At 44.2% G+C, this 144,179-nt stretch overlaps 1 long non-coding RNA gene and 1 other non-coding gene across 3 annotated transcripts; one reads left to right on the forward strand and one right to left on the reverse strand.

The window, feature by feature from the left end:
- Positions 1-9,546: 9,546 nt before the first annotated feature.
- On the reverse strand, positions 9,547-109,660 carry LOC115094462. Of its 2 annotated transcripts, none has more exons than XR_003857557.1 (5): positions 109,486-109,660; positions 104,233-104,288; positions 62,745-62,779; positions 61,816-61,927; positions 9,547-9,869 (listed from the first exon to the last, which is right to left on the reverse strand). It is a non-coding gene; the product is annotated as an uncharacterized LOC115094462 (long non-coding RNA). The 2 variants fall into 2 exon arrangements; XR_003857556.1 differs by lacking the exon at positions 9,547-9,869 and adding an exon at positions 59,331-59,963.
- TRNAI-UAU lies at positions 74,698-74,770 on the forward strand. The gene has a single exon. It is a non-coding gene; the product is annotated as a tRNA-Ile (tRNA).
- Positions 109,661-144,179: the final 34,519 nt, after the last annotated feature.

Below are 144,179 nucleotides of genomic sequence, written 5' to 3' on the forward strand. Positions count from 1 at the left end.
TGTAGACTGGGGACACACATACACACACAATATGCTCTCTCTCTCTCTCTCTCTCACACACACACACACACACATACACACACACACATGCTTGTTGAGCGACAGAGGGGAAGTGTGGTTGTGTGAGTGTGTGTGTGTGAAAAAGAGAGAAAGAGGAAGCATGTGTGTGTGTGTGAGAGACACACATTTCCTCTGAGTCTCTCTCACAACACAGACATGCTTCCTCTCTCTCTCTCTCTCACACACATACACATGCACACACACACACAGACAAAAACTGAACTGGAAACCACAACAAGACAGATTCAATGCAGTGCAATAATGAAAAAGCAAAACATCACTATTCCTCAAAACAATACAATCAAGAAATATAAATTAATCAGAATAGAAAAACCATGCAAAAAAATTATACATATCAAAACAGCTGATGAAATAAAATATTTCAAAGTAAGGCATCACATCTAATAATTAAAACTAACAAGGATAAAAAAAATCTCTCGCTTGACATACCTGGGAACCTTAGATTTCTAGTCATCCTGAGATTGTCCTGGATTTGAATTGATTGCACAAACTTTAATCCCTTTCACATGCACCCTGTCATACACAGGCACCCTCTCACACACATACAGGCACCATCTCATACACACACACACGCACATAGGCACCCTCTCACACACACACAGGCACCCAAAATACACACATGCACACACACACACACACACACACACTCACAGAGGCACCCTCTCATACACATATACACACACATCCCACCAGATACACACACCCACCCACATACAGGCAGCCTCACATACACCAGCTGTATTGACAACTGGGAAAATTATTGACCAATATGTAACCTGCCCTTTCTATCCAAAATTCTTGAAAAAGCCATATTATCACAATTAGAAGACTACCTAGACAACCACCACATTTTACAACCAAACCAATTTGGATTCAGAAAAAAATCACTCTACCGAGGCACTACTCATATCCCTAATGGACCCTATATTATGGGGTTTTAACAATGACAAATCTTACATCCTGGTGCTAATTGACCTCTCGGCTGCCTTCAACATAGTCGACTATACCTTTCTATGTCATCAGCTGAGAAATATTGGAATTGATGGCGATGTAACCCCAATCTTTAAAAAAGGCTCCATGGGAGATTCGGGTAACTATAGACCAATGAGCCTGACTTCAGTACCGGGAAAAATAGTGGAAACTATTCTCAAGATCAAAATCGTAGAACATATAGAAAGACATGGTTTAATGGAGCACAGTCAACATGGATTTATCCAAGGGAAGTCTTGCCTAACAAATCTGCTTCATTTTTTTGAAGGGGTTAATAAACATTGGATAAAGGTGAACTGGTAGACATAGTGTATTTTGATTTTCAGAAGGTGTTTGACAAAGTCCCTCATGAGAGGCTTCTAAGAAAACTAAAAAGTCATGGGATAGGAGGCGATGTCCTTTATGGATTACAAACTGGTTAAAAGACAGGAAACAGAGAGTAGGATTAAATGGTCAATTTTCTCAGTGGAGAAGGGTAAACAGTGGAGTGCCTCAGGGATCTGTACTTGGACCGGTGCTTTTCAATATATATATATATATATAAATGATCTGGAAAGGAATACAATGAGTGAGGTTATCAAATTTGCGGATGATACAAAATTATTCAGAGTAGTTAAACACAAGTGGATTATGATACATTACAGGAGGACCTTGCAAGACTGGAAGATTGGGCATCCAAATGACAGATGAAATTTAATGTAGACAAGTGCAAGGTGTTGTATATAGGGAAAAATAACCCTTGCTTAGTTACACGATGTTAGGTTCCATATTAGGAGCTACCACCCAGGAACAAGATCTAGGCATCATAGTGGATAATACTTTAAAATCATCGGCTCAGTGTGCTGCAGCAGTCAAAAAGCAAACAGAATGTTAGGAATTATTAGGAAGGGAATGGTTAATAAAACGGAAAATGTCATACTGCCTCTATATCACTCCATGTTGAGACCGCACCTGGAATACTGTGTACAATTCTGGTCGCCGCATCTCAAAAAAGATATAGTTGTGATGGAGAAGGTACAGAGAAGGGCAACCAAAATGATAAAGGGGATGGAACAGCTCCCCTATGAGGAAAGGCTGAAGAGGTTAGGGCTGTTCAGCTTGGAGAAAAGGCAGCTGAGGGGGGATATGATAGAGGTCTTTAAGATCATGAGAGGTCTTGAACGAGTAGATGTGAATCGGTTATTTACACTTTCAGATAATAGAAGGACTAGGGGGCATTCCATGAAGTTAGCAAGTAGCACATTTAAGACTAATCAGAGAAAATTCTTTTTAACTCAATGCACAATAAAGCTCTGGAATTTGTTGCTAGAGGATGTGGTTAGTGCAGTTAGTGTAGCTGGGTTCAAAAAAGGTTTGGGCAAGTTCTTGGAGGAGAATTCCATTAACGGCTATTAATTGAATTTACTTAGGGAATAGCAACTGCTATTAATTGCATCAGTAGCATGGGATCTTCTTAGTGTTTGGGTAATTGCCAGGTTCTTGTGGCCTGGTTTGGCCTCTGTTGGAAACAGGATGCTGGGCTTGATAGACCCTTGGTCTGACCCAGCATGGCAATTTCTTATGTTCTTATGTTCTTAAGTGGTTCATCTCCTTTTTATCAAAAAGGACATTCCAAATCAAACTGGCATCCATACTTCTGACACCTATACAATCAACACTGGTGTCCCCCAGGGTTCAGCACTATCTGCAAGTCTATTCAACATCTACATGCTTCCACTATGTAAATTACTATCTGATCTAGAAATCACCTTCTACCTATATGCCGATGACATTCAGTTCAACATACTATGTACCATTTCCATTGAAAATACAGTACGGACACTGGCATCACACGTGAAGGCTATCCAACATGGACTATCCAATCTTAGATTATCTCTAAACACTAAAAAAAATGAAATCATTTTGTTAAGAAGAAATCCTCCAATAACACCCCCACAGACACTTGACCTGGGTATCTTCAATATCACACGCTTAGACCAAGTACGGGTCTTAGGAGTACAGATTGACGAAAACCTAACTGTGGAAAAACACGTAAACAAATTAATCAAATCAGGCTATGCTAAACTGTGATTATTACAAAGACTGAAACCTATGCTGACCCATGCAGACTTCCGTACAGTACAAACCTTTATTTTTTGAAAGTTAGAATACTGCAACTCTATTATTCGGAGCACCTAAAAGTCTTATTAAAAAACTACAACTACTACAGAAAATGCTGCTGCGAGACTCCTAACAGGATCCAGGAAATTCGAACACATCTCACAATCACCGATAGCTCTGCACTGGATACCGATACAATCACAATTCCATTACAAAGTCTTAACATAAATATACTCCTCCTTCCATTCTAACACTGGCCTGGTAGGGGTGGTACTACAACCATATAAGCTGCAGAGATCACTAAGATCTCGTAATAAAGGATTACTAGCTATGCCGTCATTACAGAACACACACCTGACAAAAATAAGAGACTGTAGGTTCTCCATAGCTGCCCCTACACTTTGGAACTCTACCTGAGACTCTACATCTGAAAACTAAAACAAAGAAATTCAGAAGTGACCTCAAAACGTGGTTATTTCAAAATGCCTATAATCTAACGTAACCTTCTGAAATCATTACTTACTACTACATGGACAAACTCAATGTAAACCTATGTAAAGAGCTCATTGCCTCTTTCTTTCCAACACACCCCAAATAAATGTATCATAAACATCTTCTATAAACTCCCTTCTTTACATCCTTCCCCCTGCTACCCCATTCCTTCATATCTCTCCTTCACCTGGCCACCTCAGTCAATGTACGTGTCTTTTTCCTAAATTGTGTCTTTCGCCTAAATTGTATGAAATATGAACACATCAAGTGAATGTAATTGGTTCCTATAATATTTATGTCATGATGTAAACCATTGTGATCTTCACTTGGAACGATGGTTGATAAAATGGCTAAATAAACAAATACACAGACACTCACAGGCACCCTCTCACACACATACATACACACACACACACACACACACACACACACACACACACACACACACACACACACACCCTCATTCACAGGCACTCACTCTCACAGGACCAATCTCTCACTCTGTCACACACATTTTGGACCTCTTCTTCTGACACCGGCTCCGGGGAAAGGCCGGAGGCACTGCAGGGCCTCACTTTTATTTGCTGGGAGTAGGAAAGCCACAAGCATGTCACTTCTCCATGCTGCTGCGGGACCGTGGTAATGGCACGCCACCCCCTGTTATCACCCGGGGAGAACCGCCCCCCTCGCTCCCCCCCCTTAGTACGCCACTGATTAGGTTTGAAAGTTATATGCGTAATGTTACTTGGATAACTTTTAGGTGAGTACATTCAGCAGAAGACTTGTCCCGCTGAGTATCTGTGACAAGTTATCTGGCTAATTTTAGCTGAATAATTTGTCCATTTGCCTCTTTTTTTATGAATATTGACCTCTGAAGATTCTCTAATGTCCCGCGGGAGGGATGAAAGACTGGTATAGTTTAATCTAACAAGTATCTTATTGAATCTGGAAACCACTAGCTCTATACAAAATGTCCAGAATTGTACCCACTGACTGTTTTCTTATGAGATATGCAGCCTGTATGTAAACTTCCCATGCAAATGAATTCAGCACACCTGGGAAACACACCAGAAGCATGGTCTGAAGTCATTTCCTAGCCTGACTCAGGACTTACATTCTGTTACTGAGATGACTGGTGGTCATCCTTCATGGTCCAGAGTCCCACTGGACCGTCACCCAGTAAAGAACCTCAAGACTGATCAGGACAGTTCCCCTGATAATCGGATTACACCAATAAACCATAAAAACTCTCAAATAAGTACAGGCCAGCAATCATTCTTTTGGCGTGCTAGGGGATCAGGCCTTTTCACCATTTAAGATTTGTTTTACAAGTTCCAAACTGTCTCTTCTAATTCTCCCAGCTTGCAGAAAGCCTTCGGCTAAGAACATCCTCTTTGATCTATTTCTGCTGTTATATTAACCAGCATAATTTTTTTCACAGTGCTTTTAGTTCTTTGATTTGAAGCCAGAAATGATTTCTTTTCTCCACATTTTTCAAAGACTGTAATCAGACGTTCTTAGATAAACATTTAAGAAGCCTTGATCCTTTTAAATTTACTCAATTAACGTCGCCCCTTCCTCATTTATTCCCACCTATAATTCAGACAGTTTAATTTTTCCCATTCATAGTTCCCTATTAACTCAAGGTCTTTTATTTGCTTTTTTTTTTTTTTTTGTGTCTGTATCTTTTCCGTCTGTTATAACTAGATTTTAAGCTCCAAGGCACAGAGACTGCCTCTTATGTGTCTCTGTACAGTGCTGTGCACATCTGGTATGTGCTATACGAATAATTAATAATAATAGTAATAATTATTATTATTATTATATGACGGAATGATATATCAAGCCCATATCTTTGAGACTGAAAAACACAGAGATATAAGGAAGAGAGATGGAAGCACTGCAGAAGGGTCACATCAGATCCTTTACAGGGATTATCAAAATCCATATATATTCTTCTCCAATCAAAAACCTGTTTACTGCATTCGCCGAAAAAAAAATTAAAAATACTTTCTTTCCTGCTTTTTTCAGATGTAGGGGGATTTCCATTGGTAAATGGGTGGTTACTCACAGGAAAAGCAAAAACACTGAAGTTTTATTTGAGTAAACTTTACTGTTACACCACCCAGAGTGGGAAAAGTGATTTGTCAGAATCCAATGGGCCGATGCAATACAGAGCGCTCAGCCGAGCGCACTGGTTAACCCATAGTTGCACACATGATTTGGATGAGCGACCACAACCCCTAATGCAATAAGGGAATTAGTGCATCCAAAACGTGCGTCCAACCCCCGCGAAGCTTAATAGCGCTCATCACAAGTAAATTCATGTTGATGAGGCTATTAGCTATTACCTCCCAATGCAAAAAAAAAAAGAAAAAAACTGCATATTTTTACCCTCAGAGATTAACGCCTGCCCCAGAGCAGGCGTTAAGATCTGAGGAGCCCCTAAGTTGGCAGAAAAGGAGCAAATACTTCTTTTCTGTAGTTCCTCCGACTTAATATCGTAGCGATATTAAGTCGGAGGAACTGGAAAAAGGAGTTAGATTAAAAAAAAAATTTTTTTTAAACACGCCTGCAGTCAGGTTCAGAAAAGGGATGTTCTGTTAAGGAGCGTCTATTTTCCTAACCTGTGGCTGTACCCAGGTTAGGAAAATGGATGCTAGGAAAACGGATGCTCAGTTTTACGAAGTCGCTGACAGCTAGCTCTCCTGGGTGCCCACTGCCGAGGAGGCGCTAGGGGTGCACAATTTCTCCTAGCGCCTTCTTTTTCCTGCGGCAGCCCATTTGCATATTGCATCGGGTGGCCCGGAGAGGTCAATTGGCACACGTTAAGGGAGAGGGCGCTCAAGCATGAGTTTCTGTTTTCCGCGCGCCAATGTTGCATCGGCCTGCAAGTGTGTAAACGCCAAAGGACTGGAAGTGAATCTTCCCCCTGCTTGGGAAAGCCTTCCTTTACAGGGAGGACAGTCTGATGCATTGGATCCTATTCACGATTGTCTAGTACTGTATATACATTAGATTTCTTTCTTTCTTTTTGCTTGTATTTTCTGTGTGGTGGGTTTATTTTGTAGGTGGCTTGTCTGTAGCTTGGAATAAATTTGATGCCTGGAGAAGCTCTCTAACCACACTTGAAGGGGAACTTCATGGTCAAACTTTAACCCAGCTTGACAGTAAGCTAATTGCACAATAGGCATTGGTCAAGTAGGGCCTTCCACTGCTTCTGAGAGCACCCACTTTTTGCCAGCAGCAAAGATATGTTGCTAGGAAGCTCCTCTTATTGCTGGCAATAGGGGGCACTGTATCACCAACTACTCAGTTGCTGCTGGTTCAAAATGGATGCAATCTGCATATGTAGAACATACCTTTTACAGTCTATATGGCTCTAAAATATATTGTTCATTTGGGGGAAATGTTTGACTTATCTTCATAGTAAAGATGCATTGAATTCTGACCATGGAGATCCACTTTAAACCATTCATGACATTCAAAAAGAACAAAAGAAGTGAAAGGAAATGGTGGCAATTATTTTGTAGCAACCCATGAACTCTGATTTAGATTTTTAAGTAAATTACGGTATGTGGAGACCTCCTTGGGATCTCCACTAGATGGCCTTGTATAGGAGAGGAGCATACCAATGTGTGGCATTTTAAGTTGGCAGTCAAAGGAGGAGTAGTGAGGGGTTTTGGTTTTTTTTTTTTTAATCTTCCTGGGATGAGGCCCAGCCACACAACCTGGGATGAGGCACATCCCAGGTTGTGTGGCTGGGCCTCACAACCTGGTGTACCCAGAATAGGAAGAAAGCAGATCATTCAGTCCACAACCTGGCTGGTTAGGTTGCTTCTGGTCCTTTTTGTAGTTTAAGGAGCTCTGGACTTTCCTTTTAGGTGGTTTTCTGGGTCTTCTAGTCCTTGCTGAGGGAATCCTTGCTGCTGGGATGAGCTGCTGGTTCCCCCTCTCACACCCTGTGGATGTACAGCAGGGAGTCTGGTTTGAAGAATTGAGCATTCTTTTGAAGATGTTTCATATTTTTGTATAGGGAGAAAGTTTGCTGCCACCCTTCTTGTCCAAGAGTGGGGAAAGAGGATTGTTCCCCCCCCCCCCCTCCATGCTGCATTAGACCTTTTATCCTGAATGACATACCGACCATCTGGAGAGGAGAAGTGTGAGTATCAAGGTTTCATACGTCTGGAGACCCCCACCAAAGGTTTATCCTGAGAAAAGAGAAGAGGATTGGGGGTGCTGAAGTACATCTAGACCAGGTATTGTTTGGACCCCTGGTCCATTCCAGGATGCTTCTGATCCCATACACGGGAGGGTAAAACCATTTTAGGACCCCAACACTGAGGAATACTTTCACAGATATAAAGAGATTTGGAGATTAAGCTTGTGGACATGGATGTAACCAGAAACAAATGCGTATGGGTCCAATTAATTACCTTGAAAATCTGTTGCTGTAAAGTTGAATTGGAACACCCATTCAGAGTGTTCAGACTGATAATTTTTGGCACATACATACTAAGAATAGTTAACACCCACAGAAAGTTTTACCCCCCTTTATCTTGGGCCCTGGAGGCACATCGGAGAATCCACACCTCTAATGAACTATGCAAGGACTTGGCCTAGGAACTGAGTGTGACCCCTGCCTTTATGGTTAAAGGCCAGAAGAGGGTCTACAATTATATTAGATGATTGCTATACCTGTAGTATTCTGGAACCTCAGGATCAGCTGGCACTAAGAGAGATCATGTTGAGGAGGCCCTTGAATTTTTTACTTATGCATCCTACAACTAGGGACTTTTCCCCAACCTTCATCTGCTCCTTTAGTTTTAAGACAGAATAGAGACCCACCAGTCACTACCTACAGAATCAGAATAGCCTAACACAGATTCTGATGTGTTTTGCAGATTTCACACTGTTGCTGTCACTGTAATATCTTAATTCAGCTGATACAAGCATGTAATAAATCTGACCACATAAGGTGACCACATTGCTCTATGAACACAATATTTTCATTCTGTCCTGGTTTTATAATTACCATTCTAAAACCTTTTAAGGTTTGAAATCCTATGCTCAAAGGAAATGACTATAAATCTCTCATTTCCTATACTATGGGAAATACAATGGGGCCAGACCATCAATTGTTTACACTGGCATTCTGTCTAAGGTCAGCAGTTCTTCCCTGTGGTAAGAGACAAGGTGAGCCAGCCAGTGCTGATTTTGCCTTCTTATATGTATGGACAATGTATTTGTTATATTTTTGTAAGGATGTGAATCCTGGGCCGAGATGAGAGCTGTCTCCACTCACAGGGAGGAGCCCTGTGGGCCTCACCGGCAGTAGGCGCAGTCTCAGCAGCGTAGGACACAGCTGTATGATAGAGACTTTATTATGAAGGAAAGAAAGCAGAGCCCGCGGAGCGGGAGATGCAAATAAGTACAGTTCTGAGTAGTGGGGTAACCCCAGGGTGATACCACTGATGTGAAGATCCAGTAGTGGCCCGCAGAGCGGGGTACGCCAGGAAGTCCCTTCAGACAAGTAGAGATTACCTCAGAAGTGCAGATCTGGTAGTGGCCCACAGAGCGGGGTACGCCAAGGATGTCTGTACTGAAGATGATGATGATGATGAGATAGTCTGAGGTGCAGGAACCCGGAAGTGGATCTTGTAGCTGGTGCTGCAATACCCTGCAGCATAGGGTATACTGAAACACTTCTGCTGAAGAGGAAACAGTAGTGGCCCGAGGCATGGGGTACACCGCAGAGAAGCTTCAGTAAAGCTAGTATCGTTGAAGTCTGTAGTAAAGCACTCATAAGTGGTAGTTCCAGGAGAGTGTCCCGGGAAGCGGGTCAGGTGGTAGTCCAAGGCAGGAAGGCCCTCCGAGGAGCAGATAGCCAGGAACGCGGAAGGGACCCCAAGGAGCAGGTACCCAGAGCGTCCACATGCCAAGAGAGGAATCTGGAACAGGAACTCCAAGAATTGAGAGGATTTAGCAACGAGGGAACTCCTTGCTAACTCGTTGAAGCAACGAGCCGGTCAGCTTAAGTACAGCAGTGATGTCATCCTGAGGGGACGCCCCCGAGGTTCCCGCCATGATGTGTAGTAAGGAGGCCCTTGCATGCGCCTTAGGAGATTCCGGAGACAAGATGGCGGTCGGCAGCACCCACGCCATCCCGGGGACGCTGGGGAGGTCGGCGGAAGCATCCATTCTTCCTAGGATTGACAGAGAAAGGAAAAAGGAGGTGAGTATGAGTGGTCACAGTCATGTGCAACCGATGGACATAACAGTATTCCTGCTTTTCTTGCTTTCTGTGATGCATTGGGAATAGTTCACCCTGTCAGTTATCCCATGGACCTATTTGGTCAGCTTTAATTCTGACTTTCCCACAACTTCCCACTAGAACTGCCAAGTAACTTCAAATCATTAGGGACACCTTTAGTCAACTCTTGATCTGGGTTATCAAGGGAATTCGTTTTGTCTTGCCCGAGTTCCGGTTTTCCACTCTTCACATTCTTGAATTAGAAGACTTTCCATTTTTACAGAAATTGAACCATTATGTCCAGAGATGCAGTAGGGTAAAACCAAGGTTAGGTCAGCCTGCCCAGACAAAATGGGGCCTGGTGGATCCCCTACCTTGGGCAGCTAAACACAAATCAAACCTTGCAATGTATACCAGAAGTAAGGCAACTATCTAATTTTAAGGAATAAGGAATAGGTAACTCAGTTCTGATTTCTGAGCTCCTTTTACCAAGTATTTTCTATTGAAAAACTCAAAGAATAAGTTGAAAAACCATCACTGAATCACCTTGTGACCCAGAGATAGGTGGCCACTGCTCATCCTAATTAGGGACTGTTTTTCTTAGTGACTTAGCCTTATTTTAAAAAAGGAAATCATTATATTAGGAATACAGCTTCCAAAATGAAAAATACCAAAAGATATTTAAACATTGTAAGGGTCACAAGTCCTAGTAGAGAATGCTTTGAAATTTGACAGGATTCAACTGATTGAACTAATTCTTCAACATATAACTTATCAGCTTGACAGAACACAATAAGAGAATTCTATCAGGTTAAGAGTAAAACATAATTTTTAAAATAACTGCTTTTGATCTGGTTAAAAACAAGTGACTTTTAGTTTTACTGGTAGCATACAGTAACTATCAATTGCATATCTCTGAGTCCCAACTCATCTGCACAACATGGGCCGCACACACATATTAGTGATAATGTCGGACTCACCTGTTGGGTTACCTGGTAACATATAGTAAATGACAGCAGATAAAGTCCAAAATGGTCCATCTAGTTTGCTGCATGCAGGCTACCACCAGTTGCTCTGTTAAGGGTAGTAGCAGCTGCAGCTTCGTTCAGGCTACCCGCAAGCAGAAGCATAATCTTTACGTGTAATCGTAAAGTAACCCATTTATTCATTTTCACTCTCTAGCAAGCAGAGATCCCCCATGTTTGCCCCACACCCTCTTGAATTTACCACCTCTTCTGGGAGGGCATTCCCTGCATCTGTCATCCTTTCCATGAAGAAAATATTTCCTGACCTTGTTTTTTGAGCCTTCTCCCTTGGAGCTTCGTATCATGACCCCTAGTTTTGCAGTTGCCAGTTGGCTCCATGTTTCTCAATGGGCTATTCCAGTCCTGGTATTGCTCCACTGAATGCAAGGACTTCTGGTCCTGCTTTTCTGAAAGTCAGTCCCACAAACCCATGGATTAGCCTGTTGCTTAAAATCAAGGAGCTAAAATGACACTTTTCTCCTGCCTTAGTCGGGCACCGCCTTAGCAGGATACAGTTGTATAGGAAAAAAAAAAGAATCAATTTTCTAACCCTGTGGAAGACACGACAGCAGCAGACTGGGAAATCTATTCCCAAATTTCGTGGAGGAGGAGGTAGCAGAACAGGGCCAGGAGAATTTTTCTTCCCACTTGCAAAGAGAAAAAAAAAATGATGCAAAGGGGAAAGGAAGAAAGAGGATGCTTCTGTAACAGAAGGAGGGAAAAAAGAAGAGCCGGGAGAGGGAGATGGGAGGGACAATAAAAGAAAGGATTGTAAAGACAGTGGGAAAGGAATAGTAGATGGACAGTGGAAAAAAGTAAGGGAAAGTGACAAGGGTTCTGAAAGAAAGGTGAAGACTACCAGAAAGAAAAGCATACATCAACGGTTTAAAAACTGTTGTGATGGGGCGTCCAAGCTGTCACTAATACTACCCTTGTAATTTGAATATTCAGTAGCTATAGGAGGGGGGCTGTGTATTTTTGGATTCCTCCCTACCTTTTGGGGGGTCTGGCATCTGGGGTTTATATTGCCCAGGAGCTTGCCCAGAACTTCAGAAGGAAGGAGGAATTTCAGAGGGTTAGGTGGGGCTGAAGCAGCCAAGAGGGAAGGAGGCAGCGGACGATCCCTACAGGATTTCAGAGCAAAGGACTTAGTATTTTGATATTCCCCCCAGGATTAGAAATACTTTTGGGGAGAAGCTTTGGATCCTCCCAGGACCTATAGGAAGGAGAGAAAAGTTTTGGGACTTCTACAGGGTCTCAGAAGGAAGAGTGCCAAGTTCTCTATGGATGGGCCTTTGCTCATCAATTTTGCTTTTCGATATTGGAAGAGGTTGATTAAAGGATTTTTTGGACTTTGGCTTGACCAGTTTGAATGGAAGGGCATATCCCCGATATCCCTGAGGATTTGGGACAAGAGAGGATTTTTAAGGAAGAGTCTGATTGCTGAGTGATCGGAAGAAGCAAGGATAAGAAGATTTTGATACTTTTGACCCATTGAGATAGTGACACCATTTTTCAACTTTGAAGAAAGGTAAGAACTTGGACCAATTGAAGTTGAATGTTTTTGTTTTCTTCTGTTTGCTGATTGACTTCATGCTGGAACCCCATCCAGTTTTCCCACCTTGCAAGGTGAGCAGTTTTTTCTCCATGGATAATGGTGCAAAAGAAGTGAGAAGGGAGGTAATACTTAACAATCATCTTCATTGCTATTATATGTTTGATGCTATTCTGTATTTTTAGCATTGTGGCTTGGATTATTTTATTTAAGTTGCAATGAAGACTACTTTATCTGAACACCATTCTTGGACCCCAAAGAGTGTTGTTCCTGATTTTTCTAATCCTGTTGCTATTATTGCCTTCATTGATCTTTCTCTGAACTGTTACCTGTTGAAGGTCTTCTACTTCTAGTGTGAGCTTTGAGAGTAAAGAGTGGATAGACACTCCAGAGAGCCCTGGAAGATTATTCTTCCTCCCATCCGGACTGACTCTGGATCCGTACCACCCAAAAGTGAAGGATAAAGCACCAGACTTAGGGTCTGGTTACACTGTGTTTTACTTTTATTTTCTAATCTGGAATACTGATTCATAGCCCAATTAGTTATTTTGAATATGTAAATACTTGATGGGGAGTAGTGCATACTGAAATGTGAAGGACCTGGTTACATTTCCAGGCCAGGTCTCCATTTCCCAGGCTGACCAGTAGTGGGGATACCTTAGTGGCGGAGCCTACAAGCCTTGGGAGGAAGGGAACCCCAACCCTTGATCAGTGGTGATACCCTTCAGTGAGATATGGGGGACCATGCAGTTCCATATGGAGGGGGGATGGGGGAGCCGTAAGGCACCCCTTACGGCATGGCTCTTGGGCGCCATGCCATAAGGGGTGCCTGAGGACAGGGGATCCCATTCCACCCAGCGAAAACAAAGCCCCACAGCCACTGGGGGATCCCATCTGGCCCAGCAGCAGAGGTGGTAGAGACCAGTAGCCAGGCCTGGTGCTACCAGGTGTGCACATCCGGTGGGGAAGATGACAGCCAAGAAGAAGAGGAGGCCGTGAAGCCACCGGTGGACCCCATCCCACTGGCAGCCAAAATGAAAGGAGACCTGCAAGACTACCAGTGGACCCTATCCCACCGGCGGCTGAGAAGAGGAGGCAGCCAGCAAGGCCGCTGGTGGAACCCATCCCACTAGTGGTGGAAGAAGAGGAGGCCCACGAACAGGGTGCCCGTTCTCATGCTCCTTCATTGAGCCTGCGTTCAGTAGCCAAACCACATGCAACTAGGACTACTCTGTACTGCTCTCATGATGTATGAGATTAGTACAGAGGAAATACTAGCCCCGCCAGATTTGACTAGTGCAGAGACCAGCACACAAGAAAGAGCAGCAGAATGGGCTCCCAATCTGCTCCCAATAGTGTGTGTGTGTGTGTGTGTGCGTGCGTGCATGTGTGTGTGTGAATGAATGAATGAGAGAGTGACTGAATGTGTATTTGTAAATAGGAAAGTGTGGGTGGGTGTGTGAAAGAATGGGAACCTGACTGGGTTATGTGTGTGTGAATGTGAGCCTGCCTCTGTGTGCTTGAAGAAAGTTTGTGCTGCCCCACTAATCCATGACATGCTCAGGGAGACTGGAAATGAAGTTTTCAGGTATGGAGTGGTGAATTCTCTGTCCGTATTGTTTTAATTATTGGGTGTATCTGTCTGCCATTTTGAAATATTTTATTGCTATTTGGAAAATATTTTAAATTTTGAATGAGCTCTTAATTATTGGATGTTATTCTATTCCTTAGCTCATTGGAAATATTCTTTTTATTAGTATGATTTTACTAATGGGTTTGTTTTATATTCGTTTATTTTATTGTTTGATGATTTATGAGGACTGGTGGTGATTCTGTTTTTTCATTGCTGTGTTACATACAGAGTCTGACTTGTTGCAGTTTCCAGTTTAGTTTCTGTCTCTGTGTTTCTATTTTTACTTTATGGTCTCTTTATGCTGTATTTGGTGAGGGTAAGGTGGGGTATTCTGCTAGCTTGCAGTTTCTATGCAAGGATTTATGGCAGCCTGGTTTGTTCTGTTTTTCCCACAGGATATGAATTGTAGGGATGTGAATCGTTTTTTGACGATTTAAAATATCGTCCAATATATTTTAAATTGTCAAAAATCGCTAGAGGCGATATATAATAGGAATTCCCCCGATTTATCGTCAAAAATCGTAAATCGGGGGAAGGGGGAGGGGAAGGGGGAGGGCGGGAAAACCGGCACACTAAAACAACCCTAAAACCCACCCGACCCTTTAAAATAAATCCCCCACCCTCCAGAACCCCCCCAAAATGTCTTAAATTACCTGGGGTCCAGTGGGGGGGGGGGGGGGGGGTAATCCCGGTGTGATGTTCCACTCTCGGGCCACGGGTGCATTTATTTATTTATTTATTTATTATTTTTATATACCGACATTCATCTCAATTGAGATATCACACCGGTTTACATTCAGGTACTGTAGGTATTTCTCTATCCCCAGAGGGCTTACAATCTAAGTTTTTGTACCTGAGGCAATGTAGGGTAAAGTGACTTGCCCAAGGTCACAAGGAGCGGCATTTGATAGAAATGGCGCCGGCGCTATTTTGGTTCCTGTCCCCCGACGTCGCGAGCATAGGAGATCGCTCCCGGACCCCCGCTGGACCCCCAGGGACTTTTGGCCAGCTTGGGGGGGCCTCCTGACCCCCACAAGACTTGCCAAAAGTCCAGCGGGGGTCCGGGAATGACCTCCTGCACTCGAATCGTGTTGCCGTACTACAAAATGGCCATACGGGCGGCGCCATTTTGCAACGAGGGCCCGCGACAGAGTGTGAGACTGACAGTTTCTACTGTGCTTTGGTTGCTGGGAAAAACAGCATTGTGTTTAAAAAAAAAAAAAAGGAATGAGGAGGGGGGAGCACAGTAATTGTTCACACAGGGCAGCAAAAATGCTAGCACCGGCCCTGCCCGCAGCCACCGGGATATCTCACCCCACCCAGAGGCAGAGGTGGGGGAGGGTGAGTGATTGAGAGGGAAGGGAGGAGTGGAAGGGAGGAGGTGAGTGATTGAGAGAGAAGGGAGGAGTGACTGAGGGAAGGGAAGGGAAGGTGAGCGGGAGCAAGGGGGTGAGTGAATGAGAGGGAAGGGAAGAGGGGTGAGTGAGTGAAGGGGAACCGGGAGTGAGGAAGTGGAAGGGGGAGTAATAAGAGAATGTATGTGTGTGTGTGTCAGAAAAAGGAGGATGTTTGTGGATTTCCTCCTCTCTCCACTAATCCACGACAATCTCAGGGTGACTAAAAATAAAAAATTCCCAGATATGGAGATGGGGACATTTTTTTTATCTTTATTAGTTTTATTGTATTGAAATATATTGATTTTTTTTGGAAATGTTTAAAAAATATTTTATTCTTATTTATTAGATGCTCTGTCATCTGTTCTGAAATACTGTTTATTAATATGGTTTACTATTATGATTGAGTTACATTTCTTGATTTTGTTTGATGAGGAATGAAGATGTTTCTGGTTTTTGCATTATTGCACTGTGTATGGGTTTGGCTAGGAGGTCTGGGAGGGGAGAGAGGGCTGGGGAGCAAGCCTGCTGGGGACTGGGAGGGGAGAGGGAGCAAGGTTGCTGGGCAGGGCCGGGCAGGGTCTAGGGTGGTGTCGGTGGGCCGGGCACTGCCAGTGTATGCGAGGGCACCATTTTTAAAATGTGAAAGAAGGGGTGAGTGCAGGCACTCGCTGGCGACGTGGGAGGGGGGGAGAGAGAGAGAAAACACTGCAAAATGCCCGAGGTGCACATTCATCTCAGGGGGGGGGGGGGGGGGAAGGGTAGTGTTGCATTAGTTTGCCTAGGGTGCTACAGACCCTTGCACCAACACCGGACCTGGGGCTGGGACAATAGGTCCTGCTATTGCTTCTGTTTCTCTGAGATATGTGCTTTTTGGGAATTTCAGTGTTTCTGAATACTATTTTTTTTTTTTTTTTTTTTAACAATACAGGAAAAACTTGGAGATTGTGGAAGAGTTTAGAAAGTTACATTGCAGTCCTTGGCTCTTGGACTCACTCTTTATCTGTTTCTGTTTGCAGAGAAGGGGCAGAGGAAACTCGGCAGCGGCCACCTGTCTTCAGGCAGGGGAAGCTTTAGCTTTATAGGCAGCTCACAATAGTTTGTCAGTTCATTTCTTTTGCTGGGGTTTGTATTAGTGCGACTTCATGACCACGGAAACTTTCACAAGGAAGATGAGGGAGGGGGGCGCATGGGAGGTAACACAAATGCATTTGCCCCCTGAGACTCCAGCTGAGGATTGCCTTTGCAATGGGCTGGGCCAGGTAAGTGGGAAAGGATGTGATATGATAGAGGGGAAAAAAAGGCCCTTGGCAGTTTTAAATGAAAGCTCATGGCTCTGTAATGCAACGGATGCTGGTTCCAATTCAGCTGAGAGCCCAAAGGATGGGAAACTGCTGGGCCGAAAAAAAGATCAAATATTGCAAGAGGTTTGTGTGATACTTAGACTATTAAAAAAAAAAAAAAAAAAAAAAAGTGCTTCCAGAGCACGAGAAACTACATCGTTTATAAAACATTTCAAGGAAGTGTTCCCTATGCTCCTAACAATTCTGTTACTTTTTTTTTTTATAATTTTTTATTTATTCATTTTAATACATAAACAAAAAAAAAATTTGCTTATAAAGAAATATTGCGATTCCAATAACAAACAGAAAAACAAAATTATTTTGTCACCTTCATAAACTCAAAAACAGAGGCAATCACCACCAAGGAATAGCTTATATAAATACTTCCTAAACACCGGTGACCAAAATAATTATAATTTCTAACATTATTTAATATATTGAATCTCGCACCCAGCAGAATATTAATGTGGATCCGGAAATCTTTAAAGGAACACTTTTAGAACAATAAATCAATATTTTAACAGGCTGCTCGTAACAACACATCCATTTTCTTTCAATTTAGGTTAAGATGTTAACTTTCCTGGCCTCAATAAACTCCTTTAGTTGCTCAGGAATAAAAAATACATAACGTTCATTATCTTTCATGAGAAAACATTTGCAAGGAAATTGTATTTTAACAGTATAGCCCAGCCCTATGGCCTCTTGTCTGAGGGTTATAAACCCCCGACGCCTGGCCTGTGTGGCCGGAGCTAAATCAGGAAAAACTTTTACTACAGCCTCATGAAAGTTATGTGGATATTTCTGAAAATATGCTCTCATCACTAGACGTATATCTTTAACAGTAATAAATGACACCAACAATGTTCCCCTATTTATAACTTGTAATGTGGAATCTTCAAGGAACCCAGTCAGGTCCCCTGCAAAGGGAACATTTGCAGGATCTCCTCTACGCGTCGATGCAGGTAGAAAAAAACAGGAATTTATAGAAGGTAGATTTTCTTCTGTTATCTCCAAGTTCATTTGTATGAATCTTTTCAAAGTTGTGTAAGGGATTTCTCCCACAACTTTGGGAAAGTTGGTAAATCGTAGATTCAAATGTCTAGATTTATTTTCTATAAATTCTACGCGTCTGGATATAGCTTGAGAGTCTTTAATTGCTGCAATTTTATACTGTTGGAGCTGTTTATTTTCTTCTTCCATTTTAGTTATTTTCCCTTTCATATCGTCTAGTTGTGTTTGCACTACATCAACTTTATGAACGCTCTGCAAATTAGAAATCTCCATTTTTCCATTCATGGAGTTTATAGCCGAGGCCATGCCCACCATAAACTCCCAGAGGGATTCTAGAGTCACCTGCGCAGGCCTCTCAGGAATGGCAATTAGATCTTTCTTTGTGCTATTTTCTGCGGACATACCTTCACCCAGACTTATGCTGGTTACGGTTAGCCCCTCAGGTCTTAGCATCTCCACCGGACTCGATGTTAAGGGTCTGGCTGTTGCCCCATCTGGAATCAGTGAGGTGAACCCTGGAGTTTGGCCGGCTTGAATCGCTGCCGTGCCTCCACTCCACATCTCCTCTGCTGCGCTCTGCGTAGGTGGTTCTCTCTGCTCCGGGCTTAGAGACACCTCCCCCGTCGGCAAGGTCAGCCGTTCCACGCTTCCCTGCTCATCGGTTTCCTCGGTTCTCTGTTGAGGTGTTGGACTCACGAAACGGGTAATCTCTGTCTGAATACTCGGGGAAGGGTTGGTTACGGTCGGGTAAGTCCGAACTCTTCCCTTCCTCTTAGCAGGCATTTTTTCTCCGATAAACAAAAGACGAAGGCAGAGCGTTCCCGTTTAGGTCTCAATACGAGTGGCCATCTTGGATCGTCTCACAATTCTGTTACTTTTTAACTTTACATTTATTACTGCGGCTGTTGAGGGGCTGTGAATTATGCAGCTGTTGAAGGGGGCATTTGAGGGAGAAATAAAACATGTCCACTTAGCTGGAGAGCAGAAAGAGCATTTATTGGTTCCAGGAATGATGATTCTCTTGCTTAGAATGAGCAAACAATTCTAGTTTTTACAACGCACACTACAGAGAGACGTGTAACATTATAATTATCGCTTTATCTGGCAAGCTAATTCATTTGGTCATTGAATACGTACATTTGTACTCAGCATAAAATCTCGTTACAAAGTCTTTAAGAGTTTAGCATTTTTCTTGCTATGTTCAGTGGCGATCAATTAATGGGTTTTTAATCCCATTTATAGTTTTTGAATTACCTCTAGGACCAGATTTCCATTTTAGAAATAAATGAAGCAATTTTTTTTTTTAAAGCATAGGCTGAGTTAAAGAAGCCCAATTTGTATGTATCCTTTTGAAAAGTCATTTCATCTGCTGGCAGTTTTCACCCTACTGTTTCCTGTTACCTTCAAATAAATGCATCATTGTTCAAAAGAAACACAGGTCCCTCTTATGAGCTTTTGTTTCAGTTCAATAGTAGATAGACCCACAGAGTTAATACAAGCAAGAGAATAGTTTAGCTTCTGGGACCATGCACCAAAAATGTCCTTAGGAAGGTACATCCCAAATTCAGTCATTTCATATCAAAAGCTGTTAAGTTAAAATGCTTCTGCAAAAGGTGTATATTATTAATATTACTAAAATATACCTCCGACAAGGTTTAGAAAGCCTTACAACTGAATGAACACATTTTTCATTAAGTAATTATTTTCTTTGTCTGAAGGTACACAGTACTGTACAGTAGGGATGTGAATCGTGTGATCGATCGTCTTAATGATCGATTTTGGCTGGGGGGGGAGAGATATCTGATCGTCATGGATTTTTTTGGTAAAAAATCGTAAAAGATCGTAAATCGGGGGAGGGGGGAGGGCGGGAAAAACGGCACACCAAAACAACCCTAAAACCCACCCCAACCCTTTAAAACAAATCCCCCACCGTCCCGAACCCCCCCAAAATGTTTTAAATTACCTGGGGTCCAGTGGGGGGGTCCCGGCGCGATCTCCTGCTCTCGGGCCACGGCTGCGTTAATAGAAATGGCGCCGGTGGCCCTTTGCCCTTACCATATGACAGGGCAAAGGTAGCACCGGCGCCATTTTGGTTCCTGTCACCCGACGTCACGAGTGCAGGAGATCGCTCCCGGACCCCCGCTGGACCCCCAGGGACTTTTGGCCAGCTTAGGGGGGCCTCCTGACCCCCACAAGACTTACCAAAAGTCCAGCGGGAGTCCGGGAGCGACCTCCTGCACGCGGGCCGTATTGCCAATATTCAAAATGGCGCCGGCGCTACCTTTGCCCTCACTATGTCATACGACCCGTATGACATAGTGAGGAATTGCTATTGTATCGCGGCTCTAACGATTTTTGACGATTTAAAATATATCTGACGATTGTTTTAAATCATCAAAAAATGATTCACATCCCTACTGTACACAAAAAGGGCGACGTTTTTAAAAGCCCTACGCGCGGCAGATCCAGGAGATACGCGCGGGACTGGGACACGCTCACACCACGCAAGTTTTAAGAGACCCGTAGCCACCTGCGTCTCTCCCGGTACGTGGATAAAAAAGGTTTGGCGAAAAAAGGGTGGGATGGGGCGAGGTCTGGGACTGCACCCATGGACTGCACCCATGGACTGCACCCATGAAGTCAGTTATGCGCACTGGTGCGCAGTGCACTATCATCCCACAACCGCGTAATTTGCTTCTGCTACGGACAGCGTGTAAGTACGGTAGTTAAATTAAAAAAAAAGGGGGGGTAGTTAGTGGGGGGGGAAGGGTTAAGGCTCGAGGCCAGTAGGGTAAAAGGGAGGCAAGTTAGGTAGGGGGTTTAGGACCACCGCTCCTTTACTGGGGCAAACTGGGAGGGAACTGGGAAATAGGCTTATTGCGTCGCTGCATGTACCTATTGAAATCCCACCCCCCACCTCTTACACGCTTGAGATGGATTCACACGCACACATCAATGTAAAATCATGCATGCACATGCGAGCGTCAGTATAAAATTGTAAGTGCGTGAGCATGCGGTTAGCTGATTTTATAACATGCGCTTGTGTTATAAAATCAGCACGCACATGTGCGCCCACACGCAACTCTTAAAATCTACCTTTAAGGCTCTACGCCTGACTGATGTTGACTAGGTTGAAGTGAATTTATGTCTACATTAGGGATGTGAATCAGAACCGGAATCGGTTCTGATTCACATCCCTAATGTGAATCAGAATTTATGTCTACATTAGGGTTCCGATTCACATCGTGCCATTGGCCAGCCCCTGTCACATGGTAGGAGCACTGGATTGCCTGCGCCATTTTTAAAGATGGCGCCGGCCATCCATTACTCCTACCATGTGACAGGGGCCGGCCAATGGCACGGATACCCTGTCAAATGGTAAGAGCAAAGGGCCATCGGCACCATTTTTATTAGTGGCAGCCAATGGCCCGAGAGCGGGAAGACCCCCACTGGACCACCAGGTAATTTTAAAACATTTTGGGGGGGGGGGAACCTAGGGGAGCAGTTTTAAAGGGTCAGGGTGGGTTTAGGGCTTGTTTATGTGTGCCGTTTTTCCCGCCCTCCCCCAAAAAGATAAGAGAACCCCACGAACAATTTTGTGGGGTTTTCCTATCAGTTGCGGGGAGCCCCTGATTTCTGACGACTTTGAAAATATCGTAAGATATTTTCAATCGTCAGAAATATGATTCACATCCCTAGTCTACATACCTCAGAAAATCCAAAGGAAAAAACAAACTTGGCAGATACTGAGAGGTAGTCCTAGCAAGGTGCACACTTGCAGTAAAAAGGAGATGAATATGAGCAACCAGACTGAACTGGGGTTCTCCTACTAGCTCTGCTAGTGGAGCTTCTCCTATAGCTCAGTGGTAGAGCCCCTGGTATGAAGCAGAATTTTACTTCTTTATCCCTTTAACCCAAAGCATTCGTGACACAGACCTTGGATTATGAGACCATTTGGCAGGGTTTGTTTTTTTAAATCTCCATTTGCTTAGCAATAGATATTGGATACCACAAATACTAAAGGATCGTATTGATGATGTGGTAGGTATAGTGCATGCCAACATCCTGGAACAGAGAAAACGTTTGATGAACTTAGTTCAGATACAGTGTCTGCCATTCTCATGCTAGATGAGCTGTTCTCATTACCCCATCAGATGCCTTCCCCCTGGTTGCCACTCACTTTTCTGCTATGTTTTCACCATTGTTTGTATTTATGCTGACCAGCAGGAGAAAAGAAGGCGCTGTAGGCACTACCACCATTGCCACTGGAAGCTCCTTGCTGTCCTCCGAGGCTCGTTCCAGGGTCACCTGCCACGCTCACCTACTCCATGCGTAAGCAAACGAGAAACATAATCCATGGAATGGGAGCTGTGAAAAGTTTGTGGAGCCTAGGAAATGGAGTTTAAAGGAAGCAAGCTCAGATTCATGCCATGGTCATGTCTCTATCTTTGTACTGAAAAGACCCTATCTGCAGCAGTGACTTGGGTTATCTGCTGAATTAGCACAACATGCTACACAGTGCCAGGAACAGAGTCTAAAGTAAAATCATATTCTCATTAGGGCTAGTTCAGAGTAGACTGCCTTCACAGCTGATACCGGATTCTGCTGTTTCCAGTAGATAATGTATAATATTGTTTTGTTTTTGCGTTTTTACTTTTTATTTGTCATAAGTTTAAGCACATGCAGTACTTGTCACAGAAAAGCAAAGATTTCAGCAGCAAAATATAAGCTCAAATTTATAGAGGTAATAGTCTTTAGCTATAAACTTCCAAATAATCACAGGAAATATAGGGGAGAGAAATGGCAAAGAAAGCCTTCTATACACATCAGCATCCATGCCGATACTTAGAAGTTGACTAATCATGACCAGCATGAGAATCTAAACATCAATTGTGAAGGCTCAAAATATATATACAGTATTTCACATTAGATTGTGCGCCAAGAGCACAGTTACTTCCTGGCACATTCCAAGAAATAGTGTTTCGGCTGCTAACACAGGCATAATGCACAGAAAAAAGGTGTAGTTAAATCCCATGATAGCGTGCATTACTTTATCGCATGCCACGTTAACCAACCTTTATTTTCATTTACTCCACCCAAACTCCTCCCACTCAAATGCTAATTGTAAATTTGCATACGCATTTTGCGATGCGGTATTTATTGTGTGCATAATGGCATTATCGCTGGCGTTAGGGCAGTAATGCACATGATAATGCCCTAACACAGTTTGATAAATGACCCTCTCAGCCAGATAAGTTTATTAGGCTAACATTGCTATCCAGACCGTGACTGAATATGGACCTTGAAATTACTAAAAACAGTGTATATTACCAACTCTATTAAAAAAAAAGTTACCCAAAAGCCACACTGAAGCATTAAATAATCACACATGGTTCCCGAGACTCCACATGCACCATCACTTTAGCCACACTTATTTATACCTGTGAGATGAGGAGCTCCTGGGGGATGGGACTGAGGAGAGAGGCTCGCAAGCACATGCAGTACTTTTACATTTTCAAAAGTGTGCGCCTAACTTTACCTGGATAAACTGTCCGCACAAAAGGAAGTGCAAAGTAGCGCAGGAGCTTTTTTTTCTTCAAAAATGTTCAAAAGGGAAATGTCTTTTTCCCTTTGAAAATAGGTGCAAAGTCTGTGGGTAAAAAGGACCGTTGAATTTGCACACCTGCAGGCAGAGTAAAAGCTGCTCTCTTCATGTGCAAAGAGGGAGCATTTGCACGCCGGGATAAAACGGCAATCGTGCAGGCTCTCCGACTCACTGCTGGAGCCAGGAACCCCCCCTCCCCTTTGGAAGTGTCTCAGACTGGCTGATCTGAGTCGCTTCTGAAATCCCATGTGACCAGAGCCTATGGTGAATTTGGGGTGCGGTTGAATTGGTAAAACTGGCGGCCCTAAATGAATATTATTATCCTGTCCTGGGCATTTCCAAAAGCCTCTTCTCTCTTCCTTTTTGAGGAACTCCTGCAGTACAAGATGTCACAACTGAGGGCCCAACTTCTCCTTTTCCTGAATAGTGCTTGCCTCACATTTAGTAGCTCTTTCCTCGCATTTCTGGGGTTTCTGATAACTGCTTTCTGTCTGACTGATAGCAGATGTCGTGCATGTGCTAAGTATCAAACAGAAATTTCTGATGGCCCTACCCCTTACGTAAGCAGCCTCAAGGAAAATGCATATCTTCATGGAAATATTTTACTGGAGAGAATACATTCACGTTTCCGAACACCACAAGTAGCAGCAGCTCAGGCACTCACTTTACAGGTAGAAAATCCTTCTTAACTGAAAGCCGCCATGCACTCTACCTACCAGCATTTCAGTTCCTGCAACATTTTATCAGTTAGAGCGGTTTTTTTTTTTGTTAATCTACTTGCCTTAACTGAACCCTGCCATGACAATGCAATTAAACACATTTTAACCTTTCTGCCAGGAATAAGTTATTCAAAAAGTCAGCATCTCACCCGAACAATCATTTGTAAGTTTTATGACAAAAAACTTTGAAGTGATGTCATCTATCTTGCAAAGAGCTATTTATGATTAATGCGACTTATTTTACAAACATTGGGCCTGATTTTAAAAAGCATTTACATGAGTAAAACTGGGTTTACTGGAGTAGATGGCTTTTGAAAATTGCTACAATAGTATGCCACATTTATGCATGTTACTCTTTTGAAAATTAACTCAGCAGCTTTTATTTCATTCAGATTTTAAACCAGAAGCTCACTCCATCATATAGGTGAATATTTGCTTTTAAATCTGAATGAAATAAAAGCTGTGTTTGTTAGTAGAATAAAAATTGTATTTATAATAGAAAGTTCTGTTTGAGATAGAGCATATCATATCAAAGTTTTTTGTCTTGATTTGTGATAGTGCTTTCTAGTCACTAGTTTCTTTTCTATATATAGTTTTTATGTTTAAATCTTTTTATAATCATTGCAAAAGCTAAACAAAGAAACAGCTCAGTGTGCTGTGGCGACCAAAAAAGCAAGCAGAATGTTAGGAATTATTAGGAAGGGAATGGAAAATTAAAACGGAGGATGTCATAATGCCTCTGTATTCCTCCATGGTGAGACCGCACCTTGAATACTGTGTACAATTCTGGTCACCACATCTCAAAAAAGATATAGTTGCACTGGAGAAAGCGCAGAGAAGGGCAACCAAAATGATAAAGGGGATGGAATAGCTCCCCCTATGAGGAAAGGCTGAAGAGGTTAGGGCTGTTCAGCTTGGAGAAGAGACGACTGAGGGGGGATATGATAGAGGTCTACAAAATCATGAAAGGACTTGAACAAGTTAATGTAAATCGGTTATTAGATAATAGAAAGACCAGGGGCCACCCCATGAAGTTGACAAGTAGCTCATTTAAAACAAATCAGAGAAAATTCTTTTTCACTCAGCGCATAGTTAAGCTCTGCAATTCATTGCCAGAAGATGTGGTTACAGAAGTTAGTGTAACTGGGTTTAAAAAAAGATTTGGATAAGTTCCTAGAGGAAAAAAACCCATAAATTGCTATTGTGGTAATTAATAAGCAATAGTAGCTTGTGATTTATCTAATGCTTGGGTACTTGCCAGGTACCTGTGACTTGGATTGGTCACTGTTGGAAACAGGATGCTGGGCTTGATGGACCCTTGGTCTGACCCAGTATGGCATATTTTATGTTCAGTTAGGAACAAATAGTACATATTTGTCTCCGATATATACCACATGTCAATATAACTATTATATTGGTATAACATACATTTCAACCCATTCCCTCTTCCCTCCCATCCTCCCCCAGCCTGTTGGGAAGCCATATTTTAAGAAAAACAGCAGACAAAGAGGACTTCCATATCCCCCAGGTAGGTAGAAAATGATCCAGTGAGAATTAGCAGAATTGTAATACCAGATTCGCTCCAAAGAGTGAATTAAGGGAGGGCCGTCAGAGCAATCAGGCAACACATCTTCTCCCACTCACAGCATCATGTGGCTCTCTATATATAGGTTTTAAAATTTAACACAACCATGCAGCTACCTCTGGGATGAGTGGCCTCGCAAGTCAATCCTTTTTGTTTTACAGGGGCAAAGGGACAGCCAGTCATGCTGTATGTACATATTCCTCCTGATTCTTGATGTCTACTAACATTTAGCACTACCATTCTGCACTATGAGAAACAAGAACTATATGCATGGGAGGTGAGGTAAGAATAAACCCAGTAACCTCCTTACACATTGTAACTTCCACTTCCCTGTGCACTGCAGCACTACAGCAGCAGACTCCTGGCCAAGGGATGCATGTTGTAGCTTCTTTCAGATCAGCAGTGGGTACTCCTTTGGATCTGCTGCTATATGGTTCAGTGGTAGAATATTACAAGTTTCCTATCTAGGATTGTGTGAACATTTCCTCCACAGAGGTTCGGCTGAGTGACTTGTCCAAGGATCAGGAGCTGGTCTAGATATCATGCTTGAGTCACCTACATGGAAAAGTACAAACAAATAAGGGGTGAACGGAGATAACATCAACAAATAGTCCAGAAGAAAGGAGTGTATCTCATAAATAAAAATAATTCAGGCAAGACATTTCAAAAAGATTTTATCCAAATAGTTTTTTTTATTTTTTAAAATTGCTGCTGTCCACGCGGAACTGTGTTTCGCTACAGTGCTGCGTCGGGGAGGACTTACAGTACGTCCTGATCAGTATATTAACTTTTACATGAGAGGTGACCTTGCTCTTCTCATGTAAGAGAGTTGTTATGCTGATCAGGACGTACTGTAAGTCCTCCCCGACGCAGCACTGTAGCGAAACACGGTTCCATGTCAGGGGATCGTATACTATCTCATCCTGTGGACAGCAGCGATCTAAATAATAAAAAAACTATTTGGATAAAAATCCTTTTGAAATGTCTTGCCTGGATACTTTTTATTGATATGAGATGCACTTCTTTCTTCTGTACAAAGCGCACAACCTTGCCAGGGCATGGGACGGGCCTGGGGGTGGGAGAAGGACTGGGGATTGTGCTGGAGGACACAAATAACTGGGGGAAGGTGGGTGGGTGTGTGGGGGGAAATTCTCCCTCCCCACTGCCGCTGGGCCTGCCTCTGCCGCCTTATTCCTTCTCGGTAGTGAATGAGCGAGCCGAGCGGCTGCTCCGGCGCTGTTGGGTTCGATAGCTTGCGCCGTTCCTTCTCCGCCAGAACGGCACCTTCCACCATAGCGACAGGGAGAGAAGCTCCGCGAGGCAGAGACACTACTAATACCTTCTGCCGCGGCAGTGTTCTCGTCAGGAGCCTTCTGCCCCCCTCCAAGAAAAGGCAGAGTCTGTAGCCAGTTCTCTCCTCCTGGGAATGAGAAATTACCGAATTGTCACTTTTTTCCATGTCGGGCTGGTTTAGCCCGGCGTGTCGTAGAATGCTGCGCAGCACTTCATGTTACTTATCCCATATTAATGTACACTTGCCTCCACTCTTAAAAACAAAAAAAAAAAAAATCCAAACACATTTTGACTGCAGTACTGACCCTAATAGTAATGGACTGGCAATGCAGTGGTTGTAGGGACAGTGCTGTGAAGGCTGGCACTTCAGACTGACCTCCCCAGCTTTGCCAATTACTTAAGCTAAAACTCTTTGACAGCAATGTTTATTTATTTATCATAATATATTGCTTTGGATAAATACTAGTAAACTGGATGGTTTTCTTCTTGGTAGAGATGAAGCTTCTGATGGCCCCCAAAATACGTCACACTCTGCCTTGTGGGTGGGCCCTCCCCACCCCCTGTGTTTTTATAAATTGCTCGCAATGCTGTAATTACGTTTCACTCACAGCGCACTCATTGAATGGAAAAAAAAAAAAAAAGTACATCCGCAAAGGAACAATTTCTAAAATGAGTGAATACCTCAAAGGAGGGCCAGGATAAACTGAGCATCCTGGGACAGGCTCGGTGCTTTTGATGGGGTTTCAGACCGATTACACGTTAATGGACTTCCTGCAGTGCTTTCATTATTGGTTGGGGGGCTTTTAGGGCTTTCATCAGTCTGTGGTCTTTAATTCCTTTTGAAAGTCACTTGTTTCGGCTTCCCTGTTAATGCTAGCTCCATGTGATTTCGTTTCCTATTCAGATTTATTTACTGTTTTTTGTTTGGTGGGGTGGTTCTCGTTCATCACCACCTCCTGGGAAGAGGGAAGCACACGCAGGTTATTGCTTCAGGGTCTGGACCTTCAATCTGAGCTCTGGGAAAGGGAGAGGTTGGGGGGGGGGGGGGGTGCTCTAGACCCAGCTCTGCTACTCACTCGCTCTCTCTGTAACTTTGTGCAACAGTTGGCCCAGATGCTGTCCGCTTTTCAGTCTGGTATTTGGAGTCTGGCAGGTTATCTCGGTCACCCCATGCAGTTGGTTTCACTGATTCCATTTGGAGGCGCCGTGGCTGGGTTGTCTAGCAGGGCTGGTGCAAGAGAATTTGGCACCCTAGGTGAACCTTTAGTCATGCACCACCTCCCCCAACTTACCTATTGCTGGCAGCTCCCGCACAGTGCTCCCTCCTACTCCTGATCAATCAAGACTGCTAAGGGAACGTATGATTTTTCCCAAGAGGCTCAAAGAGGCAAAGAATTGCTAGTGAAGCAATTCCTTCTTCCCTCCCCCATCATTTCCTACTTCATTATAAAACAAGCCAAGTGAAGGATGTGTGTGACAACTGCAAATCTGCAATGGTCATGGTTATTGCAAATGTATCTAGGGAAGTTACCTAAAGAATTACAAATGTACAAACTGGCATTGTCATTTTCAGTGTTATACTGAGTGACTTAATACATTGCATTGGTGAAATAATGCACATCACACAGTGGGAATAGTTGTCCTTGGCAGTGAAGAATTGTGAAATGATGGGTGTTACCCTAGCAACAGATATCACATGGAATGAGGACATGGTTGCTTCTTCACTTGTAAACAGTAGAGATGGGAATTTGAGAGAAACGAAATAAGAAATGAGACAAAATTTCCTATTTTGTTTCATTTCGTTCGCATAGCAAAACAATTGACAATGTGATGAAATTTAGTTGGTTTTCATGTTTCGTTTTGAAAAGCAAAACGAAAAAAAAAGTGATCCGTTGGGCCTAAGTCCAGGCCTGAGGCTAGGGCCTCGCCTAGGGAGTAGGCCAAAGCCCAAACCAGGGCCCTCGGCCTAGGCCTGAGTGCAATGCCAGGGTCTCGGCTGAGGCTCAGGCCAGAAGCCAGGGACTCGACAGAGACCCCAAATAATTGTCCCTACTTACCTGCTCCGAAGGGGATCCAACATTGCTTTGCCAGGTCCAGATACCTGGGACCAATCTGGAGACCAGGTAGATACCTGGGCTTCAGCCCAGACCTAGACCTGATGCTGGGGTCTGACAAGGCTGCCATACATCAAAATGGTACCCTCCACTGGGGAGCATACGCTGTATTTAACTCCAGCACTTCTCAAGCAGATGGCATTATTTCAACAGTGAAGAAAGAAGAAAGAATACATCAGAAGATCTCTGAGACCTGGGCCAAGGCCCAAGCAGAGACCCCAGTATCAGGAACCTGGTCTGTGGATTGGGACCCAGCGTTGCGCTGGGGCCCAGGCTTTGGCCTAGGCTGAGGCACATGTGTCTGCTTTCTAGTCGGGCATCAGCATCAGAACCCAGTTTCCAGACCAGGCCCTGACTTAGGCCCAGGTGTCGGGTCCAGGACTCCTAGCTTGGTCCTTATGTAGGGCGACCTACTGCAGCCTAGGCCTACACAAGGCCAAGGGGTTGGGACCTGGCTTCAAGGCCTGTCCCGATGCCTAGACCCAGGCCAAAGCCTCAGCCTTGGCCTCGCATAGGGGAGGATCCTAGACCCATCATTTTTCTGGGTGGGAATGATGGGTTGGGTCCTGGGTCACAGGAAGCTCCATTTCTTTTTTTTTTTTTTTCATGTTTATTTCATTTTTTTAAACTAAAAAAAAAACATTACATGAAACTAAATTCATGGGAAAAACCACCCCCAATAACGAAACAAAAAAACTAAACACATTTTTTACTACTTCCCACGCATAGTAAACAGTAAAGCTACATTTGTAAATCCTCATTAAAAGAAGGATTTTATCCAACTTGTCACAGAAGATGTAAGATTAATGTCTCTAGACTACATAAATGGGATACAGCAATCTGAGTCATGAAACTATTCACAAATGGATTTTCCTATGCTGGATCCCAATGTTGCATTAATTGCAAATTCTGATTTGATTGTCAAGCTGTTCTAATGCCTCTGTTCATTGAAATTTATTGTAATTCACCTTGAGCCCAACTTTGGGAAAAGGCAGAATATCAAAATGTTTATAAATAAATATGCTATCATGAAACTGGCTCTGTACAAGCCCACTGTACCTGTATACCTGCCCTTCCCCTGCCCCCCCTTGCCCCCTCGATTACCTCCTCCGATCCTTCACCCTCTGGAATTTATGCTAGAAACTACTTAGGACAAATTTGTTTATCAATTGTTCGCTGCCTATTTTGTTACATTACTCTCCAATTGTACTCGTTTGAACTTCTTCTTCTCTTCTAACGCCCATGTTTATGCTCCCTGTTTTTTGTAACTTTGCCTTCTATATCGATGTTAATTGGTTTCCCCCCTAGTTCTATTGTAAACCGGTACGATAAGACTTGGTCTTGAGCATCGGTATATTAAAAGAATTTAAATAAATAAAATAAATATCTGTCCTCCCAACTAACTTTTGAACCAGTCATTCAAATTTCATTCTGATTTCTGCTACCAATAGTGGCGTACACTGTGGCCTTCAACTCCTACCTTTCATGTGTCCTCAACACCCATAAAACTCCTAATGTCTTTTTTCTTTTTACTTCCTATAAGGAAACAGGCCAGTTTAGTTCAATTTAATTGAAATCTCAGGGGATTCAGAACACATCATGATCTCAAGCATTTTTAAAGCTGCTTGCCATTGGTTAATGCCTGTGGTCACCAGCTGACTTCATTAGTTCCCTAGTTTCCATTAGGAGAAAACAGTGGCGCAGGCAGGACTGATTTTTTGGGTGGGTCCAAGGTTAATAAGGGTGGGCTATACAGGTCTAAACCCTACTAGTTGTACTCCAGTGGGTTCCTAAGTAATCTACAATATGCAACATGAATGAAACCTTTTTAGAATACAGTATTTTAACTTATTTCAAGCACTTACCAACATTAAAAATTCCTTATTAATCTTTATTTTTTTATTTTATATTGATTGCAGTTTATAAATACACAAGAATATCATGTGAAAAGCAAAGAACTCAAACATCAGATCCAATCAATCATATCATAAAACAAATATCAATGTGGTCTTTCACAAATCCTCTTTCCAGAAAGGCTGAGAGCACCATAACTACAATAAAACAGCAATAATCATAAAAGCGAGTGCAGAGTAAAATTACAACAGTTCACATTACAACCCAACTTGAAAAAAAAAAGAACACTATAGGGATGTGAATCATTTTTTGACAATTTAAAATATCGTCCGATATATTTTAAATCGTCAAAAATCGTTAGAGGCGATATATAATAGGAATTCCCCCGATTTATCGTCAAAAATCGTAAATCGGGGGAAGGGGGAGTGGAAGGGGGAGGGCGGGAAAACCGGCACAATAAAACAACCCTAAAACCCTCTTGAACCCCCCCAAAATGTCTTAAATTACCTGGGGTCCAGTGGGGGGGTCCCGGTGTGATGCTCCACTCTCGGGCCACGGGTGCATTGATAGAAATGGCGCCGGCACTACCTTTGCCCTGTCATATGACATATGCCCTTTGCCCTGTCATATGACATATGAAAGGTAGCAACGAGTATTGCAAAATGGCGCCGGCCATATTGCCGTACTGCAAAATGGCTCCGGCCGTATGGCCGGCACCATTTTGCATTACGGCAACACGATTTGAGTGCAGGAGGTCGTTCCCGGATCCCCGCTGGACTTTTGGCAAGTCTTGTGGGGGTCAGGAGGCCCCCCCAAGCTGGCCAAAAGTCCCTGGGGGTCCAGCGGGGGTCCGGGAGCGATCTCCTACGCTCGAGACGTCGGGGGACAGGAACCAAAATGGCGCCGGCGCCATTTCTATCAACACACCAGTGGCCCGAGAGTGGAAGATCACACCGGGATCCCCCCACTGGACCCCAGGTAATTTAAGACATTTTGGGGGGGTTCGGGAGGGTGGGGGATTTATTTTAAAGGGTCGGGGTGGGTTTTAGGGTTGTTTTAGTGTGCCCAAGAGTGGAAGATCACACCGGGACCCTCCCACTGGACCCCAGGTAATTTAAGACATTTTCGGGGGGTTCGGGAGGGTGGGGGATTTATTTTAAAGGGTCGGGGTGGGTTTTAGGGTTGTTTTAGTGTGCCGGTTTTCCCGCCCTCCCCCGATTTACGATTTACACGATATTTAAAAAAACAAAACTGCGACGATCCGATTCCCTCCCCCCCCCCCACCAAAATCGATCGTTAAGACGATCGATCACACGATTCACATCTCTACACTATATACAAATTCTGAAGTCAGCTAAGCCAAAAAAAAAAGACTCCCTCCGCTGCGAAACATTTTGGGGTAGATTTTAAAAAAATACACGCGCACGTCCATGTGTGCACGCTACCTGGCGCACACACACGGTCATATGATTTTATAACATAAAATTCAAGGTCAGCGCATGCAAGGGGGGTATAATTTTGTAAATATGCGTGGTGACACATTGGGGCCTTTCCCAGTTCCTCAGTTCTCAACCCCCTACCCTAACCTCCCTTCCCCTTCCCCATCCTACCCTCCCCCATCCCTATCCTAGCCCCCTCCCATTTTTTTAACTAACCTTTTGCTCCTGCAAAAGAGCAGGAGCAAGTTGCCGGCACCCAATCCCCCGGCACAACGGCAAATGGCCATTGTACCGGGTGCCTCTAGCTCCAGCTCACCCCCAAAACATCCCCTGGCCTGCCACTTTCAGGAAGGCCCGCAGTTATGCGCGTACCGGCCTTTACACACTTGGCCGGGCCTCTTTGAAAATAGGCTTGGCGCACGCTAGGCTCGGCCACGCGTGTAAAGGCCAGATTTTATGCACATGGCCTTTTTAAAATCCACCCTTTTGTGAAATCCTGCAAAAAAAAAGAAAAAAAGCACCTAGAACCTTGCCATACACCATTGACTCTCTCAGGACTTCAATAACAGTAATCTTATGAAAAAGAAGAATGCAAATACTACACAAGGCCCTAGAACAGTAACACACCACCTACTGGGATAACAGAATAAGCCAGACTGCTACAAAATTCCTACAGAGAAACTACACACTAGCATTTCATTTCATTTTCATTTCATTTATTAAAACTTATTAATCGCCTAACACAAAAAGGTCTAGGCAATTTACAGCAAACATACACAATATCATAAAACAACAACATAACAAATATATGTCAGCAGCAATATTGCGCCTCAATCACACACAGGCTGAATACAGACTAATCCTTACCTAATATAGAAATAAGGGACTACAATTTAGAAACAGAAACATGTAAACATGTCCCTTTCCTAGCAAAACTTACAGAGAGAGTAGTGAACACACAACTCTCAGACTTCCTGGAGGAACATAAAATCCTATACCCTTCCCAGTACGGCTTCCGTAAATCATCCAACACAGAAACCCTCCTCATCTCCCTATCTGATCACATCCTTATGGGCCTAGACAAAGGGCTTTCTTACCTACTTATCCTCCTAGACATCTCTGCGGCTTTCGATACCGTGAACCACGCCATCCTTCTAAACCGCCTCTCAGACATCGGAATAACTGGACTTGCACTCAGATGGTTCAACTCTTTCCTCAACAACAGAAGTTTCAAGGTTAAAATCAATAATAAAGAATCCCCAAATGTCAAATCTATGCTAGGCGTCCCACAAGGATCTTCACTATCTCCTACCCTCTTCAATATCTACTTACTGCCCCTTTGTCAACTGCTCACTAGCCTTAATTTAATACACTACCTTTATGCAGATGACGTTCAGATATTGATCCTCATAAAAGAATCCCTCCCAAAAACGCTTACCTTCTTGGAAAATTGCCTCGTCCATTAACAACCTCCTCACTAGCCTGAACCTGGTTCTTAATGCAGCCAAAACAGAGATCCTACTGATAACCACCGACAACTCGATCAGTGCTAATCAACCACTCCCCAACAACCAGATCACTCAAGCAAGGGACTTAGGAGTAATCATAGATAATCATCTGAATTTAAAGAAATCAATCAGCAATATCACTAAAGACGGTTTCCACAAGCTTCAAGTACTAAAAAGACTCAAACCCTTGCTCCATTTCCAGGACTTCAGAACGGTCCTCCAGTCAACGCTTTTCTCTAAAACTGACTACTGTAACGCCTTACTTCTGGGGCTCCCCATCTCCACCACCAAACCTCTACAGATGCTCCAGAACGCAGCAGCCAGAATCTTAACCAACACCAACCGACGTGCACATATCACCCCCATACTCCGAAACCTTCACTGGCTGCCAATAAAATACAGAATCCTACACAAAACAATCACCATAATCCACAAAACCATCCACAATCAACTCCCACTAGACCTTCATATCCCTCTCAAACTCAACTCATCCGCAAGACCCATCAGAGAAGCATATAAAGGTACCCTAAAAGTCCCACCAACTAAATCCACCCGCCTAACTTCAACCAAAAAACGTGCATTCTCCACTGCAGGCCCCTTCATTTGGAACAATCTACCGATAGACCTTAGTCTGGAACCCTGCCTTCTTACCTTCCGAAGAAAACTTAAGACTTGGCTATTCCTACAAGCCTTCCCCTAAAATCTACAAGGTCAATCCGGACTCTGCCCTACTGACGAGATGCTCTCACCAGGCCCAGTATACTTCATATGTATTTAACTTATAGTTTTTCCGCTGTCTTTCTACTTCCTGGCTACTCTAGCCTCCCAAGTTCTATCGCCTTGTTATATGTAACTTTGCTTGCTTTGAACTACTTGTTATTTGATTACCTAATTATATAATTATTATTGGTTTTTCATTTACTTAGACCCCTAGTTCCATGTAAACCGGTTTGATATGAATCCTTTTCATGAGGATCGGTATAGAAAAATGTTAAATAAATAAATAAATAAATAAATAAATAAATAAACAAAACCAAAATAGAAAGCCTGAGAAACCAGACTCTGAACACTGGAAAGCTAAATAGCAAAATACAAAATTATAAGAAATGCATACACCAATTGCTATGGCATATTCCAATTGTTAAAATCTCAAATTTTTTGGTTTTTACCTTTGTTGTCTGATCTTTTTAGTTTTCTAATTAGTTAGTTGGTCCTGGTCTCTTATTTCCACTTTCCCCTTCTCAGACTTTTCCTAATTCTTTCTCCAGGGTCACTTTTCTCTTTCCGTTTCTTCTCTCTCCCCTATCTTCTTCAATTCCTCTCTCTCTCTCTCTCACACACACATACACACACAGGCTCCCATTCTACCACACACACAAGCTCTCACTCATGCACTCAGGGTCCCATTCTTTCACACACAAAACACCCACACCTGACTCAGGCTCCCATTTTCACATGCACACACCAGGCGTCTACACCAAGCCTCTTCTTCAGCCGCTGCAGGAATGGGCTCCTGTGGGCCTTCTTTACCACCATAGCAATGGGATACTGTGGCAGCCTTGTTTCTGCAGGGATGGATTTGTTTTTCACCGCAACAGGGATGGGCTCCCGTGGTGGTCTTGCTTTGGCCACCACGATGATGAAGACTGCGATGGCCAGGCCTTGTTTGGTGTTGGGTAGCCCTGATTGGGTGGGCCTGAGCCCAAAGTGGATGGGGCATGGCCCACCCATGGCTACGCCACTGGGGAAAAATGTCTAATGATGTATGTACTATACTGAAACTCAGATAATGAACACCACTGACATAACCATGCGCAAATTTCTGTAAAAAGTAGGAAATGAAGCTTCATGAAACATTTGCAAATTGATTTTTCACCCAAATTTTGAATTGTTTCAGATGCCTCTCCTTTATCACACTTCCAAAAAAAGCTGAATTTTCAAAATATTGCACATGTAAGAATCAGCACAGATGAGTGTAAATAGTACATATTCATGCACATGCTGTTTTAGAAACCTACAACATACATGTGTAAGTAAGGGTGGGTGAGTAAATCTACTTGTGGAGAGAAGGCAGTCCAGGGGTGGGCCAACATGTAGATTTGGCAACTTACTCGTGTGTATTTACACCGGCTCTTTATCAGGAGTAAGTGATCATAAGCCCTTAATACTCATTAGGTGGAGGGTAAGGGTGAAATGGGGGGAGTTGAGGCTCAGAGCCAGGAGGGTCTTGATGACCTACAGATTGGCAGGGTGAAGAGGCAGAGTAATCGGTAGCATTGGTGATTTCATTGCCATCTGCCTGTTTGAAAATCTCTTGACTTAACACACATAAAACCCAGCTTACAGGGGGTGGGGTTAAATGCAGGTAAATTACGCAGGTAAACTCTCCACGCATATATGTATAAAGTTAGAAGTTAAAATACTTGTATATAGTATATTTATCAGACAACCAAGCCTCTGAAACAATCCCCAACTTCTTAAACAAAAGTCACACAACAAAAGGATTAGAGGAATTGTGAATGTATAGGTTGGTCAAAATTTGTCTGGTGGAGGTAGGCACAAGACACCGCCACTGAACGTGTACTGCTCCGTTTTTAATAGTGCATTGCGGTTGTCTATTATTCAAGTCTCTAGGCATGCTGACTTATAAAAACCGTGTTACTTTCTCTCGCTCTCTCTTTTGTAGTAGGAGAAGGGGCTAGTAGTATTGTTTTTGCTTTTTTTATTTTTGACAGCTTAAAAATCATAGACACTGTAATTCATTTACTTGCCGTTGAAACCCCCACTCTCCACTTCCCTCGCCCATCACTGCCAGCGTTTCAACAGCGCTCTGTCTGCTTCGGGGGCTCGAGAGAGCTACACATACACTTAAAACTATACCTTGTAGATTCTCCAAAATTGTAAATATAAGGAAAATTAAACTGACCACTCATCAACTTACTTTTATGTATAACGACTCCGGGTGCAGGCTGCCATGTTGAAAGCATTTGCAGCGGATTACATCACCATTTAATATCTCAAGGGACCAATGAAAAAGACTCTGACGACATCCTCTGTCACCGGGAAGGGCTTTTAAAACACTTTTTAAGCGCCTGCCATTTCTTGAAGCCTTGCACGGACTGCCGAAGAAGGACCTTCTAATAAAAAGACACTGAAAACTAGAGATGTGAATCGTGTCCTCGATCGTCTTAATGATCGATTTCGGCTGGGAGGGGGAGGGAATCGTATTGTTGCCGTTTGGGTGTGTAAACTATCGTGAAAATCGTTAAAATCGTGAGCCGACACACTAAAACCCCATAAAACCCACCCCCGACCCTTTAAATTAAATCCCCCACCCTCCCGAACCCCCCCCCCAAATGCTTTAAATAACCTGGGGATCCAGCGGTGGTCCAGAACGGCGGCGGTCCGGAACGGCCCCCTCAATTGAATCCTGTTGTTTTCAGCCGGCGCCATTTTGTAAAATGGCCACCGCAAAATGGCGGCTGCCATAGACAAAAACGATTCGACGCAGGAGGTCGTTCCGGACCCCCGCTGGACTTTTGGCAAGTCTTGTGGGGGTCAGGAGGCCCCCCCAAGCTGGCCAAAAGTTCCTGGGAGTCCAGCAGGGTTCAGGAAGCGATTTCTTGCCGCGAATCGTTTTCCGTACGGAAAATGGCGCCGGCAGGAGATCGACTGCAGGAGGTCGTTCAGCGGGGGTTCCGGACCGCTTTTTGCACTTTTTTTCAGCACTTTTTTTCAGCACTTCAAAGTGGATTACATTCAGGTACTGTAGGTATTTCATAATAAAATGATTGGGATTCCCTTGTTCACTAAAGCGTTGTTTCATGTCTGCTGCTTGTATTTTGAATTCCTCTACCAACCTATACATTCACAATTCCCCTAATCCTTTTGTTGTGTGACTTTGTATTGTGCCACTTAGAATAAGTTCTTAAATTAACTGGTTAGTTAGCCAGATAAGTCCTAGTGGTGCTACTTATCTGGCTATTTGACTTAGCTGGATAAGTATGAAAACTACTGCTTATCTAGCTAAATAAGATAGATGGATAAGTCTGAAAATGGAGATGCCTGTCTGGATAAGTAGCACTACTTAAGACTTATCCAGTATCTTAGACTTTTAAGACTTATCCCGTTAAATAAGCAACAAAGCCTCTACTTAGCAGGATAAGTCAAAACTTATCCAAATAATTGCAACATGTAATCACATATTTTTTTACATACATGTACAGTTTGCAGGGTACATTTGCATGTATTTTATAACCCACGCATATTATATATGCACGGTTATAAAATGGAGTAGATTTCCGCGTGCCCATATGTTTTAAAGTTAGCCTAACTAGTTGTATCCATAAAAGCAATGCAAGGCAAGCATTATGTGATTTTTTTCTTTCTGTGGTTTAATGGGTGATGTTGAAATGCAGCCGACTGAGTAATACACAAGAGAGGTGAAGAAAGGATGTACCATTTCCAAGAAACCGTTTCATACTGCAACCAGACTCCTCTTGCTGTTTGGATCCAAGCAGGATGGAACTAGTTGCTGTAAATTGTTGTGGTTTTCAAGGGTCCAAGTTATGAAAATCTAAATGTTAAAGGTATAAAGAAAAGACATGCTTCAGTGGAACACTGGAAATTCTAGCCTATGAGGGACAAACAGAAAAAGGGATTGAATTAGAATTTTCTGTAACTTCTGATTCAAAGCAGAATTAAATTGAGGAATAGGAAGAAATTCCTACAGGTCAATTGAAGGAATGTCATATTTGTGAACTGTCCTAGCATCATATAACTAATTAGGGACATTTGTTTTCACTTTTTATTATATTTTGCCTGGGGAATTCAATGCTATAACAAAAAGTCAGTGGAAAAATGACTGATATAACACACAGAAGAAAAATGAGTAGAAAAATACATTTTTCAATGATTTCATTTTTAACATTGGTATTCCCAGTCAAAATAAAATAAAAACTGAAAAAGAAGGTCCCTTAACTTGGTGCATCTTATCTAAAACCCAATGGGTTGCAGGACCAGAGGCAGCATGGTTTTACTAGAGGGAGATTGTGTCAAACACCTATAATATCATGTCCAATCCTAGAGGCCTATCTATGGAAAGATAGAGACAGGCTTTTGGTGACCCATAGAAAGGCTACCAAAGCAGTGCAAGGCTTGCACCATTTTGGAAGCCTCAGATGAGATTCTAAGGACCTAAATATGTATTCACTAGAGGAAAGTGAAGAGAAGAGGGGTCATGATAGAAACTTTCAAATGCCTTAAAAGTGTAAATCAAACATAAGAAACAAACGTTTTTTTAGAGGAAAGCATGCTCTAGAACAAGAGGTCATGGTCAGGATTAACACTGGAAAATACTTCTTCATGGAAAAGGTAATGGTAATGGATGCATGAATGGTCTCCCAGTGAAGATAGTGTAAACAAATATGGAAGGGAGAGGCTGGGAATTGACTGAAGTTTGTGGCATTGCAACAGTAGTAAGCTGAATGGGTCTGATAGAATAAGACAGCTGTCAGGGACTATGACTGTGGTAGTAACAGGACTGTAAGGGTACACATTTGTACACAACCCTTCCTTCACTCCCTCAAGAACAAAAGCAAAGACGATAAGAACAAAAGAAAGGGCAGTCAAAGGAAGCCTATACTGCAGGCCGTAGGGCAGCCAGGTTTGTATCTGCAGGCCAGAACTACTCAGATACCTTTTGGGTTGGTACTTGCAAGTTGGAGAAGGCTGGTTACTATCTAGTAAGGCTAAGGGGACCTAGAAGGCCAGACATTCAGGCAACAGCCTCTCTCGTTTTGGTAGTTGTTTAGATTATTTCCAAGTTTGGATGTATAATGTGGGAAGGCTAGGTGTTAGATTAAGTATAGGATCCTGCATGCTCATTTATCCAGGAGGGCAGAGATCTAAGGAGGAAGAAAATAAACACTGATTGGATAAGGAGTGATAGTCTATGCTTATTTGATTAATAATAGTCTTGGTTTTACGGCTGCAGCTGGGATAGGTACTTGTAGTACCCAGAATCACTGGGCAGATTGGATAGGTCAATCAATTAATCTTTTTCTGCCATCACCTACTATGTTATTATGATATAAACTAAGGATGAGTGAATACATTTGCATAAAAAGAAAACCCAAGGCTTTTTACCTTAGTTGAAACGTTTTTAGAAAATAAATGTTAATGCTGAAATTTGTGATGAGTGGGTAGAAAGTTAAATTCATGGCAAGTCATTTGCTGAAGGCTGCAAGATATTTTTGAACTGTGTGGATGTAGGCCACGTGCAAACCATTTGTGGACTGCTGGAGGCTGTTTATGAATTTTCTGAGGTATACTGCAGGCAGTTTGTAAACTGCAGAATTCAAAGGTGAATTATTGCCATTTTCTGACACTGGTGTTCATTTTTTCTCTTTAGAGTATGACTCATTTCCAAATTTATGAATGTTGTGTATAACATTATCCCAATTGGCTCAATGCTCCTCCTCTGCTCTCCTCTCCCGCTATCCCTTTCCTGTTGCTATGCAAAATACAGCAATGCAACAGCCTGCCTATTAGGAAGGTGGGCTAACTGAAACCATAGGGGCGGATTTTAAAAGCCCTGCGCGTGTAAATCCTTCAGGATTTACGCGTGCAGGGCACTCGCGCGCCGGCGCACCTATTTTGCATAGGCTGCCAGCGCGCGTAAAGCCCCGGGACGCGCGTAAGTCCCGGGGCTTTCTAAAAGGGGCATGTCGGGGGCGTGGCCGGAGGACGTGGCGTTTTGGGGGCGTCGCGCGTGACGCGGTGTTTCAGGGGCAGCGACGCGGGCATGGTTTCGGCCCGGGGGTGTTCCGGGGGCGTGGCCGTGGCCTCCGGACCAGCCCCCGGGACCGGAACATGGAATGGGGCTGCCGGCCGGCAGGCGTAACTTTGCCGACAAAGGTAGGGGGGGGTTAGATAGGGCCGGGGGGGTGGGTTAGGTAGGGGAAGGGAGGGCGAAGGAAAGTTCCCTCCGAGGCCATTCCGAAATCGGAGTGGCCTTGGAGGGAACAGGCAGCGCGCGCTGGGCTCGGTGCGCGCAGGTTGCACAAATGTGCACCCCCTTGCGCGCGCCGACCCTGGATTTTATAAGATACGCGCAGTTACGCGCGTATCTTATAAAATCCAGCGTACTTTTGTTCGCGCCTGGTGCGCGAACAAAAGTACACGATTGCGCAATTTTTTAAAATCTACCCCAATGTCAATAAGTAAAATCAACAACAAAAAAGGCTTCCCACATGTCATTGACTTCCTAAAGGTACTGTGACTGCCCAATCAAAGCAGATGGAAACCACAATAAATCATCACACATAGCGTAACAACAAATAATGCTTGTTTACTAGATATTGTATTCTATCTGTTCAGTCTAGAGAAACTGCCACACTGACTCGTGGTTTATACTATTCCTTGCATGCTGAGTGAGGTTGAAACCTATCAAGTGGATTTTAAAAGCCCTTCGGGCTTGTCTCGGGCCAGCACGCCCATATTTTAAGAAGCACCTGTGTACGCGTGTATCTCCCGGTGTGTGCACAAATCCAAACGATAAAAAAAGGGGCGGGGTCTGGTCTGGGCAGGGCGTGTGGGGGATGGCCAAGCGACGTGTGCGTAAATACTTACGCGCGCAAGCACGCGCCGGGGGTCCCCACCGCATAACTTCACTTCTGCTACTGCCGGTGCGCAAGTCAAAACGTATGCACGGATGTTAGAAAATCGCCCCGTCGTCCATGTGTGCAAGCCGGCATTTGCGCACACATGTGCGAGTCTTAAAATGCATCTCTTTATCTATTGGGCAGCAACTGGGTACGGGTGGAGAGAACATCAAAATATAACTGCAACTGGCACTGCAAAATGGCAGAAGTAGCTGACGGAGGCAGTTACAAAGCTTCAGATATTGATGTGTATAACAGCTCTTCTCATAGCAAGAACTGTTTCCTTGCCATGCACATGAAAGCAAACATGACCCAATGCTGAGGTAGTGTGGCATTTCTACTCACAGCAATACATTATCATTTAATTCTTAGCATGAAGAGGCCACTTTTCTTAAAATCTGCTCAGTTGGCCAAAAACTTTTGAAAATCAGAGTCAAAAGAGTGTTCTGTTTGAGTGGATTGCTCCGTGCTCGCTGGTGCTCATGCACAGTACTGATACTCACTTCCCATGCTCTTTGACCACTGAACACAAACCTACATAACCAAAATAAAGCAAATACACGGAAGGCAGGCATCCAGAGAGAGCTCCTCTCCCTAATTCACCACTCTCCTTTGTTGTTTTCATTCCCTTTAGCTGCAGGGCCAGAAATGCAGTCATGCTAGCATCTCCCCATGAAGCTCTTACAGGAAACTTTCCTTCTGACCTTTTAAAAAATGCTACAAGTCTGCAGATCCCTCAGAACGGAAAAGAGAAGCGCGCTTTTGTTTTCCAGGGCGTTAACTTGGGAATGGAAGGTCTGTTTCACAACTCTTTCAATCTGCCTCATTATAATTCCCAGTCCCTCTGAGCTACTGTCACACTAGGCCTGGTTTACTAAGGCTTTTTTCATCTTCTCTGGCTATGCAAAAATGCTTTCTAAATCAGGCCCATAGTTGATGAGGTAAAAATAAAAAAAACAAGATAACCTCATTATTGCTTAATAGCTCACTTTGGCTTAGATTTATCATTTCACTATAATTATAGCAAAATGATTGCCCGGAAAAAAAAAAAAAAAGAGGTGCAGGAGGGCATTAATAAGCAGGCAGCCGCATCGCAGAGGTGTGGTTTGGCACTTACCTGTCATCTGGGCAGCTTTTAAGATCCACTCGGCAGGCATGAGCCCGACTTATTCGCCATTCTCCCGACTGATGCTCATGCCAGGCTTTTAAAATTCACCTTTACGTGAGTAGTCCAATGAAAAGTCAAAAAAATACAATATTCTGGTAGCCAAGTCTGCAGAAAGAAAAAAACATTCCTTCCCAAACCCAAATTTGATAATGGACTTAAAATTATTGGTTAAACACCTTTCCCTAGCTTGTAGCCATATTTTCATATCCATCAGTATCTTTTTCCTCTAAAAAGTATGCAAATATCTTTTGAATCGATTTAGTATTGTAGCTATAATCATTTTCACTGACAAAATATTACACAATTTCACTCCTCTGAGTAAAACATTCCTTGTCTGAAGAGATAGTAAAATGTATCACTTCTTAACCTTAGCTGGTACTTTACTTCTAGTCGCTGTGGGTGTGAGGACAAAGTCATATTTCCTGACATCCAGAAACTAATGGAAGAAATTCCAGCTGTGATTTTTAACAGTATGGACCAGGTGTTCTAAGCATTTTCACATAGACACAAAATGGAAAGAACCTTTTAGTACCTCTGGCCTTAGGTGCATGATATTGGTGGATCAGTATTTATCATCTTGGTTATAGAGTTTGCGATGGCTGACCATGGGAGAACTCTGAGAAACTATACTGAAAATAATGGTATTCCACAGCCAGTTACGACTAATCCAAGGACTCATGGACGCCAACCATTGTCCTTCTCTAGGACTATAAAATATAACTGCTAACACACTTGGAGGGAAACAGTCACTATACGACATTTAAAAGCGTATAACCTTAAGTGTGTACTTTGATATGAACTGCAGAGAGGCATTCTGGGGGGTGGAACTGGAACTTATGCGCATACCCTATGATTTTTAAAAAGTATGCAAATCTACGCACAGACTTCATGCCCTCCGCAGAGGAGGTTTAACTGTATGCGAGGTTGTTTGTAGATGTACTTGGCTAATTACTCCAGAATTTTCAAAGGGAATGTGCAAGTTTGCTTTGAAAATCTTCCATAAAGTCATGGATGTTGCTATGCAGGGAGTTAAAAATTCATGAGTGGCTAAATATATATATATTTTTTTGTAATTTACTTTTTATTAATTATATCAATATTTGACAGTAACAACATGCCAATGATAAGGATATTGATAACCACAAAAACAAGAAAGCCATAGTTCAAATACAAAGCAATATTCTCAATACCATATTATACTAATATAGCATTTTACAGCATTTTACTCATCCCCTGGCTTTAATTATGAAGTAAGGTATATTTTATATCTAATATCCTTTATACTCTGTAATCAGGGGAGCCAAGATTTTAAGGAGCTAAGTTTACAAGGCACACTAAAGAAGAAAAAGAAATGAGGAGAATATCCCAGTTTCTCTCTTATTTGCGATAACAACAGCTTAGTTTGTAGTATTCCCAATCAAACCCTTTGCTGCCAGAAAGGATTTCAAATCCGATGGCTTGTAATAAACATATTTAGCGTTATTAAACCTCATAACACATTTACAAGGAAATCTTACAGTAATTTGAGCACCAATTTGTCTAGCTTGTGGGCAAAGATCTAAAAACTCCTTCCTCCTTTGCAGTGTAGCTTTAACTGTCTAAAAAAATCCATAATTTTTGTCCACAATAAAGAGCCTGTGTATTACGCATAAACAATTTAAGCACTAGGTCTCTGTCTGAAGGAATAATAAACTTAACCAGTAAAGTTCCACGTCTAGATACGTGCTCTTCACTGGATGATTCCAACAAGGCAGATAGATTAGATATTAAAGGTTCTGGTACTATACTTTGTTCTTGTGGTACTACTTCTTCTTTATCAAAGGAAATGAAGTATATTTTTGCAAGAGGTGGCACAGCTTCAGGATTTATTTTTAAAACCTCCTGAAGATATTTTTTAAATTGCTCACGTGGAGTGATATACTGAATTTGAGGAAAATTTAGAACTCTTAAATTAAGAAACCTTATTTCATTTTTCAATTTTTTCTAATTTCCTTAACTGTGCCATTTCTCCTTGTGTAAGATCAGTTTGGACCTTCTGTACTTGCATCATTTTCTGCTCCATTTCATCCAATTTAACAGTATGTAAAGTTACTTGTTGCTCTGATATTTGTGAACGTCTATTAATATCAGCTACCACAGTGATCAAAGACGAAATCGACTGTTTCAAAATCATAGCTGTCCAAATAGAATCCAATGTAATAACTGAATTCTTTTGAATTTTTTTTGTAGGAATAGCACATACCAAGCTTGTAGCGCCAGGGGTCCCCACAATACTGTGCCCACTGGTGATTCCTCCAACTCCCCGAGGCGTCGACGCCTTTAGCTCTTGGCGTTCTTCCTCTCTCTCCAAAGTGAGTTGACTTACATTGTGGAGAATGTTGTTAATTTCCCCACTAACTTCGGGGTTCGCCAACTCAACCAATGGATTCAACTCCTCAATCTCTGGGGAAGTATGTCCTGCCTCAAGACCTTCCTCAGATCGTTTCACTCCAAAGGGTGCTTCACTAAAGGGAGGGGAGGGGGTTATCGGAGCTCCAGGACTCAAGGAGATGGATGAAGCAAGGGACGCCGCCATTATCTCCAAGGAAGGCGTCGCAGCGCATCCAACTGGAGCTCTTCTGGGGTCAGCAGGGAAGAAGCTCTCTATTCTTTGCTGAATTGGGGAAGAGATTGAGGAAACTTCCCTGAGTTTCCCTTTGCGCTTGGTATGCGGCATGTTTTCCCACAGCCGAGGTAATCAGGTATACAAGGTCCAGCAGCAAAGCAAAGAGCCTCCTCCGTTCCTCTCCTTCAATCCGCCATCTTGGGCCCCCTGGGGTGGCTAAATACTTTTATGATGCACACAATGGTGACTATTTCAGATTCTTTTGAATTAATCATATTAGGAAACCTATGAGAAACAGTGAATGACCTACAGAAATCACTGTCCATAGCTCCCAGTGGAAGCCAAAACAAAATGCATGTTGGAGCTTTGCTTTCTGTGGACTGTTTGGTGAGCTGTTTTAGTACAGATTGATCCAAGTTTTCTAGTATATAGTATATAGAAATATGCTGGGCAATTTAAAAATGATGCTGAAGATTCACATGCCTTATGTGGTTTCTCAGTAGCTGCAAGTATTGAATTTGACAAGTCTATAGGATGTAGCAAACCCGAGAGACCTGCAGGGTATGGTTACATTGGCAATATTAGATGTTTCCTGAATCTGCATACAAAGAACATTCTTGAAACCCCTTGCACTGTGACAGTCTCATTAATACATGTGTGGTACAATGCTCATTTAACATGTCCTATGGTATATTTTAAACTAATTTCAAATTAATATATATTTGGGATGTGCATTCATTTGAAATGATTTGTTGCATTTTAGCCAATGAGACCCATTTTTGTTTCACTCATAAACCATCCACCTTTCACAAAATTGTCAATTTTTTTTTCGTTTCGGGGCGCTCCTAAAACCTGATGAAATAGACAATGTCATTGCCATTGACTATTTCGTTGAAAATGAATGCGCATTTCTTATGTCCTTCCCATAGACTTCTGGAGTGTATTCACTTCCATTTTTAATGTTTCATTTATTTATTTGTGTTACAGACAACTCTTTGCTTTCCTTGACATCACGGTCAAGGGTAGGGTACTGTGACTGTTAACACTTCTCTCTCTCTCTCTCTCTCTCTCAGTTTCACTGGCTGCCATGTAAATAAAGCCATATTTCTTAACACTGATGACATTGTGTTGAAAGCATTGCAATGTCTATTATGCCTGCATGTAAACAGAGCATTGTTTCACTGAACAATTTGAGAAATGTTCTCTTTCCAGTCTTTGCCCTGCAGCCACTGTACTCAATCATACCATAGATTTATCAGACCGTCTTTGTGGGCCATTATGTTTTTGGAGAGATGAACAATGACAGAGGAAGTATAAGAGACTTAGCATTGGAGCCACAAAAGTTGCCAGCTTTTATTGGGAAGTCATTTGCATTTCAACATGTAACAATTCCTGATATGGTCTTCATTCAGATTGCACTGAATTGATTGCGTGCCCACTCTGTTAACGCGTGCTGATCCACCTCTCCGGGGTGCCCGATGCAAAATGCAAATGGGCTGCCACAGGAAAAAGAAGGTGCTAGGGAAAATTGTGCGCCTATAGCGCCTCCTTGGCATTGAGCACCCAGTCGAGGTGGCTGTCAGCAGGTTAGGAAAATGGATGCTCAATTTTACAAGCATCTGTTGTTTTCCTAACCTGACCGCTGGCGATTATATTTATATATATTGCCAGTTCTCCTTTTTTTGGTTCCTCTGACTTAATAACGCCATGATATTAAATTAGAGCAAGTACAGAAAAGCAGCATTTTCTGCTTTTCTGTTCACTTTTAGGGCTTCTCAAGAATTAACGCCTGCTCCAGGGCAGGCATTCATTTTTGAGAGTAAAAATGCGCGCATCAGGCGCACATTTTTCTTTTTTTGCATCAGGGTAATAGCTAATAGCCTCATGAACATGAATTTACATGTGATGAGCACTATTGGCTACATGCTGCTTTGTCAATAGTCTTATTGTATGAGGGGTTTTGGACATGCATCCAAATGCGTTTGAAGCCGTGCGCTCAGCCGAGGGCACTATATTACATCAGCCTGTCTGTGCAGGTGTCCTTAATACTTCTCTCTGGGAGCAGCTCACCTCAGTTTCCTGTCTGCGGGCAAAGGCCCAGCCAAGAAGGGAAACCTATTGAGGAGAGTCCCTTAAATCCTAAAAAAAAGGTCTCATAACTTGCAGTCCCACAGAGTCCCAGATGTTCTCAGCTTGTGTCCTGTATTCCCCAGTTGGGATCTGCAATTTGATCTTCTCTTCTGGACTCCTTCTGGTCCTTTTCTGGGTACCACCAGGGCTTTTACCACCCAACCAAACAGTGAGGAGGAGTTGTACAAAAATCTCCTCACTAAAATGCAACTCTCAAAAACCCAAAATGTCACCACTGCGACCTTGTTCCTCTCATTGGATGGAAAATAATAACCAGGTCCTTCAATTATGGGGGTTGCCCCACCAGCAGGAACAAGGTTACACCTGGGCACAACCAAAATCCTGAAAAACTTACTAGAGTCCTCTTCCCTATCAGGAAAAGAGAGCCCCTACCAGGCAAAGGGTACACTGGAACTGGACAGTCTCCCAACCAAAAACAGGGACTGAAGGAGCAAAAACCCTGCTCCTCTCTCAACAAAACCCAAACTAAACTAGCCACACGCAACAAGGCTCTGACTCCCCCCCCCCCTCCCCCCTTTTTTTGGACAAGGGCTGAACCATTGCAGGCATCCTCGAGGGGAGATGCTACTGGGAAATGATCTGTCCCCTTCTCTGTCACCCGCAGGGATCTATGGACAGATAGTAGGAGACCAAGAGTCCCCCAAAAGTAGGACCCAGTGATCCTAGGTGTTTTCCCAGACCCAGAATCAGGTCTCTAACCTGAAGTCTCCTGGTCAAATTTGGAGCGTTCTCTAGTACGATTCTGTGGATCAAAGTGGGATGGAAGAAAGCAAAGGAGAACAGATTTTACATCTCAAGTTTATTGTAAACCGGCGTGATGTGCTTGCACGAACACCGGTATATTAAAAGCTGTTAAATAAATAAATGACAGTGAGAATACTTTGGAAATGATTTAAAGTTTCCTTGAAATCAGATTTCTATATTTCCTTCCTTTTCCCCTCTTTATTATACAAAGGGCTCACTAGCAAGGGTGAAACTGTGAGAGACAGGTATTACTGTGCCTCGGAAGTTTGATTTCCATCCCGAGTAGAACAGTTTTCTTGAGAAGTGTAAAACCTCCAACCCATACTATGTCTGTACTCTTAAAGGTGAATTTTCAAAAGTTGTGCAAACAAAAAATAGCTCTTACGGAAGCTAATTATATGCTATTGTACACATGTATGTTGCGACTGTATGTTTGGGATACTCTTCTCATTTTAAACTTTTAACTACTTCTCCATAACCACATATCTGTCGGAGAAACGGGTTATGCTGTATGAATAGCAGAGCACGAGTCTTGGTGATTTCCAGCCTACAGTGACCAACAACTCCAGATCACAGATTACGGATGCATTAATCCTGGGTTTTCAACTCCCCTCATAGGAATCTGATAGTTTCTCCTTTGAGGAAGACATTAAGAAACAGGGTTGTCTCACTTGTTCCTTAGAAGCAGGGCACCAGTGATCACCTTATGGTGGCCTCACTTTGGTTAGCTCTTTTCCTAATATGACCAAATTAAACCCCAGTCTCAAATAAGGACACTTTATTGCATGCTGTTGCATCACTGTTTGAATGTGCCAGGCAAGCAAATGCAGATAAACAAAACCACGATGCCATCAGCTAATGTATGTGGCATCTTGTTAAAAGTCCTGCATCAGTTTAGTTTATCTGTCAGAAAATACTGGAGAGAAACTTGTCAGGCAGAGAATGGGTGTGAGGCACACATGACCTTAGAGAAGATGAAAGGACCAGCAGTAAAAAAAAAAAAGAAGCATGGTAATGCCATCTGACCTGGGAAGCCCCCACTAGAAATTATGATAATGAGCTAATCAAAGCACAGTTTAAGATGAATATGATGGTGTGACAAGGGATTCCCATAATTTTGTCTGAAAGCCAAGCTAATGTGTTGCAAACAACGATGAGTCAGAGAGCAGAGATGCAGTGTCTGAACAAAGGAAATATTCTCTTTCTAGTTTTCCAGCAACGCTCAAGTACTTTCCATGCAGAGTATTTGTCTAGATGTTCAAGCTGTGTTTATGTAGTATAGACAGCTGTCTCTTTATTCCTATGGGTATTAACATTAAGCCAATCATAAAGATTTACTATTGTCTAAATGAGAATTTAGGAATTCTTCATTGAAAAGGCAGTGAGGCTCTGGACTAGTCTATTTAGCTGAGGCATCATTTTTCTTCTGCTCAGATGTGAATAGATGACCCACTTAGGGATGCACAGGACAAGCAATAGAGAATCCATGGAGTAACGAGTACATTCTAGAAGAGAGCTGAACACAATGGCTATAGCTTTTGTTTGTTGTTGTTTTTTTTTTTTAAACTGATGCCTGTCTACCTGCTCACTTTCATCACTGGTCACAAGCCAACACAATGCACAGTCCCTTCCCTCAGCAGATCCGGTGCTCTGTCCTGCAGGGAGGACTACGTAGACATGCCAACCTTTGGAGAGCACGATACAAGCAATGATAAACAGGGAGCCTTTCTTTGCTTAGCTTCTGATAAAAGATTGAAGGGGATCTGAAAAATACTTTGGCCTCCACAAGACATTCTCTTGGATCCCTAGTTAAATCATTAACTGGAACACGTTTTTTTACCATTACTGGGCAACCTTTTTAAAAATAGGAGTTTGACAAATGTATTAAGCTCCTTCTCCTACTGTGCTCCTACAGGAGGCAGAATACAATTTTGCTCTGTGTAGGAGGCCCTGCTGCTGTGACATTCTGCAAGAAATCATGTCTTTGCATATAAGAGATGCACTTTGCATAGCTGGATTAGAAGGTCTGTGAATCACACTTGTAGCCAAACTACCCAGCATATGCTATATCTTCTTTAGGAGAAATCCACTGGAGCAGCATAGGGGGGATGTGTGTTACATTCATGTGTAGCCCCTGTCCCAACTTCTCCTTGGCAGCAGGGGCTCAGATGGGAGGCCATGGGCCATGGCTGCACCCGTGCTCCTGGGTTCTTCCTGCACAGGGAGGGGGGAAAAAGAGTCATTTTCCGGGCCCTTAGAAATCAATATTTAAAAGCCATTAAGTCGAAATGACTTACCTGGGTATGTTCAGCACTTATCCGGCTGAAATTCTAGCTAGGTAACTAGTCAGGGGGGTTCCGGGGGTGGGCAGCAACGGGGTTAGCCAGCTAAGTTAACCAGCTAGCTCTGCTCAGGCCATAAGGCTGTCCTAAAGTTAGCCGGTTACACATAACCTTAAGAGAGCTGGGTATATTATTCAGCCATATTTCTGTGCCACTGAATATACCCTGCTAGTTATGATTATCCGACTAACTAGCCAAGCCGCTCAGTGAAAGAGTATTTGCCACCTTGAGTTTTTTTTTCTTCCTGAAGTTCCTCTGCAAACAGGCAGGCGTAACTTGCGCGCGCCGGCCAAGTACCAAACAAAATGTATGTTTTAAAGTAAATAAAGAGGCAGCTGCTCTCCTATGGAGGAAATCATTTAACAGCTTTTGCATGGCCTGATATTTTAATTTTGCCTCCAAATACCAGGAGACGTCCCTCGCCACCCTAGCAGAAGCGAGCTGCCTCTCCAAGTCTAATATTTCTTTGCTAATCTTTTTCTTGGGATTACGCCACAAAACTGATAATTTCACCTCTCATGACTGCCTTCACTGTCTCCCAGTACAAAATGGGATTGGAAAGATGCTGGACATTAGATTCGGCGAAAAGCTGCCATTTCTTTTCTAAATGTGTTTTAAACTCAATACTTGTAGTTAACCAATGAGGCATCTTCCAAGAGAAAAACTCTTTGGGCAATCTATTTGGGAATAAAGAACAAAAGACCGGGCTGTGGTCGGAGATCACGAACGGACCAATAGATGCAGCCACCATCTTAGGGAAAAGTGACTCAGAGATCAGTATGTAATCAACTCTAGTCCTGAGTCATTCGCACTAGCATGATGAGTAAACTCTTTAGACCCCAGGCTAAGAGTCCTCCAAATATCAATAATGTGTAACGTATTACATAGAAAACCTACCCCCTTTGTATTATGGGTACAAGCGGTCACTGACTTCCCAGTTTTATCTAAAACAGGGTCAGCCACACAGTTTAGATCGCCTCCCAGGAGGAGAGGAGCATTACCCATTGCCAATATGTCTGACACTAGTTGAACAAAAAATAGATGATTATATTGACTTGGGGCATATACCAAGAACAGTATAACCAACCGATCAAACAGTTTACCTCTCACTAAAACATAACGACCCTCTGAATCAGAAAGACTGCATTCCATACAAAAGGAGATATTCTTATGCATAAGAATAGCCACACCAAAATGTTTGGTAGAGCTAGATGCAGAAAACTCTTGGGATATCCCCTATCTCCTTAATTTGGCATGCTCGGACTGCAACATGTGCGTTTCCTGTAAAAAAAAAATAAAAAATTAAATTACCTTTCATTCTATTTAATTGGTAATAACATTTTTTCTTTTTTGATTAGTGATCCCAAACCTGCAACCACTTTAAGTGACCTCCATCACAGTTAAAGTATAGCAGTATGTGAAACAGAACACAAAAATGGAGCAAGAAACGGCTGCATTGTCCCAAACTGAGCTGCAGCCTCCTCACATATAATAAAGCAGACATCCAATGCATCCCACATCTTACCCTCTCAAAAAAAAAAAAGATACAGCAATCGCTTTCAGATCCCCAATCTACCCCAATAAGGAAGAAATATTCCATTTCCAACTGCGAGAAAACAAAGCAAATAGAGTCAGGTAATCTCCCCGCATTCCCCATTACAAACCAAAAATTCCCGTATTAGATAATGCTCTCTGTAGCCGAGAGCCAGAGACACCTACGAATACGTACAGATGCCACCCTCCCATATCTGCACACTGTTCCTATCAACAGAATTTTAACAATAAAGATAATTCGCATTGGACTTCAACTGAACATGAAACCAGAAGAATCTGGTCTGGGACAAGATATCTCTGCCTAACACACTTCAAAAGTAACGATTCGGCAAAGAAATAGAATTTAAAAATTGCTGTACTGATTCCACATCTTCACAAACCAGTGAGGAATTATGCCAAATTCTTAGCTTTGCCAGATATTGCAAAGTGAAGCTGACTTCCCTCTTCACCAAAGCTGAGCATATGTGTACAAATTCTTTCCTTTATGCAGAAACTTTCGCAGAGAAAAATTAAGATTTTTTGTCTTGAAACTTTAAATAACTTCATTTGTGATGGGTTTGCAAAATTGCCACTTTATGCATGTAATTCAGCAATTTAATAATTATCACCCTAAGTCTGTTTCTGGGGGCTTGCAGTGCTCCCAGGCGGTGGGCATGTTCAATCCAAAGCAGACCCTCCAGCGCTGATAACCCCAAAGTAGTAGGCATCCAGGACTCCAGAGCGCTCAACAAGTTACTGTCAGAGATTCAGGAAGTCCCATAATTCTCAAATTACTCCTTCTGTATCTATTTTTTAAGTCTTCTATTTTATCTGCTTGTTCCTGAACCTGCTTTTCCAAGGCATGAAATTTGCACTGCAAAGCCGTGGCATCATCCTCCATGGATCTAGCCTGCCCTCCACCTGAACTTCTAAAATCTGCACAAAAGGATTAGGCACAGTACCTTTTGAACTGTTATGAATATAGGCTAGTTAATGCCCAATGGTGGAGACACTTAGTAGATTTGCTCTGCCGGCAGCCATCTTGTGGGAGAGGGATAGCAGCATGTCCCCCACTCGCGTTAAAATGATCTCATGTACAATACTGTCAAACGGGGTTGTGAAGGGGTCCAGGTTCAAAACCGTAACGTTATACTCTGTAGCACTATGTGACTCCAGGCTGCATTTAAATCTTAACCCCTGGTTCATCTGATGATTATACCCATGTTAGTTTTAACAATTATCCATAATAAATGGAACTCCATAAGTCTCTTATTTTTATTTATTTATTTGCAGGTAAGTGTTTTTTTATACCGGTATTCGTGAGTACATTATATTGGTTTACAGCGAACTTAACGAGTTACAGTGAAACTCGTTAAGTTCTTATTTGTCCTGTTGTTTATCTGTCTCAAGTTCCTTCCATTGAGAAGGAAATGTCTCTTATGTCAAAAACAATATCCAAGCAACTGAACTGCAAGCGACAAGGGGTAGAGAAGAAACATCATGGACCATTCTAAAAAAAAAAAAAAAAAGATGGTGGTGCTTCCATTTTGTTGATGTCAAACTTAGGAAATGTCTCTTATGCCAAAAACAATATCCAAGCAACTGAAGTATAAGCGTTGCTTAAGCTTTGAAATCTGAAAAGGAATCCTACAACCAAGCAGAAGGAGGAAGCCTAAAGTCAAAGGCTACCATCCTTGCTGGGGAGCTCTAGGAAAGAGGTTTTGACGCAAGTTACCCCGAAGGCCTTAGGGCTAACTTGGATTTGTACAATTCCCCCTTGAAGGAGGCGGTTTCTGCTGATCTTGTTTGAATTTTGGACTGTATCCTGTGACCTGATTAAAGAATTTTCCCTATGAAGAAGTGTTTACATTTGGAAAGTTAGGGAGAGAGAAAGCGAGAGAGAGACCTGCTGACTCTGGGGACAGAGAGAGGTTTGGACTCTGTGCAAACACTGTTTTACCATTTTTTTCTTAAATCAATAGCAGAAAAAGACAAGTGGAGTAAGGTAAACCACTGAACACTAACTTCTCCACTTAAATTCGTGCATCGGTACTTGTGCGCCTATATGCCAGGTTTATAAAATCAATCGGAGATGCACATGCATCTGTGCTTTTTGGAGCGTGCATCTCTTTTAAAATTCACCTTATAGAGAGGAGACCTACTGTAAACTGTATCCCATCCTTTATGCCAAGAGCTAATGTGAGCTATGCCATTTATCTATGCAAGAACGTCTGCAGTAAAGTTCTGGTTTTTTTGCACACGCACCCAGTGTCTCCGGTGTGGTTATTGGTTCTCACATCCCTAAAAGTGGAAAGAGAACGTATTCCTCTTCCAGGTAGAAACAGTGTCACCCCTGCTACCCAGGAACGTGGAGGAGAAATTCCTTCCCCACCCCACTCCCACCAGTAAAAGAACCCAGCCATGGGGGTCAAAGAGACTGTGTGAAAGAATTTGGAGATTGTGTATTGGCCCCTGTGCCCATGCAAATTGCAAGCAGGGATTACATATGTTTTGCTATTCCACTGCACACAGCAACACTGCATGGGGACATGAAGAGGTGGGTGTGTCAGCTAATTCAGTGATTCGGTGAACTGTGAATACGCTAGTGCCTTCTTAACAGAATGAGAGGAACAGAATGCGTCTATAGTGCATGCTATCCAAATCTTTGGATCACAATGGATGAGTGGAGGTTAGGGGGATGATGGAGTGGATGGAGAGGGAAGGGGATGAGACTCGTAGGAAGGAGTAGCTGAGAGAGGGTGAGGGAAGTGACCTGGGTAGGCAGATTTGCTCCAAGCCCTGCCTCTCCCCTAGAGCCCACAGAAGAAAAAGACCTTCAAATATGCTTTCACATCTCAAGAGTGATACCCTCACTATAGGGTAGTCACGCTCATCCCAACATCATGTGCCACCAGAGACTTCATCAAAATTCACTCAGATATGCCATTTATTCCACTAAAATGCTGAGATTTCACTGTTTTCCCTATAAAGACTAACACACATATTTGGCAATTAGATTGAAAAGCATATGAAAACCTTTAATACATCAGGTCCTGTGACTTTATCATCAGAGGAACATTTGAAGCCTAACGCTATAAATAGCACGCTGCAGTTGCTGGTTAACTTGTTGTTTTCTTCTATTTCCCGTCAAATGGGAATCCTAAACCTTCGACTGCCAGCCAAAATATCTCAACAAATATCCGCTTTCTGCCTTTGGCTTCCAAGAGGTTTTTCCTAAGCTGGAGCACTTCCCGGGTTCTCTTTGCAACATACGGAGTCACAGTATCCCCTGGTTTCTGCTCCATCACAAACAGGAAGTTCAGGCTCAGGCTAAATAAAGTGCCCTGAGAGAGCCTACAAAAGTAGCTGTTGGCTCTCTAAGCAGACAGTGGTAATCAGGGTAAGGATAAAAAGAGCACTTATGCAAGACTCAAAAAATGGAGACTGCATGGTCATGAACCCAGTTCTGCACTGGAAAAATATTTAGAAAACTTGGGGCCAGACAAAACCTTTTAAAAACCAGTGTTTATTTTCCTTATGAATTTACATTTTTCTTTTTTTGCTTTTTCACTTTGGTCTATTTTTGTGCTTTTTTTTTTTTGCTTAGTTTGCTTTCATTTATACCTTTTTATAGTTTTTATTTTTATTTTTTTTATGTAGTCAACCTCTTTCCCCATTCCTGCCAAGCCCTCCCTTCCTTGTGTCCCTCCAGCCATCTACTCACCCCTCAATTACTCATTCTAGCATGCCTCCTTCCCACCATTCCTTCCTCCTCCTCTCCAGCTGACTTCTTTCCGATCCCAAACACTTCTTTCCTCATCTAGCAAGTCTGCCTGCCTCTCCTCCACGTTGTGATCCAATGGCTGGAAGCTGCAATGTCAGAGGTGAATCCTCCTCCTGGGAGTCCAGTGGAAGGATGCAGTCTCCAGCTGCAGCTGCTCCAGCCAGCCCAAGAGCACCCATGACAGAAGCTCTTCTTTTAGCTCTAGGTCAGCAGAATCTCATAGCCTTGGGGGCAGTTATGGCAGTGTCTCCGTTCCTGGACTGGCAGCATATCCTGGCTGGCCTTGTGGCAGTGGGTCCCTCTCTTAGAGCCAGTGCCAGGCACTGAAATATATGCCCAGCAGCCAAGATATTTTCATCCTTCCTTTGTGTATTCCATGACCTTGTAGGCTTAGTATATCTTCATATAGTTTTTGAACCAAAACGTATTCAAAAAATGTAAAACATGAATTGAAATACGACCTCCCTAGGCTCCCCTCAGGTCCTATGGCTTCCCTGGGCCCCTCTACCTCTCTACTCTCTGCCAATAACCTGCTACTGAGGCCCTGGCCTATTTGGTGAAGGCAGGGCTGAGGGGTGTGTGTGTGTGGGGGGGGGGGGGGGGGGCGGGGTGCAGGGCCTCCCCTGGTTGGGTGGGATCCAAGTCCATACAGGGGACTCCCCCAGCCCCTTCTGTGGGAGTCTTCATCCTAGAAAGAGGCAGAAGCGATCCCTAGTTATTTATGCCCTGCTGGCTTCCTCTTTAAAAACTGAGCCAGCCAGCCATGAGACTGTGCTAGGTTTGACATCAACAAAATGGTGCTATTTTGTTATATGGCTGTATATTTGTACACCCTCTTGATCCATATCTTGTTGGAGGGAGTCCAACAAGACTAACAAGTTCCAACAGAATCCAAATTGAAACCTTGTGTAACCCCCCTTATCCCTGTAACCTTATATTTTGTAAACCGTTATGATCGCGTTATTTTGACGATTCCGAATGACGGGATATAAAACTCATTAAATAAATAAAATGGATCCAAGAAGGATTCCTGCCACTGAATCAATACAATCTATTCAATAATGTTCCCCAAAAAAGGGAGATAATAAATTGTGCGATATTTCACTGAATTTTAGAACGTTAGGTTTTTCAAACTTGGTCAAACACTGGCCTTTTTTAATTGAGCAGGAAAACTGCCATCTCTCAGCAAAGTGTTAATCCTAAAATATCCCAGACAAAGAAAGGTTTAGGGGCTTAACTACCTAAGAAAGACATGGGTCTAAACTACATTTTATAGAACTCATCTAAGGCATGATAGCTTGTCCATCTTTTCCAGTGAACTGACAAAAAGAATGCCAGGTAGAATGGCAGGATGGAGTCTGCGGCCAGTTAACAATGGATCTCCTGGGCCAAGGATATTATGCAAGGCAGTAATCTTATTGGTCAAAAAATTACTCAGTACTTCAGGATTGATTTTAAAGCTGGAGAGATTTGTGAAAGGTTTTGAAATTAATGATTTAACAACTGCAAATAATTCATTATATTTTTCAAGCAACAGAAAACCTTTTGTGCTCTCTATTAACTCTATGTAATCTGAAGGCAGAAAGATAAGTCAATTTATCATCTACCAATATTGATTTTCTTCTATTTTTCATTCAGCTTCCAAAAGTGCTTTTTAGCTCCAGAAATATCAGCTGCCATTACTTAAGTGTCATTATTTGTTGCTGTGGGGCAATAGCTTCCAACGTTTCAGATGATAACTAATTCCAGATATCTATCTGTAAACCTAACTCTAAATTTATGGCTCCTCCATGGAATTTTAAACATATCCATAGACTTTACAAGCATCTATATTCCTGTTCAGTAAAAAAATAAAAAAAACCCAAAAAAACCAGACCACAATATTGCATAAGGTAGGTACTTTTAATAGTGTGCATAAGTCAGTATATACTCACATAAGTGGTATATCTATTTGCTGTATTTTATAAACTGTGTGGCGACACTTGCACAGTTCCTAAAATACCAATTATTTCCACCCTGAAAGTATATGTATGTACATGAAGTACATGCCCCCTTTTTTTTGGTTAATACGGGGATCTGCATAATTTGTACACTTATTTTATAAAAGTAGGCTTATATATTTTATGTGAGACATAATTGTAACATGTGCATGTACTAAACCACTGCATGAAAGCAAGTATTTTACAACATAAATGCACAATCCACTTCTGAAAATACCTGTACCAACACCTCTACTAGTTCACCCTGATCCCCTACTATTGTATTTAACCCAGACCTCCCATACAAAATCTGCAGACAAAAGACAAGTGTTATTTTATTGCCATGACTTGAATAACAGGTGTAAAAGCGTGTGTATGCTTACCTAATACTTGTGTGCATCCTTCCAAACCCTGTCCCAGAATGCCCTTGAAATGCCCTTTTTATTCACATAGAAGTATGCCTAAAATGGGAGGTACACGCATATGCCCAATTTTCTGAAAATTTGCTTATCATGCACAAAGGAAGCATGCAAATGTATACCCTGATTTTATGCATACAACCCCTGTGTTACTATTTGCAAATTGATCCAAATATGTCCATGAATGTTGTAGTTTTTCTAGTTCATGGTATTTAACAGTGCTTATATTCCACATCCTCCAATGTGTGTCTGGTGCATGCAGAGTACATAAAACCATTCATAATAAAATATACAATCATAAAACATCAGTTATACACACAGTCAATTTCATATCACTGAGATGAACTTAGATAGGAAGTTAATCGGTGACTTCACTCCAATTCCCGGTGCATCTGTCTACATCATTAAGGTCTACATTATGGGCTGGATTTTAAAAGCCCTATGTCCATAAATCCAGAGGATTTAAGTGCGTGTGTGTGTTGGGGGGGGAGGGGTTACGCACGCTGGGCCTATTTTAAAAAGGCCCGGCGACGCGTGTAAGTCCCGGGGCTTGCAAAAAGCGGCGGTCCGGGGGCAGGGCAAGAGGCCTCCAACATTGCGGCCATTTGCCACTGTGTTGGAGGATTGTGTGTTGGCAGGCTGCCGGCAGGCGCAAAAGGTAAGACAAAGGTCAGGGGGGGGTTAGAGTAGGGGAAGGGGTGCGAAAGTCAGGCTAGGGGAAAGGGAAGTTCTCTCACAGGCCATTCTGATTTCGGAACGGCCTGGAATGGAACGGGGGAAGGCAGTGCACCTCGGCGCGCGCAAGGTGCACAATTGTGCACCCCCTTGCGCGCGCCGACCCCCAATTTTATAACATGCGTGCACCTGTGCACGCATGTTATAAAATCGGGCATACATGTGCGTGCGCCAGGTAGCGCGCGCACATGTACGCCTGTGCGCACCTTTTAAAATCTACCCCTAAAAGTGGACTTCGATTGGCATCTTGGCAGTCCCAGGAGAAAGGGCAAGAGAGCTTAATAGGGACTGGGGATAAACTTCCCTCCCACCTCTAGGTAGAACAGGATTCAGGATCAGCACTGAGTGGATCCTCCTACAGCTAATGTCTACTTTATCTATTCGAGTGCATGCACAGCATCACTTTCCGGTGCCACCCATACACTAGGGATGCTGATTGTGATGTTATAATGCTACAGTTTGGAACGTCTTGGTTCTTCTCTTCTTTGGGAACCCTCTGAACATCTTAGAACACATGCCAGACAATGTGACCTTGCTTTCTGTGGCCCAGAGATGTGATAGCCTCCTCCCATGTCAGAAAATGGAAGAAACCCCCTTAGTAAATCAGGCCCATGTCAGCAGTGGTATACTACAGATACACTATAGGGTATGCCTCAGAAACTAGGACCGCAGATTAAAGTGAGAAGTTAAAGGCATCAGTGAAGGAGCCATTCCGGTATTGTAGTTTCAGGATTGGGTTGTGGAGCACAGGCTAAGTAACAACTGCTCTGGAAATCAAGACGTTCAACACTCCTGTCTCACACCGCAAAACACTGGCACTATATGCATGCTGTCCTCTTGGATGTCTATAGACGTTAAAGAAAAAGACAGACTATTGGGCATCTGAGCAACGAAAGATATGAAAATAGACTTAATTCTGCATTTTTGTTTACTTATTTTATTTACCTTTGATCTCTACACTTCATTATAGCATTTCCTCCTATGAACTGAGCTTCTGTTGTACATCAGCTACAGGTACTTGGTTCCTGCTCACTGTGAGCACTCCAGAAATGTACCTACAGAAGGCACTTGCAGGCGACAGCTATTTTAACTTGGCAGGCTCCATCTGCTGAACAACCCCCACCGAACTCTCCACAGCCTTCAGCACTCTCTCTCCCACCCCATCCATTTTTGGTTTTGATGCAGTTTGGCCATGAGCTCACTAGAATCAAACATCTGGAAGAAATCAGAACTTTGCAAGCCACTGGGGGCCCAGAGCAACTATTTATAGATCAAAGGTCAGGATCTGGAGACGAAAAAATACGGAGGAGACTGTGTGTTCCCTAAATAGTTTTAAATCATTTCCTCAGATGGTCTGAGACTTGCTTAATTTTCCACTAAACGTTCTCCCAAATATAGGATTTTCTGAGGTGGGTGGGGGCAGAAAGAAGGGGAGATGGGTTGATCCGAGATCTGTGCCGGTGCTATAACAAATGCCATGTTTTTCCTTCAGATGTGTTATAACAGGCTTGGAGACCTTTCCTTCTCAGCAAATCACATACTCTGAGCTTTTGAGACAGAATTTGTTGCATCAATCTGGTTTATCCAAGCTCTTTTATTATAGAATATGATGACTGTAAACTGAAGAATAGTTATTAAAAGGCACTCTTCATTTTGTCAGGGAGCTATAACTATATGATCTTGGGTTCTGCTCTTGTGCATCCCACCGATTTAAGAGGCTCTAGCCTAGCCAGTGCTTGAATGGGAGATGCCTAAGGAATACCTGTTTCTAGAGCACAGATGGCAAACTCAAGTCCTCAAATGCCATAAACAAGTTTGACTGTCAGGATTTATGGGAAAAAGTATTTATAAGATATATTTGCATTGATTTAATCCAAGCATGAGGTTAATTTGCAGAGTTTGGCTATGGTGAAAACCAGATCTGTTTGGGGTGCTTTAAGGGCCAGATTTAATCATCACTGCTATAGAAGACATGGTGAACATCCTTCCTTCTGAGTCAGTAGTAAACCAGTGCTCTAGCTTGGTGAAAAGGATGCCATGATGCTAAAGTCCCTGTTTTATGTTTGAGATGTTAAACTACTAAAGATCTCATGTTGCTTTTCTAAGTCGGGATGTTAATGGCTAATTTCCATCCTATGCTATTTATTTTATTTTTAAAAAATATTTATGTCTTGCCTATCCATGATTCTAGACAGGTTACAAACTGCATTCATAAAAATATAAACATAAAAAGAGAAGTACACAAAACATGCAATAAATACAAAATATAATTTAAAATAAATAAAACATTATGTTATGCATTGTGATAGAAGCCCATTGAGGATGATTTCATTGCCCAATTCCATCTTAAGCTGCCTTATTTTTTTTGTGGCAGAAGGGCAACCTGGAAGAGGAATCAGAGCTCAAGCTGGACAAGGAGGAGGACCCCCACCCCCATACCAAATTCCCAAGAGATGCTAAAAGCAGCTACCAACAGGGAACAGCACCCTTCAAGGGGTTAAAAAATGAAAATGTAAAGCTTTAATGGACAATTTCAGTAACTATTTCATTTTCTGAATGATTATGGGGAAAATTCAGGGGAGAGCACCCCCTAGAGGTCACCCTTATGGGCCACTGGGTGCAATTATATTCTGTAGAAAGGAAGGTAGGTAGCAAGTGAGACCTTATCTCAGTATACCATAATAGTCTTAGGCTTACCCTAGTGCCCAGGCTGGTGGTTCAAGTTGGTAATATCACCTCTTCCAAAGTGACACAAGATCTATGCGCTCCTCAACCAGTGAACAGTCTACTTAGATTCTGTGTTCATCGCCTGTGAAGACAAAACATATTAGAGAAAAAGCAGAAAGTAAAACAGAGCAGGAACAGTCTTAAATAATCCCACTTTCCAAAACTTGGCCCCTTAATGCCACCTTAGGGCCTCTCGAATGTTCATTGCAGCACTTGCCAAAATAGCCTCTGATGTAGAAGGGTGCAAAAGTCATCATTCCTCAGTATTGCCAGCAATAATATTGTAGAGAAATCCTGGTATCTCAAGAAAGTAAAATGAATTCAGGTGCAAGTGTAAAGTGATCATTAGCTCCTGGAATAAAGTTGCCTCTGAGTGGGTGCTCCAGAAACAGTCAGCAGGTTGCGCAGGGCCTAGGTAGCGAGCAACCTGTGTCAGTATCCTAACAAGAATTGTTAGTTACATAATGTGCATTAAAGAAACGGTGCGATTAGTTTGGACATACTACAATCCATCAGAAATAAAGTGTGCTGATCTGAAATAACATGCATCAAACAGCAATATTTCATGCTAATCTGCAATAACATGCACTAATAAAAAATAACACATGCTAATCAGCAATAATGGATTTTAATCAGAAGTAGCATGCACTAAACAACATTGTATGCCAAGATGCAATAACATGCGTTAATTAGAAATAACTTACGCTAGTCAGCAATAACAGGTTCTAATCAGATATTGCACGTGTCAATCTGCAATAACATCTTCTAATGAGAAATAACATATGCTAATCTACAGTAATGCATGCTAATGAGAAAGCAATCACACAGAGCAATCGGAAGGCTCTCACATGCTCTCCTGTGCTCTTTCAGCAAATGACTTAAAACTTCAGAAGACCTACCTCATTCAACTCTCAGAGCAGTACTGGAAATAAACCTGTTGGTACATAATCAAGTTGCCAGAAGAAAAATAAATGAAATGATTCAAACTCCATGTTTTTTTTTTCTGCCTTACATTTCATTCCCAAGGAGATATTAATGGTCTGAAATCTCATTCTCCTCACCCAGTCCCTGCAACGAGGGAGTAAAGCCATTTTCCCTCATTATTTTTGACAGGCTAATAAATTAACTGTCTACTGGCTGGTTGCAAGAAGACTTGAGTCTCATTGAGTTTATTGTGTTCTGCCATGGTACTTGTTTTGTAATGGTGCAGGGGAAAGATAGAATACATTTTGCACTGGTGGTTTTTTTTTTTTTTTTAATTTTTTAATCTTGTTTGACGGTTACAAATACTTGCCTTACTGTCCCATCGCTACAGACTGTGCAGCTAGACTGTCTGTACCATACATTATATAAGGTCACTGTGATGGCCTAGATCTGGTTGGTCAGGGTCTGCTGTGCTTCTGATAATGACTGAAAATCAGTAGTCACTTTGGCATGGACAGACATGCGATTGAATTCATTAGGGATTGCAGGAATGCGTTCTGAGCAGAGCATACTGTACTTTTCCCCCTGAGAAACAGCCCCTAGATGAAGGTACCTTGATATGGAGACTTCATATCCTCCCCAGATTCTTGCTGAAAGGTTAGAATTTTGCCTTGGGCATTATGGGCCTTATTCATAAATGACTCCCCATTCTGTTCCTATGATAACAATATTTGTAGAATAAGGCCCTAAACACAAACATTATACTAGGCCTTCACCAAGTATGTACCAGTATCTAACTGTGTGTATTTACCATGAGTAAGGGCATTGTCTCCTCTTTTTAATCTTGCCCCCTACAGTGTACAATTCTGGTCGCTACATCTCAAAAAAGATATAGTTACGATGGAGAAGGTACAGAGAAGGGCGACCAAAATGATAAGGGGAATGGAACAGCTCCCCTATGAGGAAAGACTAAAGAGGTTAGGACTTTTCAGCTTGGAGAAGAGACGGCTGAGGGGGGGATATGATGATAGAGATGTTTAAAATTATGAGAGGTCTAGAACGGGTAGATGTGAATCGGTTATTTACTCTTTCGGATAATAGAAAGACTAGGGGGCACTCCATGAAGTTAGCATGTGGCACATTTAAAACTAATCGGAGAAAGTTCTTTTTCACTCAACGCATAATTAAACTCTGGAATTTGTTGCCAGAGGATGTGGTTAGTGCAGTTAGTATAGCTGTGTTTAAAAAAGGATTGGATAAGCTCTTGGAGGAAAAGTCCATTGCCTGCTATTAATTGAGTTGACTTAGAAAATAGCCACTGCTATTACTAGCAACGGTAACATGGGATAGACTTAGTTTTTGGGTACTTGCCAGGTTCTTATGGCCTGGATTGGCCACTGTTGGAGACAGGATGCTGGGCTTGATGGACCCAGTATGGCATTTTCTTATGCTCTTAGTCCTTTCACTGCTGCAGCTTCAGTAATCATTGGCGAGTGATGGCTGTAGCTTTATCTGCCCCACCCTCAACTTAATAAGTCACTTCTTAGAAATATCTGGGCTTTGCAAGAGGACTTGTTCATTGTCCTCTTTAAATGTACGAACCTCTATTGTAGAAGTCAAAATAGGGACTAGCAACACCCTCTCTCTATTTTTGGAAGTTAATAAAAGAAAACTTCCAAAGTGAGTTTTCCCTTCAGGCCCTGGGGTAAGAGAGGTCTGCCAACACGATCCAAAACCAGTGACTGATCCTGAGTCACTGAAGCATAAGTGCGTAGTGCGCAGGGTTGCCAGATGCCAAAAATTTTTAGAGCCCGATTAATCACCAAATCTAGCAAAAAAGTAGCCCCAAACTCAAAAGTTGCAAAAACAATTTATGCATAAATGTACACAAATCCCTGCATTGCACGCAGACAAATTCACAATGGGGGGAGGGCGGTGAGGCAGTCGGGCAGAGAGTGGTCCAGATTGTGGGGGAAGATGCTCAAATTTTGAGGAGAGGGAAGGTTGCAGCGATGCAGTCAGGCAAAGAGTCGTCCGGATCATGGGGGGGGAAAGGGGCGGCAAGGTGGTCGGACAGTGGGGGTGGTCTGGATCACCTGGGGAGGTGGTGAGTGGTGGCAGGTGATTCTAATCACAGGAATGGGGGGGGGGGGGTGGCAAGGCAGTCTGGCAGTGAGTGGTCCAGATTGTGGCAGGAGTGGCAGTGATGTGGTCTGGATTGCGGAGGTGGGAGTGGTGGCAGGGCAGTAAGGCAGTGAGAAATCTGGTTCATGTGGGGGGCGGGGGGGTTGTTGTAAGTATCAGGCAGTGAGTGATCCATTTTTTGGATAGGAGTGGCTCGAGATGATTGGGCAGTGAGTGATAGGTTGGGGGGTGGGGGGTGAGGCGATCCGGGTAGCCAGTGGTCGATTCGTGAGAGGTGCGCTAGGCAGTTGGGCAGCGAGCGAGTGATCCATTTCTTGAATTTTGGGGCAGTGCAAGGCGGTTAGGTGGGGAGTGGTTTGGCTCGTGGCCAGGGATCGGCGAGGCGATTAAGGCGGTGAGTGGTCTGGACATGTCAAATAAGTGCGCCGGTTCAATGGGAGGGAGGTGCTCGGGGAGTGACGGAGCTTGTGATCTATTAGAGAAAGGCAGGCGCTTCCAGCTTTGAGGCCGTAAGCCCCTGCCCGCTCTGCTCCCCTTCCAGCAAGATGCCCAAAAAAATGCACTCACCAAAAAAAATAAATAGCCCAAAATCTTGCAGCCAAAAAAAAGCACAACATTTCCCACACATGCTCACAAAAAGCAGCCCAATCGGACGAGAAAAATGCCCATCTGACAACACTGATTGCGCAAGACGTTGCCTGAAGATGGAACTTTGACCCTGAAACCCTGCATCTTGAAACAATTGTTAGTTCAAAAAACCAACATATATATATTGTATGTTAATTTTATTTTTCAGAGGTTCATTCTATTAAGATTTAATGCAAAACAGTACTGAACCATGAATTTAGGATGAAGAGAGCCAAGAAAGCAATGCATACTTTGCATAGTAGTGTGTGAGGCACTGCTCTGCACCAAGCAAAAGAGGGAGCTGGTAATGATCACATCTGATGATCTTAAGGTTGGGAAGCAGTGCGACGAGGCAGCGGCCTGAGACAGAAGAACGTTAGGGACCATAGGGAGAGGCATAATAGAAGCAAGGAGTTCTTGTCATGTGCAGTGTTTGCAAGGGACATGGAGGCAGACATCATATGTTTTTATAAAAGATGCTATCTCTTCCAACAGTCGTGTTCAAACTTGTGGGCAATTCTACTGAGCTCAAAAGGCACTAGATCAAGCAAAAAATGAATGAATCCACCAGTCTGGCTTTTTATAACACCTATGCTGAAAAAAAGGTTTGCCATTGTTACCCTATAGATTGGCAGAAATCTATACATTCATTTTTCAGTGTGCGTTGTTACACGTTTCTGCGGGTTGTGACAGGTTAAGGGTTGTAATATCTTACTTCTGACAGCTTGAAAGGGGCTCTGTTACCAGACAAAGCACTTCCTCCCAATTATAATGCATGTGCCTCTTTTCCAGGAATATAGGGCAATCTGTTAAAGAGATTACATCTAGGGCAGGAAACAAGAGAACCAAAACAGTCTCTGATTATTCCTCAGCTGAAATTCCGACAGCAGCTTCAGAGATTCAGTCTGTGATATAGACAACAAGCAGTGGGAAAAAGAATCAAGTGATGCTGATTTAGCTGTCAGAACTGACATGAAAAAGAACATTTATTTTAATCAAACCTATACCCTACACCCAAAACCTGATAGGCTGAATATATACTACAGACACTATATGTTGCGCTTGGAGGTGCACCCTTATCCTGGAGTTGTGCAGAACGGCTCCCTGGTAGGGACCAGGAAGCACCTGCCCCCAGGGGGTGGAGCACTGGAGGAGACAGAAGCTAGGATGAGCCTCACCACTGGAAGCCCGCGGTCCGTGTCCGTCCCCCCCGGGTGGAGCCCCTAGGGCCACTTGGACTTAGGTGGGCCTTGCAGGGTCTCCCGGAGAGGTAGTAGAGAGGCATGCCCACAAGCAGCAAGGGAGCGCGGTCGGTCACTAGGCTGTAGGTCTGGAGAACCAAGGAAGGCCAGTACAGCGTAGGCGATGACAAGGCAAGGGACAAAGTCAGAATCAGGAGACATGGTCAATGGCAGCCGGGGTCAGAATCCGAGGATCAGCCCGAGGAGTAGTCAACAAAGCAGGGGTCAGGTTCCAGAGGTCAGGCGAGGTCACAAGGCAGGCAAAGGCCAGGATCCAGGCAGTGAGCGGAATGGTCAAGGAACAGGCCGAGGTCAGTACCAGAGAGACAGTCCGAGGGTACTACCTGGGGAGACAGGACAGACAGATGCTGGAACAGAAGGATGCTGGACAAGGTTGGAACAGTAGGACGCTGGAATAGTAGGATGCTGAAACAAGGCTGGAACAAGACTGTGAACGTGGAGGCAAACTAGTACATATACAGTGCCGATCCGATTGCCAAGGCAAGGAAGTGCAGGCAGGGACTTCCTTATATCGTACGTTCAATCAGGGCGTGCCGCGGAGCTAGGACCCGCCCCTGGCCCTACAAGAGGCTGGTCGGTCCGTGCACGCGTGCGTAGAGGCGTGGCCGAAGCCACTGAGAATGCTGAATTCTGGCGTGAAGCCTAGTGCACAGTGGAAGGCCCTGGCAACTGCCGCCACAGGACGCCGAGGCCTGGAGGCGCTTGCAGCTGCCACTGGGGAGGCCAACCCATGACCTGCAGAGGAGCTAGCGAAGTGAGCAGGCCTGTGCACGGCCGGGCGCAGATGGGGCACACAACACTATAAGGTTATTTGCAGACAAGTGTATTTCTTTATTATCTGCTGTGCTGAGTCTGTGGTGCAAATGAAATAAGCCATTTGTTTGTGATATATTTGTAATTACAAGAGCACCAAGCATGCCAGCCAGACTTTTAGCTGGTTTGACACTGTCACTGATATGCACCCTGCAAACTTTGCTCTTAAGCTTAGGAGAATGGTAGTTGGACCCTACTGCAGCATGAAACCAGAAATGTGTTTCCTGAATTTTCGGACAATGACAGAACCATACATCAGAATGAAAGCCACCCAATGATTGCCTTCTGCGCTGAGATTAAATATGAGACTATATGTAATAGTGTGATTGCATTTAATTTTCACACAATAGTTATCCTAGTCACTGTTGTATGTCATTTATCCTAATCAATAGCTGAAATCTCTTGTTGCCTTTTTTCATAGCCTTTGCTATCGTAACTGGGTGACACTCTCTTGATATCATTTCAGCTCGTTCAAGGTCATCTGGTGACTTTTCGCATTCAGGCAGTGAGCATATGGCGCAGATGCCATCTGACTTGGGATAAAATGCAGCAGTTAGTACATTATTCTGTTCAAATTATTACCAAGTTGATAATAGAAGATTATGCTCCACTCCTTGCCTTGGAGAAGCAAAAGTATCTTGACTGAGTGCCATTACCACTGAATGTTTTCATCATATATAGAAAACACATGGAACAGCAAGCAAGTGTTATATAACAGCTTTGTAAATGGGAACAAGATGCATGTATAATAAGACAAACCATTGGATGCTCCCTGATCCTTAATTTTCTTCTGGCGGCTATGAAACTTGATAGCAGACATTACTGAAATGTTATGTAAACCTTACAGAAGAAAGATTAGTGCACCAAGGAGTGCACAATTACAAGGCCATGAAGCTGACAATTGTGACATTTGTGTATGCATGCATCTGCAGAAGTGGACTCTGCCTTTGAAAGCTCATGCCTCAATAAATTGGTTAGTCTATAAGTTGCCACTTGCCTCTTGTCATTTTTACTAAATCAGACTAAACATAGCTATTTGGAAGATTTTCTATAAGTGTAGTAATATATCTTAACATGAGCTTTAAAAGATTCTGTTGAACGCCCCCCATACTGAAAGCATTTGCCCATTGGCTTCATGCTATATATATCATATAATATATATCATATCCATGGAGTGCTAATAAATAATTTAGAAGGTAATTTTCCAAAAGGACTTCTATGAGTAAAACAGTGTTTTATGCACAAAGCAGAAGAACATAAGATAGGCCACACTGGGTCAGATCAAGGGTCAATCAAGCCCAGTATCCTGTTTCCAACAGTGGCCAATCCAAGTCAAAAGTACCCTCAAAAAATGTAGCAGATTGGTGAGGCAAGACTTCCCTTGCTAAATCCATGTTGGCTTTATCCCATTAAATTATGCCTATCTATATGTTCAGCAATTTTGTTCTTTATGATAGTTTCAACCATTTTGCCTGGCACAGATGTCAAACTTGCTGGTCTGTAGTTTCCTGAATCACCTCTTCAGCCCTTTTGAAAAATTGGTGTTATGTTGGCAACCCTTTAGTCTTCAGGTACCATGGATGATTATAATAATAGTTTACAAATTACTAATAACAAGTTCGCAATTTCATTTTTCAGTTCTTTCAGCACTCTGGGATGTATAGCATCTGGTCCAGTTTATCAATTTGCCCAGGTACATCTTGCGGTTTCACTGAGATTTGTTTCAGTTCTGAGAATTATCACCTTTGAATATCATTTCTGGAATGGATATCTCTCTTACATCTTCCTTACAGGCCGATACAGTACAGTGCGCTCCGGTGGAGTGCACTGTTAACCGGCATTTGGGTGCGCGTTTTCGACGTGTTAGCTTTTGGACGCGCGTTTTCAACATGTTAGCTTTAGCCCTTATTCAGTAAGGGGTAATAGCGCGTCGAAAACTCGCGTCCAACTCCCCCCCCCCCCCCCGAGACTAATAGCGCCCGCAACATGCAAATGCATGTTGATGGCCCTATTAGTCATTCCCGTGCGATACAATAAGTAAAATGTGCAGCCAAGCCGCACATTTTACTATAATAAATTAGCGCCTACCCAAAGGTAGCATTAATTTCTGCCGGCGCCAGGGAAGTGCACAGAAAAGCAGTAAAAACTGCTTTTCTGTGCACCCTCTGACTTAATATCAAGGCGATATTAAGTCGGCGGCCCCAAAAGTTAAAAAAGTAAAACATTTAAAAAAAATTTAAAATGGGCCCGCAGCTCGCGGGTTGAAAACCAGATGCTCAATTTTGCCGGCGTCCAGTTTCCGAACCCGCGGCTGTCAGCGGGCTCGAGAACCGACGCTGGCAAAATTGAGCATCGGCTGTCAAACCTGCTGACAGCCGCCGCTCCTGTCCAAAAAGAGGCGCTAGGGACGCGCTAGTGTCCCTAGCGCCTCTTTTTACCGCAGGCCCTAATTTAAATATTTTAGTTTACTGAATCACGTGCACAGGACACTGTCCTGTGCACGCGCCGGGAGAGTGGGCGCTCACCTGCTCTCCCACGAACTTTACTGTATCGGCCTGTATGTGAAGACTGAAGCAAAGAATTAATTTAGTCTCTCTTCTATGGCTTTGTCATCCCTAAGTGCTCCTTTTACCGCTTGATCATCAAATGGCCCAACTGATTCCCTCACAGACTTTTTACCTCGAATGTACCTGAAATAATGTTTGTTATGAGTTTTTGTGTCCACGACAATTTTCTTTTCAAATTCTCTCTTTGCCTTCCTTATTAGTGCTTTGCATCTAACTTGCCACTGCTTATGCTGTTCCTATTTTCTTCATTCAGATCCCTTTTCCATTTCTTGAAAGTGTTGTGTTTGAGGCATTGTTGACCCTTCGTCGCAATGGAGATGACTCTGCCCACGGGGAGGAGCCCCGTGAGGAACCACTGCGATCGGCTGACACAGATAGCAGACACAAAATGGATAGAGTAAGGCACTGATCCACAAAGTGCCAATACGCTCAACAGGCTCAGAAGTATAGTCTCACCCAGATGTTCATGATAAGCAGGAGCCCGCAGTGCGGGTAACGCCGCGGCTGATGGTTGGAGTTGGAGCGCCGGATTGTAGAGGTACTCACAGAGTGAAGGCGTCTTCCTGATAGTAAAATGGTGGGACCGAAGGTCCGTGGTGTAGGATATGAAGTAGATAGGCCCTTGAGGAGCGAGTGCCCAATAGTCCAATATCCTGAAAATGAATAGAAAGACCCCAGAGGAGCGGTTGTCTTGGTTAGTGAGGACCCTGAAGGGAAGTTGGAAGCGAGAGACCCCCAAGGAGCGGGTGTCTAGAGCTTCTGCTGGAGCGAGACCCTTAGTGTGAAAGTGGCGTCTAAGCGTACAGCTTAGAGCAGGCAGAGTAGTGAAGCGAAGTCTTTGCTAACTCAAATTGGTAGCGGAAGCGGAGGCTAGATATACCTGGAGGTACTGACGTCATGCAGTGAGGCCATCCTCAAGGTTCCCGCCATGACATGTATTTGAGCGTCGGAGATGTGCGCGCTTGCGCCCTAAGAGGCCACGGGAGTGAGCATGGCGGATGGGGATGCCCATGCTGGTCTGGAAACGCCAAGGCCCTCGGCACCGCACTGGAGTCAGCCATCTTGCCCAAAGAGAGAGAAAGGGGAGAAAAAGAGGTAAGGCAGAGCGGTCACAGCCGTCTGCGACCAATGGACGCAACAGAAAGATGTTCTTTTAGCTATTATAGCCTCTCTCACGTCACCTTTTAAAGACTAATTTAACCAAAACTTTAGTCGAGTGTGAAAATGTATTGCAGAATATTTTGGCAGAAGTCTTTCAAATACATATCTTTGGCACTTGTCAAAATGTTATTTAACAAGGTCTTCTTTGTGAAAAATATGTAGGGAATTTGGATGCAGTCTTTTCCAAGGTAATAATTAGACAGTGTAGTTACAGTTTCTTGCCTTCCTCTGAAATATGCAATCAGAAGAAAGCTGGAACGGGTGACTGTTCAGTCACCTTTTTTATTACATGAGCATTAACAGTAATGAGTAGTTTATAGGCCTACAAATCTGGTAAGTAGACCTATTCATGCATGTGATTAAATGTGACCCGTTGTTTTATTATTCTATAACGTGAATCATATCTTTTCAGTGGAATTACAGTAGTTAAATTGTAACTGTGAGTGGGATGGGGTACAGATATTTCACAGTTATAGTACTATCCTCATTTTTAGTTTTACATGATTTTTAAATCTATTTGTGTTTCAAAGGAATTTAGAAACAGTAAATGTTGGTAGATAATCAGAATGGTCCATCCACTCTACCCAGTTGAAATGTGTCCTCTTTGGGCAGATGCATATACAAATTCCCATTTAAACCCCTTACCATCTTCTCCTATGTCTTATACCTAACCTCTCATCAAAGACACCCCCCCCCCCCCCCCCCGAACACCACCACTATCAGTGCCCTTCACATCCATCACAAGCATGCCCAAAATCTGCAATAATGGTCTCTACCATGTCGACTAGCAGGCCATCTCAGATCCTGCCTTCTCCAACCCTGCCTCCCACAAGACTAACACCTAAGCCAACATCCAGTCCCCCTTCTGTGTCCTATTACATTTTGTATTATTTCCCACAGCTACCAAGGTTACTGAGGCTATTGTAAAATATCGGCCTCCCATGTGCACTGAAGTCCAGATCCCAACTATGGTCCCTCTATGAAGATCACCCAATACCCCAGTTTGAGGCACATTGAACAATGAGGCATAAATGCCTTTCTTTCTCATTACATAGCTTGGTTCAAATATATTTAAAGCTCAAAAGTGAATGCATTTAAGTATGGGTCCATTTCATATTTCAATTCTATGTGCACTTCTGGGGGCCCAACAAATAAAGTGATTTAAGGATTTCTAACTCCATAGGATAAGGGTCTAAAATAAGGAGGTGGGGTTTAACAGATGGACAAGGAGGCAAATCTTTGAAACATTTTCAGACTGCATGTTTCCCTTTGTCTAGAGAATTTTGTTGAAAAGTAATGAATAGACTTTAATTAATTTAAGATAGGAACAAGTTTAGAATTGCACGGCAACCAAAGAGTGAATTTTATGACTACATGACCTCCATATGTATGTTAAAGAAGTGCTGGGTCTTTGTGTGTCGAGATGTGGAGAGTCAGGCTGTGGTGTGAGCTGTAGGGCTGAGTGGGAAGGTTGTATATATATGTGTGTGTGTGAGAGAGAGGGGGGGAAGGGGTGGCTCTTTTCTTCCTTGTCCCTTCCTTCTCACTTCTTTACTTATCTTTAGCCACCTCCCTTTCTTCCCCTCCTTTTAGCTTCCATCTCTGCCACCAGCAGATCCCTCCTATGGCTGGCGAGCCTGATCTCCCCACCAACCCCACAATCCATTTCCTTCTGTGCTAGGTCCTCCTTAGCTGCTCTTCCTTTCTTCCCGTGCCAGAGTCTTTGTCAGCCAGTGGGCCCAAGACCCCGCCAGCTCTTCATTTTTCCTCCTGCATCAGGTTCCTTGTCAGACAGTAGGGTCTGGGCTCCTCACCAGGCGGGTTTATTTTCTTCAGCTCTGCTTTTTTTTTTTTCCCTGCTTATCTGCCCGCTAGTCCTGTCTGTGACATCATCTCTGACACCAGTGTCACAGACAGAACATAACATAAGAACATAAGAAATTGCCATGCTGGGTCAGACCAAGGGTCCATCAAGCCCAGCATCCTGTTTCCAACAGTGGCCAATCCAGGCCATAAGAACCTGGCAAGTACCCAAAAACTAAGTCTATTCCATGTTACCATTGCTAATGGCAGTGGCTATTCTCTAAGTGAACTTAATAGCAGGTAATGGACTTCTCCTCCAAGAACTTATCCAAACCTTTTTTCAACCCAGCTACACTAACTGCACTAACCACATCCTCTGGCAACAAATTCCAGAGCTTTATTGTGCGTTGAGTGAAAAAGAATTTTCTCCGATTAGTCTTAAATGTGCTACTTGCTAACTTCATGGAATGCCCCCTAGTCCTTCTATTATTCGAAAGTGAAAATAACCGAGTCATATCTACTCGTTCAAGACCTCTCATGATCTTAAAGACCTCTATCATATCCCCCCTCAGCCGTCTCTTCTCCAAGCTGAACAGCCCTAACCTCTTCAGCCTTTCCTCATAGGGAAGCTGTTCCATCCCCTTTATCATTTTGGTCGCCCTTCTCTGTACCTACTCCATCGCAACTATATCTTTTTTGAAATGCGGCGACCAGAATTGTAAACAGTATTCAAGGTGTGGCCTCACCATGGAGCGATATAGATGCATTATGATATTTTCCGTTCTATTAACCATTCCCTTCCTAATAATTCCTAACATTCTATTTGCTTTTTTGACTGCTGCAGCACACCGAGCTGACGATTTTAAAGTATTATCCACTATGATGCTTAGATCTTTTTCCTGGGTGGTAGCTCCTAATATGGAACCTAATATCATGTAACTACAGCAATGGTTATTTTTCCCTATGTGCAACACCTTGCACTTGTCCACATTAAATTTCATCTGCCATTTGCATGCCCAATTTTCAAGTCTTGCAAGGTCCTCCTGCAATGTATCACAGTCTGCTTGTGATTTAACTACTCTGAATAATTTTGTATCATCCGCAAATTTCATAACCTCTCTCGTCGTATTCCTTTCCAGATCATTTATATATATATTGAAAAGCACCGGTCCAAGTACAGATCCCTGAGGCACTCCACTGTTTACCCTTTTCCACTGGAAAAGGCTGGATGGACAGTCAAAAGTATAAACATAAGTACTGTTTTATGTCATAAAGCACGCTAAAAAGCAAATGGATGGTTCTATTTCACATAAGTGGTAGAGGGGATTGCGGGAGAACAGAAAAGTATGAACATGTTTTCTGGTCTTGTTTGAAGGTGAAAAAATATTGGGATAAAATATCAAAAATTATAGATGAAGCAGTCACCACAAATTATTACTGAAGCATTTATATAGCTCCATAAACCAAGGCACTTTACAACAAATTACATACAAGTAAAATGAGTACCTGACCAAGACAGCTTATGATGTAGGTGAGTGCCTACAGTGTCAGGCTCTGTAGCTCAGTGGTTAGAGTACTTGTCTTATAAACCAGGGGTCATGCATTCAATTCTCATCAGAGCCTTTAAGCATACAGGTGGATATCATTGCTCTTTGTCCATAGACAAAGCCTAGTTCCACTCTGGTTAAGGCTTCACCTTAACCAGAATAGAACTAGGCTGCTGGCACTAACCTTTAAAAAGGAGATAGAGCAGCTTTTAAACTAGATGATGGGGGAAAGCCAACAGTCACTCAGAAGTGCATGGTGCGGAATGATGTAGCTTTGAAGGATACTAAGAGAACAGGGAAAATAGGGCATTCCAGTAGAGATGTTGCAATAAATGCCAGAGTAGACAAGGTGTCTTTAAGTAAAGTGCAGAAAGATTCTAAATTACCCTTGACAATTGATAAGCAGGTTGTTAATACGAATAAAAAACATACTTTGAAATGTCTGTATACAAATGCTAGGGATGTGAATCGTTTTTTGATGATTTAAAATATCATCCGATATATTTTAAATCGTTAAAAATCGTTAGAGGCGATATTTAATAGGAATTCCCCCGATTTATCGTCAAAAATCGTAAATCGGGGGAAGGGGGAGGGGAAGGGGGAGGGCGGGAAAACTGGCACACTAAAACATCCCTAAAACCCACCCCGACCCTTTAAAATAAATCCCCCACCCTCCCGAACCTCCCCAAAATGTCTTAAATTACCTGGGGTCCAGTGGGGGGGTCCCGTTGTGATCTCCCACTCTCGGGCCACGGGTGCGTTGATAGAAATGGCGCCGGCGCTACCTTTGCCCTGTCATATGACAGGGCAAAGGTAGCGCCGGCGCCATTTTGCTTCCTGTCCCCCGACGTCACGAGCGTAGGAGATCACTCCCGGACCCCCACTGGACCCCCAGGGACTTTTGGCCAGCTTGGGGGGGTCTCCTGACCCCCCCAAGACTTGCCAAAAGTCCAGCGGGGGTCCGGGAATGACCTCCTGCACTCGAATCGTGTTGCCGTACGGCCGGCGCCATTTTGCAATAGGGCCGGCGCCACCTTTGCCCTGTCATATGACAGGGCAAAGGTAGCGCCGGCGCCATTTCTATGAAGATCACAACGGGATCACAACGGGACCCCCCCACTGGACCCCAGGTAATTTAAGACATTTTGGGGGGGTTCGGGAGGGTGGGGGATTTATTTTAAAGGGTCGGGGTGGGTTTTAGGGATGTTTTAGTGTGCCGGTTTTCCCGCCCTCCCTCGATTTACGATTTACACGATATTTAAAAAAACAAAACCGTGACGATCCGATTCCCTCCCCCCCCCAGCCGAAATCGATCGTTAAGACGATCGATCACACGATTCACATCTCTAACAAATGCTAGAAGTGTAAAACAAAAGATGAGGAGTTAGAGTGTACAGCACTAGATGAAGAGGTAGATGTAATTGGCATCTCATAGACCTTGTGGAAGGAAGATAACCAATGGACACTGTGATACCAGGGTACAAATAATATTGAAATGATAGGATGGATCAAATGGATGGAGGGGTGGCACTATGTGTGAAAGAGGGCATTGAGTCAAGGAGGATAAAAATTCTGCAGGAAACAAAATGGAATGATGAATCTTTATGGATAGAAACTCCAGGTAAAAAGGGGAATAAAATAGCAGTGGGGGTGTATTATCGTCTGCCTGGCCAGAATGAACAGACAACGAAATGCTAAAAGAAATTAGGGAAACTAACAAAATCAGCAGCATAGTAATAGTTGGTGATTTCAATTATCCCAGTATTGACTGGGCGAATGCCACATCAGGACATTCTAGAGAGGTAAAGTTCCTAGATGAAATAAATGACTACTTCGTGGAGCAGTTGGTACAAGAACCAAAATGAGGGGAAACTATTTTAGACCTAGTCCTTACTGGAACATAGGATTTGGTGTGAGAGGTAACAGTGTGTTGTAGTCACTTGGCAATAGTGATCACAACATGATCAAATTTGTCATGATAACTGGAGGGAGGGCACTAAATAAATCTAAGGCAACAGCATTTAACTTTTAAAAAGGTGACTGTGATTAAATGAGGAAAATGGTTATGAAAAAACAAAAAGCAGCAACTGCAAAGGTTAAGAGTTTTGATCAGTCGTGGACACTGTTTAAAAATCCATCTGGGAAGCCCCAACCAGATGTATTCTACACATTAGAAAAGGTGGAAGGAAGGCTAAATGACTACTGGAATTGTTTAAAAGATGAGGTAAGAGAGTCTATAATATCTAAAAGAACATATCTAAAAGAACATAACTATCATTATCATCATCTGTGGTACCTGAAGACTGGAGGGTTGTCAATGTAACGCCAATTTTTGAAAAGGGATCAAGGAGTGATCCAGGAAACTACAGACCAGCGAATCTGATGTCTGTGCCAGGCAAAATGGTAGAAAATATCATAAAGAACAAAATTGCTGAACATATAGATAGGCAGAGTTTAATGGGACAAAGCCAACATGGATTTAGCCAAGGGAAGTCTTGCCTCACCAATTTGCTACATTTTTTGGAGGGTGTAAATAAACATGTGGATAAAGGTGAGCCAGTTGATACAGTGTATCTGGTTTTCCAGAAAGCATTTTATAAAGTCCCTCATGAGAGACTTCTTAGGAAATTAAAATGTCATAGGATAGGGGTCAGAGTCTTATTGTAGATTGCCAACTGCTTAAAAGATAGAAATCAAATGCCTCTGTATCGCTCCATGGTGCGAATCCATCTTGTGAGCCGTTCTGGTCACCATATCTCAAAAAAGATATAGCAGAATTAGGAAAGGCACAGAGAAGGGCAACCCCTATGAGGGAAGGCTAAAGGGACTTGGAGAAGTGATGGCTGAGGGGAGATTTGATAGACATTTATAAAATAATAGGTAGAATGGAATGAGTGTTAGCCGCAGCTCAGCCCCCTCACCTCTCTCAAAGTGATCCAGCACCTGGTCCATCGTCTCTGGAGGCTGTGGGCCGCCAGTTCCATCCTCGGCTCTGCTACAGCTCCTTATACTCCGTGTCGGGCCTCTCCGCATGGCCTGTGGAGAGATGCCATCCAGACCAATGCCGCACTCCTCCCTAGGCGTGTGCGCACACAGTTGATCCTTTAATAGGGCCCGTGGCGGGAACCTGGCCACGACCCCGGATGATGACATTGACGAAGCTCCAGTATATAAGGCCGGGGGTCCACTGTCTCAAATTGCCTTTGCAACAGGTCCCCTCGCTAGTCGAGTATTCATTGCTTCTTCTGTTCCTAGTTCCTGATCCTGATTGCCTTCTTTCCTGTTTCCTTTTTCCAATGTTTCCTGTTCCTTCATCTCTCCTTCGAATTGCTACCTGGTTTGACCCTGCATTGCCTGACGATGCTGTTGCCTCTCTCCAGCCCCAGACCTCTGCATTGCCTGACTACTCCATTGCCTCTCTCCAGCCCCAGACCTCTGCATTGCCTGACTACTCCATTGCCTCTCTCCAGCCCCAGACCTCTGCATTGCCTGACTACTCCTTTGCCTCTCTCCAGCCCCAGCCTCTGCATTGCCTGACGATGCCATTGCCTCTCTCCATCCTGGGCCTCTGCATTGCCTGACCATGCTGTTGCTTCTCTCCAGACCTGGACTTCCGCTTCGTCTGACCATCCTTTGACTCTCTCCTTGTCTAGACCTCAGCCTTGCTTGCCACTGCTTCCAGACTGCTGCCAGCCCAGAACCCAGCTTGCTTCAAGATGCCTCTTCAGCCTTTGTCCTGGACGTGGTTCATTCAGGCTTCGGCCTGCTCTGGCTCGGACGCCCTCTGTCAGACTGTGTTCCTCTTTGCACCCGGGTCTCCGGGACTCTGCCTCGTACAGTACAGACTGATACCTACACCAGTTGCTGCCTCTGGGCTGACCTCGATCCACCTATCAACGACCACTGATGGAGGCCACCTAAGTCCAGCCGGCCCCGGCACCCAAAGGTTCAACCCAAGGGGAACGAGGGCTGGTATTGGTGAAGTGCCAGTCGGCCTCCGTCTGTCAGTCCTCTCTGCCTGCCGACGATGGGGACCCATAGGATCCCTCTTACGGGTAGCATCAACCCCACCTCGGCCCAAGGGTCCACCTCCGGCGCAACAATGAATAAACATTAATCAGTTTATTCTAAAAAATACAAAGACTAGGGGACACCCAATGAAGTTAATAGGTGATACATTTAAAACTAATAAGAAAATATTTTTGTACTCAACACATAATTAAGCTCTGGAATTCATTGCCAGAGGATGTTGGTGAAAGCTAATAGCGTAGCTACATTTTAAAACAGTTTGGACAAGTCCCTGGAGGAAAAGTCCATAAACCATTATGAAGGTGGAATTGCAGAAATCCGTTGCTTATCCCTAGGATTAGCTGCATGTAATCTATCTACCCCTTGGGATCCTGCCATTACTTGTGACCTGGATTTGCCACTGTTGGAAACAGGATACTGGGCTTGATGGTCCCTTGGTCTCAGCCAGTATGGCAAGTCTTATGTAATACTTCTAGAGTATTATGTATTAACATAACATAGAGTATTAACATGGTTATTTATATTTTATTGTTTGATATTTTAATGATGTATGCATATTATCTTTAAAACCCTTGTTTCTGTAAAGCCCGTTGCTGTCAAATGTTTTACTGTTTTTTAAACTGTTACATGTAAAGCCTGTTGCTAATTTATTGTTTCACTGTAAACCGAGGTGATGTATGTCTATACGTACCGCGGTATAAAAGAATCTATAAATAAATAAATAAATAAATAAATAAATAGAGACCTGGCATTGATAGTGTGAGGTCTATATCTGCACCCCACCCAAGAAATAAAACCACAAAGAGCTTAATATTTATACCACAATTAATTAATTGTAGCTAGAACCAACTGCATATGATCAATGGTGTAAAGGAAATTAGAGAGGTTTAATCAAGGAATTAATTAGTAGAGGAAAAACATAAAAAAGATGGACCTAAAATGGTTTTCTGTGACAACCCAGAAAACCATTTTAGGATAGCAGGTAAAAAAGGTGTTACTAATTGTCAGGCCGATTCAGTAAAGTCCGCGGGAGAGTGGACGAACGCCCATTCTCCTGGCGTGCGCACAGGCCACTCGCCTATGTGCGCGATTCTGTATTTAAATTAGGTGGTGCGATAGAAACGGGCAAAAGGAGGCGCTAGGGACACTAGCGCGTCCCTAGCGCCTCCTTTTGACTCGGAGTGGCAGCTGTCAGTGGGTTTGACAGCCGACGCTCAATTTTGCCAGTGTCGGTTCTCGAGCCCGCTGACAGCCACGGGCTCGGAAACCGGACGCTGGCAAAATTGAGCTTCCGGTTTTTGGCCCGACAGCCGCCGGCCAATTTAAAAATTTTTTTCTTTTTTTTTTTTTTACTTTTTTTACTCTTCGGGACCTCCGACTTAATATCGCCATGATATTAAGTCGGAGGGTACACCGAAAAGCAGTTTTTACTGCTTTTCTGTGCACTTTCCCGGTGCCGGCAGAAACTAGCGCCTACCTTTGGGCGGGGGTGGGGCCAGAGGCCTCTGACACAGCGGCCATTGCTGGTGTGCTGAAGGATCGCGTGCTGGCAGACTGCCGGTGCGCATAACCTGTGCCTGCCTCCAGGCAAGCGCAAAAGGGGGGGGGGGTTAGAGTAGGGCTAGGGGGTAGGAAGGTTAGGGAAGGGGTGGGAAGGTTAGGTTAGGGGGAGGGAACGGCACGCAAGGTGCACGGCATACATGTGTGCGCGCCGGGTAGGGCACGCACATGTACGCCAACACGCTGCTTTGAAAATCTACCCCAAAATACTTACATAGGGAACAATTTTCAAAATTGCCTACGTTGTTGCAAAATTTAGATATTTTTACTAGCAGGCTTCACACCAAATTTCAAAGGGAAAGTACAATCATGCTTTCCCTCTGAAAATTGCCTTGAGAAAAAAGTACCTGTAGATATTTGCACCTGTTTTTTCTATGGGCATTTTTCTTCCAGGAAAACAATCTGCAGAGTTTTGAAAATGCCAAACTGCACATATCACTGCTTCCACTGACCTAGCTCCACACCCCTAGGAATACAGCAGCACAAGGCGGGGAAAAAAGACACATATTATAGTGCCATACACATAGTTTTACCACATTGAGGGTGGGCAATTTTTAAAGAACCAATTTACCCAGGTAAATAGCTTTTGAAAATTGCCCTTATAGTTTTTGTTTGAAGATCAGATTGCTATGGGAATAAAAAGCTTGCATATACTTTGTCACCTCAAATGAAGGCATAGAGAACAATATAAGCTATGCATGTTCATTTTTTAAAACTTAACGTGTAGATTTCAACTATACCTCTGAAATGCCACGCATGTTATAAAATTACACACATTCTTTTAATTGGTGGAAAATCCACTCATGCAGATTCAGGCAATCTTCCTGCTTTTACCCGTATAGATCCCAATTAGATCTTCGAAAATTTACCCAGTCATCTTTCATGGCCTCCTCGGTACAATGGAATATTTCCTATTCTGTTAATTGTTCTGACATGAAGTTCTGAACAGAATGTAAAAGATAAGGTTCTTGAGCAACCCAAGGCTACTATTTACTTTGTGATACCACATGGCTCTGTTGTAGAGTTTGTGTTTGTAGAACAAAAGAAAAGAAAATATGAATTTAAACAATTACAAAAGTTATATTTCCATTAAGAGTATGGGAGTGACATTCTTGTAGACCTGCCGGTGTCTGCCCAACCAGCGTGAAACTTGGCAATCGGAAATACCACACCACACCCAAATCAATATCGATTCGATACTACCTCTCTTTGTTTTCCTAGACACAAGATGGATGAACATGCTTTTCCTATAAGGCGTTCTCGTTATACTTCATACAAGAATGCCTAAAAAGAGAATTAATTTAAAACTCATTAAGAGAGAAGTTAATAAAAAAACTGTTGCAATGGCATGCGGTCAAGGGCTTCAAGGAATTTGGTGAATCCCCAGCCCTAATTGATTTTCTGTATTGATTTTTTTTTTGTTTGCTTTTTAACCGAGTAGGACAGGTATAAACTAAACCCCTGCTTGAGCCGATGCAATATGCAAAGGCACGATCCACTTCCTTACCTCTACAGCAGGAGTCACATTTAAGTGAATGTCTTCTCTATGACCTCGCAGAGCCCAACCTGTTGGCGGCTGAAGACAATTCCTGGTAGGCCACCACAGGACTCAAACCACAGAGGTCAAAGAAGAGAAGACCCGTGATCCAGTGGCATGACGAAGAGGCAAAGAAGAGGAAGGGAGGCCCTGAGCCTCTGTGAGCGAGTGAAAGAGAGAGCGAGTGTGTGTGTGAGAATGGGGGAGCCACTGTGCCCTTAATCCCCGTAGTATTTCCATCTTGAAGGGTATCAAAGATTCTGTAACACCCTCTCTTAAAATCTTAGTCAATCTCTCACTATCTATCTAAAGGAGTTTTTCCTAAGTCACTAAAGAAAACTTCTGTTAGACCTCTCTTAAAAAAAAAACAAACAGTCTTGGTCCTTCAGATTTAAACAACTATTGGCCTATTTCCTCAAGTCCTTTTCTGGCCAAATTGAAAGTATTGCGCTTATCCAGCTAACTGACTTCCTTGAATCTAAGCAATGACCTGATTCCCATCAGTTCAGCTTCAGGAAGTCTCTCAGTGCAGAACTCCTCTCTGATTGATACCTTTAGAACAGGTCTTGACTCTGGAAACACTTACATTTTAGTCTCTTTAGACATTACAGCAGCCTTCGACACAGCAGACCACTCCATCTTGCTTTCCCAGAGGAGTTGCACCAGGCAGGCAGTTTAAAAACTTTCAAAACACTATTAAAAACCTGGTTGTTGAAGCAGGCCTTCTGTTAGGCTCTGGTATTGTTGGACACTTTTGCTGCTCGGCCTCGGTATATCCTCATTTTTCGTGGAAAGAGTTATGTTATGTATATTTAGCATTTTTTGTATGTTTTTACTTTGTACATCACCTAGTCCCACTTAGGTGATTAATAAATTGGAATAAAAGATAAAGATCAAAGAGAGTCTGTGTGTGTGTGTGTGTGTGAGGGAGAGAGAGCCACTGATTGTGAGAATGTGCCTGTGTGTGTGTTTGTGTGAGGGAGAGAGAGCCACTGATTGTGAGAATGTGCCTGTGTGTGTGTGTGTTTGTGTGAAGGAGAGAGAGCCACTGAGTGTGAGAATGTGCCTGTGTGTGTGTGTGTGTTTGTGTGAGGGAGAGAGAGCCACTGAGTGTGAGAATGTGCCTGTGTGTGTGTGTGTGTGTATGTGTATGTGTATGTGTGTTTGTGTGAAGGAGAGAGAGCCACTGAGTGTGAGAATGTGCCTGTGTGTGTGTGTATGTGTATGTGTGTTTGTGTGAAGGAGAGAGAGCCACTGAGTGTGAGAATGTGCCTGTGTGTGTGTGTGTTTGTGTGAGGGAGAGAGAGCCACTGAGTGTGAGAATGTGCCTGTGTGTGTGTGTGTTTGTGTGAGGGAGAGAGAGCCACTGAGTGTGAGAATGTGCCTGTGTGTGTGTGTATGTGTATGTGTATGTGTATGTGTGTTTGTGTGAAGGAGAGAGAGCCACTGAGTGTGAGAATGTGCCTGTTTGTGTGTGTGTTTGTGTGAGGGAGAGAGAGCCACTGAGTGTGAGAATGTGCCTGTGTGTGTGTGTATGTGTATGTGTATGTGTGTTTGTGTGAAGGAGAGAGAGCCACTGAGTGTGAGAATGTGCCTGTGTGTGTGTGTATGTGTATGTGTGTTTGTGTGAAGGAGAGAGAGCCACTGAGTGTGAGAATGTGCCTGTTGTGTGTGTGTGTTTGTGTGAGGGAGAGAGAGCCACTGAGTGTGAGAATGTGCCTGTGTGTGTGTGTATGTGTATGTGTATGTGTGTTTGTGTGAAGGAGAGAGAGCCACTGAGTGTGAGAATGTGCCTGTGTGTGTGTGTGTTTGTGTGAGGGAGAGAGAGCCACTGAGTGTGAGAATGTGCCTGTGTGTGTGTATGTGTATGTGTATGTGTGTTTTGTGTGAAGGAGAGAGAGCCACTGAGTGTGAGAATGTGCCTGTGTGTGTGTGTGTTTGTGTGAGGGAGAGAGAGCCACTGAGTGTGAGAATGTGCCTGTGTGTGTGTGTGTTTGTGTGAGGGAGAGAGAGCCACTGAGTGTGAGAATGTGCCTGTGTGTGTGTGTATGTGTATGTGTATGTGTGTTTGTGTGAAGGAGAGAGAGCCACTGAGTGTGAGAATGTGCCTGTGTGTGTGTGTGTTTGTGTGAGGGAGAGAGAGAGCCACTGAGTGTGAGAATGTGCCTGTGTGTGTGTGTGTTTGTGTGAGGGAGAGAGAGCCACTGAGTGTGAGAATGTGCCTGTGTGTGTGTGTATGTGTATGTGTATGTGTGTTTGTGTGAAGGAGAGAGAGCCACTGAGTGTGAGAATGTGCCTGTGTGTGTGTGTGTTTGTGTGAGGGAGAGAGAGCCACTGAGTGTGAGAATGTGCCTGTGTGTGTGTGTGTTTGTGTGAGGGAGAGCCACTGAGTGTGAGAATGTGCCTGTGTGTGTGTGTATGTGTATGTGTATGTGTGTTTGTGTGAAGGAGAGAGAGCCACTGAGTGTGAGAATGTGCCTGTGTGTGTGTGTGTTTGTGTGAGGGAGAGAGAGCCACTGAGTGTGAGAATGTGCCTGTGTGTGTGTGTATGTGTATGTGTATGTGTGTTTGTGTGAAGGAGAGAGAGCCAATGAGTGTGAGAATGTGCCTGTGTGTGTGTGTGTTTGTGTGAAGGAGAGAGCCACTGAGTGTGAGAATGTGCCTGTGTGTATATGTGTGAAGAGAGAACCACTAAATGTCAGAGAGTGCCTATGTATGTGGGTTTGTATATCTGTGAAGAAGAAAGAGCCACAGACTATGAGAGAGTTGCCTGTGTGTGTGTGCAGGATTGTGTGCCTGTGTATGTATATGTGTGTGAATGTGTGTGAAAGACAATGAACATATGTGTTATAGGGAAGAAAAAGAGGATACATTTGTGTACCCTCTCCTCCCCAACTAATCCAGGACAATCGTAGGGAGACTGGAAATCAAACGTTCTCAGGTATGGAGAGCAGAGGATTTTTTTTTTTTATCCCTATTAGTTTTAATTATTGGATGTTATTTGATACGTCTGCTGTTTTTAAATGTTTTATTGATATAATATTTGGAGTGCTGCTTTTTCATGGGAGTGTTGCTATTTGAGATCTGGGAATTAGTGTTGCTTTGATTTGGAGATTTGTCTCTTAGGGTAAACTGTATTCTTGTCATGCTGTGATAGCTTTTTTGGAACTTGTAAGTATTATCCCAAAATAGAAAATACTGTACATGTAGGGTTGCCAACTGGCTCCAGATTTTCAGGACAGGTTGATCTGCTTTTACTTCCCTGCATGCAGGTACTTATAATCTTGATTTTCTTAGGGAATGCAATAGGGAAATCAGAATAAGTCCCAGCATGCAATGGGGTAAAACCAGGACAGGATCAACCTATCCTGAAAATCAGGAGCCAGTTGACAACCCTATGTACATGAGCTATTCAGACAATATAGAAACCATCTTTAGATGTGAATATCTTTGATCTGACATCTGAAGAAGGGGAAAATGTAGTTTTAAAAGCTTTTGTACAACCATTTTAGGTATTGTATTTTTTATTTTGCAGGAAGTTTTAGGCAGGCTGGCTTATTCTGTTTACTTAATAAATGGTGAATTGGCATGTTAGGGCCTGATGTAATACTTATTATTTATTTATTTATTTAAGGCTTTTATATACCGACTTTCTTGATACAGATCAAATCAACTCGGTTTACATCGAACGAAGCAGAACTATAACCAACCATATAACAAGAGACAATTTGAAGGAGCATAAAAGTTACATTCTAACAAGGTTGCCTTAACTGGGAGAAGGAAAAAAAGAGGGGGAGAACGAAGATAGATTACTATATACAATAAATAAAATACTATTTACAATGGAGAAAGGGAGGGAGGCATGATAATTCTAAATCAGGCTGTTGGGCTATTGGCAGGGAAGGCTCGGCAGAATAGCCATGTTTTCAGTTTCTTTTTAAAAGTTAGTAGACAGGTTTCCTGTCTGAGGTCCGGGGGTATAGCGTTCCAGATGGAGGGTCCTGCGGTAGAGAATGTCCTGTCTCTGATGTTAGCGTGTTGTACAAATTTGATTGGGGGAACATGTAAGGATCCCTTGTAGGCATCTCTTAAGGGTCTGGTAGTCGAGTGTAGTTTGAGAGGGTGTAGCAGATCTACAGGAGTCTGATGGTGAATATATTTGTGGATAATTGTCAGTGATTTATGAAGGATAATTCTTCATAATCCGGCCAATGGCACGGATACCCTGTCACATGATAAGGGCAAAGGGGCATCGGCGCCATTTTTTTTTTTAGAACAGCTGATGCCTGGGAACGGGAAATCTCTCCCCGAGGCCCCCTGGATCTCTCCCCGAGGCCCCCCCCGACCACCAGGTAATTTTAAAAGGTTTTGGGGGGGTCGGGAGGGGGGGGTCAATTTAAAGGGTCAGGTGGTTTGGTTTTTTTTAGCGGCGCAGGCCTCCCTAAAAAAAAAATTAGCGATGTGAATTGGAATCGGAAACGATTTCAATTCACATATCTTAACGATCAGATTTCTCTCCCCCCCCCCCCAGCCGAATCTGATCGTTAAGACGATCTGGCACACGATTCACATCTCTAATACTTATAGTGCTTCCTTTTTATAGGTAGGATTGTTACTATTTGAGTGCCGGCAGTTAGTGCTGTTTTGGTATGGGAGGTTTACTATATTGCAATTGTATATTCATACAAGGGCCAAGCCCATACCCAATGCATATTGCAAAAGGCCCTAATGCCATATGGGTTCCACTGTCTTTTGTATCCTAGGGAAAGGGGATGGAGGGAGCGAGATTGCTGGTGATAGGGAAGATGGGAGTGGAGTGGGGACTGAGGGAGAGAAACTGAATCCCCTATTATAAATGTCACTGCACATCACTGTTCTGTACCATCTCTTGTTGTTAAAAAGGGAAGCTTCTTTTTATTTGATAGAAAAAATACATCATTTCTGCTCCTGCCTTCCTAAAATGTTCCTGTCATCCCCCTTCAATTCGATGGAAAAATCTCTCTTTCTTCCTCCAAATTGCCTCAAGAGCTCTGTAATTTTGCAACGAGTTACCCGGAGGAAGGTTTTCTGTGTATGATAAGGGTGGGGGTGGGATGAACCTATTTCATACAGATTTCTCATTGTTCATCACAACACTGAAAGGAAATCACCATTAGGAAACCCTTCTAACTCAATCTAACCACAAACTGGGTACTGCCCTGCCCATTCATCGTTTCTTCTCCTTGTCATCAAGGTTTCTCTGTTTCTTCTGAAGAAGGCATTAAATAAAGAACGGCTCACTGCATGTGTTGGTTACATGTTTTTGCAATGAAACCTGAGCAGGATGACGTCAATGGCCAGTGCAGAGTGCTAAGCCAGTGCTGGGGGTTGCCACCATCTCCTTGCAGACACAACCAGCGGAATCCCGGGCTTCCTACAGACAGCCTGAAGGAACTCAGTCAAAATATTTCCTAAGCGGTGTCAGGATTAAAAGAAGCGGTGTCAGCATGTTCAGGGATGAAACACAATAAGCAGAAGAGAAAGGATTAAAATTGCTGCCTGATGAAGTCATATCTTTAACTGCAGCGCAAATGAAAATAAGACACAGGAGCTCAGAAAGACAATGGAAATGCAATGTAGAGAATTAATGTTCATTATGACATGACTGGTCAGTTTGTTCTCAGAATGTATCTGTTGTGTTTATCTTTGTTATTAGCAGTCTCCTGGCGGCTAGTGAATTCATTGTCAGACTTACTCTATGCTGGAGCTACTCCTGTCTTCTTAATTCTCATCTAATGATCTCTTCCTTAGGCCTAGATTCATAAAAATGCTATAAATAAAGCAAAAATAGCACCTGTGATTAAAAAAAGGGGTGTATTTATGATAATTTTAGAATTACTGCACCATGTGCTATGTTAGCTGTTACCAGGGAGTGCTAGGAGAGCGGTCCCCCTTGGAGGGAGTGTGCCATTGGGCCGCTGGCACGATCCCGCACCAAGGGTAGGTGTAGCGTGGACCTGACCCCCAGCCGGACCTGCATGCCTCCGGAACCAACATGTGAAGTGTTGGTGATGAATAGTCCTCCGACCGTTCCTGGCCCTTTCGGACCTGCCTCTGGGATGGCAAGAGGCAGCAGGCCAGACTCAGGGCATGGGCATTGGGCAGACGAAGGATCTGGAACAGATGACGAAGACTCGGGAACCACAGACTGCAGACGTAGACTCTAAAGCAAGGTACTGTAGATGTAGACTCTAAAGCAAGATACTGTAGATGTAGACTCTGAAACAAGCAGGGAGGTTCAGATGTTGGCACTGTTCCTCAGGGCACCCTACACAGCCAGAACGACTGGTCTGGTCACGGACCACCCTGTCCCACATTCGCAGGAGCGGAAGCAGCGCAGGAAGGAAATATGCTGCACGAAGCAGTCCAGGGTAATGTACTGCACACTGGCAGTCTGAAGCAGGGTCACTGCACACCGGCAGTCTGAAGCAAGTTAAAAACATCAGGGTCAGGAACAAACACCAAGGAACATCATGAAACATTAGGGCGAGCAAGACACGGACACCAAGCTGAAGCAAATATGGAGGCCTGCCGGCGTGCTGGAAGAGGAGACATCCAGAGTCATGTAACTCCAATGCAAGGCCAAGCATGAGTGCTGGAGCAAGGCTTTTATAGCCCAGAAGCAGGCAACTCCCTGGGAGGAGTCCAGATGGTCCGCCCCCTCGCTGGCTCCATAAGTGTGGAGAGGAGCCACGGGCCTGCCTCTTAGGAGAAGGGCGTGGCCCACACCAGAGCATCCAGGTTGCAGTGGAACAGGCCTCAAGTAGGCCCCAAACCACACCGAAGGCCTCCCAGACCTTGGAGCAGGATCCGGACAGTTGCTCAGGTGAGGCCCTGGCTTCGGAGCGGCCTCCAGAAGAAGGTAAGATGCCTCCTGTGGCACAACTATAGGAGGAATTGTAACATTAGCACTTTGCATAGGTACTGTATTGTGGAGCATGTTAAGTTTTTCACACCCTGTGATACTTGTATTTTGCTACTCATGAACTGCCCAGACAGGATAGTGCTGGGGGGGGGGGGGGGGGGCAGTCAACCATTTATATCACTGTAGGAGGACAAGCTAACAACTCGAGGTGAGGTTTTGGTGGTAGTTTAGAGTTTTGGGGCCAGTTTTGCATGCAGAGTGAGACGTACGAACAGTACAGTACACCTCAGTGAAGATTTGACGTCATTGGAGTGAGGAAAGTCTCACAAAGATGAGATTTCTACTATGTTCTCTCGCCTAGTTTGATAATACCCTGTTATCGATTGCCACTGCACAGATGCCTCCTTTTTCTGGATTTAATAGACATAAGTGTCTAATATATTTGCACCTCTGCCAAGAAATGTGCACTAGACTCTTTGCATGCTTTTGAGAGTTTTCTGAAGAGCTTAGGATGAATAGTTTATATGACTCAAAAATATAAGTGCTCCTCATTAAATCTCTGCAATCATTAGGACACATATCTCACTATCACCTTGTTTGTCTTCAGTGTTTCTTGTTTCTTCATCTAATGTTGATTTTTATTGTGAATTTTATTAAAGATTTTATATATATAAATCAGTCAGGCAGTGGTATAATACACATCAAAAGTTGACAATGGAGGCTATATGCTTTGATATATTGTTGGTTTTGTATAACTTTTATGCCACGATATTGGTAAGTATGTAGAAATGAAACAGTGAGATTTCTATATTGAGGGTAAAGTCTACATGTATATTGTATTTTTTAAACTCTTTTCAAATAAAATCAAACAATAGAAGTAGATACAAGAAAAACACTACAATTATATATGGATAACCAGACATTGCAAAGAAAAAGTAATATTATTATGAAGAAATCATCCTATATAACTGTGATTCATTAGTCCACAATATGAGGGAGATAAAAAGAAAAACACCAAGTAAGTTGCAAGGATCTATACTAACAGGCCAAATCCAATAGTGATGAGAGAGAAAGAGAGAGACAGTATTATCCCATTTTACAAAAATCCTTCTAACTGAATTAGATTGGAAAAAAAACATATTTATGCCCTTGAGGTTTTTTGTATAGAAACCTCAGAAGAAAAGTTGCTCCAAATCCAATTCATACGAAACATTTTCCATCTACTTTGTGCTTCCTTAGCAACGTCTGGGAAAAATGAAATTCTTTGACCTAAGAAGCCAGGGTTTTTCAGACGAAAAACAATCTCATATTCCACTATTTATCAGATTCTTGCAGATAAGAAACCATTAATGCAGATCTAACCTTAACTTCAGATTGTGAATGTTCCAAATTTTCAGTAAGATCAAGGCTATCAGACACAAGTTCAATTCTACTCACATTACCCCCAAAGGAACATCCTTTTCTTTACCAGGCAAATAAAATACTTTAGAAAAAAGCAGGAAACTTTCAAAAACTCGATAGAATTTTTTTTAACATTTTCATGGGGTAAACTAGGGGGCAATAAGAAAATAAATCTTAAGTTTAGTCTTCTGGAATAATTTTCCATCTTCAAATGAAGTAATTGGTTACCTTTACTTAAAGTAGTATTGCATTAATGAAGAGAGGAACATTTATTCCCCATTCCTACCAGTTTCTCACCCTGTTCTTTTATTAAGTGAGAATGATCATTCACCTGCAGAGAGAACCCTACTAAAGAGGTCAATACAGAGTCAATTTGAATGTAAACAGATTCCTCCAAGTTAGCTATTGCTGGTCCATAGCACCTTGAGAGTGACAGCTGCCAGTTTAATCAACGAGGACTGTTCCATCTCCTGAGACGATTTGGGGATAGAACATAACACCTCCAAGGTGGCTGAAGACTTCACACCGCAGAAACAAGATAGGGTGGAAGAATTAATCACAGGGCCGGTGCAAGGGTATTAGGTGCCGTAGGTGAATCTTCTGCCTTGCGCCCACCCCCCTCTCCAGTCCAGGCCCCTGTTCCGGCCCTTACCCTCATTCATTCAGACAGGCCCCCTCTCTAACACACACTTAGGTTCCTTGTCTCATTCACACATGTACTCTTACACAGGCTCCCTCCCTTTCTCTCACTAACACCATTGCTCTCTCATACACTCACAATCCCTCTCACTCACATACACACACAGAGGTGCCGCTAGTGGCCTGCCGAGACTCTGCTTCTCTGGATGTTGCTCTTGGCCCACTGAGTCTCTGTCACTCGTGGCCCACCAAGTCTCTACTCCTGTCGGCTGTGAGTGGGATGGGCTTCGCTTGCAGACCCACATGGCTGCTCTTTGTTCACCCTAATGGCTGGCACCCTAGTTCGCTTATTGGGATGCACCAGCCCTGATTAATCACCTCAATGTCTACCTCGGCTCTAGTCTGGGTCAATATATTCACATGCAGGAGGAAGGGCCTTTAGAACTCCAAGAAACTGTGTTGCACTTTGATTGGAGCTGAAAACTCCAAGTTTATTGGGGCCCAAATTACCTTGACTCTGAAAGAAAGCTTCAAGGGTCGGCTGGGATAAGAAAGGAAGCGTAGAAGGCTTGGGTTGGAGGGCACAAACACTACCTTTCCTTTGCTTGGCCATAGTGAAACCCAAAGTTTAAGGAAGAAAAAGTGAGAAGAGATCAAATCTGAATTCAATCCAGGTGTGCACCCCTTTGGCATGCCGCAGTACAGAAATTTTAAATAGAGAGCAGGCCCTCGATGATGTCACCAGGATGATCAAGGGTAGGGATTCTCTCTCCTCATGCTCCCCAACTGTGCTGCAGTACAGAGGTCTTAAATAGAAAGCAGTCCCTCAATGATGATGTCAACAGGAGAGTCCTCCGCCGTGGCGGACTGGGCCTTCATGGCAGAATCGAGGTTGGGCTTCTATCTCCTCATGCTCTTCTAAGACTACTATTTTCAAAGTGTACTTGTGCGCTTTGAAAATAACCAAGTAATAGACTGAGTACTCATGACATTCACTTGCATAAAGTCACACCTCTGCTTCAGCGGGCATACTTTACATTGATAGACCTACATGCATACTTTTTAAAATCAAAAAGTAAGCACATAAATGCAGACTTAGCTTCAACTCCATAACCTTAGATGGCCTCTCCTCAGTAAGTGGAAATGTACACATGGCACTGGGTTGCATGCACACTTCTCCACCCATTAAGTCTAGGCCAGTCTTAGAACAGCCATTGATGCCCATGAAACCTGCTTTTATGCGCATAAATGATTTTGAAAATTCCCCCCAGCAAGGTGCATTTGTTTGCAAATTGATCATGCTTGTATAAAAGTGAAATGATACCTTAATATATTGAGTTGGGCAAAAGATCAACAATATCAATATTTGAGAAAAGCGTTACTAAAAATATAGACATATGGTCTGATATTAAATATATATTATATAAATATATATTAAAACCATTTGACCTGGGAGTCCTATAAGATTTAAGACTACCCTACTACACTATTATCAATCATTTATAAGGTTCTACAAGATATGCACAACACTGTACAGAAATGCATGAGACAATCCATGCTCCATGGAGCTTACAATCTAGTCTAGACAAACATACAACATACATAAGAGGGACTTTGCTTACTATAGAAAATAGCTAAAATCAAGATGGCCATAATCAGGGAGAACCAGGGTTTAAGTTTTAGAAGCAGCCTCAAAAAAATGGGTTTTATGTAGGGTTTGAATAGGATAAGAGAGGAGCATGACACATCAACTAGGGAAGGCTATTCTAGGCATTTGGTGCCAGCATGGTTTTGAAATTTGGTGATGGAGGATAAGAGTATGAGTGACTCTTTCTTGCCAAATGAATGAAGTTTGGGAGAAGGAGTGTATGGGGAGATAAGAATGGAAAGGTAAGGAGGAGGTGCAGACTGAATGCTCGTGTAGGAAAGTTCAAAAGTTTGAACTTTATGTGGAAATCGATGGGGAGCCAATATGGTGACTATGCTCATAATGACACTGGAGGAAGGTATTTGTGACTGAATATTGAATAGGTTGCAACGGCAAGAGATGGTTCATTGGTAGACCCATAAAGATCAGGTTATGAGAGTGGATAAAGGGAAGGTATGAGAGTGGATAAAGATTTTAGTAGGAGCTTTCGATTTAAAAATAATTGACTACAGTGAATACCTCCTTTAGTGTAACGGCAGAGTCAATATGTCTATATTCTTCATTGATAACTACAATAACAATTTGAATGTTTCTTTAATTGAAGAAGGTTGTTCCTACTATTTCTGTTTCTTCCTTCAATTAACATATATCCAAAACTACTCAAATTAAGTTAAATATATTTATAAACTAATGAAATGAAAAACATAAAAAATTCAAATGATTATTATGTCAGTTACTAGTGGAAATTATTTAATAATGTGGATGACTAGAGCATGCTTTTGTTTATGTGATAGCTGCAGGTCATTAGGAAAAGAATGAGCCAGTCCTGATCTTATCCCTTTGATCATTATTACCTAATCATAATTATTTATGCATTTATACATCACATCTCATCCAAAAGACAACACCCACACACCACATCCAAAAAGCACCACCCTTGACTGTTTAGTTCCTTCAGCATCATGCTGGGAAGTTGTTTCAGTACTGGTTTAGAGGTAAGAGTGTCATTTATTTGGGGGCCTTTATTATCACTTCTTACAGCAGGCAGTTTTTCTGGGAGGTCTCCTATCCAAGAATGATTCATTCCTCTAAAATGTTATCCAGTGGTCATTTCATAGTACTACATGATAACAATTTTACACTTGTCAACCAGTCAAGGAATGATGAGGGCAAGGTCTCCCTCACCTAAACAGTTTTGTACATTTTGACCCAGCATAATAAGGGTCATCCCAAGGTGGGTCGTCACACATACAACTGCCTGCAGCCATACCACATTGGGTTGTCATCATGTGATATCTGAGAAGCTCAACAGAATCAAACTTGAGCTTCTGAGATATCACATGATGACAACCCAATGTGGTATGGCTGCAGGCAGTTGTATGTGTGACAACCCACCTTGGGATGACCCTTATTATGCTGGGTCAAAGTGTACAAAACTGTTTAGGTGAGGGAGACCTTGCCCTCATCATTCCTTGACTGGTTGACAAGTGTAAAATTGTTATCATGTAGTACTATGAAATGACCACTGGATAACATTTTAGAGGAATCAATCATGATGTAAATAGGTTAAAGTGTTTTTTGGGAAAAGGATCTACGGTCTCTTAACAGTTTAGAGACTCTCCTATTGGTGGATTCTAGAGAACAGGCAGTATAAAGGGGAAAGGTTTTGTTAGGTTTTTGCCCTTTCCTCACCTGCCCTTCCCCAGTGTAGGCTGGGGATTTGACCAATCTGTGGGCTGGGAGGTCCAGGGACCCTCAAAGAAAAGTGGGACCCTGCAGGGGAACTTCTTCTCAAGGAGAGAGGCCCAAGGGCAAGAAGACGTGGAGTAGAGTCTGTTCACCTTCAGGGTTGTACCAGATGCCAAGGAGTACTGGAGTGGCACTGAATGGATTCTTTTCCTCCCAGGGGAACTGTCATACATCTCAAAAGGAAACATGTAGGAGTAGGGTGAGTTAACCCAGTGGGGAACTGCCCTGTAGTATTCTTGATATGTGGGTCTGAGGAACCAAGCACAGATGGAAAGTTAAGGTTTTCTCATCCCTAGAGGAGCTGACCATAGAGGTGAAGCTGAGAGGCCAGTGGCCAGAGTGTGGAGTGGTGTTATCTTCCTCCCAAGGATCTAGTCAAGAGATGCAAAACAGGATGCTCCAAGAGGGGAAGGAACTGAGGTAAAGAAAGTGGAAATTGTACTGAGATATTGTCTCAAGAAGTCCTTACTAATGCTGTGTCTGATGAAACCAGCATAGTGGGATGGTACTGTGAAGATATGTATAAAGAGGTCGATGACCATTGTTGGGAAAAGTGATGGTATATTTTACTGTCATGGAACAGTGCCTGGGAAAAGTGATGGTATATTCTACTGTCATGGAATTTTGGTGCTTATTTATTTATTTTATTTGTTGAATTTTATATACCATCATGCGGTGAAGCCATCACAACTGTTTACAAGATTCAAAAGGTATTTTCTTAACAATTGTGAAATTAAGGGTATAACAGGATACATATTATAAACATAAAGTTAATCTTTTTTATAGTCCAGAATAAAATCATTTTTGAATGAGAAGGGTTTGCTTGGTGCTGGTTGATGACAATTTTTTTCGTGGACTCGGTTGGTAATTCTGTTGGGTGTTTGGATGTTGTGATGCTTAATTGTCAATGTAGACTTTGTAAAACAACCACATTTTTAGATCTTTTTTGAAAGTTTTGAGGTTAGGTTGGGTTCTTAAATCTTTTGGGAGGGAGTTCCATATTTTAGGGCAGGCGATGGAAAATGCTCTTTCTCTGGTTGCTGTCAAATGAGCATCTCTGATGGGGGGGGACTGTTAAGCAGCCTGTGTTGTTTGAATGTAAGTGTCTTTGGGGATTCTGGGGGGTTATGTTTAAACCAATTTGATCTTGATGTTCATTGTTTAGTAATTTGTGTATGATGGTCATGGATTTATTTATTTATTTATTTATTTATTTATTTATTTAAGGTTTTTCTATACCGGCATTCATGATAAGATCATATCATGCCGGTTTACAGATAACAGGGGGTGCAAAAACTGTTCTTTTAACAAGTGCGGAGGAAGCAAAAGTTACAATAAAACAAGGTTGTAGAAGGGGGGGAGGAAGGAGACAAGGATAGCGGCGTAAAAAATATTTACAGAGGTAACTTATTTACAATGTGCAGTGATGTCTCTTTATGGATATTTACATTGGGCAGTAAGGTCTCTCAATGGATATTTGACTCCGGAAAGGCTTGCTTAAATAGCCAAGTCTTAAGTCTTTTCCTGAATGTTGGTAAGCAGGGTTCAAGTCTAAGATCCGGTGGTAATGTATTCCAAAGAGAGGGGCCCGCTGTAGAAAAGGCCCGGTCTCTGAGTGCCTTATGGAGTGTAGCTTTAGTTGGGGGAACAGTCAGGGAGCCTTTGTAGGTGTCTCTGATAGGTCTGGATGATGTGTGCATTCTGAGGGGGATTTGGAGGTTGAGAGGGGCCTGTGAGTGGATGGATTTGTGGATGATGGTGATGGACTTGTGTAGGATTCTGTAGTGTATTGGCAGCCAGTGAAGATTAGATAGAATTGGCAAGATGTGGTCTCTTCTTCTGGAATTTGTCAGGATTCTGGCTGCCGCGTTCTGTAGCATCTGAAGTGGTTTTATGGATGAGGACAGGAGACCTAGCAAGATTGAATTGCAATAGTCCATCTTGGAGAAAATTACGGATTGTAAGACTGTTCTAAAGTCATGAAAGTGTAGTAGTGGTTTCATTCTCTTGATTACCTGCAGCTTGTAGAAGCAGTTCCTGGTTGTGTTGTTTATAAATTATTTTAGGTTCAAGTGTTTGTCTATTACTACCCTTAGGTCTCTTGCTTGTGTAGCAATGGTGTTAACTGGTGCAGTTTGTGGGGAGTTGCTGTTTTCGGGGGTGATGAGGAGGAGTTCCATTTTGGCCGAGTTTAGAATCAGGTTTAGGTTAGCGAGGAGTTGGTTGATCTCTTGTAGGCAGTTTTCCCAGTGTTTGAGGGTTTTTGAGATAGATTCTTTGATGGGTATCAAGATTTGTACGTCGTCGGCGTATGTTTTAGTTGTAGGTTAGTTAACAGTTGGCATAGAGGAAGAAGGTATATGTTGAAAAGAGTTGGGGATAGTGAGGAACCTTGAGGAACTCCTTGTGAGGAATTGTAGCGGGGAGATTCTTTATTATTGATTTTAACTTTGTAGCCTCTGTTACAGAGGAAAGACTTGAACCAAGTGTAAGCAGAGCCTGTTATTCTAATGTCTGAAAGGCGGGTGAGGAGGGTGGCATGGTTGACAGTGTCGAAGGCTGCCGACAGGTCCAGTAGAATTAGTAGGGACGATTGTCCTTTGTCCAAGCCCATGGTGAGGTGGTCAGTTAGCGATAAGAGAAGAGTTTCAGTGCTTAAGGTCTTGCGGAACCCATATTGTGTGGGGTGTAGTATTTCATGATCTTCGAGGTAGGTAGAGAGTTGCGAATTGACCAGTTTTTCCAGAATCTTTGCTACAAAAGGCAGATTGGAGATTGGGCGGAAGTTGTTTGGGTTCATGGGATCCAAGTCTGGTTTCTTTAGTAGTGGTTTAAGAGAAGCCATTTTTAGTGCCTCAGGGAAGATTCCCTGTGTTAAGGAGCAGTTTATAATGTCCGCAAGTGGTTTAGAGATGGTTTCGGGTATTAACAGAAGAAGTTTTGACGGTATTAGGTCGAAGGGATGGGATGAAGGTTTCATTTTCTTTAGCAGGGATTGGATCTCTAAGGCGGTGGTAGGTTCAAACGTGTCCAGTGAGATTGTCTTGTTGGGGATGTGGGGGGAGTTAGAAGGGTGGTGTTAGGTGGGAGGAGGGTTAAGAGATTGGAGATTTTATTTTGGAAAAATAGGGCTAGTTCATTTGCTTTAGCTTGTGCTTGTTCACTGGGGAAAGAAGGTGAGTTAGGTTGAGTTAGTTCGGATACGTAGGAGAAGAGGGCTCTTGCGTCAAAGGTAAGGTTGTGAATCTTGTGAGTGTGGAAATCCCTTTTTGCCTTTAGTGTGGTGTTCCTGTAGTGGTGGAGGGCAGATTTGTAAGTGGAAAGTGTACTGGCACAAGGGGTTTTGCGCCATAGGTTTTCCTTTTTTCTGAGGGTTTGTTTGAGTTTCCGTAGGTCCTTGGTGAACCATGGTTGTCTCTTTGGTGAATTTAGGTTGAGTGTTTTTGTTGAAAGAGGACATAATTTATTTGCTATTTCCTCTGTGATATTGCTCCAGGATGATAAGGCTGCGTTGGGATCTGCAAAGTTTAAGTTTGGAAGTTCTTTAGCCAGGTGGAAGCTGAGGTCATCGGAAGAGCAAGATCTTCTGTAAGGGAATGGAGATTGAGGGGAGTGAGGTTTGCGGGTTGCTGTCATTAAGAAAGTGGCGGAGATTAATGAGTGATCCGACCAGGGGACTGGAGTGCAAACAGGATGGGATGAGTGCTTGATGCCGGAGTTCGTGAAAATGAGGTCCAGAGTGTGGCCTGCCTTGTGGGTGGGCTTGTTGATAATCTGTTGGAAGCCCAAGGCTGAGAGTGTGGATAGGAGGGTTTCACAGTTGGTTGTGAGTGTGGTGTTATTGACATGAAGGTTGAAATCTCCTAGGATCAAGGCAGGGGAGTCCAGGTTTATGTGTTTTGCAATTCATTCTATTATGATGGAGGCATCTGCATCTAGGAGTCCAGGAGGGGCGTAAACTAAGAGGATTTGGAGTTCATTAGTTTTGAATAGGCCTATTTCCAATTTTGAGTCCGATTTTATTGGGAGTTGGGAGTCTCTCAGTTCTTTTTTGGTTGCTAGCAGTAGGCCTCCTCCCCTTTTCTTTAGTCGGGGGAGGGAGAAGAAGTTGTACATCTGTGTGGGGAGTTGGTTTATTAGGGTTATATCTGTTTGTTTAAGCCAAGTTTCTGTTATGGCACAGATGTCCGGTTTGGCGTCTAAGAGATAGTCATTGAGTATCAGAGTTTTCTTAGTGATGGATTGTGCGTTGAAAAGAGTTAGGGAGAATAGCGAGAGACCTAGTAGTTGGCTGAGAGGGGTGATTAAGATTGGGATGAGGGTTTTGGAGGAGCGTGGCTGCGGTTGCATTGTTGCTTTATCTGTGTTGCGGAAGCTGCGGTGAAGAATAGGGATTGAGAATTCTGGTGGCATAGTGGTCTAGTTGTGCGATCAAGGACTGGATGGATGCTGGATGTAGACTGGCAGAGGCTGGATGGGTGTTGGATGAATGTTGCTGGAGGCTGGATGGGTGCTGGATGAATGCTGCTGGAGGCTGCATGGATGTTGGATGAATGTTGCTGGAGGCTGGATGAATGCTGCTGGAGGCTGGATGGGTGCTGGAGGCTGGATAGGTGCTGGAGACTGGATGAGTGCGAGAATGTTGGCTGTGATTCTAGTGTGCCAATGCTGAGGCGAGGTAGACTGTTGAAGGGGGCCTTATTTCTAATTCCTGGGGCTCACCAAGGGGCGCACTAAGGGGCAGGCCCCTTAGGTTGCGCTCCTTCGGGCGAGCGACGCCCGGCGCGCAATGCCGCCGGTGAGTTCCAGTGATTTAAAGGGCTGTTGCCGCCCTCTGATTGGCCCATTGTTTCCTTTAGGGGCGCGGTTCCCTTCTCGCGAGGCTCTCAGGGCCTAGTGCGGGTTGGTTTTTTTTTTTTAGCTTTTGCTCCATTTGTCCCACCCTGCACGGCTCACCTTATCGCTGGAAGGAGGTGAGCAGGCTCTCGCCCTGAATGGGCCGCGCCGACCGCGCGAGCCTCGGCAGGGAGAGGAATAGGGTAGCTGCAGGGAGCGGGAGTGCGCCGGAAAAGAACGCCGCTGGTGAGTTCCAGTGATTTAAAGGGCTGTTGCCGCCTTCTGATTGGCCCGTTGTTTCCTTTAGGGGCACGGTTCCCTTCTCGCGAGGGTCTCAGGGCCTAGTGTGGGTTGGTTTTATTTTTTTAGCTTTGTGTTTGATTTGTGTTTGATTTGTGTTTGATTCGGGATTTAATTGGAAGCCAGTGTAGTGAAATCAATATAGGCATTATGTGGTCATTCTTCTTTGTTCCAGTCAGAATTCTGGCTGCTGAGTTTTGCAGAATTTGGAGAGGCTTGAGGTTGGAAGAGGTATTCCTATCAGTAGGGAGTTGCAGTAGTCGATGATTGAGAATATGATTAGCTGTAGTACAGTTCTGAAGTCATAAGGTTTAAGAAATGGTTTCAGACGTCTTAGGGTTAGTAGTTTGTGATATCCTTCTTTGATTTTGTTTGATATATGGTTCTTGAAAGTTCTTTGTCAATAATTATTCCTAGGTTTCTGGTGTGGGTGACAGGGAGTATTGGGTTCATTTGATTGTCGAGTATGAGTTGGGGTGGTGGTGATGGATTGGGTGTTTTGTCCATGCGGATTATTTCAGTTTTGTCGTTTTTGTGTGCCCATTGGATGACAATTTTTGTATATGGGTTTTTGTTTTTTTTAAACAACCAGCCCTCCCATATGGCTGAAGAAGAGAAAAGTCAGTGAAGAGAATAAAAAGTTGACCCCTTATGGTGAGCAGTAATTGTAATTATTCACTGTTATGAAGCCCATGATTTTTCTGACTTGTTCAGCATTTCAACTGGTATAATAATCTCGACCATGTACATAGTTCTTGATGCTGGCTGAATATACCAGAAAATAAAGTTGCCGTCTGTTTTTTGGAATTGATACGATGTTTCAGTTTCATTCTTTGAACCAGCATGTTTTATGGACGTAGTCAGAGATCGTGGAGGAGAGTGAGGGGACGTCCTCCTAACAGTGAGGTGAGAAAGAGAGTTGTGTTTCAGACAGGCTGTCTGCATCAGGTCAACTTCACCATTTGCATGACCAACTTAGAAGAACCCTTATAAAAGATGATCCTTAAGCAATGGGGAATCCACCCCATCATTTTATGTACCCCGTCTTGGGGTTATATATGAGTAACTGTGGTGATGAGCTAAAATTGAAGAGAGGGCTTGGCCTTTCATGTAGGAGACCTGGGTTCAGTTTCTCAGCGGTGGTTGGGGGAAGGGCTGGGTGGTAGTCTTGGGAGGGAGAGAGGCACTTAGTTGGTTCCTAAGATTCTACACATTCCATGACTTGCCAGCAATTCTGTGGAAAAATACCAAATTTTGTGGCCCTTGCTTTGATTGCATAATCCCAGGAGACCAGGGGCTCTGACTATAGTGACAGCATCCACAGTCTCCAGCAAGAAGGGAAACCTGGCTTGAGGATTCATTTGAACCACGTTACCAAGGTATTTGTAGTATGCAAGATTAAAGCAGGTTCTGGTCAGACTGAAAGCCTAGTTGTCCAGAAGAGTTGCCCTTGCCTTAAAAAAAACAACAAAAAACTTATAACCTACCCCATTAGTTTAGTTTAGTTTATTTACTTTCTAGATGGCTTTTCTAGCAAAAAAAAAATCAAAATGATGTACAAGAAAACATATATTGTTACAATATCAGATACAGGTTAAAAATTAGCACAAAACATCAAATAGTAGTATATAAACTTGAAATAGCTACACATAGATGTTTCTAAATATATGACACTCAAACTAAAGTATATATAAAACCAAACACAACAAAAGATAACTAATGGATTACAAAAAAACCCCCACCAAATAAATGAAAAATAAATGTATGACCTTAAGACAATAAATAGAAATAACTTAATACAATAGTAAGTTTTTCAACCTCCCAGCCAAGCCTAGAGCAAAAGACATGCCATTACATGTTTCCTGAATGTAAGATATTTTTTCTCTACGCGAACCGACAGTGGTAAACAATTCCTTAACAGTGGAGCAAGGTATGAAAAGCTTGTTTCCTGTGTTCCTTCCAATATAATCTCCTTGGGAGAGGGGAGCCTTAGTAACTCTTGTGGTGATTACACAGAACATCCTGGCTGATAAGGCATAAGAAAGATGGAAAGATAAGTAAGAATACCCCAGCCAAAGGCCTTAAAAGTGAGGCATAAAATCTTAAAATGGATTTGGCACATAATTGGCAGCCAGCGAAGAAAAGGGGTTACATGATCACATTTTTTTCTTTCTAAAAATCAATTTTGCTGCTGTGTTTTGGACTATGAATCTTTTTTTTTTACTAGATTTAAGAGTATGCCATGATAGAGCGTGTTATAGTGGCTCAGGAGAAATGCATGTGTCAAGGTTTTGATATTGATTGAGCAATGCTGCCTTTACAGCCATTATATATATAGGGGCGGATTTTAAAAGGAGCGCGAATAGCCTACTTTTGTTTGCGCTCCAGGCGCAAACAAAAGTACGCTGGATTTTAGTAGATACGCGCGGAGCCGCGCGTATCTGCTAAAAACCTGGATCGGCGCGCGCAAGGCTATGGATTTTGTATAGCCGGCGCGCGCCGAGCCGCGCAGCCTACCCCCGTTCCCTCCAAGGCCGCTCCGAAATCGGAGCAGCCTCGGAGGGAACTTTCCTTTGCCCTCCCCTCACCTTCCCCTCCCTTCCCCTACCTAACCTACCCCGCCCGGCCCTGTCTAAACCCCCCCCTTACCTTTGTCGGGGGATTTACGCCTCCCTCTGGGAGGCGTAAATCCCTGTAAAGGGAGGCGTAAATCCCCGCGCGTCAGCGGGCCTCCTGCGTGCCGGGACGCGACCTGGGGGCGGGTCCGGAGGGTGCGGCCATGCCCCCGGACCGCCCCGGGCCGTAGCCACGCCCCCGTACCCGCCCCCAAAACGCTGCCGACACGCCCCCGAAACGCCGCGACGACCGGGCCCGCCCCCGACACTCCCCCGACACACCCCCCTCGGAGAACCCCGGGACTTACGCGAGTCCCGGGGCTCTGCGCGCGCCGGGAGGCCTATGTAAAATTGGCTTACCGGCACGCAGGGCCCTGCTCGCGTAAATCCGCCCGGTTTTGGGCGGATTTACGCGAGCAGGGCTCTGAAAATCCACCCCATATAGTATGTTTCAATAAAAAATGTAATTGCTTTTTCAGTCTGACCAAGGCACTCACACAATGCAGTATACTTCAAAGAATTTGGACTTTTTTTTTTGGTTTAGATTTAATTATTTGCCTTTCCAAACCCAAGCTCAAGGTGAGTTTCAGTGGCTAGTTCCTTGCTCAAGAGGGCCTACAAGCTAAGGGGGTAATTTTCAATAGTTCTCGCACACGATAGGGTGATCGAGGGGGAATCGGACCCAGAAGAGGAGGAGTTGGGGCGGCACTGGGGCCGACGCTGCGGAGACATCGCTGGCGACGAAAGGTAAGGACCCTTATCGCCGCCAGTTTTGCGCCGAATAACTACACCTTTTATGGTGTATATCAGTGGTTCTCAACCCTGTCCTGGGGACCCCCCCCAGGCAGTCGGGTTTTCAGGATATCCACAATGAATATGCATGAGAGAAAATTTGCATACACTGTATGTATTTAATACACTGTATGTATACACTGTATACAGGGTTGAGAACCTCTGGTGTATATGGTGTATAACTACACCTTTTATGGTGTAGTTATTCGGTGCGAAAGCCGGCAGCCAGCGCACCGCAGTGGTGCGATTGCTGCCTGCTTTTGCAGGCCCCCCCCCCCCCCCCCCCCCCGCTTTGCCCCCATCCCCCCCCCCGGTACCGCGCGATTCACAGTGCCACGCGACGATAGAAAATCTAGCCCTCAAAATTTGTACCTGAGACAATGTAAGGCAAAACAACCTACCCAAGGTCACAAGGAAAATCAGGATGTGAACCGTGGCATCCTTGGATTTTAGTCTACTGTTCTGGCCACTAAACTACGCCTTCTCCAAGGAACCAAGCCCTTTTGGAGTTTGGTTTGTGAAAGCTAAAGGAACAGGCACTATTTTCTTAGTGTTGGGAGAGCAAGGTCTAAGGAGGTCATACTGGTGGGGGAAGGGAAATGGAGGCAGACTCAGCAACTAGCCAAAAGTGTTGGGAAGGGCATTGTCTCCCCCCTCCCCCCCCCAGTGTTCTCCCCAAACTATGCCTATGGCAAAAGGGTTGGGTTTGCTTTCACAAACTCAGCAGTAAAACCCTGAGCAGGCTACAGTGTAAGAGTGAAAAAAACAAAGACAAAGCACAAAGGTTGCAGCTGTGTTTAAACACTGTGTGAGAGTCCACAGATTAGGATTCTTGGAAAGGGTTTCTGTAGAAATGTCTTATTATTGCTGGCAAAAACAACTGGTGTTTAGCAGCATCTGTTCTTGGTAGATCTTCCGTGTATAGACAGCGAAGCAGGAAATCTTAGCTGTTCTCCTGGCTTCCATTCATTGCCAAACACTTTCTAAATAAACAGATTACTCTGAAACGAAAGGTAGTCGAAAGCTCATGAACTAAATGGCTGTCTTAACTGTCAAAACTGAAAAACAGCTTTACTTTGCAAACAGGTTAAAGATAGTTTTTAAAAACACCCTTGAAATGTGGAAAATAAAACAGATCATTTTTACATGAAAAGCCCTGTAACAATCCAAAAACTTTAAAGTGCTTCTTGTTTTCTCAAGGTTTATGAGGTATCTGAATACTTTTAGTTCTCTGCCAAACATTGCAGAACTGACTCATAGGGCTGTAGGTGAATATTCAAAAAAATAAATAGCATAATCTGGAGACTGTAAGACTCTGTTATAGATTCAGAGGTATGAGCCCCTTTAAGTGCATCCAGGCCCTCAACTTGGCGTGAGAGCCATCTGAATGTACTTGCACTATCATTGGACAACCTAACATTCTAAACAGAATCGATAACTTTTAGAAGCCTATGTAGGGACAAACTGGGAAATGTAGCAGAATCCATGAAAATTAATGATTCTTCCTATCCAATATGTTATGTTTTACCTTTTCTTCCTGGGCAGCCATTTTCCACAATTTTCTCACTTTCTTTCTTCCATACTCTGCATGCAATAACACTTTTATGAGACTAAAATTCTCCACAACAATCTTCTCTTTAAAACAATCTCCACATCTCCTAATAAGCCTTACTGCTTTTGCATCTTCTGGTGCCAATGTCTTGCTCTCTTGCACATAGTTCAGAAGCTTCTGCAAGATGGGGACAGCTTTGGTATTTTTTGTAAACCCAAGCCTTTGTAGTAAGTGTGAGGTGAGTGAAAAGAAGGGCGTGGAAAGAGGAAGGAGCCAGAACCATGCATGACCAATGCTTGTAGTGGAGGAAGTGCATCCTTGAGTGGGTCTAGTAACTGGAGGAAAGAGGTGTAAACCATAACAGGAACATAAGGTAGTGCTTGCAAGGCTAGTTGGAGAAGTGTGTTCCATCAATTCTATCTCTTTTTTGTATGTGTGGTGTGTCAGTGTTTGCCTTAGGCTGAGGGCTCTGTCACCAAATAAACTGGGTCAGTATGCATGCCATGCTATGTATATGCATTGTGCCACCATTGTGGTAGATTTCAAAGCAATCCATTCACCAAGCTGAGTTAGGAAGCTAGATTGGTCCCTTTGAAATTTTACCATCACTTAGCAGATAAATATAGTCACTTATTTGTACTAGGTGGCTATGTTTAGCTGATCAATTCTGGGCATTCCTAAAAAGGTTGTTGGGTTGGAGGGTTAAGAACTGGCAGGGGGAGGGAAGAGAAACTTCTATCCAGCTAAGTTACGGGCCGATACAGTAAAAAACGCGGGAGAGCGGGCGCGCGCACAGGTCACTCTCCTGTGCGCGCGATACAGTAAAAAAATGTATTTAAATTAGGCCCGGCGGTAAAAAGAGGGGCTAGGGACACTAGCGCATCCCTAGCGCCTCTTTTTGGACAGGAGCGGCGGCTGTCAGCGGGTTTGACAGCCGACGCTCAATTTTGCTGGCGTCAGTTCTCGAGCCCGCTGACAGCCACGGGCTCGGAAACCGGATGCCGGCAAAATTGAGAGTCCGGTTTTCGGCCCGACAGCCACCGGCCCATTTTAAATTTTTTCTTCTTTTTTTTTTTACTTTTTTTTACCCTTTGGGACCTCCAACTTAATATCGCTATGATATTAAGTTGGAGGGTGCACAGAAAAGCAGTTTTTACTGCTTTTCTGTGCACTTTCCCAGTGCTGGCAGAAACTAGCGCCTACGTTTGGGTAGGCGCTAATTTCTTAGAGTAAAATGTGCGGCTTGGCTGCACATTTTACTTACTGTATCCTGCGTGCATACCTAATAGGGCAATTAACATGCATTTGCATGTTGATGGCGCTATTAGGTGCCGCGGGTTGGACGCGCATTTTCCTCCCCTTACTGAATAAGGGGTAAGGGAAAACGTGCGTCCAAGAGCAGGCTGACAGTGCGCTCCGTTGGAGCGCACTGTACTGTATCGGCCTCTTATGCAGTTATCCTTGTGTGCAGTGATCACTGGCTTAAATCTAGATGGTTTAAGCTCTGCCCATGCTTTCATGTTCATCTTGCATGCATTGTTATTAACCCAGAGGTGTACTAGCTAGGGATGTGCATTTGTTTGACAGGAATAAGTAATCCAAACTGAAAACCCCATTTTTTGTTTAGTTTGATTCAAACCAAATCCCTGCTGGCTCTGAAGCCCTCCAAGGTTTTTCATTTCAGGAACTAGAGCACACTATTTCTGAATCATGCATAATGTAATTTCAAATAGCACACATTATTCAGAAATAGTGCACACTAGGGATGTGAATCGTATTTCGGACGATTGAAAATATCGTACGATATTTTCAAAATCGTCAGAAATCGGGGGCTCCCCGAAACCGATAGGAAACCCCACGATATTGTTCGTGGGGTTCTCTTATCGTTTTGGGGAAGGGCGGGAAAAACGGCACTAAAATATAATCCCTAAACCCACCCCGACCCTTTGAAACTAATCCCTTAGCTTCCCCCACCCTCCCGACCCCCCCAAAACTTTTCACAGGTACCTGGTGGTCCAGTGGGGATCCCGGGAGCGATCTCCCGCTCTCGGGCCATCGGCTGCCACTAATCAAAATGGCGCCGATGGCCCTTTGCCCTTACCATGTGACAGGGTATCCATGCCATTGGCCGGCCCCTGTCACATGGAGGGAGCACTGGATGGCCGGCGCCATCTTTAAAAATGGCGTGGGCCATCCAGTGCTCCTACTGCAGCCGATAAAAAAAACCCGATCGGGCCGGACGAAAAAAAAATCACGATATGATTCGGAACCGGAATCAGAACCGAATCCAGTTCCGATTCACATCTCTAGTGCAGACTAGCTTTCTGTCACTCTGCCTTGCTGCCATACACCAGATGACTCACTCTACTCCTTTTGGTGTTCTTGCCACTATCTTGGTTTCTCAGTGTACTGTTGCTAGTCTTTCTGCTGCTTTGTCCCTTTATCGACGCCTTGTGTTTTTTTCTGATACTCTTTCTGCTTGCTATGTTCCCCCTTGATTGTGCTGTAGGATGTTGATGCCACTTGTCTTGCCACGTTGCCTGTCGTGCTGCCTTTGAGGGTTCATATAACTCTTATCGGTGCTCTCTTTTGAAGCTGTGGTGTGGTTTTGACACTCTCGCTGCTGCTTTGCACCTCTGTTAAAGCACTCTTGCCACTCCTGTTACTCCTTTGCCCCTTTATAGTGCCTTAGACTATTCATGCCACTTTGGTGCCACTTTGCCACAGTCTAAGTAACTTGGAGCTCTTTTCTTGTTCTGATGATTGCTCCCCAGACGTTTCATCAGAATTGATAAGAAAACCCCAATTCTGCAGCCAAAAATAGGCTGCAAATACTTCCCCCATTGACTTTAATGGGAAAATGGAAAACAAATAAAACTAATCAATGAATTGTTTTTTTCCCCTATGAAACTAATGCAATGAATTTGGGTCCCGGCGAAACAAAAAACGAATCGAAACACATTTTTTCCTTCTGCACATCCCTATCACATCCCCCAGCCACTTTCTCACCCTTAGCTCCTCTCTCACCTCATCACATTTCTTTTAGCCCTTCTTACATATTCTCAGTCTTTCCCTCCTCAACTGCCCAGCTCATCCTCTCTCACCCATCTAGGACCTCTTTCATCTCTCTCAGCCCCTCTTAGTTCTCCAGTCAATGTCATACTTCTTAGTCACCTTTTATAGGCTCTTTCTCACTCCCCCCCTCTCCCCTCCTCTCTCCATTGATCCTCTCCCTCATAGCATCTACTGATGCCTTCCCTCACCTACCAATGCCCTCTTCTCGTCAGCGCCCCCACTATTTATTTATTATTTTATTTATTAGTTTTTCTATACCAACGTTCGAAGAAAACATCACATCGGTTTACAACTTATTAACAATTGCACAGTTAAAAATCATTTGAATTTCCAATAACAAATCATAGCCATAAAATACATAAAATAATTAGTAAAGCAATTAAACTAAATAAGAACATATTAAAATCTTAAAAGGGCATCTAAAATTAGTCAGAAATCGGCACTTGAGAAATTATGGTCAAGGTGTTGGAATAACCAAGTTTTGCTTCCTTTCTTGAAGGTTCTAGTATTTGCTTCAAGTCTTAAGTTTTGCGGTATTTGTCACCTCTTCCACTGGCAGGTCCCTCTCATTGCTGCCCTACTGTCATGGCTGAGCTGGCTAACAGTAAGTGAATAGTCGTGTCTCAGGCTACATCTTCCTTTGACCTGTGAGAGACATCATAGTGTCATGCAGTTCAAAGTGTGACTCTGATTCCCCTCAGCAAAGGAGAAGGACTCAGCAGCAGGAGGCATCGTAGCTGCTCCTTCTATTGTTGGCCAGTTCAGTGGAGGAAGGAGGGAAGGAGGTAGAAGGGAGAATCAGTTGGGGGGGATTGGTCAGAGGATCAGGGGAGGGGGAGGGGAAGAAAGGTGTGTCTTGATATTCGATTATGCCATGGGATCAGGCTAGCAATTTGATGGTAAGGGCCAGATTGTATGAGCCTTGCAGGGGCCATGGAATTATGAGAAACCAGAGGCCCTGCTTAAGGTCAACAAATGTTTCCATGCTGATGCTTTATCCAAACCTAAAGCGTCACCATCACAGCTCACCAGGGTGATTTAGGTGTCCATTTGTTTTGCAATCTTCGAGTTCTAGCCCTTGATGAGTTAGATAATCATCATTTAGTGAACACAATCAATGTATCAAGTGCTGTGAAAGATACAGGAGATTAACTTTATAGGAAGGCACAGAGTATGGCAGACTTTTAGCACAACAGGATAACCGGGGAACTCAAATGGGGGTAGAGATTAGAGATGTGAATCGTGTCCTCGATCGTCTTAACTATCGATTTCGGCTGGGAGGGGGAGGGAATCGTATTGTTGCCGTTTGGGTGTGTAAACTATCGTGAAAATCGTTAAAATCGTGAGCCGACACACTAAAACCCCCTAAAACCCACCCCCGACCCTTTAAATTAAATCCCCCACCCTCCCGAACCCCCCCCAAATGCTTTAAATTACCTGGGGATCCAGCGGTGGTCCAGAATGGCGGCGGTCTGGAACGGCCCCCTCAATTGAATCCTGTTGTCTTCAGCCGGCGCCATTTTGCAAAATGGCCGCCGCAAAATGGCGGCGGCCATAGACAAAAACGATTCGACGCAGGAGGTCGTTCCGGACCCCCGCTGGACTTTTGGCAAGTCTTGTGGGGGTCAGGAGGCCCCCCCAAGCTGGCCAAAAGTTTCTGGGAGTCCAGCAGGGTTCAGGAAGCGATTTCTTGCCGCGAATCGTTTTCCGTACGGAAAATGGCGCCGGCAGGAGATCGACTACAGGAGGTCGTTCAGCGGGGGTTCCGGACCGCCGTTGAACGCCGGCTGAAGACAACAGGATTCAATTGAGGGGGCCGTTCCGGACCGCCGCCGTTCTGGACCACCGCTGGATCCCCAGGTAATTTAAAGCATTTGGGGGGGGGTTCGGGAGGGTGGGGGATTTAATTTAAAGGGTCGGGGGTGGGTTTTAGGGGGTTTTAGTGTGCCGGTTTTCCTGCCCTCCCCCTTCCCCCGATTTACGATTTTTTAACGATAAATCGGGGGAATTGGTATTGTATCATGGCCCTAATGAATTTTGACGATTTAAAATATATCGGACAATATTTTAAATCGTCAAAAAACGATTCACATCCCTAGTAGAGATATACAGAGAAAAATCAATAGGGGACTGAATAAAGGTTAAACATCTTACTTGTGCTGATGTTTCACCAGGCTGGTTCTGTAGCTTTGCCATCAGCTGTTTAGGTTTACCTGTAGCAAACTAATTGCAACAATTGAAAAGCAGGTCTTGTTTTAGTCTGGAGTCAGCCAAGCAGCCATGTTTCGTATTGTGAACAGACCAGATGCTAAGAAAAGACAGAGCACAGAAATGTTACCATATTTACAAAGGTTGTCACAACAATGCCAGGTTATTAACTACTGAGCTTTACATAACACAGAGAAAAACAAATCAGAAACGGCCAGCAGAGGCAGGCAAGTGCATTACCTTTCCTCTGATTGCAGCACCTGTGAAGGCACAGGGACTACTAAATGGATAAAGAGCCTACACTCAAATTCTCCAGCAGTTTGTCAGAATTTTCAGCACCCGAATTGCACATTTTTTCTCCCGCATTTTCAACACCTAAAAGTTCACTCTGCATAGCTAAGTTTCCAGCATAAGCACAAGCAGCACTTCTCATGCAGTGCTCCCCAGCCATCCTCAAACCAGCTCTAAAAGCCTTTGAATGGTATAAAAGAGGGAGGTAGAAAATATTGACAACCAGTCTTTCTGTGCTCAGATTTCTGCAAACGGGGCAGCAGGTGCCAGGTCTGTACCCTGACTCAATACTTTCCAACAGACACAAGTACCTGGAACCAGAATTTGAGGGGAAATAAATATTACATCGTCAAAACTCTGACAATAGGCATAAACTATGTATCCGAGCCTTGTACTAACATCTGGTAATAACCTAGGCAGGGAAGAAAGAACTTCACCTCCCCCAAACCCAGCCCACCCCACCCCCACCCAAGCAAGGCCTGGACGGAAGCTTTGCGTATTTAGGCCCAGGCCATCCAGGTAGCCTGCCCCGTGCTACCAAATTTGTCAGCTCTGGCCTGCAGCTTGGTTGAAAGAGGAGTCATCAGTCTGCCACCGAGCTATTTCTATTCTCTAGGTGGCAATGACTCCCACAATGTCGTGAGCCTTACTGCAAAGACAGTGCCTAAAATGTAAATATTCTCCCCCACCCCTACGTTGGGCTAAGGTACCGCACACAACTGCAACGATATAATAATATACAATAAATAAGTCAAAACAAACACATTCATATACATGATATAAGGTCGTACTTGAACCCAAAACATGGCTAATCCAAAAGGAGCTACCTTCCTTAATGCTGGGAGGGAAGGTGGGTGGTTACATGTTTCAGCAGCCGAGGCCATCCCCAGAGGAAGGAGAGAGAGGCCAGGGTGACCACTGCCCATTCCTTTTATCCTTCCTCCCAGAACCCCTTCCCCTCACAGGTAAGCTGCCACCAATAGGTATAGGAACATGGTAGGAAGGGGGTCCCTCTCCCAATCCCATGGGACACCGGGGCACATTGGCTGCCAGGCCTAGCAAGCTAGTAAACCTCCCCCTTCCTTTTTCCTGCTCTGGTCGTCGCAGGTTGATGACATCAGCCATGATAACCAGGCAGTCAGAGACAGAGCTGGAGGAGCAGAGCTCCTCCCCAACCCTTCCCCTCCCCCCCCTTGGCAGAAAGGTAGAAGTGGGAGGGGAGAGTGGAATGACCACTGCAATGGCACCAGGTTACATACAGCACATTTGGAGTCAGTGCTGTGCATTAACCAGGGCAGCCATACTAGGTCCGTGTCCCTACACAATACTTTTCAACAGACACAAATTCTCGGAGCCAGAATTCAAGTGGAAATAAATAGGCCACAGATTTATTATTCAAAACCCTGAGAATAGGTCTAAACTATGTACCTGAGCCTTGTACTAACACATAGTAGCGTAAGCAGAGTAAGGAGACTTTCCCCTCCCCCAAACACAGCCAGGCCCACCCCATGCAAGCAAGGCTGGGCAGTAGCATTGAGCAGGAGCATGTATGATTGGGCCATGTGAACAGCCCGTCCTGTGCTACAAGGCTGTCATCACTCTGACCTACAACTGGACTGAAAGAGGAGTCACTGGTCTGCTGCTGACCCATATTCTGTTCTCTAGGCTACAGACAACCTTGGCCAATTTCTTTAGCCTTACTGTAAAGACAGTGCCCAAAATATATTCTCTCCTGCATTACTTTAGGCTTGGGTACCCTGCCACATGACCTATGCAGTACATCTGGGTTTTCTTGGGGGCCCCCCTGTCACAAACTGCGGTCTGACTACTTCTTCGGGCATCCTCTCCTATCCCCATTAATCAGCCCCACATCCTTCCCACTCTTACATCAGATCAGATGTCTCTTTCAGGCATTAAGAAATAAATCTTGGCCAAGGTCGGACTGATGCATGCTGACTGCCCAAAACAAATCAGTTGACAAATACCCAATGGGGCTAATGTAACAGCCCTGTAATGGATTACAAATTTACTGACTTGCTGATTGATATTGAAAGTGCTTTGCAACACTGGTAGGAATGGACTCCATTGGCGGCAAGAGACAATTTGGACCAAATAATATGGGTTCCTGGCAACAAGAAGGTAAAGAGTGTAATGTCATCCTCAATCACGTTCACCAGCTGCCTAAAAGACAGATTGCCCAAATTGTTGCCTCTAAAACATGTCTGAAAAAGCCAGACTGAACAGCACTAATGAATAGGGATGTGCATTTGTTAAAAATGAAAATCAAAATGCGATGAATAAGGCTAATTTATTTCATTCGGGCGCACTGAACCAACTCAGGAGCCCCTCAAATGAAACAAATCTTATTCGTTCATTTCATTTTAAACAAATGCCTCAGGCCTAGATCTCAGCTCAAAGCCAAGGCTTCACCTAGGGCATAGGCCACAGCTCCTGCTTTGAGCCTCATCTTATGCCTTAAGTGAGGCCCCAGCTTCGGGCCTAGACAAGGTGCCAGCATCACAATCCGGCATAGGCCAAGGCCCAAAGCAGGGACTGCGGCCTAGGCTTGAGCACGACCCTCAAAAATAAAACAAATTTTAAAAAATACCCAAAACAAAACTGATCTGTTGTGTTTCCATTGAAGGTCAGGTCCTTATGCCAGGGCCTTGGCCTAGGCTGGTGCCCAAACCTAGGCCGGATGCCCAACCAGGATGCAGGGTCTCGATGCCAGAGCCTCGGCCTGGACTCAGACCAATGCCGCATCCCAACCCGGAGACCCAGGCCTGACACAGTGACTCAACCCAGAAGACAGGTCCCAACACCAAGGCCTCGACCCAGAGCCTGGCCCAATGCTGCAACCTGGCCCAGAAGTCGGGTCTTGATGCCAGGGCGCTCGGCCTAGACCAGGGCCTGAGGCCGTGAACCGACCAGATGCCAGGTCCTAACGCCAGGGCCTAGGCCTGAGCCCAGACCTGACACTGCGATGTGGCCTGGAGGCCAGGTTGCAACATTGGGGCCTCAACCTAGGCTGGGAGTCGAGCCTAGGTCTGACACATGACCCAACCCAGAGACTAGTTCCTAATGCCAGGGACTTGGCCCAGACCCAGGCCTGATGCCATGACCCAATCCAGAGGCTGGGTCCTGACACCAGGGCCTCGGCCCGGACACAGGCCTGATACCACGACCTGACCCAGAGGCTGAGTCCTAGACCCAGATGCCATCATTTGGCATTGAGCAGCTGAAGAGAGATGATGTATTGCGGAGTTCCCAGGTCTGGACTCCTGGCCAGGTTGTGGCGTCGGGTCTGGGTTTGGGCCAAGGCCCTGGCATCGGGACCCAGCCTCCAGGTCAGGTCATAGCATCAGGCCTGGGCCTAGGTTGAGGCCCCAGTGTCAGGACCAAGCGTTTGGGTCAGATTTTATTTATTTATTTATTTATTTATTTATTTATTTATTTATGAACTTTTAATATACCGATATTCGTAGGTCACATCATACCGGTTTACAATAAACTCATGGAGAAAAGGAAATAGAAATTACAAATAACCGGGAAGGGAGAAAGGGGAGCAGAAGAGGAAAAGGGAGAGAGTGGGGGTAGGGAGAAAGCCAGAGCATGAGGAGCGTGAAAAGCAAGAGTAGGAGAGAAAGAGATAAAAGTAGATAGGAACTGGAATAACAGTATTAACATAATCCTTACGTTGCGGCATTGAGCCTTGGTCCGAGCCCTAGCCTAGGCCGTGGCCCTGGTGTCTGGACTTGGCCTCCAGGCTGGGCTGCAGTGTCAGGCCTGGGTTTGGGCTCCGGCTTAGGCAGAGGTGTCAGCCTTGCGTAGGCCAAGGCCGTGGTGACCTACAGTGGCTTCGACATACTCAAGTCTGAGTCTTTGGCCTAGTCACCACTAGCAGATCCCCACAGAACCAAATAAATGGGGGCCAGGGTGGATCCTGGCCCCGGAATTTTTCCCAAGGGGGTGGGGAGGGGAGGGAGGCCTAGTTTTCATTTTTTGGCCTTTTTTTTTTTTTTTTAATTGCTTGATTCATTTTTTTTCATATGAATCAAATGAATCAAGTAATCCACAAACCAAAATTCGTGGGAAACAAACCTCCTGAAAACAAATCTAAAAATGAAAACACATTTTTTTCCCTGTAGATCCCTACTAATGAATGCTGGGAGTGAGGTCAACTCAATACATATGACTGAACCAACACAACCAAATGTCCTGGGTAACCAGTCCCAGATGGGTACCAAAGGAGCTGGACTTCACATGCCTCTCTGACCAGAAGATGCATGAGTGACCCATAATCCAGATTGTCCTCCACTGCCACCTGACTCCTGCAATAATAGACTCCTGAAAATTGAAGGCAAAGCACCAATGAGCTATTCACTGAATGGTCCTGACTGGGAGACCATAGGCAACTTCCCTAATAATGAAAGAGTAGGTCAGGGGCGGATTGCAGGAAAATATCAGCCCGGGGGATTTTTTTCAAAACCGTCCCACAAGTTATCTGTCTGACTCCCTTGTGCATTTTCCCTGCAGAATATGTTTCAACAGTTTCCAAAAGCATGCCAGTCTAACCCTTTATAAGTATATCATGTAACCTGGAGCCTGGAAGATCTGAGCCAAAAAATCTCCAACATAAATGTCACATTTTTCCTAAATAAGTAGTAGAACACACCCTAGACCAGAGGTGATCAAACGGGACTGCATGCCCTCTTCCATCCATGCAATCGGTTACATCTCTCATAATTATATCTTGGATTCCTGATCTTGCATTAAAGTCTCCTGCCAACCAATCAGCTCTTGAACCAGTTGCCAAGTAATGTGACAACTACACTGTCAACCAGTGTCAGACACACCCATAGTCTCTCAGATACAAAGAAGCTCACACACACTCTTGCTCACAGTGTATGGGTATGTCATAGAGAAATTGTGTGTATGGGTTTCTTTCTGTGTCAGGGATAAAGACACCCATACGCACACTCTTTCTCTGAAACACACATTCTGTCATTGTGCTGCTGCTGCTGCTGCTGCTCATATGCTCAAACAGTGAGTACCCCTGCTCCAGTACTGTCACATTATCTAAAAGGTTTTTCTTACTGCCAGCCCTTCCCCAGCCTGCAGGTGCACTCACCCTTTCTCATTCCCATTTCCATTTCCATTCCCATTCCTACCCTCACTCCAGAAGACTCACTGTTTCCACAGCCAGTTGACCTTTCAGGAGGAAAGCCCAGCCTACAGAAGCCTCCCCAACACTGCATCGGCACTTCCTCTTGGCTCACCCCATCCCTTTTTGGGCCTGTAGCTTGCCTCCACTTCTCCATACCCCCCACCACCATTCCAGTTATTCCCATTGACTGAGTGCTACAGAGTCTGCTGCTTTTATAGTTCCCCAGGCTCTGCACTGCCTACCTATTCTGTTACAGCTGGCCCTAAAACACCAATACACCTGATTTTAGGATAACAGAACAAGTCAAGCTGTTATAGATCCCTACAAAGAAACTACACGCTAGCAGACTACCTCACCTCAGTCATATATGCAGAACACACAGACCCTCACCAAATACAGAATAGACAATAGAGTTTAACTAGAAACATGCAAACAAAAACTGAATTGGCAACCATAACAAGACAGACTCCGTATGCAGTGCAACGATGGAAAAACAGAAACAGTATTTCTCATTAAACATCAAGCAATAAAATCAAGATATATAAACCATCAATCCTAATAGTAAAACCATACTCATAAAAAGAATAAATATTTAAAAGCAGCTGATTAATAGAACATTGAATGATTAAAAATATGTTTTTTTGTTTTAATTCTCCAATCAATAAAATATTTAAAAAACAGCAGACATATCATATAACTCCCAATAATTAAAATTAAGGCTAAAAAAAATCCCTTGCTCTCTATACCTGGGAACTTTAAATTCCAGTCACCCGCAGATTGTCAGGGATAGGAGGTGTGCACAAATTTTCTCCTCTCTCTTATATATACACACACTTTCTAAAATATATGCTCATTCTCACACAAACTCCCTGTCATTTTCTCTCACATACATGCTGACTGGCTCACAAACTATGTCTCACACAAATGTTGACTGTTTTAAATAGTCCTTATGCTCACACAAATGCTTATTGGCATGCTTGTTCTCTCTCACTCACATACATATTAACTGGTTCACTCACTCTTGCTTACACACATGCTCTGGAAAACACACAGGAAGCCTGATAAAGGGGATGGAACAGCTCCCCTATGAGGGACGGCTGAAGAGGTTAGGGCTGTTCAGCTTGGAGAAGAGATGGCTGAGGGGGGATATGATAGAGGTCTTTAAGATCATGAGAGGTCTTGAATGAGTAGATGTGACTTGGTTATTTACACTTTTGAATAATAGAAGGACTAGGGGGCATTCCATGAAGTTAGCAAGTAGCACATTTAAGACTAATCGGAGAAAATTCTTTTTCACTCAACGCACAATAAAGCACAATCTTTACCTCACTCTCTCCCTCCCAAACACACATACATGCTGTCACACACACAGGCTCTTTCACTCTCTCATACAGACACACACATTCTCAGGCTCTCACGGATACATGCAGGCACTCTCACTCTCATACAATCGCAGTCTCTTACACATACACAGGCTCTATTGCACTTTCATACAAGTGCAGGATTTCTTGCACACACACACACACGCTGGCTGTCTCATATATACATGCAGGCTCTCTCTCATTCTCCCCTCCTCAGGCTCTCTCTCTCTCATACACACACTTAGGCTTTCTCTCTCTCATACACACACAATTTTCAGGCAGCTCTGCTCCTCAATGCTGGAAGGGAGGTGGAACAAGGCCACTGCTACCCATGGCTCCTGCAAGGTGAGGAAGGAGAGAAGGGCCTCGGCTGCTATCACACAGGCCTCTCTTCAGGCCGTAGCAGGATGGGCTCTGCCATGGATGTGCTGGACTCTTTGGGCTGCGGCAGGATAGGCTCTACCTCGGCTCTGCAGGTTTCTCTTTGGGGCAGGGAAAAACCACATGATCGGAGTGACCAGTCCACCGAGGGATGCCTGATTCCCCAATAGGCCAATATACCCCGGGAGTAGATTCTATACCTCCCAAACTGCATTCCAGAGGCCTGAAGGACCTGTGAGATCGGCAGTGAACTGACATTTGCTCAGGGGCGAGCCATCTTTGTGCACCAAAAAATGACCCTTGCCTCCCTCACATAGCCAGGTACAACTGATAATGTGGTAAGCTGTCCCTTGCACAACTGGTCCATTTTGACTGTTATTCCTGTTCGCTTATTCCTGATTAGTGAGACATTTGCTGCTAAGCTGCACTTGTTGACCCTGTGCATTATCCTGCCACAAATTTCTAACCCACACGGCAGCAAAAGCTAATGAAAAGGCCACTCTGGATAAGACTGTTCCAAATTCAGAAGAGGCTATGGTTGGCAAAGAATACCAAAGGGCAAACAAGCATTTATGAGTGTCAGGCCTACCAGTATTCAGGCTTAAACCTGTCACCCTTGCTCATATGACCATCACCCTTTCAATGTCAAAGCCCCTGACAGGATTTGGCCTATCCAGGGGCCTGGCACAGAAGGTCAGGCCTGTAAAGTGTGAGCAAATTGTTCCCCTGGAGCCTCCAGAATGCTTAGCAGAAATAATGCACTTCCCATAAGGTGTCTGCGTATTGGACCAGATCAGGAATCAGATGCCCCTGGCATTTCTTGGCAGGCTGGTCAGCTCTGCACGTTGTGCATATGCACTTGTACCTGCATTCTGAGGCTGTGCAGCCACCGCAATTGAATTGAGGGCAGGCATTAACATGGACTTTCGTGTGGACACTGATACTGGCTGAACCCCACCCAGATGAAGACCCAGAAGTCATGTGGTTGAGCCACAGGTTCAACACATCATGGGTATCCACCATCCTTCCTTTAAGGACTCATCTTAATTAACCAGATAAAACCTCCCTACTTCATGTGAGCATACATGAATGTATTAAGAGAGAACCACAATGCACACATCGGTGAAACTGTGGGGGTCTGCTTCTTAGCTATTGTTGCCAAACTGGCAAAAGAATGTATCCAATCAAATTTATTGCATAGCACCATTTTATTACAGCTGGATGGATCACACCCTTTGCCCCCATTCTTATTCCTACCAATGCTCCTACAAGCAAAGCAAGGACATCTAAGTATTGGCTATGCTTAATGCGGCAATGAGAAGATCATGGATTGGAATACCCTTCCACAACCCATTGGTCCCAGGCTGCGATCTTAGGCAGTTTGCTTGTTATCCCAGCTGTGAAAACCCCTGAATGAGAAGAGCTAGAGCAATTAATGTTGCCAGTCTTTCTTGAGCATTCTCTGTCCCCTCCCGGCACCGTCATTGGTGCACCTCCCGCAGGTATTGCTGCGTGGCTGTGATGCCTCAACTCGCTCTTTCTTGAGATGAACCTGCTCCAAGTGTAGCCTGCTGCTGCTGCAGCCGCACTGCCTGGGTGATAAGGTGCTCCTGAGTTGGCTGAGAGGACAGCAGCAACTCTGATCTGGATCCAAAGATGGCATTAAGGAGCAATATTTCTGTATTTTCTCCCCATAGGCCAGGGTCTGGAGATGCCTGTATGAAAGGGGGGAGTCTCATGGCTCCAGAAGCAGGGGTGGGGGACCCAGCTGAGGGGGGAGGAAGGACACCAGCCCATTACCTGAGAAGAACCCTACCACTCCTCTGGTCCATCAAGCATCCACCACTGATGCCCAATCGATAGGGATGTGAATCGTTTTTTGACGATTTAAAATATCATCCGATATATTTTAAATCGTCAAAAATCATTAGGGCCACGATACAATACCAATTCCCCCGATTTATCGTCAAAAAATCGTAGATCGGGGGAAGGGGGAGGGCAGGAAAACCGGCACACTAAAACCCCCTAAAACCCACCCCCGACCCTTTAAATTAAATCCCCCACCCTCCCGAACCCCCCCCCAAATGCCTTAAATTACCCTGGGGTCCAGCGGCGGTCCATAGCTAAATCAGGGGAAGGGGGAGGGCAGGAAAACCGGCACACTAAATCCCCCTAAAACCCACCCCCGACCCTTTAAATTAAATCGGGGGAAGGGGGAGGGCAGGAAAACCGGCACACTAAATCCCCCTAAAACCCACCCCCAACCCTTTAAATTAAATCCCCCCAAATGCCTTAAAGTACCCTGGGGTCCAGCGGCGGTCCGAAACGGGCTCCTGCTGTTGAAGCGTGTTGTCTTCAGCCGGCGCCATTTTGCAAAATGGCCGCCGCAAAATGGCGGCGGCCATAGACCAACACGATTCGACCGCAGGAGGTCGCTTCCGGACCCCCGCTGGACTTTTGGCAAGTCTTGTGGGGGTCAGGAGGCCCCCCCAAGCTGGCCAAAAGTCTCTGGGGGTCCAGCGGGCGTCCGGGAGCGATCTCCTGCCGCGAATCGTTTTCCGTACGGATAATGGCGCCGGCAGGAGATCGACTGCAGGAGGTCGTTCAGCGGAGGTCCGGAACCCTCGCTGAACGACCTCCTGCAGTCGATCTCCTGCCGGCGCCATTTTCCGTACAGAAAACGATTTGCGGCAGGAGATCGCTCCCGGACGCCTGCTGGACCCCCAGAGACTTTTGGCCAGCTTGGGGGGCCTCCTGACCCCCACAAGACTTGCCAAAAGTCCAGCGGGGGTCCGGAAGCGACCTCCTGCGGTCGAATCGTATTGGTCTATGGCCGCCGCCATTTTGCGGCGGCCATTTTGCAAAATGGCGCCGGCTGAAGACAACACGCTTCATCAGCAGGAGCCCGTTTCGGACCGCCGCTGGACCCCAGGGTACTTTAAGGCATTGGGGGGGGGGGGTTCGGGGGGGGGGGATTTAATTTAAAGGGTCGGGGGTGGGTTTTAGGGGGATTTAGTGTGCCGGTTTTCCTGCCCTCCCCCTTCCCCCGATTTAGCTATGGACCGCCGCTGGATCCCAGGGTAATTTAAGGCATTTGGGGGTGGGGGATTTAATTTAAAGGGTCGGGGGTGGGTTTTAGGGGGTTTTAGTGTGCCGGTTCACGATTTTAACGATTTTCACGATATTCTAAACACCCAAACGGCAACGATACGATTCCCTCCCCCCCCCAGCCGAAATCGATCGTTAAGACGATCGAGGACACGATTCACATCTCTACCAATCGACAGGCCAAATGAGGAGACGACAGTGCCACAACTGCATCCTCTCCTTTACGCTATCTCTTTGGGGGTCCAGCCTGTGATGCATATTCTGTCCTCCCGGGAAAGCTACAGTGTCCATGATGTCCTGCCTCTGGATCCAGCCCAGTCCTGGCCAGAGTCCCAGCCACCATGTTGAGCAGCTGCTGAGCACTGTGGCTCAGCCCTACCTTCTCTCCAGCGGTCCCTTGCCTTGTCCCACATGCCCGCTCGGTCGGCCTCCATGCGTACTGCTGAGGAGCCCTCCTGCTCACTGTTGCAGGTTGTTCAGCTACAAACATTCTTCTGCATGACACTCAGTGGGTCAGAGCCATTGTGTCAGACCGAAGGGGCATTCTAGTGGTCCTGCCTAACAACCCCAGGACCACTGTGAGCCTTACCTAGGTGCGTGAAGGCCAGGGCTGCAAGTGGAGCAAGGGAGAAAGACCACCGGGCAACTGAAGGCTGTTGTTGCTGCTGCTGAAAAGAAATATATAAATGTTAGGCTCTGCTAGTACAGAAATACCAGGAATCAAATGAAACAGTTTTAGATTGTATTTTTTGAACTATGTGGCTGGCCTGTGCTGCAATATTCAGCAGCCCAAGTCATCCCCAGGAGGAAGAAGAAAGGCTGGACTGGCCACTGTCTGTGTCTTTCATCCTCACGTCTGGACCCCTACCCCCAGGTAAGCTGCCACCAATTGGCAGCTATGCTCCCCACCCCACCCTGTGTAGAAACATGGAGGGAATCCCCTTCCCAATCCCATGGGTCATTGGGGCATGTTGGCTACCAGGCCTGGTAGTCTAGTACACCTCTCCCCTCACTTTTCCTGCTCTGGTCATCGCAGGTTGAAGACATCACTTGTGATGACCAGGAAAGAGAGAGCTGGAGGAACAGAGCTCCTCCCCGACCCTTCTTTCCTTCCTCCCCCGCAGCAGAAGCGGAGAGGGGAGTGACTACGGTACATGCACGTGGGGTTGGTATCACGTATAAGTCTGTGCACATTTATTTTATATATTGCTAATATCAATATGTTTTTCAAATGTATGTATTTTGTACAAGTGCCATACTAACTGTGGGAGGAAGCTTGCACTGCCATGGATTGTCCTTTATGTTTTCTAGAATGCAGCAGTGTGGGAGAAAGCTTGCACTGCTACGGACTGTCCTTTATCTTTTCTAGAATGCAGCAGTGTGGTAGGAAGCTTGCACTGCCACGGACTGTCCTTAATCTGTTCTAGAATACAGCAGTGTGGGAGGAAGCTTGCACCGCCATGGACTGTCCTTTATGTTTTCTAGAATGCGGCAGTGGGAGAACGCTTGCACTGCTACGGACTGTCCTTTATCTTTTCTAGAATGCAGCAGTGTGGGAGGAAGCTTGCACTGCCACGGACTGTCCTTTATCTTTTCTAGAATACAGCAGTGTGGGAGGAAGCTTGCACTGCCACAGACTTTCCTTTATCTGTTCTAGAATGCAGCAGTGTGGGAGGAAGCTTGCACTGCCATGGGCAGTCTTTTATCCATTCTAGAATTCAGCAGTGTGGGAGGAAACATGCACTGCCACAGACTGTCCTTTATCTATTCTAGAATGCAGCAGTGTGGGAGGAAGCTTGCACTGCCACGGACTGTCCTTTATCTATCCTAGAATGCAGCAGTGCGGGAGGAAGCTTGCACTGCCACAGACTGCCCTTTATCTATTCTAGAATGCAGCAGTGAGGGAGGAAGCTTGCACTGCCATGGGCAGTCTTTTATCCATTCTAGAATTCAGCAGTGTGGGAGGAAACATGCACTGCCACAGACTGTCCTTTATCTATTCTAGAATGCAGCAGTGTGGGAGGAAGCTTGCACTGCCACGGACTGTCCTTTATCTATCCTAGAATGCAGCAGTGCGGGAGGAAGCTTGCACTGCCACAGACTGCCCTTTATCTATTCTAGAATGCAGCAGTGAGGGAGGAAGCTTGCATTGCCACGGACTGTCCTTTATCTATTCTAGAATGCAGCAGTGTGGGAGGAAGCTTGCACTGCCATGGACTGTCCTTTATCTGTTCTAGAATGCAGCAGTGTGGGAGGAAGCTTGCACTGCCATGGACTGTCCTTTATGTTTTCTAGAATGCAGCAGTGTGGCAGAAAGCTTGCACTGCTACGGACTGTCCTTTATCTTTTCTAGCATGCAGCAGTGTGGGAGGAAGCTTGCACTGCCACGGACTGCTTTTACCTGTTCTAGAATGCAGCAGTGTGGGAGGAAGCTTGCACTGCCATGGACTGTCCTTTATGTTTTTTAGAATGCAGCAGTGTGGGAGAAAGCTTGCACTGCTACGGACTGTCCTTTATCTTTTCTAGAATGCAGCAGTGTGGGAGGAAGCTTGCACTGCCACGGACTGTCCTTTATCTATTCTAGAATGCAGCAGTGTATGAGGAAGCTTGCACTGCCATGGACTGTCCTTTCTAGAATGCAGCAGTGTGGGAGGAAGCTTGCACTGCCATGGACTGTCCTTTATTCTAGAATGCAGCAGTGTGGGAGGAAGCTTGCAGTGCCATGGACTGTCCTTTATCTGTTCTAGAATGCAGCAGTGTGGGAGGAAGCTTGCACTGCCACGGACTGCCTTTACCTGTTCTAGAATGCAGCAGTGTGGGAGGAAGCTTGCACTGCCATGGACTGTCCTTTATCTGTTCTAGAATGCAGCAGTGTATGAGGAAGCTTGCACTGCCATGAACTGTCCTTTCTAGAATGCAGCAGTGTGGGAGGAAGCTTGCACTGCCATGGACTGTCCTTTATTCTAGAATGCAGCAGTGTGGGAGGAAGCTTGCAGTGCCATGGACTGTCCTTTATCAGTTCTAGAATGCAGCAGTGTGGGAGGAAGCTTGCACTGCCACGGACTGCCTTTACCTGTTCTAGAATGCAGCAGTGTGGGAGGAAGCTTGCACTGCCATGGACTGTCCTTTATGTTTTCTAGAATGCAGCAGTGTGGGAGAAAGCTTGCACTGCCATGGACTGCCCTTTATTCTAGAATGCAGCAGTGTGGGAGGAAGCTTGTACTGCCACGGACTGTCTATATGTTCTAGAATACAGCAGTGTGGGAGGAAGCTTGCACTGCCATGGACAGTCTTTTATCCATTCTAGAATGCAGCATTGTGGGAGAAAGCATGCACTGCCACAGACTGTCCTTTATCTATTCTAGAATGCAGCAGTGTGGGAGGAAGCTTGCACTGCCATGGACTGTCCTTTATCTGTTCTAGAATGCAGCAGTGTGGGAGGAAGCTTGCACTGCCATGGACTGTCCTTTATTCTAGAATGCAGCAGTGTGGGAGGAAGTTTGCAGTGCCATGGACTGTCCTTTATCTGTTCTAGAATGCAGCAGTGTGGGAGGAAGCTTGCACTGCCACGGACTTTCCTTTATCTATTCTAGAATGCAGCAGTGTGGAAGGAAGCTTGCACTGCCATGGACTGTCCTTTATCTATCCTAGAATGCAGCAGTGTTGGCGGAAGCTTGCACTGCCATGGACTGTCCTTTATTCTAGAATGCAGCAGTGTGGGAGGAAGCTTGCACTGCCATGGACTGTCCTTTATCTGTTCTAGAATGCAGCAGTGTGGGAGGAAGCTTACAGTGCCATGGACTTTCCTTTATCTGTTCTAGAATGCAGCAGTGTGGGAGGAAGCTTGCACTGCCACGGACTTTCCTTTATCTATCCTAGAATGCAGCAGTGTGGGAGGAAGCTTTCACTGCCACGGACTGTCCTTTATCTGTTCTAGAATGCAGCAGTGTGGGAGGAAGCTTGCACTGCCATGGACTGTCCTTTATCTGTTCTAGAATGCAGCAGCGTGGGAGGAAGCTTGCACTGCCACAGACTGTCCTTTATCTGTTCTAGAATGCAGCAGCGTGGGAGGAAGCTTTCATTACCACAGACTGTCCTTTATCTGTTCTAGAATTCAGCAGTGTGGGAGGAAGCTTGCACTGCCATGGACTGTCCTTTATTCTAGAATGCAGCAGTGTGGGAGGAAGCTTGCACTGCCATGGACTGTCCTTTATCTGTTCTAGAATGCAGCAGTGTGGGAGGAAGCTTACAGTGCCGTGGACTTTCCTTTATCTGTTCTAGAATGCAGAAGTGTGGGAGGAAGCTTGCACTGCCACGGACTTTCCTTTATCTATCCTAGAATGCAGCAGTGTGGGAGGAAGCTTGCACTGCCACGAACTTTCCTTTATCTATCCTAGAATGCAGCAGTGTGGGAGGAAGCTTTCACTGCCACAGACTGTCCTTTATCTGTTCTAGAATGCAGCAGCGTGGGAGGAAGCTTGCACTGCCATGGACTGTCCTTTATCTATTCTAGAATGCAGCAGTGTGGGAGGAAGCTTGCATTGTTGTTGCCTGCTGTCTCTATTCTGTAGTTAAGGTGCAAACTTTGGTTTCCAGTGCTGTCAACATTTATAAATTCTAACTTCACTGGAAAAGTTTTTGTATAAGTCATAAAAGCCCTATATACAATAGTCCCTAAATCATCTATTTGTTTTTCTGTTCAGGGAAAAGGGGAGGTTCTTTTTAAGAAGTGAGACTCTAACCTTTTTCTCCTACATCAATTTATAACAATTATAGTACCTTGACCCTTGACTACTTATGTCTGGAATTTATAGCCAAGAAAGATTTATGCTCCATGGATGATCCAAGGCCATGCAGAGCAATCTGAAGTGACGCAATGGTGGTTTAACAGCACTGTATACTCCTTTAGCTCTCTACATCTAAGCAATAATACTACACTACTAAGAGGCTGTTACTTACTATGAAGAAATAGGTGCTTATTTTACCCCAAAGTCAAATTTCCTCCAGCCTCACACGACCCTTTGCTCTAGAGAATGGATGGTCAACTCTGGTTATTAAGAACTACAGACAGATCTGGTTTCCAGAAAATCCACAATGCAAATGCTTGAGATATGTTTGCAGGCAATGGAAACAAATATTATGCATGCATATGCATTGTGAATATCCTGAAAACCAGATCGGTTAACAAGGACTCGTTAGAGAGCTTCCTTTCCATCTAAACATGCTGTTGTCTATAATACATTAGCTATTACTTTGAGGTATTATGAATGTATAACACAGTCTTGGTTAGCATATCCCAAATATGTAAATCAGTAATGGAAAATTAGTGTACCCCGATCTCAAAGAGAAGGACCTCCCCACCCACAACCTGGAACCCAGATCACAGAGTGAAAGCCTCACCCCAACCACTCCCTGATCCCCCAAAGTGAAGCTCCTTTCCCAAACCAGATCATCAATTTCAAAGTGGAGATAAGTCACCCCCACACCAGATTTACTTCTGTAATACCTTCAGTGTCTTCAGGCTTTCCCCATATCCCACGGCCTGCTGCTAGCAGGACCCTCTCCTATCTCCTGATGGCTTCAGTGCTCGCTCTGAAATGGCTCCAGTTGGAGTGTGCGGATAAAAACGAACAGTGCCACCAACTGGTGCCATTTTGAGTTTGGAAGTGAAGGAAGGGTCTGTAAATGTTGCAGGGGTAAGGTGGGGAGCTGGAGAGGTTAATGCAGAAGGATCTTGGGGTGGCATCTTGTTGGGAACTGGGGTGTGAGCTGAGGGTCTTCACTATGGGGATTAGGGGGGGGGGGGTCCAGGTTAGGGGGAAGTCTTCATTTTGGGATTGGGGTTCAGGTTAGGGAGAGATTTTTGTAAATTGGTCTGGATAGGGGTGGGAGATTCTCTCATGCTTACTGGTCCTTTCTTTTGGTTAGCATGGGGGAAAATAATATAGGAAGCTAATTTTAAGCAGAGCGAGCATGTTTAAAGGCCATGCTCATGTTTATGCTGCCCTTTGAGCACATGCCCTTTACATGTCACTGCCACTACCTGCATGGTTTATTTTGAAAATCAGCAAGTTCAGGGTATGCCCATTAAAAGCATCCATGTACTCTGTGCCTGCCATATGTAGGGCAGTGGAGGGGGTACCAGAATAGTGCAGGTACTTTTGGAAATTGAATGCATGTATGTTGTTTTATTCTCACAATCTAAACACACACACATGCCCTCATAGAGCATATAGAAATAAGGATCAACAAACACGTTGTAGGTAATAACTTTTTATTGGACTAGCTTAATATATCTAGGACAAGCTTTCAAGAGTAGAGTTATTCTCCCTTCATCAATTCAAGGAGGTTAACTTTCAAAAGCTAGTTACAATGTTGAGAATGAAGTGAGCGCAATTGGTGCAATTTTGTGGACTGGGCCCTACGGTTTGCGCCAACAGCAGGTAAGAACATAAGAACACAAGAAAATGCCATACTGGGTCAGACCAAGGGTCCATCAAGCCCAGCATCCTGTTTCCAACAGTGGCCAATCCAGGCCACAAGAACCTGGCAATTTCCGTACAGTTATCCAGGCCACCATCACATCCAAATTAGACTACTGCAATGCTTTACTCATAGGGCTCCCCTACTCTACCATTAAACCTCTACAAATGTTACAACATGCTACAGCGAGACTCGTTGTAAACTCCCGCAAATATGATCACATCACTCCCATCGTCATGGACCTACACTGGCTCCCCATAGCCTCATGTATTATCTACAAAACCCTCACCATAATTCACAAAGCAATTCACACCCACAACTCCAACTGGTTAGATTTCCCTTTCACAACTCCTAAGTCCAGTCGACCCACCAGAACGGCCAAAACAGGCACCCTACTTGTGCCCTCCCTTAAAACAGCCCATCTCTCCTCTACACGTGACCGTGCTCTTTCGATTGCAGGTCCAACTCATTGGAACACACTACCACCTGACCTACGCCTCGAACCATGTATGAACAACTTCAAAAAGAAAATGAAAACATGGTTGTTCAAGCAAGCTTACCCAGAATAAAAGGCTCTCACACCGTTTCCAAAGTAGACCACATTGCGTCTACTCTTTTTCCTCATATTGAGGAACTATGTTTTGTTATACTCTCTCTCCTCACCTTGAGGAACCACGTTTTGTTATCCTGTCTTTTCTCAGCTACCTCTTGTTACCCCCTCTCCCAGTTTTGATCTCCCTGTTAAAATGTAATTTCCAAGCTTAACCCGTTTACTGTAAACCGGCATGATGTCCACAACTAATGCCGGTATATAAAAATGTTTAAATAAATAAATAAATAAATTACCCAAAAACTAAGTCTATTCCATGTTACCATTGCTAATGGCAGTGGCTATTCTCTAAGTGAACTTAATAGCAGGTAATGGACTTCTCCTCCAAGAACTTATCCAATCCTTTTTTAAACACAGCTATACTAACTGCATTAACCATGAGCATGTCTTGGCACGGGCCAGGCTAAGACAGAGTCCAAGAGGCTAAGACAGAGGCAGGGCTGAGGCTGAAGACTTGATGGAGGCAATGCTGAAACTGAAGCCGAAGACTGGAGCAAGGCTGGAGCTGAAGCTGAAGACTTGAGCGGAGCAAGGCTGAAGCAGAAGACTGAAGTGGAACAAGGCTGGAGCTGGATTGAGGTGGAGAAAGGCAAAGACCTGGATCAAGGCTGAAGACAAGGAACCAGGTGACCTTTGCTGAGGCAAAGCTGGAGTATTTGAAGAGCCCTTTTATAGGGGAAGGAGCAGTGACATCAATTAAGGGCACCGCAGGTTTTTCCCATCACGGGCCCCTTAAAGCAAACAGTATCATGCACATGCCTAGAAGCAGTGTCAAAGGAGCAGTAGTGTCTGCCACACATCGGCAGCCTTCGGTGTAAGTGAAGCCACTCGCGAGACCTCCCTGCGAGTGTAAAAGTACTCCCTCCTCTAGGTTTCTGAGGAGATGAAAGTACCTCTTTACTGACTGGGAGCTTGGGGGTCTTGACATTGGAACCAGAGATTCTTTGATTTCTGGACTGGACTGAAGAACCATTCGAAACTGAAGACTTCAATGAAGACAAGGCTGAAGACTTGGACGAAGACAGGAATTGATCCTGATCTGCAGGCAAGGATCCTTTGGTAGGAGGATGACATAAATTAGAACTTGAGCAGGAGCAAGATGTACATTGAAGCAGCAGGTCTGATACTTCCAGCAAGGTGGGTTGGAGCAAAGTGCCCAGATATAGAAATGAGATAGCACAATGCTCCCAGCAGGACAGACCCCATTGGTCAATCTGTAAGGTGTTCCAGTCAATAGATGGCTGATGGAGTCAGAGCTAAGGTAGTCCAAGTTCAAGAAGGCTGGAGGCCTTAGATAGTACATAAAACTGAAGATCTTCTCAGTGAGACCCAATCTGCATTGTAATAGGCAAGGAAGTTGTGGTCACATGACCAGGTAGAGGTTCTACATAGATGGATGAAAAAACATGGGATGGTAAGGCTGGTAGTAGGGCAACCACATTGGCGTAGAAGTGATTCCTTGATAAAATTGTCCCCAGCTCTGGATTCCACTAAAGCTTTGGTCTGAACTGAGTAGAGATGTGCTTCGTTTTTTTATGCCGGGTCAGGCTACGGGTCGGCCAACCCGTGGAAAACTTTGTTTTCCATCGGGTCATTTTTTTTTTCTCAACAATTTTCACCGAAACAAAAAAACCCCACCCCAACCCTTCAAATTTTGTTAATTACAACCCCTCCACCCTCTGGACCCCCCCAAAACTTGCCTAAAGTCTGTGGTGGTCCAGCGAGGGTCCTGGGAGTGATCTCCCACTCTCAGGCCATCGGCAGCCAGTAAATAAAATGGCGCTGGTGGCCCTTTGCCCTTATCATGTGACGGGTTACCAGTGCCATTGGTCAGCCCCTGTCAATTGGAAGGAGCAATAGATGGCCTGTGCCATTTTCTAATGCTTTTGGAAGGCCAAGGCAGCTACCAGTGCCATTGGTTGGCCCCTGTGACATAGTAAGGGCAAAGGCTATCGGCGCCATTTTGAATACCGGCAGCCAAGTGCAGGAGATCGCTTGAGGACCCCCACTGGACCACCAGGGACTTGGCAAGTCTTTGGGGGGGGGGGTCAGGTGGGTGGGGGTTTATTCATTAGTGATACGTTGTATTCGTGGGGATTCACCATACGTTTTGTGACCCCCACGAATACAATAAATATGGCCTTTGCATTGCGGATTGCCAATACGTTACAAACAAATGCACACCCCTACTGTCTTTACCCCAACTGAGTTCAGATTCTAGAGTACAAACTTCTACTGTGTTCTCACTGACCGAGCAAGTGCCTTAATGAATATGAAGAATTTCTGCAGCAGCAGATGAAAGGTGACCAGGAAGGTTAAAAAATCTGGCAAAACTGTTGTATGACATTATCCACGTTTCTGAGAAGTAAGTCTTCTTCTTTCCACAAGGCAGAAGCCCAGGCGAGACCATCCAACAGAGAGAGAGGATATAGGCAGGGCCGGCGCGTCCATTAGACAAACTTTGGTGGTCGCCTAGGGCGCCGAGCTGTAGGGGGCGCCGAAGAGCAGCCACGTGGTGCCGCAAGCGGGGCCTATCCCGCTTGGCACCCTGAGAAGCACACAGTTGGTGCCAAAACAGGTAGGGGGGCACGAATGGGGGGGGGGGGGGGGGGGGGCGGAGGCAGCACAAGGGTCACCTAGGGCGCCCAATACCCTTGACACAGTCAGAAAAAGAATGAGTCAGCTGTAATTCAAATTGAAGCTCAGAATATTAAGGAATCCTCTTCATCTCTTAGGGTCACCACTGTACCTCGGAGGTGGTGGGAGTTGAATCATGGATTCCATGGGCTGGATAAGTGCTGTTGCAGGGTTTGCCAAAGCTGGAACTGGGACTGAAGCCGGGTGTTAGGCTTGAATCATATCTAAGCACTGGGACAAGATCAGTAATAGCCCATTGACAATCAAATTCCAGCTTGTCTTCATGTATGAACCTGTTCAAGAGCCTATTTAATTCAGTTTTTTGCTTCTGCATTTGGAAGGCCAAGGCAGCAGTAGTCCATCATGGGGATGTGTTCACCAAGCTCATGGCCGCAACAATCTGTTGTGAATAACGTGAGCATGAGCTCCTCTTGCCATGACACAGCGCAACCTTGTTGGATTGACCCTATGGTTTGAACTGATGGCAGGAGAATGCATCTTGGCACAGGCCAGGCTATGACAGAGTGCAAGGGGCTAAGATGGAGGCAGGGTCTAGGATGAAGACTTGACAGAGACAAGGCTGAAGCTGAAGCTGAAGGTTGAAGCAAGGCTGAAGCTGAAGATTGAAGACTGAAGCAGAACAAGGCTGAAACTGAAGACTGAAGCAGAGCAAAGCGAAGCTGAAGCTGAAAACTATAGCAGAGCAACGTGAAGCTGAAGCTGAAGACTGAAGTAGAGCAAGACTGAAGCTGAAGACTGAAGCAGAGCAAAGAGATGACCTGGAGCAAAGTTGAATACCAGGAACAAGGCTGAAGAAAAAGAGGCAGGTGACCTTTGCTGAGCCAAGGCTGGAGTATCTGAAAAGCCATTTTATTGGGCAAGTGGCAGTGACATCATCCAAGGGCGCTGCGGTCTTTTCCCACCGCAGACCCTCTAAAGGAAATGGTGTTGTGCACGTGCATGCCTAGGAAGCAGTGTTGGAGGTGGCACACGTCTGCCGCACGATAGCAGTGTTCGGGGTGAATGAAGCCGCTTGTGGGATCTCCCTACAAGAGTGGCGAGTGTAACATCCAATAAAAAGGTATAATCTATAACTTGTTTGAAGATCCTTTTGCCTACATATTCAATCCTCACCTCAGAGAGTACAAATGGGAGCACCATGTTAAAAAAAAAAAAATCTTAAGATCCATTTGAACGTTCTATGTACAGTAAATTAAAAAATCATGGAATTTTCAAGTCGTTGATTTTCTTTTGAGCCAAGTAATCTTCTTATTTATTTTTTAGATTTATCATCCCTTCTTTCACTATATGTTGTTGAAACTCCCAGTGAGCCATATGCCAATATTTGAAAGTGCTTATAAAGGGAGATTCAGTAGAGAACTACCTTAATGAAAATGCTTCGAAGGAGAGAGTATGTAAAAACAATCACTCCTTTGACCAAACAGGGAGACCACTTCCTAATTAGGGATGGCTAGGTCAACTCTGATTGACCTCCAGTTTATCCAGCCCTCATCCAAGGGCTGTAATATTTGCTTTGCTTTTTCTGAAGTTCTGTGTGCAGGAATGCGATGTTCACATGACCTTCTTTGCCAGCTCAGCATGCCAGAATTGCAGGGAAAGGGGCAGAGTTCTTGAGGATATTGTCATCCCTTAAGCCTCTTCTTCCTCCCCCACTCCCCCAACACAGAACAATAATGGTTGGCAGTCAAAGAGAAGAGATAAGAAGCTATAGGTGCCTTTAGCTTATCTGTTTGTATGGTGTTTGTTATTCTAATTCCATGACATTTATCTGTTCCTGATGCTATCAGAAGGTGTTACTGCATAATTAGTTTAATTACACCAGACTCTGTGGTTTGTCTGGACAACCAGGAAGCATTGTCAAAACAAGTCATTTTGCTTTGATGCCTTCTCTGAAGGGAATTATATGGGTATTTTTTTAATGTGTCCTACATATGCAAAACACAGTCAACTGCTAATCTGTGCTACCATAGGCTAGATCTTGTCAATGTACTTTTAGGTGTTATTAAAATACAGATACCCAAACTAAAAATGCACATTTCATTATCTCTCATAGTCACTGCAGTGGTGTTTCTAGACAGAATAATAATTATTTTTTATCGGGGGGGGGGCACTAAGTATGGAAGGTGGCAAGCCAAAGTGACATTTCCACAAATCACATCCATCCTCACAAACCGGGCCTTCTGCGCAATTTAAAAAAACCCAGCCAGTTTCATCTTTCCAGTAAAACTGTAATTGACATTATATATAACCTTATTTAACCAGTTCTTCAATATGAATATAAGAAAGAAGTCTGGAGTCTATGCAAGAAGAGACAGAATTTCAATATAAACCCTGCACTTCCAGGGTGTTTGGCATCCATAGAAATTTCCCCTTCAATAGACCTTAGAAGTTTACCTTTATAATCCTCTTTACAAAATAACATTTTCAAATTCTGGTGTCACCTCAGTAACAGCAACACAAACACAAAACCCTTTAAAAAAGAAAGATCATCAGAGCCTGTATAGCAACTCTTCCATATTACAACAGCACTAATTCCCAGAATTCAAACAGCATCAAGACAGCACCAAAATATTACACCGTGTCTGGAACAACAGTATATCTCCTATGTATGTGGAAAACGCAACAGGCTGTACTATTTCAGATCCTTACAGAAGCTACATGTTAGCAGAATACCTCACTTCAATCACAGATGCAAAACACAGGCAGATCCTCACCAAATACAGAATAAACAGACCAAAAAGTATAAATCGAAATGTGCAAACTGAACTGGAAGACCACAACAAGCCAGACTCTTTATGCAGTGCAACAATGGAAAAAAAAAAGAAATATCATCATTCCTCATAACATATCAAATAACAAAATCAAGAAATCTCTTATACCAATCATAATAGTAAAACCATGCTCATAAAACAAATTAAAAGAACTGATGATCAGAATATCCAAAATTTCACAAGCACCACTAACACATCAAACACCATGCAATAATTACATGCATGCTCTCTGTCACTGCACACACATGCATGCTCTCTAGGCCTGGATTTAGGCATAAGTAAGGTAGACAGCTGCCTTTGCTGCCAAATTTTTATTGGCATTGGAGTTTCGTCGCCACTGTCATGCCTTCATCTGGGCCTATTGCTGTGATGTTGCATGTTGTGTCTCGTGGTGTCAGGTCAACAGCGATAGCAGCAGCACCAACTGGAAATTTTAAAAAGTCAGCATGGGACCTCCAGCAGCCCTCAAGTGCTGATGGGTCTGGATGCGCCCTATCCCAAACTCCTGCATGGGAGATTCTTGTTAGTTTGGAAACCAGTATAAGGGGTGGAGTCCCACAGGGCCTATCAGCTTCTGAGGGTTATGGAGGCCTTGCATTGACATTTTTAAATTTCCAGTTGCTGCAGCTGCTTTGGAGCCAGCACTGCAACTTGGAGGGAAGGGGAAAGTTGCAGAGGGGAGGGAGGCAAGGGGGAGTGTACCCTCAGAGGGGAAGGTTTAGGAAAGGAGGCATTGTCCTCTTCCCCATCCTACAATTGCCGTTCAGCAATTGCCACAGGAATTCGAGTGCTGACATTCACACACACACACACACACATGCTCACTCACCCACACCAATACATGCATGCATGCTTTCACATATACACGTACATGCTCACACAAATACACGCATACACACACACATGCATGCACTCTTACTCAAACCAGGCTTCTCTTCTTCTCCTATTCTTCAGGCTGCTGGTAGGCTGAACTCTGCAGATGGCCCTGCTGGGCCCTTTCTGTTCCTCGGGCCATCAGCCCCACTGGCCAGAAGCAGCCAGATGCAGCTATTTCCTTTCACTTTCAGCCACGTGGGAGGGCCGGGCTACAGCTTTACTTTGCAGCATGGCCACGTGGAAGGGCCCCAGCCACGGCTCCCACTTTTCTCTTTGCTGTGGCCCAGGTGGACCCAGCTGCTGCTCTGGCTCCTCCCTTGGGCCACGGATGGACTGGCGCTGGTGCCGGTACTGCTCTCCTGAGGCCTCGAATGCTTTATTCTCTCTTCCTGCCCATGCTCTTGCCTGCTTCCGGCACAATGGGGCCCAGAGCACGCTTCCTTCTCCAGCTCTCTTGCCATGATTCTGTTATCGTGCTGCCTCTGGGCCCTGCGGGCTTGATCTGATTCACTGGGGTGGCAAGCGGGTAGCGAGCCATTTATGAAGGGTGGCACTTGCCACCCTTTGCCATTCTATGAGTCACTGCCTTGAAAAACTGCAGGTGAATTAAAACAATTTTCACAAATTTGGTTTCTCTGCAATTTAGCAACTTTCCTGCATTTATTGTTTGTTTTCTGCATTTTTATTTTTATTTTTTGCAGAATGTGGTACCTTTCCTTAGATCAGCCTAAGAACTAAAGATTTTGTCGTGCCTACCAATATAAGTTACTAGAACTCTTGCTTATTTTCTGCAGTTTATTTTCTTGTCTTTATTAATGAGGTCTGGGCAACAAAAAGCTTTCACTGTTCTATACCAATAATATTAGGGCAAGGTTTTTGTTTTGAATGGGGGGGAGGGGGTCTTGTGTAATGGATCACGGATACAGATAATTCCCATGTTCAGTGTTGAACAAGGTGCACAAAGGACATCTTAGTATTGAAAAAAAAAAAAAGCAAGTTTTGGTAGCTTATTCTTTTAGAGTGTCATGTGCTAGGTTCCATGCTGGTTATTTACATATAGCAAGTCCCCATCCCAGAGAGACTCAACCACAGTCTAAACAAAAATTCTGAATGTCTTTATTATTTCCCAAACCACCCTTCAGTGGGCTATGACCTTTGCTAACAACTTTATTAACACAGCCTGTAAGTAAACATTGCTCATGCTAAGCATTATGCTCCACATCAAATCTTCCCCCTCTTCTGTCGGAAATACTTTCACATACCAGGAAAAAAAAAGAGCATTTCTAAACAGTGGATATCATGAAAACCAGAGTGGCCCAAGGACCAAGCTGGAAGTTACTGTTGTACAGCATTGGCTGAATCTGTATGGTCTGTATTCCGTGCCAAACCCTAATCAGCCCAGAGGGTCTGTGAGTTGTTAATTCCACGGTGCGTGAGTTCGGGGAGGCCCTGTTGGCTGCAGAGCGGGCCGGCGGAAGCACGAGGTGAACTAGGCAGCGGCCTAGGGCGCCAGGGTCATAGGGGCAGCAGCCACAGCAGCAAGAGCCAGCATAGTGGCGGTCTCATGGCAGCGGTGCAAAGAAAATTGGATTGGAGCGAGTGGGCAACTGACTGACATGCCGTGCGGAGAGAAGAAACAGCCGCTGCCGTGGCGGTGGTAGTGGCAGCTCAGGATATTTCAGTGACGACCGACGAGCGTGAGGATGGATGGGTCGCGCGTCGGTTGTCGCTGAAAAATATCCTGCCGGCAGCTGTCTCTTCTCTCTGCACGGCATGTCAGTCAGTCAAAGTTTGACTGGAGCCAGTAGTCGGGTTGGGTGAGGACGGGGGGAAACACTGTGCTACAATATTGCTATTTTTAAATTCTACATCCAGCACTGTAAGTTAATTTTGTGTGTGTGGAGACGGGGGGGGGGGGGGGGGGGGGGGGGGGAAATATCCGGCATAGTTGAAGTTTTGCCTAGGTTGCCTAATACCCTTGCACCGGCCCTGGTTGCAGACATTAGTCACAAATCAAGTTCAAATAAATGAAATTCCGTTTTTTCTACCTTGGCATGAAGCAGCCCTTAGAACAACAAGGCTCCGGCCCCGTAGATTACTGTGGTCTCCAGCAGCTTCTTCTATCAGAGGCTATGCTGGAAAGCCATTCGGGAGGGTTAAGGTGGACCATGCAAATGTTTTGATAGGTACATTTGGGATCATTATGTAATCTCCATTACTGGTTAAACTGGTATGTTCCAGTCACCCTATTCTGAAGGCAACAGTGGTTTAGCCAGGCGTCTTCTTGGCGTTTTCCGGCAGAGGAAGCCTGCTCTTCAGAGTTCTCTGCTCTGAGAGCAAACAATTGGACACCTGTCAGCAGCCTTCTCCCATGATTTTATTTATGCATGCATGTATTTATGAATACTTGATATTCTGCTTTTTCCTAGGTTAGTCCCAAGGTGGATTACAATAAAAATAAAATAAGAACATTGAGTTCCTAGGTAATGCATATATACAGATACAATGTAAAAACCTGAGATAGAGTGTAAGTAGGTATCTTGGGTGAAATACTGTATATATATATAGATAAGAAAAGGGGACAATAAGGTATATTGGATATGAGCAAACAAAAAATGATGCTAGCCCAAAGAATCCAGTTCCCTGTAGAGAAAGTCTAAGGTGTTAATGGCATCAGTCCTGGACTGGGTTCTTCATCCTTGCAGTGCTAATGGCAGTATCCTGAGACGTACTCTGCTGTTTTATTTACCCACCAATGGGCAGAAATAATTCAGCAGTGAGAGCAGAAGAATTAAGCAGTGATAGAGTTTTAAGTACTGGTGTAACCAGCTAACTTTTCTCTGGAAGGAATTCTTCCCTACCATCTGCCAAAGGGTTCCTGAAACCGGACCTTTTCTCTTTCCGTACTCAGCCTTGGTTCTTTTAAACGAGAGCACAGATTCTACTGCTCCAAAAGCTTTCATTCATTTTCACCTGAAACTGAGCAAACACAGGGAGGAACGACTTCTGTGCTGCCTCTATCAACTCTTTTCCTCTGCAGCAGCATGCAGACGGAGGAGGGTTTCTTTCAGCAATCACACCCACACACTTCACGCAAAATTACATAACAAAGTAGTTTACACGTCGGGGTTCAACATATTGAAATAGAATTGACTCTAATTCAACATTAAGATGACAAAACTTCACAGTACCTGAAAATGAACAAATACAGGGAATGCAGCAAACTAAAATGGTGGGAGACCACACCAAAAACAAGGAAACCAAATAGAGCAAGGAGGATGGTCAAAATGATTCCAGTCCACAAAAATGTTTCTAAACCTTCACAAGGTTTAATGGTTGCTTAGAAATAAGTAGCAATTTGAGATGGCCGATTGAAGGGCTGCAGCTCCCGAATGCTCCTAAACTTTCCTAAATTTTTTAGATATGCCTCAAAAAGAAAAGGAAGGGTAAGGGTATTCCCATCCGAACCCACCCTTCCTACGGACCAAAGACTAATTCGGGATTATGCTGTTTCTACAACGTAATTGAGGGTGTTAACCCCCACTAGCAGTGTAGAAGCAGGAGCGCCTCTCTCGCTGGGGGAACTATCACTAACCCCTCCAGACCCATGGCGACTGTTAACAACTTCCCCCTCTGGAGGCACTGAGGCTACTGGGGGAAATGGAGGTAATCCTATCGGAGTACTCCAGTTGGATGGAGCCAACATGGCTGGTCCTGATGCAGTGAGGACATCGACCCCGAATCAGCTACAAGAGGTCTCTGAAATAAGAGAGGAAGAAAGCAGAGACGCTCTGCTGGAGGTGGAAGAGGGGAAATGATTCCATGACTGGAGCTAATGGGGTGAGTCAAGTCACTTTTGGGATTAAAAAACCTACAGTCGTCATGCTAGATTCCCTGTGGGACCTTATGGCAGGGCTGGCCACCAATCTTCAGGAACAATCTGAAAAATTGTATGGGGTTTCCTCTAAACTTGATTTAGTAGCCCATGATCTCCAACAAATTTTGCAAGAACAAACGTCAACACTTCAAAGAATGGAAGAGGAGGTTGAGTTTAAAGGATATTACAGCAGCATTCTCACGAGAGAGGCTAGCAAAGATAAGGAAAACGGAGTTCCTTGAAAACTTGATTCGACATTTAAATATTCAGATCTTAAATTTTCCTAAAATAAAAGATGAGCCGACAATGTTAACCTTTAAAAAATATGCTGGGGATATTTTGAAAATCCCCCAAGAAAAGATACCTGTGATAAAGACGTTTTTATTCATCTCACAAAGGCAAAATCCCCCAAGAACTAATTTAATGGAGAATATTGCTAACCTTACTCAATATCTGGAAGAGTCTGGAACGGAGGTCACAATCAGAGAGACACTTCTGGTGACTTTCCATTCAGAACAGGATGTTAATATAGTTATGCGTTCCTATTACAAAAATTTTACTTTGCCTTTTCTTTCTTTCTTTCTTTCTTTCTTTCTTTCTTTATTTAACAGCTTTTTTATACCGACATTCATGGTTACATCATATCGGTTTACATCAAACTAAGAGAAAAATACAAAAAACAGGGAGTTGGAGGAGGGAAAGCGATAACCAATAAAAGAGTGGTAGATAAGAAGAGAAGTAAAGAAGTTCTAACTAGGAGCGTAAGTAATATAGTGGCATAACAAAGATTTTAGAGCAATGATAAGTAGGACCTAAGCTGGGTATGCCTGTTTGAAGAGCCAGGTCTTTAGCTTCTTCTTAAATTTGAAGGTGCTGGGCTCAAGGCGGAGTTCTTTGGGTAGAGAGTACCAGCAGGCAGGACCTGCAATGGAGAGAGCTCGCTCCCTCGTGGAGGTGAGGTGTGCTTGCTTGAGGGAGGGGGGTGTGAAGGGTACCTTTGTGGGATGCTCTAGTGGGGCGGTTGGAGGTGATGACGTCGTCACGTTGTGGGCTGTCCTATGCTGGAGGGAGGTGCGGCTTCGGTCAGTCGGTGCGGCCTGCTCCGGACCCCAATGGGTCACTCGCCGATCGCGGGAGCAAGGGCCAGGTTGGAAGCGATTTGGGAGGGCAGCATGGCAGCAAGAGGTGAATTGGTGAATTGGTAAGAATTTACCCTGATCTTGCCAAATCCACCCAACTTTCTTCAAATGAAGCCAGAAGTGATTTCACTGGGAGCAAGTTTCATAGTTAAATATCCCTGTAAATGTTTTTTGAAATTGCATAGGAATATTTTCTTTGATGTACCACAATTGAGAGATTTCCTGAATGCCAGGCGGCTACTACCTGTCATTAGTTTAAGCGATAGTGGTTCAAATTGAATTATATGTAGAAACCTTCAGCAGGCCACGTATAAATATTGTGTATTTTAAAATGCTCCCTTGATTTCTTTACATCCCCCCCATATTTCCTCTATGATGATGTGAAGTGCGAAATGATTCAATTTTATTTCCTAGTTGAGAACATTATGTGATCAATGAGAGTATAGTTTATTGTATAAGCACTTATATTACTTATAACAAAGTGGAAATTTTGTTGTTAAATGTTAAAATGCAATAAAGAGAAAATAATAAAAAAAAAAAAAGAAATAAGTAGCAATTTGAACAATGTAATTGTAATCCATTACACATAGTCCCCCGACACCCAACTGCATTATGGTCACTCTGGACATAGAATCATTATACGCAAGTACTCCACAACAAGAGGCCATTGATTTGGTCGCTTCAAATTTGTCCCATCACTCGGATATCCCTCTGACTTTAATTCCTTTCCTTGTTCAATTTACTCACATTGCCCTTGCTAGCAACCTTTTTACACTTAATAACACTTTTTTCCAAAAAATTAAAGGCACGGCAAAGGGGGCCAATATGGCCCTCAGCATTGCCTGTCTTTATGTGTCCAATTTTGACGATAAATATTTATATCCTTCTGAGTTTTGGTGCTTTTGCATTTCCTGGCCATGTTATATTGATGATATATTTTTGATTTGGCATGGTTCTCTTATGCAGTTCTTTATGTTTTTGACTGGCTCAATTGTTGTAATAATCATCTCAAGTTTTCATTTGCAGCTCATCCTTCTCAAATAGCCTTTTCAGATATTACCATTTACAAAAAACATACCTCATTTTCCACCACAATTTTTCAGAAATCCATGGATAAAAATATATTACTTTCCTAGTTATCATCCGTGCAGTCCACTGGACAATTTTTTCATCTATGCCGGCTGTGCTCCTCTTGGGCAGAATTTTTGAGACAAGCTCAGATTATGTATGACCAATTTGCATAGCGTGGATATCCTTCCAAAATTATTAAATGTGCTTTCAAAGGAGCTTTATACATAAATCGCGATACTGATGATGTAATCACCCATGTGCTACCTTACACTCCAGCCTGTCATTACATTTGTACGACCATTTGCAAATATTGGTCCAGTTTAGCTCCCCACCCAATTTTCAACAAACATCTCCATTTTGCCTTCTGCCGCAGCCGTAATCTATGTGACCTTCTAATGTCTTCATAATTTTGTCCTACTCGTACCCCTTCACCTGTACATACTGGCCATAGTCCTTGCAGACATTGCAAAGCCTGTAAATTCTCTTTCACTTTAGAAATGTTTACCAATTCTTCTACGGGAATCTCCTTTCCCTTTTGTTACTTCTCTGACTGCTCATCACAAGGAGTAATTTATGCTATTCTTTGCTCATTTTCCCTAGTCTATGTAGGCAAACATCCCATCCTGTCCACACATGCATTAAAAACATTGCTCCTGCATTCGATTATCTTGTAAAAATGCCCCACTAACAGTGTTACGATTCTACCCGTAGCCGGAGCTGCGGGTAGCCTCTCACCTCCTTTTTCTTCTTGCTTACGCAGTCTGGAGACCGCCGACGTTCCCTCTGCATGGCCAGTGCCACTGTCCATCTGCATTTGCGGCCCGGAGGCTGCCAACGCCGACGCTCTCTCGCTATGCGGCAGGGAGTCGCCGCTGCCTTCCTCTTCACAGCAGGGCTGCTATGGTTCCTTCAAGCAGCTTGAGCCGCTCTCTCTGGGACCTGCTCCGTGGCTGGAGCCACCTCCAGCCTTCTTTTCGCAGCAGGAAACCGCTTCCGACGCCGGGCTTGGTTTGCGGCCTGGTCCTGCTTCTCCTCCTTCTCGCGGCATGGACGCCGCTCTCCAGGGTCCTGCCTCTCTCCTCCTTAGGCGTGCAGCGTGCCTCCTTCAGCCTTTTAAAGGGTCAGCATAGGAGTGGTCCCGTGGCCCCACCTGATGACCTCATCTTGGGTGGTTATTTTCAGCCCTAAAAGAAGGGCCTGTCTTCATTGCTTCGGTGCCTTCGCAAGGAGCCAGTCCTCCTTAGGATTTCTCTGCCTTCCATCTTCTCCTAGGCACTCTGTTCCTTGTTGGAATTCCATATCTTCACTTTCATCATGGTCTCTCGTTTGATCCTGTGTCTCCGTCTCATCGGTCCCAGACGTCCTGATGTTCCTGTCGTCCTTCTCTTCAAATCTCCTGATGTCCTGATGTCTTCGCTACCAGATCCCCTGAAGTTCCAGTTGTCCCAATGTTCTTCTGGTTCTTCTCTTCTATTCTTCGAGACCTCCTGATGTCCTTGATGACTTCTTTTATTCCAAATGTCCTTCTCCTCGGCAGCGCAAGCCCCCAGAAAATCCCAGCTTTTAGTGTTCCTTGCTCAGAGTCCCGTCTCTGAGTTCCTTGCTCCGAGTCCCATCTCCAAGCTTCTACTCCAGATCCTGAATCCTGTCTGGGTCTTCAGAGTTCCTTTCATCTGCCTCCGTCCATGCTTATGAACTCTGCCTAAACCTGTTCCATTCCTGCGTGACCCGTGCCTTGCGTTGATTGGCTGTGGAGGGCACGTCTCGGTACAGGCCTCACCGGAGTCTTTGCCTTCTTCTGAGACTGGAAACTGCTTCATGACCGAGTAGTCCGTGACCTACCTTGATTGGCTGTGTAGGGCGTGCGGCATAGCAGCACCTACTCAGTACTCTCTATAATCCTGAATTTCAAGAACCTGTGACTCCGTCTGAGTCCTCCAAGTATCCTGAGTCTCGTCTCACCTCTCCAAGTAACCTGAGTCTTGTCTCACCTCCTTCAAGTATCCTGAGTCTCATCTCACCTCTTCAAGTATCCTGATTCTTCATCTGAACCTGTTTGTTATAGCCCTCAGCCTCTGTCTGTCCTGTTGCATCTGCCGTACCCCTATGACAGGTCCGAAAGGGCTAACAAGTGGCTGGAGGGCTACTCCAGAGACCAATATTGCGTTGCTGGGTCTCTTTTATGCGTTCAGGTTCGGCAGAGGCCAGGGCTCCTCATCTCCAGCCCATGCTTGGGCATTCCTCGCCTGCTTTGGCGCTTTCTCGGAGCTCCTCTGCGGTTGCGTCGTGGCCCAGGGTTACACAATCTCCAGAAATAGGACCGCCTCCAGCATTCCCCATAACAAACAGAACATTGGCTTGCCAAAAAACACACACTTGCAGAGTTTAATTTCTGTATCCTGCAAGTCTGTACTCCCCACCTCACGTGGTGGGAATTTCTCCCGTACCTTGACACAACATGAACAGAGATGGAGCCACCCTCTCGATCCTGGGATCCCAAATGGTCTCAACATTAATACTGAATGGTTGCTTTCTTTTAAATAATTATTACCCCTACTGTTTGCTTTGTTGACACTTTCTTCAGTTTCAAGTGGTACTTTTCTTGTTCTTCTACGCTTGATTTAACTGTATTACATTAATTTATCTGTTTTATTTACATATTTTGTGATTTAATATTTAAGTTATTTTCTGCTGCTGTCCTTTATTGGATTTTGCTGGTCTACACTGTACCACATTCATATATTTTAATTTTAGCATACAATTTTATTTTGTCTATAATATCAACATCTCTGCCCATAACAACAATTTGCTGTGATGCACTTTGGCCTGGATTTATCAAAATGCACTAAATACATCCAAAGTGAGATGTACGAACAGAACAGTGCTCGCTTGTGAAGATTTAATGACCTTCGGCGTGAGGAAACACCCAAAGATGAGATCTGTGCAATGTTCTCTCAACCTAGCTTGATGGACTCTCTACCTGGGTAACATCAAGCTAGGTGGAGAGAACCTTGCACAAATATCATCTTGGAGTGAGTTTCCTCACTCTGAAGGTCATCAAATCTTCACAAGAGAGCACTGTTCTATTCATACGTCTCACTTTGAATGTCAAAGTGGCCCCTAACCCCTACACTAATACCTAAACCTCACCTCGAGTTAGTAGGTGGGCCTCCTATAGCGATATACATAACTACTAGGATGCAGGCATTATGGCTAGTCTCTCTCTCTCTCTCCCTCCATCTCTCTCCCTCACCCTCACTCTCTCTCTCTCACTCATAGAAGGGCCCTGACAGCTAACCTGGTTCTATTGCAACACACAATATCACATGACTTTACACAAATGAAAAAGGTGTAGTTAAATTGTAAGACACTGTAGCTAACTAGCCAGTTTTGGTGAAACTTTTAAAATATGATAATTCCTGCTTAGTATTTATTTATTTATTTATTTATTTAATTTAATTGATTTATATTCTACCTTTCAGCACTTCAAAGAGGATTACATTCAGCTCTAACAGGCCAATGCAGAGGTATGCGTTCCTGATGCAGAGAGGTTCGCTGCCCAAACACAATCTTTCTTAGCGCTGGTAGGTTAACTCCTGGGTTAGAGATGGAGTAGTCTGTATAGGACAGGTGCGATATGGTCATGTGATTTGCATCCTTCTATCTGGAGGATAGAAATGGGATATTAGATATTGAGATATTAAATATTAGGGGTGGGCATTCAGGAGAAATGAAATAGGAAATGAGACAAAATTTCTTATTTCATTTCATTCTCAAAGCAAAAAGATTGAAAATCTGACAAAATTTCATGGTTTTCACATTTCGTTTTGAAAACGAAAAAGTGATCCATCAGGCTTAGGCCCAAGCCCAAAGCCTACTCCTAGAGGAAGCCATTGGCTTCCTCTAGGAGTAGGCCATGGCACAATGCAGCAGCCATTGCCTATGTCCACATATGATGCCAGGTTCTTGGCCGAGGCCTGGGCATGACACCACAGTCTCAGCTGAGACCCCAAAAATTGTCCAAATTTATCTGCTCTATCAGGGATCCAGTGTCATGGCCCAGGCCCAATATCAGGGCCTTGGCCAGGATACAGGCCCAACCTCGGAGCCCAATCTGTTCTGATATCTGGGCCTTGGCCCGGACCCAGGTCTAATGCCAGGGTTTGTCCTGGAGACTGGATTCTGATGCCTGGCCAGCGCCCAGGCCTTGGAAGTCTTCTTTCTTATGTCTTCGCCTTTGAATTGACTCCATCCACTCAGGAGGTGCTGGATTTAATTAATTCTGGTGCATCCTTCCCAGCAGAGGATCAGCTGTTCTAATAGACTGAGGTAAATATTGAAAAGTACTGGGGATAATACAGAGCTTTGGAGGACCCTGTAGTTTAGGATCCAGATTGTTGGCAAGGTCAACAAAAAAATCTGATTGTTGCCTGTCAGATAGAAAGGAGGTGAACCAGTTTAGAGCCCTGCCAAGTAGACAACTGCAACCCCCCCCAAAACAGAACCCCCCCCAAAATAAAACAGGGCCTCTTGAGGCCTCCAATCCCCACAACCCATCTATCCCACCCATCCCTCCCATCCTTCTTGAAGCCTAGATCTCGATCCAGGCATCAGGCCCTGGCCTAGGTCGAGGTACAAGCATTGACACCTGATCTCTAGATTGGGCACCACATCATGCCTGGGCCTGGTCCGAGGTCTAGGCATTGGGACCCAGTCTCTAGGTTGGGACCCAGCATCAGGCTGAGGCCCAAGCATTGGGACCAGTCTCCAGACCAGGCCCTGGCATTGAGCTGGGCCTAGACCAAGGCCAAAGCCCTGGCATTGGGACCATGCCTTGAAGCCTGGGC

This window comes from Rhinatrema bivittatum, chromosome 6 (assembly GCF_901001135.1).
Source record: "Rhinatrema bivittatum chromosome 6, aRhiBiv1.1, whole genome shotgun sequence".
In the NCBI taxonomy this organism is placed as follows: Eukaryota; Metazoa; Chordata; class Amphibia; order Gymnophiona; family Rhinatrematidae; genus Rhinatrema; species Rhinatrema bivittatum.